Genomic DNA, 142925 nt, shown 5'->3' on the forward strand with positions numbered 1-142925 from the left:
TACAAGAATATAACTACTATAATATTGCCCCTATGTAAAAGAATATAGCTACTATAATACTGCCCCCTATGTACAAGAATATAACTACTATAATACTGCCCCCTATGCACAAGAATATAACTACTCTAATACTGCCCCCTATGTACAAGAATATAACTACTATAATACAGCCTTCTATGTACAAGAATATAATTACTATAATACTGCCCCTATGTACAAGAATATAACTACTATAATACTGCCCCCTATGTACCAGAATATAACTACTATAATACTGCTTCTATGTACAAGAATATAACTATTATAATACTGCCCCCTATGTACAAGAATATAACTACTATAATACTGCTCCCTATGTGCAAGAATATAACTACTATAATACTGCCTCCTATGTACAAGAATATAACTACAATAATACTGCCCCTATGTACAAGAATATAACTACTATAATACAGCCTCCTATGTACAAGAATATAACTACAATAATACTGCCCCTATGTACAAGAATATAACTACTATAATACTGCCCCGTATGTACAAGAATATAACTACTATAATACTGCCCCTATGTACAAGAATATAACTACTATAATACTGATCCTTATGTACAAGAATATAACTACTATAATACTGCCCCTATGTACAAGAATATAACTATTATAATACTGCTTCTATATACAAGAATATAACTACCATAATACTGCCCCTATGTACAAGACTATAACTACTATAATACTGCCTCCTATGTACAAGAATATAACTACTATAATACTGCCCCCTATGTACAAGAATATAACTACTATAATACTGCCTCCTATGTACAAGAATATAACTACTAGAAAACTGCCCACTATGTACAAGAATATAACTACTATAATACTGCCCCTATGTTCAAGAATATAACTACTATAATACTGCCCCCTATGTTCAAGAATATAACTACTATAATACTGCCCCCTATGTACAAGAATATAACTACTATAATACTGCCCCCTATGTACAAAAATATAACTACTATAATACTGCCCCCTATGTGCAAGAATATAACTACTATAATACTCCTTCTATGTGCAATAATATAACTACTATAATACTGCCCCTTATGTACAATAATATAACTACTATAATACTGCTTCTATGTACAATGATATAACTACTATAATATTGCTCCTATGTACAAGAATATAAATACTATAATACTGTCCCCTATGTACAAGAATATAACTACTATAATATTGCTCCTATGTACAAGAATATAACTTTTATAATACTGCTCCTATGTACAAGAATATAACTACTATAATACTGCCCCCTATGTACAAGAATATAACTACTATAATACTGCCCCCTATGTACAAGAATATAACTACTGTAATAGTGCCTCCTATGTACAAGAATATAACTACTATAATACTGCCCCCTATGTACAAGAATATAGCTACTATAATACTGTCTCCTATGTACAAGAATATAACTACTATAATACTGCCCCCTATGTACAAGAATATAACTACTATAATACTGCCCCCTATGTACAAGAATATAACTACTATAATACTGCCTCCTATGTACAAGAATATAACTACTATAATACTGCCCCCTATGTACAAGAATATAGCTACTATAATACTGCTCCCTATGTACAAGAATATAACTACCATAATACTGCCCCCTATGTACAAGAATATAACTACTATAATACTGCTCCCTATGTACAAGAGTATAACTACTATAATACTGTCCCCTATATACAAGAATATAACTATTGTAATACTGCTCCCTATGTACAAGAATATAACTACTATAATATTGCCCCCATGTAAAAGAATATAGCTACTATAATACTGCCCCCTATGTACAAGAATATAACTACTATAATACTGCCCCCTATGCACAAGAATATAACTACTCTAATACTGCCCCCTATGTACAAGAATATAACTACTATAATACAGCCTTCTATGTACAAGAATATAATTACTATAATACTGCCCCTATGTACAAGAATATAACTACTATAATACTGCCCCCTATGTACCAGAATATAACTACTATAATACTGCTTCTATGTACAAGAATATAACTATTATAATACTGCCCCCTATGTACAAGAATATAACTACTATAATACTGCTCCCTATGTGCAAGAATATAACTACTATAATACTGCCCCCTATGTACAAGAATATAACTACTATAATACAGACTCCTATGTACAAGAATATAACTACAATAATACTGCCCCTATGTACAAGAAAATAACTACTATAATACTGCCCCGTATGTACAAGAATATAACTACTATAATACTGCCCCTATGTACAAGAATATAACTACTATAATACTGATCCTTATGTACAAGAATATAACTACTATAATACTGCCCCGATGTACAAGAATATAACTATTATAATACTGCTTCTATATACAAGAATATAACTACCATAATACTGCCCCTATGTACAAGACTATAACTACTATAATACTGCCCCCTATGTACAAGAATATAACTACTATAATACTGCCTCCTATGTACAAGAATATAACTACTAGAAAACTGCCCACTATGTACAAGAATATAACTACTATAATACTGCCCCTATGTTCAAGAATATAACTACTATAATACTGCCCCCTATGTTCAAGAATATAACTACTATAATACTGCCCCCTATGTACAAGAATATAACTACTATAATACTGCCCCCTATGTACAAAAATATAACTACTATAATACTGCCCCCTATGTGCAAGAATATAACTACTATAAAACTGCTTCTATGTACAATAATATAACTACTATAATACTGCCCCCTATGTACAATAATATAACTACTATAATACTGCTTCTATGTACAATGATATAACTACTATAATATTGCTCCTATGTACAAGAATATAACTACTATAATACTGTCCCCTATGTACAAGAATATAACTACTATAATATTGCTCCTATGTACAAGAATATAACTTTTATAATACTGCTCCTATGTACAAGAATATAACTACTATAATACTGCCCCCTATGTACAAGAATATAACTACTATAATACTGCCCCCTATGTACAAGATTATAACTACTGTAATAGTGCCTCCTATGTACAAGAATATAACTACTATAATACTGCCCCCTATGTACAAGAATATAGCTACTATAATACTGTCTCCTATGTACAAGAATATAACTACTGTAATACTGCCTCCTATGTACAAGAATATAACTACTATAATACTGCCCCTATGTACAAGAATATAACTACTATAATACTGCCTCCTATGTACAAGAATATAACTACTATAATACTGCCCCCTATGTACAAGAATATAGCTACTATAATACTGTCTGCTATGTACAAGAATATAACTACTGTAATACTGCCTCCTATGTACAAGAATATAACTACTATAATACTGCCCCTATGTACAAGAATATAACTACTATAATACTGCCCCCTATGTACAAGAATATAACTACTATAATACTGCCTCCCATGTACAAGAATATAACTACTATAATACTGCCTCCTATGTACAAGAATATAACTACTATAATACTGCCCCCTATGTACAAGAATATAACTACTATAATACTGCCTCCTATGTACAAGAATATAACTACTATAATACTGCCCCTATGTACAAGAATATAACTACTATAATACTGCCCCCTATGTACAAGAATATAACTACTATAATACTGCCTCCCATGTACAAGAATATAACTACTATAATACTGCCTCATATGTACAAGAATATAACTACTATAATACTGCCCCCTATGTACAAGAATATAACTACTATAATACTGCCTCCTATGTACAAGAATATAACTACTATAATACTGCCCCTATGTTCAAGAATATAACTACTATAATACTGCCCCCTATGTTCAAGAATATAACTACTATAATACTGCCCCCTATGTACAAGAATATAACTACTATAATACTGCCCCCTATGTACAAAAATATAACTACTATAATACTGCCCCCTATGTGCAAGAATATAACTACTATAATACTGCTTCTATGTACAATAATATAACTACTATAATACTGCCCCTTATGTACAATAATATAACTACTATAATACTGCTTCTATGTACAATGATATAACTACTATAATATTGCTCCTATGTACAAGAATTTAAATACTATAATACTGTCCCCTATGTACAAGAATATAACTACTATAATATTGCTCCTATGTACAAGAATATAACTTTTATAATACTGCTCCTATGTACAAGAATATAACTACTATAATACTGCCCCCTATGTACAAGAATATAACTACTATAATACTGCCCCCTATGTACAAGAATATAACTACTGTAATAGTGCCTCCTATGTACAAGAATATAACTACTATAATACTGCCCCCTATGTACAAGAATATAGCTACTATAATACTGTCTCCTATGTACAAGAATATAACTACTATAATACTGCCCCCTATGTACAAGAATATAACTACTATAATACTGCCCCCTATGTACAAGAATATAACTACTATAATACTGCCTCCTATGTACAAGAATATAACTACTATAATACTGCCCCCTATGTACAAGAATATAGCTACTATAATACTGTCTCCTATGTACAAGAATATAACTACCATAATACTGCCCCCTATGTACAAGAATATAACTACTATAATACTGCTCCCTATGTACAAGAGTATAACTACTATAATACTGTCCCCTATATACAAGAATATAACTATTGTAATACTGCTCCCTATGTACAAGAATATAACTACTATAATATTGCCCCCATGTAAAAGAATATAGCTACTATAATACTGCCCCCTATGTACAAGAATATAACTACTATAATACTGCCCCCTATGCACAAGAATATAACTACTCTAATACTGCCCCCTATGTACAAGAATATAACTACTATAATACAGCCTTCTATGTACAAGAATATAATTACTATAATACTGCCCCTATGTACAAGAATATAACTACTATAATACTGCCCCCTATGTACCAGAATATAACTACTATAATACTGCTTCTATGTACAAGAATATAACTATTATAATACTGCCCCCTATGTACAAGAATATAACTACTATAATACTGCTCCCTATGTGCAAGAATATAACTACTATAATACTGCCCCCTATGTACAAGAATATAACTACTATAATACAGCCTCCTATGTACAAGAATATAACTACAATAATACTGCCCCTATGTACAAGAATATAACTACTATAATACTGCCCCGTATGTACAAGAATATAACTACTATAATACTGCCCCTATGTACAAGAATATAACTACTATAATACTGATCCTTATGTACAAGAATATAACTACTATAATACTGCCCCTATGTACAAGAATATAACTATTATAATACTGCTTCTATATACAAGAATATAACTACCATAATACTGCCCCTATGTACAAGACTATAACTACTATAATACTGCCTCCTATGTACAAGAATATAACTACTATAATACTGCCCCCTATGTACAAGAATATAACTACTATAATACTGCCTCCTATGTACAAGAATATAACTACTAGAAAACTGCCCACTATGTACAAGAATATAACTACTATAATACTGCCCCTATGTTCAAGAATATAACTACTATAATACTGCCCCCTATGTTCAAGAATATAACTACTATAATACTGCCCCCTATGTACAAGAATATAACTACTATAATACTGCCCCCTATGTACAAAAATATAACTACTATAATACTGCCCCCTATGTGCAAGAATATAACTACTATAAAACTGCTTCTATGTACAATAATATAACTACTATAATACTGCCCCCTATGTACAATAATATAACTACTATAATACTGCTTCTATGTACAATGATATAACTACTATAATATTGCTCCTATGTACAAGAATATAACTACTATAATACTGTCCCCTATGTACAAGAATATAACTACTATAATATTGCTCCTATGTACAAGAATATAACTTTTATAATACTGCTCCTATGTACAAGAATATAACTACTATAATACTGCCCCCTATGTACAAGAATATAACTACTATAATACTGCCCCCTATGTACAAGATTATAACTACTGTAATAGTGCCTCCTATGTACAAGAATATAACTACTATAATACTGCCCCCTATGTACAAGAATATAGCTACTATAATACTGTCTCCTATGTACAAGAATATAACTACTGTAATACTGCCTCCTATGTACAAGAATATAACTACTATAATACTGCCCCTATGTACAAGAATATAACTACTATAATACTGCCTCCTATGTACAAGAATATAACTACTATAATACTGCCCCCTATGTACAAGAATATAGCTACTATAATACTGTCTGCTATGTACAAGAATATAACTACTGTAATACTGCCTCCTATGTACAAGAATATAACTACTATAATACTGCCCCTATGTACAAGAATATAACTACTATAATACTGCCCCCTATGTACAAGAATATAACTACTATAATACTGCCTCCCATGTACAAGAATATAACTACTATAATACTGCCTCCTATGTACAAGAATATAACTACTATAATACTGCCCCCTATGTACAAGAATATAACTACTATAATACTGCCTCCTATGTACAAGAATATAACTACTATAATACTGCCCCTATGTACAAGAATATAACTACTATAATACTGCCCCCTATGTACAAGAATATAACTACTATAATACTGCCTCCCATGTACAAGAATATAACTACTATAATACTGCCTCATATGTACAAGAATATAACTACTATAATACTGCCCCCTATGTACAAGAATATAACTACTATAATACTGCCTCCGATGTACAAGAATATAACTACTATAATACTGCCCCTATGTTCAAGAATATAACTACTATAATACTGCCCCCTATGTTCAAGAATATAACTACTATAATACTGCCCCCTATGTACAAGAATATAACTACTATAATACTGCCCCCTATGTACAAAAATATAACTACTATAATACTGCCCCCTATGTGCAAGAATATAACTACTATAATACTGCTTCTATGTACCATAATATAACTACTATAATACTGCCCCTTATGTACAATAATATAACTACTATAATACTGCTTCTATGTACAATGATATAACTACTATAATATTGCTCCTATGTACAAGAATTTAAATACTATAATACTGTCCCCTATGTACAAGAATATAACTACTATAATATTGCTCCTATGTACAAGAATATAACTTTTATAATACTGCTCCTATGTACAAGAATATAACTACTATAATACTGCCCCCTATGTACAAGAATATAACTACTATAATACTGCCCCCTATGTACAAGAATATAACTACTGTAATAGTGCCTCCTATGTACAAGAATATAACTACTATAATACTGCCCCCTATGTACAAGAATATAGCTACTATAATACTGTCTCCTATGTACAAGAATATAACTACTATAATACTGCCCCCTATGTACAAGAATATAACTACTATAATACTGCCCCCTATGTACAAGAATATAACTACTATAATACTGCCTCCTATGTACAAGAATATAACTACTATAATACTGCCCCCTATGTACAAGAATATAGCTACTATAATACTGCTCCCTATGTACAAGAATATAACTACCATAATACTGCCCCCTATGTACAAGAATATAACTACTATAATACTGCTCCCTATGTACAAGAGTATAACTACTATAATACTGTCCCCTATATACAAGAATATAACTATTGTAATACTGCTCCCTATGTACAAGAATATAACTACTATAATATTGCCCCCATGTAAAAGAATATAGCTACTATAATACTGCCCCCTATGTACAAGAATATAACTACTATAATACTGCCCCCTATGCACAAGAATATAACTACTCTAATACTGCCCCCTATGTACAAGAATATAACTACTATAATACAGCCTTCTATGTACAAGAATATAATTACTATAATACTGCCCCTATGTACAAGAATATAACTACTATAATACTGCCCCCTATGTACCAGAATATAACTACTATAATACTGCTTCTATGTACAAGAATATAACTATTATAATACTGCCCCCTATGTACAAGAATATAACTACTATAATACTGCTCCCTATGTGCAAGAATATAACTACTATAATACTGCCCCCTATGTACAAGAATATAACTACTATAATACAGACTCCTATGTACAAGAATATAACTACAATAATACTGCCCCTATGTACAAGAAAATAACTACTATAATACTGCCCCGTATGTACAAGAATATAACTACTATAATACTGCCCCTATGTACAAGAATATAACTACTATAATACTGATCCTTATGTACAAGAATATAACTACTATAATACTGCCCCGATGTACAAGAATATAACTATTATAATACTGCTTCTATATACAAGAATATAACTACCATAATACTGCCCCTATGTACAAGACTATAACTACTATAATACTGCCCCCTATGTACAAGAATATAACTACTATAATACTGCCTCCTATGTACAAGAATATAACTACTAGAAAACTGCCCACTATGTACAAGAATATAACTACTATAATACTGCCCCTATGTTCAAGAATATAACTACTATAATACTGCCCCCTATGTTCAAGAATATAACTACTATAATACTGCCCCCTATGTACAAGAATATAACTACTATAATACTGCCCCCTATGTACAAAAATATAACTACTATAATACTGCCCCCTATGTGCAAGAATATAACTACTATAAAACTGCTTCTATGTACAATAATATAACTACTATAATACTGCCCCCTATGTACAATAATATAACTACTATAATACTGCTTCTATGTACAATGATATAACTACTATAATATTGCTCCTATGTACAAGAATATAACTACTATAATACTGTCCCCTATGTACAAGAATATAACTACTATAATATTGCTCCTATGTACAAGAATATAACTTTTATAATACTGCTCCTATGTACAAGAATATAACTACTATAATACTGCCCCCTATGTACAAGAATATAACTACTATAATACTGCCCCCTATGTACAAGATTATAACTACTGTAATAGTGCCTCCTATGTACAAGAATATAACTACTATAATACTGCCCCCTATGTACAAGAATATAGCTACTATAATACTGTCTCCTATGTACAAGAATATAACTACTGTAATACTGCCTCCTATGTACAAGAATATAACTACTATAATACTGCCCCTATGTACAAGAATATAACTACTATAATACTGCCTCCTATGTACAAGAATATAACTACTATAATACTGCCCCCTATGTACAAGAATATAGCTACTATAATACTGTCTGCTATGTACAAGAATATAACTACTGTAATACTGCCTCCTATGTACAAGAATATAACTACTATAATACTGCCCCTATGTACAAGAATATAACTACTATAATACTGCCCCCTATGTACAAGAATATAACTACTATAATACTGCCTCCCATGTACAAGAATATAACTACTATAATACTGCCTCCTATGTACAAGAATATAACTACTATAATACTGCCCCCTATGTACAAGAATATAACTACTATAATACTGCCTCCTATGTACAAGAATATAACTACTATAATACTGCCCCTATGTACAAGAATATAACTACTATAATACTGCCCCCTATGTACAAGAATATAACTACTATAATACTGCCTCCCATGTACAAGAATATAACTACTATAATACTGCCTCATATGTACAAGAATATAACTACTATAATACTGCCCCCTATGTACAAGAATATAACTACTATAATACTGCCTCCGATGTACAAGAATATAACTACTATAATACTGCCCCTATGTTCAAGAATATAACTACTATAATACTGCCCCCTATGTTCAAGAATATAACTACTATAATACTGCCCCCTATGTACAAGAATATAACTACTATAATACTGCCCCCTATGTACAAAAATATAACTACTATAATACTGCCCCCTATGTGCAAGAATATAACTACTATAATACTGCTTCTATGTACCATAATATAACTACTATAATACTGCCCCTTATGTACAATAATATAACTACTATAATACTGCTTCTATGTACAATGATATAACTACTATAATATTGCTCCTATGTACAAGAATTTAAATACTATAATACTGTCCCCTATGTACAAGAATATAACTACTATAATATTGCTCCTATGTACAAGAATATAACTTTTATAATACTGCTCCTATGTACAAGAATATAACTACTATAATACTGCCCCCTATGTACAAGAATATAACTACTATAATACTGCCCCCTATGTACAAGAATATAACTACTGTAATAGTGCCTCCTATGTACAAGAATATAACTACTATAATACTGCCCCCTATGTACAAGAATATAGCTACTATAATACTGTCTCCTATGTACAAGAATATAACTACTATAATACTGCCCCCTATGTACAAGAATATAACTACTATAATACTGCCCCCTATGTACAAGAATATAACTACTATAATACTGCCTCCTATGTACAAGAATATAACTACTATAATACTGCCCCCTATGTACAAGAATATAGCTACTATAATACTGTCTCCTATGTACAAGAATATAACTACCATAATACTGCCCCCTATGTATAAGAATATAACTACTATAATACTGCTCCCTATGTACAAGAGTATAACTACTATAATACTGTCCCCTATATACAAGAATATAACTATTGTAATACTGCTCCCTATGTACAAGAATATAACTACTATAATATTGCCCCCATGTAAAAGAATATAGCTACTATAATACTGCCCCCTATGTACAAGAATATAACTACTATAATACTGCCCCCTATGCACAAAAATATAACTACTCTAATACTGCCCCCTATGTACAAGAATATAACTACTATAATACAGCCTTCTATGTACAAGAATATAATTACTATAATACTGCCCCTATGTACAAGAATATAACTACTATAATACTGCCCCCTATGTACCAGAATATAACTACTATAATACTGCTTCTATGTACAAGAATATAACTATTATAATACTGCCCCCTATGTACAAGAATATAACTACTATAATACTGCTCCCTATGTGCAAGAATATAACTACTATAATACTGCCCCCTATGTACAAGAATATAACTACTATAATACAGCCTCCTATGTACAAGAATATAACTACAATAATACTGCCCCTATGTACAAGAATATAACTACTATAATACTGCCCCGTATGTACAAGAATATAACTACTATAATACTGCCCCTATGTACAAGAATATAACTACTATAATACTGATCCTTATGTACAAGAATATAACTACTATAATACTGCCCCTATGTACAAGAATATAACTATTATAATACTGCTTCTATATACAAGAATATAACTACCATAATACTGCCCCAATGTACAAGACTATAACTACTATAATACTGCCTCCTATGTACAAGAATATAACTACTATAATACTGCCCCCTATGTACAAGAATATAACTACTATAATACTGCCTCCTATGTACAAGAATATAACTACTAGAAAACTGCCCACTATGTACAAGAATATAACTACTATAATACTGCCCCTATGTTCAAGAATATAACTACTATAATACTGCCCCCTATGTTCAAGAATATAACTACTATAATACTGCCCCCTATGTACAAGAATATAACTACTATAATACTGCCCCCTATGTACAAAAATATAACTACTATAATACTGCCCCCTATGTGCAAGAATATAACTACTATAATACTGCTTCTATGTACAATAATATAACTACTATAATACTGCCCCCTATGTACAATAATATAACTACTATAATACTGCTTCTATGTACAATGATATAACTACTATAATACTGCCCCAATGTACAAGAATATAACTACTATAATACTGCTCCTATGTACAAGAATATAACTACTATAATACTGTCCCCTATGTACAAGAATATAACTACTATAATATTGCTCCTATGTACAAGAATATAACTTTTATAATACTGCTCCTATGTACAAGAATATAACTACTATAATACTGCCCCCTATGTACAAGAATATAACTACTATAATACTGCCCCCTATGTACAAGATTATAACTACTGTAATAGTGCCTCCTATGTACAAGAATATAACTACTATAATACTGCCCCCTATGTACAAGAATATAGCTACTATAATACTGTCTCCTATGTACAAGAATATAACTACTATAATACTGCCCCCTATGTACAAGAATATAACTACTATAATACTGCCCCCTATGTACAAGAATATAACTACTATAATACTGCCTCCTATGTACAAGAATATAACTACTATAATACTGCCCCCTATGTACAAGAATATAGCTACTATAATACTGTCTCCTATGTACAAGAATATAACTACTGTAATACTGCCTCCTATGTACAAGAATATAACTACTATAATACTGCCCCTATGTACAAGAATATAACTACTATAATACTGCCTCCTATGTACAAGAATATAACTACTATAATTCTGCCCCCTATGTACAAGAATATAGCTACTATAATACTGTCTGCTATGTACAAGAATATAACTACTGTAATACTGCCTCCTATGTACAAGAATATAACTACTATAATACTGCCCCTATGTACAAGAATATAACTACTATAATACTGCCCCCTATGTACAAGAATATAACTACTATAATACTGCCTCCCATGTACAAGAATATAACTACTATAATACTGCCTCCTATGTACAAGAATATAACTACTATAATACTGCCCCCTATGTACAAGAATATAACTACTATAATACTGCCTCCTATGTACAAGAATATAACTACTATAATACTGCCCCTATGTACAAGAATATAACTACTATAATACTGCCCCCTATGTACAAGAATATAACTACTATAATACTGCCTCCCATGTACAAGAATATAACTACTATAATACTGCCTCCTATGTACAAGAATATAACTACTATAATACTGCCCCCTATGTACAAGAATATAACTACTATAATACTGCCTCCTATGTACAAGAATATAACTACTATAATACTGCCCCCTATGTACAAGAATATAACTACTATAATACTGCCCCTATGTACAAGAATATAACTACTATAATACTGCTCCTATGTACAAGGATATAACTACTATAATACTGCCCCCTATGTACAAGAATATAACTACTATAATACTGCCCCTATGTACAAGAATATAACTACTATAATACTGCTCCTATGTACAAGGATAGAACTACTATAATACTGCCCCCTATGTACAAGAATATAACTACTATAATACTGCCCCCTATGTACAAGAATATAGCTACTATAATACTGTCTCCTATGTACAATAAGTAAAGGAAGGCATTCTATGTTTGACTGAATTTGTATTTTAATGTTACAATAGAAAATGTTTTACTTACACAAATATTCCATGTAGACGCGCAGCACATGAACGTTGATGTGTTACACAATGACCTGCGGTCTGCCCCATGTAAATAAGTGCCAGGTCAGGCTGTATGAAGCAAAGAAGCAGTAAGGATAGCGACAGTGGAGGAGGAGGGGTCTGTAATACACCAGTTAGGGTCACTTTATGGCCAGAATATTTTTTCTCTGCTCTGAATCCTTTAGTTTTCTTGCTTTCTCCTCTGTGCACTTTAGTAGTTTTCTATTAGTTCACAGCATAGCACTAGGTAAATATGGCGGGCACTCAGCTGTGGTTGGGCCGGCCCCAGTGACTCACACAATGGTCGAGAAGATAACAAGCTTCAGTCCTTGATATCAGAAATCATAGAAACCAGCATCAGGCGCCATGCTCCACGAATATTCCCTTCTCATACTCCTTAGCTTCGCTGCTCACACAGGTATGTGACTGATTATATTATTATCATGTTATTATTTTATAACTATGGAGGCTTCCCCGAGGGATTGTATATACCAGATTCTATGTGCCCCCCCCCTCCCTCCCCGGCTCAACAGAAATGACATGCAGACACAAACACGTATGACAGCACACATACTGTATATACGCAATGTTACACAGAAGTTTAGAAATGTGTTACAGATTTAAAAGGGCGCAGAGGACGCTGATTGAAGTTTCTGCTGTTATTACCTGATTGAGTTTTACATTGATCAGAAGTCTATTTTTTCTGATACAGAGCTCCTAATCACATGCATAGATATAGATTTCCTGTAAATGTTAGCTTTCTGCCTTCCTTCAGCCACCACTAGAGGGAGCTCAAGAAATTAGATTTATAGAGTTTCCATTTAAAGAAGACTGTCATGTCTTCTTGTCAGTCCAGTGGGGCCAGCTGCATAACTTTCTAGCCATGGCTCTGCCAACACCAACAATGTCTTAGGTGCTGAGGAGCCCACTGCATTCTGTTTTATTATTGAGTTAAAGGGAACCTATTATGTCCTCATGTCCTCAGCTTTGTTCAGGGAATGTAGGAGCTTCAGCTTTGCTTTTTCTTGTGAAAATCACGCCTCGCATCACTACCGCGATTTTATCGTGCAAAAGTCAATAGGAGTTTCTAATGTTAAAAATGCAAGTTCGTGCGTTCGATGCAATAAAAAGGAGGCTACATAGGGAAGCATGGGAGTTAAAAAAAACACAAAATGCAGATGGATGGGACATACTGTGATTTTTAAATCTCGCAACATCGCATGAGTGAATACATCGCAAATGGGGATTAAACCATTGAAAATCATTGGTTACATAATTCAGCATTTTCCCTCACTTTCGCATCGCGCTTTGTTGAGGGCACACTAAGACATCGTTGGAGTCTGCAGGTCCTCTCTAACATAACTATAAAATAGTATGCAGGGAACTCTTAAACTCACCCCAGTAGTGACGGCGGACAGACAGAATGTTCTTTCACATCAGCCCTTGACCCAGAACAGCTTACATTCAAATTCTCTATACCGATCACATCTAATATCACTGGAGTCTGGGATAAAAGCCACAATATTACAGGGGGGAGAGACAATAAAGTCATCAGAGGATACAGACCTCAGACCCAGTCCACCCTCAGAATCTCCCAGTGTGTAACGAGATTTCTCTTGTATTACTGGAAGAGTTGTGATAATTTTTGATGAAATGGATTTCATGTCTCAGATCAGAATATTTTACCTTCTCTGTGGTTACACAATATTCCCTACCTGAAAAGCAAGAAAATGGAAGACTGTTCTGTTATAAGTGAGCAGAGCAGGAGAATGTAGAGCAGGAAAGCACAGTCAAGGAACAGCAGAGAAGTGGCGTAGCAGAGCAGAATAGCAAAATAGTAGAGTAGAGCACAAGAAAGGCAGAACAGCAGTTTATATACATAGTAGAAGAAGAGCAGAGCAGAAGAACATCAGAGAAGAGGAAGAGGAGATCTGTGGCAGCAGAGTTAGAGAAATAACAGAGAAGGAGAAAGCAGAATAGCAGCAGAGAACATAGTGGAGTGATATGTCGTTGCACTCAGTGTAATCCATACATTGATGCAGGAAATGCAATGTAATAAACTGGAAACGTTTTACTCCTCTCACTATACCTCGCCTTGCTGTTATTCTCCTTTTCTTCCTTAGGATGGGTTCACTCTGTGTCAGTGACAATCCCCGAGAAAACTGTGGTGGGAAAATCTGGCTCCACCGTGATTCTGCCGTGCCTTTATTCCACCACCGTAGGCAATCAGTTTGTGGTAGAATGGAAGTTTTTACCCGGAAATGCCGAAACAACAAGATGGCAGCAGGTAAGATGGGAAAATATGTATGGTCATTGGTATATGGGGTACACTGGCCCTTTATGAAGTATGTACCGTAGTTGATCATCATCACCGAATCTGAATGTCACCAGTAAATATAAGTCCTTCGGTTATTTCCATCCCTGCAAATCCTATTGGGTGACAATGAAAATGACTGCCATTATGAAGCCAAGGAATAATGGAAAAGGAAACAAAAAGGCGGAAGAACAAGGGGGCGCTGTGCAGTGTAGCAATCTCAGTTTAAAGGGGTTGTCCAGTTGTAAACTATTGATAGCCTATCCTCAGGCTACTCTCACACAGGCATTTTTACATCATTTTAGCGGGTGTCTGACGTCTAAAGACATTATGATTTAAGGCTGTACAGCTCCGATGTTGGAGGACGTCCGTTGGGGTTCTCTTACTGTATATTGCTAGTCTCTCTGCTGTCGTAGACTATCCAACGTGTCACCTCATGCAGTACTGGCTTTAGCCAGCATATAGCGCTATTGTATAACAGCAGAAAAAGAGTAAGCCCCCTAGGAAACCCAGGATACAAATTGGATTGGAAAGGGTTAATGCCCCACATCACCCATTGCAATGATGGGGTGCATTAAAAATGCTGTCTAACGCGTTAAAAAATGCTGTAACATAAAGCTGTAAAACGACGCGTTTAAACAAACGGCTGTGTGAGACTGGTCCCAGGATAGATCATCAATAGTAGATCGGTGGGGGGTGCCATCTGGGAACCCCACTGTTCAGCTGTTCACCAGGCTGTTGTGCTTTGTGCACACAGCTGATTTATACAGAAAAAATGCAGCGCCATTCTTTTTGCGGTGGCCAGAGTTGGTATTACATGCAAAGCTCCCATTCACTTCAGTAGGAACTTCACCAATACCAAGCCTGGACACTGCAGTGGGAACACAGCTGGCTGCTTCTTGCAGAAATCACCTAAGTGCACCTATTCTCCGGATAGGCTGATATTCTCAATGGCTGATATTCTCACCTGGTGGAGCTGTACTATGATGAGCATAACTATGATTAAGCGCTTCAACATAGAAGTTAGCAAAAGTGTAGAATCTGAGTTAGAGAGGAGCTGCGAGCCGTTCCAGGGTCACCAGGAGAGCCTTTCCATGGGGTCAAAACAGGATGCAATGCTCAAGAGAAAGCAAACCAACTGCAATGGACGCTGCTCCCCAGGCTTATGCTACTATGACAGCCATCTAAGACTGAGGGGCATCACAACATCACTGGGAGATTTACCCTTCAGGAGCTAGAGCATCACCTTAAATGAACTATAATAATGGCTGTCACCCAACTTTCCCAGGAACAGATATAGTAAGAAATAACTGAAAATTGTTAAAGATTGATCCTATCTTTTCACAATTGATGCCTTATCCTCAGGAGTGACCATTACTATCTGATTGGTGGAGATTGGTCGCTTGGGACCCCGCCAATCAGCTGACTGAAGGAACCTCTTCAATGTTTACATCTGAACATGGTTGTGTTCCTACTGTAGATTGCTGTATAATTTATAGTGGCCGTTCTGAGTACTGCAGGCTTGTGAACCCAATCGTGCCCAGATATATTCCCAATCATTGTTTTACAGACTTGTTAAAAAGTCGTACATTAATTTGAAGAAATGCTGCCATCCAATAGGTGGCACTGCAGTGGTATTGTTCCATCTTCCTTATTTGCTCAGATATAAATACTAAAGACGCTGCAGCGTTAGTCGGAGTGCCTCAACCCCTTCAATCAGCTGATTTGTGGGGATCCTAAGTAGCGGACCCCCACTGATCTGATATTAATGGCCTCTCCTGGAACAAGCCATCAATTATCAAATGCTGGATAACACCTTTAATGTACCTGTATAATGTCATATATGAGAGACAGAGGAGAATATTAACCATTAGTGCAGATTACACATCAGCAAAATCCCTGAGTCATCCGTACTGATTGAGAAAGTGTAGTTTGTACCAGATGGGGGCACCCAGCTTTCCGCACACCCTGAATTGCAATTACATTTGTGTTGTTATGTATAATTATTTAATCCACAGTGCATTTGTATGTGTCAGTCTTTACTGTTGTTCTGGAATTCTATTTAGAAACTGACATGTCATGATAAACAGAGTTCTAGACCCAGCTCTGACAGAGGGGTGCTGTAGAGAACAGCATTGTAGGAAGATGTAACAAATCATAGGGTGGACTCCTAATTTAAACTCTATTGTCATCAACAGATACAATCACACTTCTTGATTTTGACCATTCTATTGATTAAAACCTGTCGAATGATTCTATTATTATATTGTATTTGGTTATATTACATTTAATTTTTATTTTGTTATATTATGCTACATTGCTGTGTATACTACAGTATATTTTGTTACATACTTACAAACCTCCTGTGACATCTTTTTTAGTCAAGGCTGGAATATGGCCCAAATGATTAGAATATTGGCAGTGTGGCACAGCACGTATATACGAGTACATTATGTGAATAGATTTAAGTTCTCCTCACCATCTATTGATACCTGAGGTGGTGAGGCAGAAATCATATTTCATTGGGAGCCTTCTTAGGCCCCCTGTCCACGGGTGAGGAGGTATATCGCTAACTGTCAGTTCTCTCCCCTGCTCCCCGGCTAGTGATATTCTGTCGCTGGGAAGCAGGGAAGAGAACTGACAGTTCTATACGGAATTTAGCTCCGCCCCTCCCATTGCAAGTAGTGGAGAGGGGGCGGGAGCTCAGTACACTGCTCCCCGCTCTTCCAGCCATCTCCCCCTGGAGAGAGGGACACTGTATATCGGCCAAGCGTGAAAACCCGGCCAATATGCGGTCGTCTGAAGCCGCCCTTAGTCTGATAATATTGATAGTATCTGGCTATATATATTATCTGTTCCTTGCATCAGTTATTGAATGGAGATCCCTGATGAGCCCTTTGAATTTAGGGAATAATGAGTAGGAATAACAAAGTAAAAGTTTGATGCCATGAAGGTTTGATGTTAAATATATTTTTCAGTATTTTTTCATTTTGCTGCTGGTATTTTCCATTAATATTTTTTCGATTTATCTTCATTTTTTATGTTTCAGGTCTCTTTTTCCCTAACCTGGGTATCGAATACCTCTCCCTTCTCTCATTCCATCCCTGATTTTAATTAGGGAAAGATAGGGAGTGGCAGGTCAGGTCCCAGTGTGGGGTCGCCCTTTTTGCAGCAGTTACTCCGCTTGCTCATCTAGATATATAGTTTGGGACATTATAGGCTGCAGTTAGGTTTTTTTATATACTTTGATTACTAATAAAATTGCAATGTCAATTAAAAGATATCATACACTTTTCTGTGAATCTCCTAGTAACATAGCTGCATTATTATACAGGGTGCAAAAGTGCAAACTGTTACAAATGTTTAGTAACAAAGTAGGAATGCATACAGGGTGATTCAAAAAGAACATTGCAGAAGTAAATCAGATTTCTTCATACATGAAGTGACATAAAACAGTCAGAATGACATGAAAGAATAGAAGAACTCTTCAAGTGTTTAATGCACCTTACAGATGTTGGTAGGGGCACCGTTGGCGACATGACAGATGTCAAATCGGTAGTCCAGTTCTGCCCAGACACACTCTGGAATTCTGTCTGGGGAAGGAGAGAGAGTGAGAATGAATTATCGCCTGGGCGGTCCACTGTGCGATTGTTATGATGTCATTCCCTACTTGCAAGAATTTTTCCGCGCGGACGATACGCTGTACTTACTCGTGCATCCACACGGAAAACCGCACGCATATCTGAACATTCGATATTCGTCTCCACGATCACTCTCAGGTCTTCCACAAGTGGAATCTGATCTGTTCATGTGAGCCCGGCCTTGTGCTTCTTTTTGAATCACCCTGTATATTACATTGTATCGTATTGCATTCTCTTACATTTTGTTACATTATACTATTATTATTATTACTGACTTCCTCTTCTGCTCTTCAGATTTATTACTATGATGGAAAAGCATATAAACCGGGGTCTCAAGCAGACCGTCTGACTATTGTCCATAACCCTCCGACTTCAGGGATCGCCTCTATTCAGCTGACCAATATTGCCGGGTTGGACAATGGCACTTATATTTGTGAAGTAAACAATCCTCCTGATTTTGACGGCAGCGGATCCGGAATCGTACAGCTCTCAGTTCTTGGTGAGATGATTCCCCCCTAATACAGCTAGTGAAGTAGGGACTTTTCACTTGTACTGAATATTTCTGCAAGATGCAGCGAAGCGCAGATACGCTCGTGATGTATTTGTGCTGTGCAAGGGAGTGCTATCGCTGGCTATGGCACATATCAGTGCTTTTTAATGTACTTTTCTGCACTGCTGGGTCTATTCACATCGCCATCGGACACACCCGCGCTGTGATTTAACAGGCTGTGCAGCCTAATTAGTCCCCGGTGTTATCCATTTCCCTGCAAAACCACGCAGTTCAGTGCACTATTTTGTGCAGATCAGGTGCACCCCATAGACTCCTATGGGGCCTTTGGTGTGCAAATGCACACAAAAATAGAGCATGTTGCGTATTTTTGGCGCACATTAAATTTTTGCGCAAAAATGCATAATGTGCGGGAACCTATTGAAATCAATGGGTTATATTTTCTGCATTTTGCACCTGCAGAAGCCCTAAAGACACAGAAGATTCTGCACCAAAATCTGCATGCATACATTGCAGGTTATGGAGCAGAAATCTGCAGCAGATTAAGCTGCATCTTTAGGTGCGTCTTAGGTGCACGTGTGAAAGGTCCTGAAGAGAGGATGGTTGTTAGAGTGCTGCCCAATCACTGAGGGGTAGCATTCAAATACTTGATATATAGAGTCATATACATATAAAACATTTTATAGGACCCCTCCATTATTGCAATGGGTGTAAGGCCTGCTATTTGTTTCCACCTCAACCCCTTTGGGGCCAGTTACCCTCCCCCACTTGCTGACAATGCAGTTCCTCTGGAGATTAAAGGGATTGTCAGCTCACAGAAAATGACATGTCAATACTTCTATTGGCTGGATAGAGGACACTTAGACTAGCTCTGAGCCAACATCATGTGATGGGTGCTATTTGGTGCTTCTTGCAACGGGATGACGTTCCAGCTGCCAATTACATGGGCTACTCCGCTGGTAGCCCCGCCCCCCTTCAGACAGAATGAGCCCACTGAGTTAGGCTGGGCTGGCCCACAGCGGGTTAACCTGGCCGGTGACCCTGCACACCTCACTAAACTGTATTGCAGATGACCATGACGGCTCGCAGGCGGTCATGCACCGTGCTGTTTTTTGGCTTTTTTTTGGTTTGTACTTCCTGTGCTGTCACTTGGCGATAACGCAGATATCGGCAGCCAATATGCAGTGGCGTAACTTGAAACTTCTAGACCCCAATGCAAAATCTGTAACAGGGCCCCTATTGCTTTATTCATAGTACTGGGCTCCCTACCCCCTGCGTAATTTATAGTTACGCCCATGCGCAACCTTAATTGCGTATGAGCTGCAGGTCGGGTGCCTCCATTGACATCATTGGAGGCCGTCCGTGCGGATTCTGCGGTAAAATAGAGCATTCTACGCTTTTTCTTTATCTCCCAGAACATTCGCGAGTGTGAAGGGAAATTCGAAAATGCATGCCTTTCAATGCACGCGTTTTACCACAGAAATTCCGTGCGGACGCCAATTGCGGAATCCATAATTCAAATCTGGTCGTGTGAGCCTGGCCTTAATCCTTGCACAGTGGCCATCGAGATCCTCCCATCTGGAAGGGTGGGGCAATTCGAAGAGTAACCCATGTGACTGGCTGATGATAGGTCATGCCATTGCAAGTCCTGGATAACACCTGTCCAATGATTGGGTACAGAGCTGGTGTTCCTGACCAAATTTAATACTGACTCTTAGGGTGAGTGGTGGCTACCCAAAACTATAGAAACACTAACACTTTGGACAACCCCTGTAAAGTCCTGCTCATGTTCCCACCACCAAATACCAAAGTTGATAGGACCAGCCACAACTGGGCCCCCTCTGTCCGCGGACTCCATAGCAGCTGCTTGTTCTGCCTTTATAACCTGTATCAGAGCCATAACTTGAAGCTTCTGGGCCCCAGTGCAAAACCTGTAACAGATCCCCTAATTATAATGCTTTATAATAATACTGGGCTCCCTATATGGAGGAGACAGGCCTTATGGGCCCCCTAAGGGTCCTGGGCCCGGGTGCAACCACATCCCCTGCATCCCCTATAGTTACGTCCCTGACCAGTATGCCCTTAATTAATTATCTATTTCATCATCTCAATGGGCAAATAATATCACCAACCAATCCACTGTACTTCTAGTAGAACCCAGAGGTGATGTCATCCTCCTGTCCTACAAGGGGTCGGAACCTGGTGAAGGCAACAAATAGAGTCCTCCTATTACAGGACGCTGATGTGCCGGATGAACCAGCAGGGCCCCCCTTGCATTATCATCCTAAACTTCTAAAGACTATCCCTTCAAATCACGAACAATAGGAATCCTCTTCTATAGGACGTAAATAGTTGCTAATGGAGGGGAAGAAACTTTTACTGTGCTTTTTTTTCCAGTTCCTCCATCATACCCGACTTGTCAGTCTAAAGGAAACACCATCACGGGCCAAGATGCTACCCTAACCTGCTCCTCCACTGGTTATCCCACGCCTATATACAGATGGTCCATGGTGGGCACAAACACTGCGCTACTGCCAGGAATGATGGAAAGTACGAAGCTCTAAGAATGAATGTAGAAATATAGTGGGAGACGAGTTATATCAGTAAAGGAGAAGTTATATCATTATCACAGGATAGTTATATCTGCACGAGAGATGGGTTATTTCATTATAGCATGAGTTATAACATAATTGACTGATATTATAATCAGTGATACAGTAGTTAACACTGTGAGTAGTTATGTCATTAAGAGCTCGTTCACAGCCGTGTTAGGCTCCGTTAGGGGCTATTTGTCTCTCTGGTCCATTGTTGAAACAGAAAAACTGAATTAAAATGGAAATAAATGTTTCCGTTTTTTCCCTTTGATTTCAATGGGTTAAAAAAAAAGCAAATGGAAAACTTTCAGTTTGCTTCATTCCATTCATTATTTCGATTTCTTACAGGAATAAATAGCGCAGACTGCAGCGCTCTGTGTTCCATAAAAAAAGGAAACTTAATAGAATGGAAGCAAACTGAAAGCTTTCCATTTGTCTTCTGTTTTTTTTTTGTTTTTTTAAACCCATTGAAATCAATTGGGAAAAAATCAGAAACGTTTATTTCCCTTTTACTGCTCCAAAAACGTAATAGAGGGACGGAATTATGGCCGAAAGTCATATTGATGGTGTGAACCCACCCTGAGGCTGCATTCAGACGACCGTATATCGGCTGGGTTTTCACGCCCAGCCGATATACGGCATCTCTCTCTGCAGGGGGAGGAGGCTGGAAGAGCCTGGAGCAGTGCTCTGAGCTCCCGCCCCCTCTCTGCCTCTTCTCCACCCCCCTGCACTATTTTCAATGAGGAGAGGTGGGATGGGGGCGGAGCTAATGTATTAAAAACCCACACTTAGCTCCGCCCCATTCAGCCTCTTCTCATTGCAAATAGTGCAGAGGGGCGGAGAGGGGGTGGAGAGGAGGCAGGGAGGGGGCAGGATCTCAGAACACTGCTCCTGGCTCTTCCAGCCTCCTCCCCTTGCAGAGAGAGACGCTGTATATTGGCTAGGCGTGAAAACCCAGTCATGTCAATGCACCCTTATAGATTAATTCTGTCAATGTAATCTATCATCTACTTGTCTATTCTACTAATAATTAGATTAGTATAATAGACAAGTTATATTATTACATAGTTCTATCTAGTTCAGGAGTGGTATGTGCTGTTAAATAGGGAAAGAAGCAGAATTCATCCAGCAGCACAGAGTATTTCAGTAACATTCGGTTAATATTGTGTTTTCCACAGATCAGATTACAGGATCCCTTCTTCTCACTAACCTGTCGGAGCCGATGTCTGGCACTTACCGCTGTACCGCCCAGAACGAAATGGGTCAAGCCACATGTCAAGTGACCATATCCGTATCAAGTAATGTCCCTATAATTATCCGCGCTGTGCAGGGACGCTGTGACCCACTGCTTTATTTACTTCCTCTGATTCTAATTATTCCTATAAAGCTGGTCATACATAGTGTTGCTCGTCGTGATTGGACAGGCGATTAAATCGGGCCAATTTTTGCTAAATCAGATTGCATCCGATTTTTAGCAAAAATCCCCAAAATATTGAATATTTGAACCTGAGACTTCACCATGGCAAGGCAGCATTGCTAACTGCTGGGCTGCCACCAGCACATCCACTGTCATTCCAGGAGGCCAAATTAGAGAACCCAATTTTTACTCCTATTATTTCAATGGAGGCCGGAATTGGGAGTTCAGATTCACGATTATTTTTTTAAATCGAGTCGATCGCTCCCAACCCGATTATTTAAATTGCTGAACACTAGTCATGAGCATAAGATACATTAAAATGAAATGGCCCGTTTGCTTGAAATATTTTTTGCAAGCTGCAATTAATGGGGGAGTTTATCATCAGGAGAATTTTTGACGCCGGTTTTCTGTCAGCTGTATTCCCTTCTCCTGTTTAAGGGCACATGGATACTTTTTACCATCCAATTTTTGGGTGCAACTATTTAATCATTCGTGTGCATGGGCCTTAACCCTTACCAATCCAATTTGTATCCTGGTTTTCCTAGGGGGCTTACTCTTTTTCTGCCGTTATACAACGGCGCTATCTGCTGGCTAAAGTCAGTACTGCATGGGGTGACACGCTGGATAGGCTCTGACAGCAGAGAGGCTGGCAATATACAATAAGAGAACCTCGACGGACGTCTTCCAACATCAGGGCTGTACAGCCTTAAATTATAATGTCTTCAGAGGTCAGACAGTGGATTGGAAAGGGTTAAAATATGAGAAATGTATTAAATGTAGCAGAATGTTGATACATTTGTTGCTTCTCTAAATAAGCCTAGAGAAGTGAAGTCATTTGCACCCAGCTACTAGAGGGAGGTTGCAACAAATTTAGCAACTTTTTAAGAAGTCACAATACTTAAATCTGTTCAAAACGCTCACTCTGCTCAAATCCTACCCCCTCTTCTACACACTTTTGAAAAGTGTGGTTAGAGGTGTAACATCTGTTTTATTTTTGTCACAAATAATAGTAAATCTGTCTAAACTGATTTGTGCAAAAAAGGCACAACTTCTGCCAGTAATAATTCTGCCCCACTGTGTATGTGAAGGAGGCCTAAAGCCGGTAAGAATGTTGGGGTGCGGTAGGGTAGTTAGGGTGCAGCACTGAGGAGCCTGTGAGTCGCTCTAACTGTGTTATGTCATGTCTGTACACAGGGGAATTGATAATACTGTACAATAGAAAATCATAGGATGCTGTGCTGACAACCAGTCATAAAGACGAGGCGTCATCTACAGGGTTGTCACTCGCTCAGTGTCAATATTTAGATCCTGTTTATTATAGAGTTTATTATCTCTCAGTCTCTGCAGAGGAGATGATCAAGAACATCATACGTTGCACAGCACCCACCACACAGGAGGATTTGCAGTATAATTCTGCATAGTATCATTTATTTAGCTATTTGCTAAGTATAATGCTAGGGCTAAACAATGACTTTGCCCACAATAGGGGTTGTGCGACCAAAGAACACTGGTAGCCTTGTGACCCTGCAGTCTCATTGAAGTCAATGGGGTCACGGTGCATTGTATAAGACCTCTGTCATGACCAAAATTGCTGGGTAGTCCTAGCCTAATTTTCATAGTACTACTTCTTGCTCTTTGTGCTGTATATACTTCTGCACATTAGCACTTCTCTTCCTCTGTGTGCTCTATATACTTCTGCACATTAGCACTTCTCTTCCTCTGTGTGCTGTATATACTTCTGCACATTAGCACTTCTCTTCCTCTGTGTGATGAGGATAATTCTGCACATTAGCACTTCTCTTCCTCTGTGTGCTCTATATACTTCTGCACATTAGCACTTCTCTTCCTCTGTGTGCTCTATATACTTCTGCACATTAGCACTTCTCTTCCTCTGTGTGCTCTATATACTTCTGCACATTAGCACTTCTCTTCTTCTGTGTGTTCTATATACCTCTGCACATTAGCACTTCTCTTCCTCTGTGTGCTCTATATACTTCTGCACATTAGCACTTCTCTTCTTCTGTGTGTTCTATATACCTCTGCACATTAGCACTTCTCTTCCTCTGTGTGCTCTATATACTTCTGCACATTAGCACTTCTCTTACTCTGTGTGTTCTATATACTTCTGCACATTAGCACTTCTCTTCCTCTGTGTGCTCTATATACTTCTGCACATTAGCACTTCTCTTCCTCTGTGTGCTCTATATACTTCTGCACATTAGCACTTCTCTTCTTCTGTGTGTTCTATATACCTCTGCACATTAGCACTTCTCTTCCTCTGTGTGCTCTATATACTTCTGCACATTAGCACTTCTCTTACTCTGTGTGTTCTATATACCTCTGCACATTAGCACTTCTCTTCCTCTGTGTGCTCTATATACTTCTGCACATTAGCACTTCTCTTCTTCTGTGTGTTCTATATACCTCTGCACATTAGCACTTCTCTTCCTCTGTGTGCTCTATATACTTCTGCACATTAGCACTTCTCTTACTCTGTGTGTTCTATATACCTCTGCACATTAGTACTTCTCTTCCTCTGTGTGCTCTATATACTTCTGCACATTAGCACTTCTCCTTCTCTGTGTGCTAAGTATAATTCTGCAAATTAGCACTTCTCTTCCTCTGTGTGCTCTATATAATTCTGCACATTAGCACTTCTCTTCCTCTGTGTGCTCTATATACTTCTGCACATTAGCACTTCTCTTCCTCTGTGTGCTCTATATACTTCTGCACATTAGCACTTCTCTTCCTATGTGTGCTCCATATACGTCTGCACAGTAACACTTCTCTTGCTCATTATGCTCTATATACTTCTGCACAGATGCACTTCCCTTCCTCTGTGTACTCTATTTACTTCTGCACAGATGCACTTCCCTTCCTCTGTGTACTCTATTTACTTCTGCACAGATGCACTTCCCTTCCTCTGTGCGACAAGTATACTTCTGCACAATAGCACTTATTTTCCTCTGTGTGCTAAGCATAATTCTGCAGAGTAGCACTTCTCTTCCTCTGTGTGCTCTATTTACTTCTGCACATTAGCACTTCTCTTCCTCTGTGTGATGAAGATAATTCTGCACATTAGCACTTTTCTTCCCCTGTGTGGTCTACATACTTCTGCACATTAGCACTTGTCTTCCTCTGTGTGCTGAATATAATTCTGCACATTAGCGCTTCTCTTCCTCTGTGTGCTCTATATACTTCTGCACATTAGCACTTCTCTTACTCTGTGTGCTCTATATACTTCTGCACATTAGCACTTCTCTTACTCTGTGTGCTCTATATACTTCTGCACATTAGCACTTCTCTTACTCTGTGTGCTCTATATACTTCTGCACATTAGCACTTCTCTTACTCTGTGTGCTCTATACACTTCTGCACATTAGCACTTCTCTTCCTCTGAGTGCCAAGTATAATTTTGCGCAGTTTCTCCTTTGTGTACAGTAGACAGTTCTGCATTACATTCTCCACCATTGTGTATGTCTTGCAGGTGGCAGTACCGCTGGGGTGGTGGCCGGTGCTGTGGTCGGGGTTCTCCTGGCACTGATCATCATTGCTATTTTATTTTATATGCTGTGTTATAGAAGGAAAAGAAAAAATGCTCCAAAACACGAACACCCAGGAAATGAGATCAGGTTTGTACCAATAACAGGAGTCATCACAGGAGTCATCTCTCTCTTATTTACCTCCTCATACTGTCCCCCACACGTCTCTGCATCCTCTTCCTCTGTTATATTAGTTTCTAGGAAGGTTTGGGTGATAGGCAATATGGACGCCACTGCAGTAAGCCTTCCTTATTATACTGCAATGTGGGAGTTTGGAATCTACCTACACTGGGCAAATTTGCTGGTCATGAGCTTGGAGAACTAGGCTTCATTATAAGAACTTTGGAGGTTTGGCACCAAAATTAGCACCAGAATTTTGGTGCCAATTTTGGCATAAGCGGACAAAAAATTGTGTTTTGTTTTCTTTTATTCTTTTGCTATTTTACTCCATGGCCACCAACGTTATGAAACTGGGCTGTGTTTATCAGGAAGGGGAGTGGGCATCCTGGCCCCACAGATTGAAATGTAATTCATTTCAAACACTGGCATAAATGATACTAGAAATCTACTGCAGCTCATAGCTGGCATGGATTTCTTTCTACGGCGAATGATGCGCCTAATGTGTTAAAGGGATATTCCAGACAATAAGTAAAATTACAATCTGTCATTCACCCACTGAAAGGGTGAAAACTGATAGATCAGTGGGGGTCCCAGCGATCAGACTCTCACTGATCCCAAAAATGGGGGACCCGCCCCCCACACACACCCATTTCATAGTTCAAGATCATTTCGCCCATATCTGTAATTTAATCGCGAATGGGCCATTAGTCACACAAACGCAGCCGTGGCTCAATTCATTAGCGCATACATACAGATGAGCATTATGCTCAGCTATTTTTGTCATCTCCATTGAAATGAATAGAGCGATGTCACTTCATTCATTCATTCATTCATTCATTCAATGGGACTGATGGAAATAGCCAAGCGCTGTGCTCAGTTATCTCTGTCTGCCCCATTAAAAAAAATGGAACTACAGCTGCGCTTGTGCGAACAGCAGCCCATGCGCCATCAAATTACAGAAACGAGAGAAGGGACCCAGAGCCATGAAATTAGGGGGGGATACAGATCCCCCATTTTCAGGATCAGTGGCGTTTCCATTGCTAGGACAGCCATCGATATATCGGTTTTCAGAAAACTTGTAATTTTACCCACTGCTAGGAATACCCATTTATGTAGCTTATGCCTACTAATACATTACATTTTACTCCAGTGTAGTTTTATTAATGGGGTTTTTCAGGGAAATACTATTAGTGGCTTACCTTTAGGATAGGTCATCAATAGTTTATTGGCTAGGGTCTACCGTTCGGGACCCCGAGTGATCAGCTGATCGAACTCCCACTCTCAGCACTGCTACCTACAGGAGTAAGCAGTAGCTGCTGCTCTGACTCTTGTGTAGTGGCCAGCCCTTGTAACTGCAGGCACAATTGTCATTAAATCAATGGATAGGATAGATCATCAATAGTATGTCCCTGTAAAACTCCTTTAAATGGATATTCCGAAGAGTTTCCACTTTTTGCCATTATTCAAAATGTCTGTCTAAATCGTCGATTTTGCTGATTTGCGCCACTGTTGCTTTCCAGCCAGATTTCCACGTTGTTATTTGAAATGCCCACTGAGAGTGCAAAGACTACACACAATGCCCACAATGCCCTATTGCCAGTTACTGACAAGCATGCCTGCACGACTGTACAAACTGCATTGACATTACAGAATTTAAAGCCACTGAGCATGCCTGACCAGTAAACAGCAGAGCGTACAGGTCGTAACCATTGGATACCAATGGAGGTCTAAGCAGGGTGTAGGGGGGGGGGAGATACCTCAGGTAATGCTATATCTCTGCAGCTTGTAAAGCAAGTTATAACACTATATTACAAAATTACGCGTTATCCCCTTTGGCACATATAGCGTTCACTTTGAATCATCGGAATACCCCTTTAAGACTGGCGTATGGCACATTAATCTTAATAAGTGTGCCCCTTGTGCTCTGTTCTCTCGGCGCTGCTGTTATTTCCTCTGATGTTGTTGTTTCCAGGGCGCGGAGTGACACATTTTCTCCTCTTTATTCTCCCAGGGAAGATGCGGTGTCTCCAATGATGAGTGACGAGCAGAGACAGTACAGAGAATCTCAACATTCGCGAGGATCCCGAGATAGAAGCGAGAATCGAGCGCATGTGGTGTAATGTATAAGGAAGGGTTAAGCAAGGAAATACACAGGAATCAGACAATTCCATCGTATCATCCGGGGTTCCTGCAGTTATAAGGAATCTGCTGTATATAGATATGATGTATTAACCCCTTCAGGCAGGATGCTTTTGCTCTGTGTGACTGTGAGCCACCTGTCCTACGTGTCCCTGATGTATCCCTTTAATCTCATGTATCAGACATTGTATATTACATGATTAACATTTTTGCATAGTGTCCTGTTCAGATTTAGATTGTTACTTTTAATGTTCTTTGTCCCCAGAGCTCACAGGTCACTGGAAACATCAGTGTTCTTCTTCACTACAATTCTTACCCACAGTTAAGGTTCATTCACATGGGTGAATGCAGTTTTGGTCCGTAAAAAATGCGCCATTTTCACTGTATATCTGCGTTTTATATGCCTTTTTGCTGCATCCGTGTGTCATCCATCTTTCATAGTAACATAGTATTTTAGGTTGAAAAAAGACATGTCAACCCAATTCTGTCTATTATCCCTCTATGCTGATCCAGCGAAGGGAGAAAAAAAAACAATGAGGTAGAAGCCAATTTTCCTCATTTTAGGGAAAAAATTCCTTACCGGCTCCAAACTAGGAATCAGAATAATCCCCGGATCACCGAGCCTTCTGAAGTAATCAGTGATATAACATGTAATATTGTATCGCTCAAGAAAGGCATCCAGGCCCTTTTGTACTGTTTTATCAAGTTGGTCATCACCATGTCCTCAGGCAGAGAGTTTCACAGTCTCACTGCTCTTACAGTAAAGAACCCCCTTGTATGTCGGTGTAGAAACCTTTTTTCCTTTAGACATAGAGGGTGGCCCCTTGTTACAACCCTGGGTACAATAGATGATGGAAGAGATATCTGTATTGTCCCCTGATATATTTATACATAGTTATTAGGTATCTTTTTTCTAAAGTAAATAATCCTAATTTTGATAATCTCTCTGGGTCTTGTAGTCCGCCCATTCCATTTATCACTTTAGTTCCCCGCTTTTGTACCCACTCAAGCTCTAATATGTCCTTCTTGAGTACCAATGCCCACAACTGTCCACAATGTTCTATTTGTGGTCTGACCAGTGACTTGTAAAGAGGAAGAACAATGTTCTCATCATGTGCCTCTAGACCTCTTTTGAGGCACCTCATGATCCTATATACCTTGGTAGCAGCTGCCTGACACTGGTTGCTCCAGTTAATTTTACAGTTAAATAGAACCCCCAAGTCCTTTTCCATGTCAGTGTTCCCCAGTGGTTTCCCATTTAGTGTGTAAGGCCAACTGCACACGGCCGTGATGGGCTCCGCCGCGGAATTCCGCCCCCCAGAGACCCCCAAACTTACCTGCGGATCCGGCGTCCTCGCTCCCGCATGATGCTACGGCGTGACGCGCTGCAGCGTCATGTGACACACCGGCCACGTCACATGACACACCCACCGTGTCACATGACGCGGCGGCGGTAAGCGGGGTAGCGGTTTCACGCTATCTTCCGCTGTGCTGCACATAAAAAATGTGCATCTGTATGCACCAACAAGCTTCAGTGGGTCTGTTGTGTCGACAGATTAGAGACAGAAAATTGGCCCGTGTGAATGGGCCCTATTACACATAATGGCTTGTACCTGGTGAACAGGACTTGACAGAGATGATGACATGACTAGGGTGAAGGATTTAAAATCTGAAAGGGCAGCCAGATACATGTAAAAGTAAGTGCCCCCTTCACCTTACAGTCTGATACCTGCAGATTTTAAGTATCATGTAAACATAGATGCATAGCTTTTATAAAAGGGAGAAGATTGCTGCTGTGCACAGTTTTTGTAAATTTGTACATATAGTTCTACCCTCAATTTCTTTGATTATGTCCTTATAGTGACAGTAATACTGCCCCATCACAACCCAGTGCCCCATCCCACTCCCAGTGCCCCATCCCACTCCCAGTGCCCCATCACAACCCAGTGCCCCATCCCACTCCCAGTGTCCCCATCACAATCCAGTGCCCCATCACAATCCAGTGCCCCATCACAACCCAGTGCCCCATCACAATCCAGTGCCCCATCACAACCCAGTGCCCCATCACAATCCAGTGCCCCATCACAATCCAGTGCCTCATCCCACTCCCAGTGTCCCCATCACAATCCAGTGCCCCATCACAACCCAGTGCCCCATCCCACTCCCAGTGTCCCCATCACAACCCAGTGCCCCATCCCACTCCCAGTGTCCCCATCACAATCCAGTGCCTCATCACAACCCAGTGCCCCATGCCACTCCCAGTGTACCCTTTACTAACACAGTGCCCCCACTCCCAGTGTTGCAGAGATTTCCCTGTTCCACCAGGATTCTGGAAGTCTCCTAGAATGTCTCAGCCTAATATAAAGGTAAAGAAAATCAAGGTCGGGTCCCTTTAACTGTCTATTTTCTGTGGCTGTTTCATGTAATTGTGCTCAGATGATTGAGAGATGAACAGAGGATTCTTATTGTTTCTGCGCTTGTCCCAGATCTGCCCTAATCGGCTTTAGTGTGAGCGGTGACGGTACATCCAGACACACTGTATCAATTTATCATAGGACTAAGATTTGATTGTTATTGAAACATAAAGTACTGTATATTATATATTATTCTATACCTGCACTTCTCCTGCTCCTCATGGACCCCCAAAATACTAAATAAAAAATAAATCAAGTACAGGAGTCATCCTTATCTGTCAAATTGTAAAAAACTGTGCTTTTCTACTGTTACATAATGTCATACTCCAGTCACACTCAAAGCTGCATTCATAGGTCTTATGTTACATCATATTTTACACACCAGTCACATCCAGAGCTGTATAACAATGTCAATTTTCTTTGGCAGAGTTCCATAGTCTCACTGCTTTTACAGTAAAGAACCCATTTCTATGTGTAGAAACCTTCTTTTCTCTAGTTGAAGTAGTTTGTATGACTAGATTAGGCGACAGGGTCTGGCTGGCAAATTTTATCTGGGGGAATAAGCACACAGCACTGGCCTATGAGTAGCAGTCCGCCCCAAGGGTGGAAACACAGTGTGGCTTGCTGCATCCTGCCAAACTATGGCCACAGAAATAACGAGCAAAATTGTGCAGCCATTAGCCACCACTGGTGGCCGTGGTATGGCGGAGTGTGTACAGACACACCATGTCCTTTCATCCTTAGTATGTTTATCTTTTTTACATAAATACAGCACCAGAACCAAGCTCAGTACATAAATACTGTACAAGAACTAACCTTAGTACATAGATTCAATACCAGAGCCAAGCTCATAACATAAATACAGCTCTAAAACTAAGTTTATAACATAAAACAGTCCCAGAACTACCATAAGAACAGCACCATAACCAAGCTCATAACATACATACAACACCAGAACGAAGGCCATATCATAGATACAATACCAGAACCAAGCTCGCAAAAATATAGCACCAGAACCAAGCTCATAACATAAATATAATGCAAGTACCAAGCTCATAAATAAATACAGTACCAGAGCAAGCTAATGACATAAATACAGCATGAGAGCCAGGAACTATGGGCCTCATTTATCAAAACTGTCTAAAAGAAAAACGGTCTTTGTTATCCATAGCAGCCAATCACAACACAGCTTTCTGTAACCCAGCAGTTTCAGAAATAAAAGCTGAACTCTGATTGGTTGATATTGAAAGCTGAGCTCTAATTGGTTGATATGGGCAGCAAAGACAGCTTTTCTTAGACAGTCCAGATAAATAAGGGCCTATAGACGAGTGCATTAGGGGAGCATTTTACAGATGACTGGCTCAGCCCGACCGCAGATCCATTGACCCTAACTTACAGCATGCTAGGGATCTATGAAGTCTTGGACCCTTAAGCCAAGTTCAGAATTTGACACAACACGCCCGCCCCTCCCCCCTCCACACACACACAAACACGTGACTATAAATTATATATAACAACCTTTATAGCACAGCGGTTCAGCTCTAGTATACATCTAACTAATAGTTATCATATAATGTACTCAAATACTGGTTCTACACAGTGATAGTGAATACAGTGTAGTTACCTACAGTTAGGTCTCATGTCCACTAGCTAAATGGAATTTGCGGATTCCACCCATAGGGAATCATTGGCCATCCGCGGCCCATTAAATTGATTTTTGCACCAGCGGATGGCATTTTAAAAGAATTGCGTTTTTCACGCGCGGGAGAAAAAACGTGGCATGTTCCATTTTGCCGCGGATCGGCAACATTGCTATCACATTGATAGCAATGTGTGCGGATATCTGCATGCAAAAAAAATACCATTTAAAGCAAATCCGCCGCGGCAGATTTTGCGCGGATTGTATTTTTCGAGTCGACATGAGGCCTTAACGTCCTCTCTGTTTGGAGTTGTCCGTAGTCTGTTTCTTTTCTCAGGGTCCAGACCACCACTGAGATTTCTACCAGCCACTACTTGCTTCTGTACACTCTCCCCATTCAGCTGCTGCCTCTTTATAGTAATAATGTGCCCGTTGTGTCCCACTAAGTAATAGTGCCCCCACTGTGACCCCAATTATTATTAGTGACCCCTATGTGGCCCAACTTAGTAATAAACCATGTCTGTGGATGTAATTAGTAATAGGACTGCCCTCTGCCACCCCTTGCAATTAATTTTAGCACCGCCTTTGTGGCTCTTTGCAATTAATATAGCATTCTCTTTCTGGACCATTGCAGTTAATATAGCAGCCCCTATGTGGCCCCTTGCACGTCCTCTGTGGCCCTGGAATGTGAACGCTGCTAAAGCCTACAGGATCTTTTTTACACACTCAGTTTTAGGAGTGGGGGACAGGTGACTCTAAACAAGTGCTGGGGGCCCGGCATAGAGGGCATATGCCTCCCTGCCCTTGCCCATCCCAGCCTGCCCCTGGGGAGAGATCTCTGTGTTGATCCCTGTGTAGAGCAAAAGTAGAGTCATAGCCTGCTGACCATCTATGTGATGTTAAAGGGGTGTTCCCATCTTGGCATTTCATGGCTGAAATGAGAAAACCCAGCCCTCTGTTTATGACCCCACTGTGTGTATACCTTTTTGAAGTGAATGAAAGGCACGGAAAAAAAGCACGCTACGTTACGCTGTTTCCATAGCTCACATTCACTTAAATAGGAGCTAGATAAACGGTGCTGTGCTCTGCTGTTTTTGTAGTTACCGGCAAGGTAGCCGGAAACTATAACAGCGATTTCCCAACTTGGCTATACAAAGCAGCCATGAGTATACCCCTTTAAATACTCTTGTATTAAAGAGACAAAAGTGTTCTAGAAGTGATACCTTTATTGGCTAAACAAAAAATTATATTTGCACACTTTCGAGGCTGCTTAGGCCTCTTCTTCAGGCGTTAGTCATAGGTTGACCCATAATCGCCTGTCTTTTTTCTAAAGATAAAACCCTAATTTTGATAACCTCTTAGGGTACTAATGGCCCCCCATTCCATTTATTACTTTAGTTGAGACCCCCACCAATCAGGCTTTTATCAACTATCCCATGGATAGGAGATAAGTCAATTTTGCCAATAAGTTCAAAACGGCCGTCCCTCTAGTTAAGTTCTGTGCCTGTTGTCTTTAGTTGTGGCCCAGTAAAGGGGCATTCCTCCAGGACACCATTTGTGATAGAATCAAACTGTTATCATCCATAATGCATTATTGTCTGGTATTAGGCAATGATGATTGAACTCAGGATCAGTACAGGACATAAAGCTGATTATTTATGTTAATTAAAGGCGTTCTGACATGAAAAAAAAAATTTTTACTTACCTTACCTTGCCTGGCCAGGACCGATCGCCAGGCATGGCCCCTCCATCGGGCGTCTTCTTCTTTGGCTTCTCGAAGCAGAGCTAGAGCGGTCAAAATGAGAGCTTCCTGCTCTGCTCCGTCCGTCAGCCACTTCCGAGGTGAACGGACGGGCCACCCACAGCAAGCATGTCACAAGCAGTGCTTGCTGTGGGCAGCCCGTCCGTCCTGACTGAACCCCGGAGTTCTGTGCATGCGCAGTGGAGAGGCGGCCCGTCCTGACTCCTGTCAGAGGGCACCTGCCTTCTGCACATGCGCGGATTCCCGGAGGGGGGCGGCTCGTCGGAGGAAGAAGAAGAGCCTGCTGGGAGATGACCCTGCTGCACAACAACAACAGGAAAAAAGGTAAGTATAAGATTTTTATGCTTTAGCATGGCATTAACCCTCTCCAATCCACTGTCTGAAGTCTAAAGACATTCTTATTGAAGGCTGTACAGCTCCGATGTCGGAAGATGTCCGTCAGGGTATTCTTACTGTAGATTACTGGCCGCTCTGTTGTCGGAGGCCTCTCCAGCATGTCCCATACCACAGTACTGGCTCTAGCCAGCAGATGGCGCCATTGTATAATGGCAGAAAGAGAAAGCCCCCTAGAAAGCCCTGAATTCAAAATTGGATTGCAAAGGGTTAAGCGTGGGTTCCCTGCGTCCACTATGCAGACCAGGGAACAATGGCTGCTAAAGCATAAAAATCTGATTTGTGTCAGAACCCCTTTAAAGTTTTATGTAGAATTATGCTATGAAATGCTGCAATAATGTTGCTGGTAAGCAGAGTTTTCCTCTAGTTCTATCGATTATCATACACTGGGACCCATGTGACCTGTTTGTAGCAGATGTGGTAATGACACAATTAGATACAGTAGGATGGAGCCATTTTGGGTTTTATTCTAATTTTTTTTCCAAGTTGAGAAAACATCATATAACAAAATACATGATTACAGAGCGGCGGGTGAGGGGGAAGGGGGATTTGTAGATTTCTTTATTGCAGCTTGAAGAAAAAGAGTCATCAATAAAGAGATATTCTGCATTCTAAGAGGAGCATGCAAACACTGTCACGAATCAGAAGAAAGCGAGCAAGCAAGTAGAGGGCGCACCACGTCACACTCAATAGTGACTGAAATTGTCATGAGAAGTAAAATCAAGATGAACAAAACTCAAGAAACGTGAACACATAAAAGGGAAGCAACACACACAATCTTCCAGTGACCAGAGGGTGGGTATCTGCTGCTCGAAGGAGGGGCTTACAGGAGGGCACCTCGTGGGTGGTGAAAAGTTCACCTCGCTGCAGAGATAGTTCTTGCTTGTGGCCCAAGTTGTGTCTTATTCAGGTCGTCTGAAAAATAGCAATGGGGAAAAAATAATGAATGGAAACTAATTATCTTTATTTTATTGAATTTCTGAACAAGACTGTTCTTTAAGAGACATTCCCCATAAAATCACCCCCCCCCCCCCATTCTGTACATATAAATCCATCATCTCCTGTCAAATTCTGATCAACGGTTTAATTCTATTCATTTATGGAAAAGCTGAGTGACAACTGATACGGCGCTATAGCTAAGAATAATCTGACGGATATGTTAATCGGCGGTGGCTCCTCAATGCCCCCTTACAACTCAGCTCATTAAAAGGGGTTGTAGCAAGATTTCAAGTTATCCCCTTTTTACAAAATAAGGGATACCTTGCTGGTCGTGGGTGTCTTACTGCCGAAAGCCCCTCCTTGCTGATTTTGAGTACGAGGGTCCGTGTCCCCTTCTGTCTATCACTGTAGGAGTTGCTTCTCCACCCCCAGTGACATCAGAATGAGTGGGATGCTGGCCATCATGCACATTTGGGGCTCCATTCATTTCAATGGAGCTGACTGAAACACCCCAGCACTTGCTGCTTGGCTATCTCCGCAGTCCCATTGAAAGTGAATGGAGCACTGGCATAACTATAGAGGATGCAGGGGATGCGGTTGCACCCGGGCCCAGGAGCCTTAGGGGGCCCATAAGGCCTCTCTTCTCCATATAGGGAACCCAGTACTATGAATAAAGCATTATAGTTGGGGGTCCTGTTACAGGTTTTGCCATGGGGCCTAGAAGCTTCAAGTTACGCCTCTGGAATGGAGCATTCACGCACTTGAACATCCAGTGCTCTATTCAGTGTTCTCTTCACTTCATGGTGGACCCCTGTTCTCCAGGTCGGCGGGGGTCTCAGCAATGAGACCCCCACAGATCAGCAACTATCCTGAGGATAGAGGATAACTTGTAGTCTTAAAAATATGAAACTCCTATGTAAGGTAATCATATAATAATGAGAATTTTTGGGCAATAGGGGGTCTTAAAGGGGTTGTCGCACTGTAAAGAAACAGCTGTGTAGTGTTGTCTTCAGGCCCCCTGGAAACAATGGCCCCGGCTCCCGACCTGTGCAAGTCAAGTGATTACCGCAGCCAATCACCGGCGGCAATGCCATTATTCGAAGTTCTGGCATCAGCATTCACATCCTGGGCGCCATGATGCCAGGAGTTCGGGATGGTGGCATCACAGCCTATGATTGGCTGCAGCAATCACTTGACTTCTGCTGGACGGGAATCGGAGCCACCAGAACTGCTCAGCTGTTTCCTGGGGGGCTGAAGACAGGTGAGTATTTTATTTTATGCCACACTCAGCCACTAGAATTGTTTTTGATAGTGGGACAATCTCTTTAATATACAAGCCATTATTTAAATAAAAACAAACTATATCTAGAGTCATCAACAGTAGAAAGCCTGCTTGCTGAAGGTGTCCTGAGTGTCAAGCCAAAAAGAGCAGATCAACAGCAGTGTTTCCTAACTCCAGTCCTCAAGACCCTCCAGCAGCTCATCATATGAGGATATCCTACAGAGATATAGCTATAGATATAAGCTTCAACTCATTGTACATTTTCTGATTAGATTGCTTTTGGATCCCAAATTCTGCAACTATTAATTACTTAATATATATTTATGGGGCTGAAGTTTTTTTTGTTATATACACTGCTCCAAATTCCCTGCATAGAGAAATATAATAGAATTCTGGCAGCAAACAGCCGCCACGAGAGAAAGATGAGGAGCTTACTTCATACTGCTTGAATTCAATGTATAACAAGCATGCACTGAGCAGCTAAACTCCCCCTAGTGGTGGCTGCAGGTGGACAGAATTTTATCATGTAACTCTGTGTGTACACAGGGCATTTGGAGCTCTTCATCTGAAAAAATAGAGCTCTGACCCTCTATGAAGGCGTTTGCTGAGACTAAGTGCCTTTTTACACGAGACAACTTGTCAGCCACAGGGTATTAGTATATCTTGACGCCACCGGAAAAGTGGGTGGCGACAAGATACAGTGTTTTTGACTGGCCGGCCACTCCTCCCTGTCAAGTCCTGGCACTCACTAACAGCGCCTTAGGTGGCGTTGGAATGCCCTGCATATCCGGACAGTGAGGGAGCGGCGGCACATCGGATTTCCCGGGCGGCTGTTAGCATTCTGTAGTGGCGGGGGTGACAGAGACGCTTTCCCGTCGCCCTCCCTTCACTGTGCAGCGCTCCGCGACACACAGGGAGTGGGGGAGCTGCGGCCCTGACTGTCACTGAGGAAGGGAGGGAGGGAGGGGGACACGGAGTCTGGAGGGCAACAGCTGACACTGAGGGAGTGGTGCAGGGGTGCCAGAGCCACTTTCCCGTCGCCCTCCCTGCACTGTGCTGCAGCGGCCCAATAGGGAGCTAGGGGTGTGAAAGGGGCATTCCTCCTGTCAAACCCCTAGCTTCCGGTGGAGTCAAGAAACACTAATACCCAGCCACAGATGCTTGTCAGGTCGCCCCATCGATAATCGTTCCTGTGCTTTTTGAAATGGAGTGGACCGGGGATCTTTCCAGCCTGCCTGCCTCCATTCACAATAAACAGACAGTTGTTCTTAAATGAACGACTACCTGTTTACACAGGCCGATCCCTCGTTCAGTTTTCTGCATGTAAATGAGAAGCGAATGATTTCTCGCTCATCGATCAGTCGGTTCGTGCATTCACACTTTTCGATAATCGTTCAGATCCCTGCTGGATGTGGGAATCTGAACAATTTATCGGCCCATGTAAAAAGCCCCATAACTACTGATTACCCATCGTCAGGGTCCACCACTTAGCTGTCTAAGGAGGCTGTGACCTCATATTCATCAGTCACATGGTGGCTCAGTCCCTTTCAAATGAATGGAATTGAGCTGCAATACCAGACACAGCCACTATGCCTGATATGGACTGAAGTGGCGCGCCTTCACCTGAGCACCAATTATACTTCAATCAGCTGATCGGTGGGGATCCTGAGTGACAGGCCCCCACTGATCAAATACTGACTACTTCTTCTGAGGATAGTGTAGAACTAGATTACCCCTTAAATCAGCAAATGATTTTGAATCTATTGAGGTTAAGAACCCAAAATAGTGGCGAACACCTAATTTAGAGCTTATTTAGACGACCGTATATCGGCTCGGTTTTCACGCCGAGCTGATATACGGTGTCCTTGTCTGCAGGGGGTGTGGGGGTGTTGGAAGAGCCAGGAGCAGGAACTGAGCTCCCGCCCCCTCCCCGCCCCTTGCCACTATTTGCAATAGGAGGTGGCGAGACTGGGGTGGAGCTAAGTCTCGGCGCTTAGCTCCGCCCCCGTCCCACCTCTCCTATTGCAAAGAGTAGCGAGGGGCGGGAAAGGGACAGGAGCTCAGTTCCTGCTCTTGGCTCTTCCATTCTACACCCCCCCCCCCCCCCCGCAGACAAAGACACTGTATATCGGCTCGGCATGAAAACCGAGCTGATATACGGTCGTCTAAATAAGCCCTTATGGATACACATAGTGCTCAACTACCTGGAATATTAGAAGTCACTACAGACTTGTATATCCATAGCCTTGTACTATTGACAGCTGCAGCGCCCAACCAGGAGAGCACTACTGCATTCAATCAGAGCCGAAAAACTGCTGACAGCCCCCCTTTAAAGTGTACAGGAGGGAGTAGAGAATATACATCTAGAGTAAGAGTGTAACGATATAAGTGAGTAATAGACAGCAGGTGTTATTCCAGCAGATGTGATCAGGTTGCTGCGTCTACGCTCTGTGGAATAAGAACCTGCTTGGAAACAAGCAATTAAATGATGTTGCTAAGGGAGAACCTAAATTTGGAAGTGGAATTTCCAACCACTTGGGAAGCGCAGAAATTCCATGATAATTAATGACCTCGTTAGAATCAGCACAAAACTGGGACATCGGAGCCATTAGAGAGAAGAGACGGCTCCCAGTGACAGCGCAGCCTGTTAATCGACTATTATGATGCTGCTAATTTTAGATAAAACAGTTACATTATATGTGTCTTGAAGGTAATTATATAGCAGGGGGGCAACTGGTCTGCTCATAAGGAGACCGGAAAGAAGACATCTGTATAAGGAGGGGGGCGTGGGCATTAAAGGGCGTAACAGCAAGTTCTACAACTTTGTAATAGACTTTGGTCCATATTTATTAAAGGGAATGTGTAACTTTTTTAATATCAGTCATTTTGTGTTTCCGAAAGAATTAATTTAAAGGTGATGGATATCTATAGGGGTTAAATATTTCTTCACTCGTATTTTGGGCTGACAATCATTTTTTCAATAGGGTTTAGTTAAAAATGTTGCACCGTTTGTCTTGTGCAGCTTCCACATATCACTGTATATAGACACTGCAGTTTAATTTAAAGGGATTGTTGAAAATTATTCGGGTCAAGTCATCAATAGTAGATTGGTGGGGATCTGCATCCAGGACCCCAGCTGATACACTGTTTGCCAGGCCGGTTGACTCCTGCACTGAGCAGATTTTGGTAGGAAGCAGACAGCTTTGTTCCAAGTGCATTAGCCAGGCTTGGTATTGCAGGCCAAGTTCTTATTGAATTGAATGGGAACTTGGGCCTGCAATACCAAGCCTGGCCACTGCAGTTAGAACGGAGCTGTCTGCTTCCTGCAGAAATTAACTCAGTACACCAGCATGTTGGTCTTACGCGACTGACCCTCACCAATCTACTGTGGATGACCTCTCTTAAGGATAGGGCATAAATAGTTTACAAGTGGACAATGCCTTTAAGTCTCAGTAGGAGATCTGTCAATATGCTGGACTGACAGCTTGGTTTCCCTCCATTTTCTCCTCTCCTGCATTTTCTTCTAATTTATGGCTACAGCAAAGTTTCTTTGTTGTGGTCATAAATGCACTGATCAGTAGTGCAGCAGTAGAACAACTAAGTTGCCATTCCAGGACACTGACGGATCTCCTACTGAGACTCAGGGTACTTATACACGACCTAACAGTAAGCCCAAAATACATAGATTTAACGTGAAAATAAAATTGCCCCCAAAAGGTAAACATAGCCTTTAAAAGTTTTTGTTAATTGGTGTTTTTTTTTTGTTTACCTGGGTGGCGGTCCGAGGGCATGGGAAAGTAGGGATGCCAGCTAATGGCCCGCGCCTAACCGCAGCTCGACGGACCTGAACTTGGAGCATCATGCGTGCATGTGATGCTCCTTGTTCGCATTCGGAGTCCCGCGGTGAGGCCAAGAAACTCAGCTGCACTCCGTACGCGAAACGGCTGGTGCAGAAGACAGTGTGGCTGGGCCCTGACTATCTCCTATGCTGGAGCTTTCTAGGTTGTGAACTTGCACACATTGTACTCTATGTTAGGGGGAAACAACTTTATCTGGTCCGAGAGCCATATTGTCCAAAGGGTTATTTAAAAAATGTAAAGCGGTATCCCCATGTATTTATTACATATTAAGTATATTCCACAAACAACTATAGTACAATCTCCACTTATGGGTAGAATGGGGTTCCCTTGTATCCAATCAGCACTCCAGAAAGGAGGACAACAAGTCAGGAGGCGCATACCATGTATGGTGAAGGAGCATGAATATATATATAGTTTATAGTGCTTGTCTGGACTGTATTTCTAGATTAGTACCCCCTGCTGGCAGAAAATGATAACTAACAAAACTATTTTTTTTCATTTGCTCATCTGTGAAAAACAAAAACTGATTTGACCTTTAAATAAAATGACATGCTGTGTTCCTTTAAGACTGGCATTTCAAAGACCAGTTTAAAAAAAAAAGTTTCTTGATGTGAACTGCGCCGAATTTTTAAAAGGCACACTGCTTTTAATAACTTTGGTGCCTTCTCACCTGTCCTGAAGCAAAAAAAATAAATCTACATCTGCTATGACGAGATATGGATTGGCGCCATTATCTAGCTTTAGTATTAATAAATCTAAACATTGTTGACCACGGCCACTCTTGGAAAAGCACGCCGAGTTTTCAATGTCATATTCAAATTTTGATGATTGGAACAAAAATACTAAACGTTTTGTGTACATTTTTGCGTATATCTTGATTTGTGGCAATGTTTAAACATGGTTTACGGCTAAAACTGGCCCAAACTACTTTATAAACTTGGGTGTTTGGGGTTAAGTTTCTCTCCATTTTCAAGATTTCTGCTTTCTGTCAGACGACAAACTTGTGCCAGTAGAGCAGTTACTGGGCACTTGCCCACGCCCCTGCTGTACCCTCTCTACTTTGAAACATAAATCAGGATAAATCGACCTTGTTCTTTTGGAATAATCCAATCAGTAATGGTCTGCATACCTCCCCTCTCAGTAATGGTCTGCATACCCCCCCTCTCAGTAATGGTCTGCATACCTCCCCTTCTCCCCTCCGCACTCCTGGCTTCTGTTTGGCTCCATCCAGTGTTGGGAGTAAGTAACAACATTCTGACGCTGGATGGCATCAGGACTCAGTGCAGCGGCACCCACTGCTGAACAAGAGCTAGGAACAAGAGGGGTACGTACATAGCCTAATCTGGGGTCTGAATTAAGTTAGGGGGTCTGGTGTATGCATATATTTAGGGGCTCTGATATTACACTTACTGTAAAAAACAATTAAGCAGCTACAAGGAGTTGTTGGAATGAACGTTCCTCTGTGTGATTGTAACACTGATATAAGAGATTACAAAAGATCATTTATTGCGGAAAACTGACCCCTTGAATGGAGGCTCTAGTACCTTGTTGTATCACCTCTAGCTTGGATACAAGATAAGATACAGGTAGGAATGGAGGTTCTAGTACCCTGTTGTACCACCTCTAGCTTGGATACAAGTTGTGATACAGGTAGGCATGGAGGCTCTAGTACCATGATGTATCGCCTCTAGCTTGGATACAAGATGTGATACGAGGCACAGAGGCTCTAGTACCCTGTTGTACCGCCTCTAACTTGGATACAAGATGTGATACGGTCAGGCATGGAGGCTCTAGTACCCTGTTGTACCGCCTCTAACTTGGATACAAGATGCGATATAGGTAGGCATGGAGGCTCTAGTACCATGATGTATCGCCTCTAGCTTGGATACAAGATGTGATACAGGTGGGCATGGAGGCTCTGGTACCCTGTTATATCGCCACTAGCTTGGATGCAAGATGTGATACAGGCAGGCATGGAGGCTCTAGTACCCTGTTGTACCACCCCTAGCTTGGATACAAGATGTGATACAGGCAGGCATGGAGGCTCTAGTACCCTGTTGTATTGCCTCTAGCTTGGATACAAGATGTGATATGGGTGGGCATGGAGGCTCTAGTACCCTGTTGTACTGCCTCTAGCTTGGATACAAGATGTGATACAGGCAGGCATGGAGGCTCTAGTACCCTGTTGTATTGCCTCTAGCTTGGATACAAGATGTGATATGGGTGGGCATGGAGGCTCTAGTACCCTGTTGTCCCGCCTCTAGCTTGGATACAAGATGTGATACAGGCAGGCATGGAGGCTCTAGTACCCTGTTGTATTGCCTCTAGCTTGGATACAAGATGTGATATGGGTGGGCATGGAGGCTCTAGTACCCTGTTGTACTGCCTCTAGCTTGGATACAAGATGTAATATGGGTAGGCATGGAGGCTCTAGTACCTTGTTGTATTGCCTCTAGCTTGGATACAAGATGTGATATGGGTAGGCATGGAGGCTCTAGTACCTTGTTGTATTGCCTCTAGCTTGGATACAAGATGTGATATGGGTGGGCATGGAGGCTCTAGTACCCTGTTGTACTGCCTCTAGCTTGGATACAAGATGTAATATGGGTAGGCATGGAGGCTCTAGTACCTTGTTGTATTGCCTCTAGCTTGGATACAAGATGTGATATGGGTAGGCATGGAGGCTCTAGTACCTTGTTGTATTGCCTCTAGCTTGGATACAAGATGTGATATGGGTAGGCATGGAGGCTCTAGTACCCTGTTGTACCGCCTCTAGCTTGGATACAAGATGTGATATGGGCGGGCACGGAGGGTCTAGTACCCTGTTGTACCACCTCTAGCTTGGATACAAGATGTGATATGGGCGGGCATGGAGGCTCTAGTACCCTGTTGTTCAGCCTCTAGCTTGGATACAAGATGTGATATGGGCGGGCATGGAGGCATACATGTTCCGTGTGGTATCCCATGGCATATCAGTCCACATTTACTGTACTTGAGCCTCCAGATCGTGCAAACTCATAGGCTGTGGAAGCAGGAGTAGTGGCTTAGACTAATGATGCTTACTAATGTGTGCATCAAGTAGTCATGCCTAGAGCGGTGCTGTAAGTGAAAAAAATGGCCCCAAAGGCCATTTGTGCATCAAGGGTCCCCTTAGAAGTCTGCGGTAGATGCACAGATGCGCAACTCTATGAAAAGAAGAACACCTCTAGAACGCATTAGGCTAAATAGTTATTTAAATTGGGGTGTCTGTCTGCAGCGCAACTGACCATGTCCTGCGTGTGCAAAAAGAACAGTAAAATACACCAATACGTGTGCGAAAAGGCCCCATACATTACACTGAGGTGTGCGCAATAACACATACACCCGCATGAAGCCGCCCTTAAATGTAAAAAAATATTAGATCAAGACGGGTTTGTTACTCCCTGGACATAACTAAAAATGTTTTTACTTACTGACATCAAGCAACATCTCTGCTTGCTGCCAGTGATTTGAAACATATCATGTATATATTCAGAAGCTAAACACTTGACCTAACGCTTCTCACAAATGAAAGTTTGTTACATTGTCTCCATTCTAAACAATCCTGATACATTGTAACAAACCCTCAGCTGTGAGAAGTTTTAGATTTAGGTCGCCTGCACATTGCATTGCAGGTCACGCGGTCAGGCGTCTGCACAAATACCATTCATAGTATGCAATGGAAAATTGTTTCTTTCTGCACACTCGCAGAATCGAATCGGAGGGGGGAAAAAAAACGCAGCATTTTTTCTATTTTTGTGCAGATTCATTGAAGTCCGGACGCAGTTCTTGCAATGTAACTCATCCCGGCTGTAGATGTAAATGCAGAGATGTGAGCGCAGACAGATGCAGATGCCAGTGAGCGCTGTCGAGCCTCCTCGTTGTAAACACTCACGGCAGCATATGTCTGTCATGACTCCCTCATTACTGTCTAGTAGGAGACAATACTTTGGCAGCCAGCCAGACAGGAAGAAATAAGTCTCCAGTTATCGGTTTTACGTATTCGTAGAGTAATTCTGACAAAAAGAATATGGAACAAGTACGAAGTGCCGGGAGGCGCCGTGTGCATAATACCTGCAGGCAGATCATCCCCAGCAAGTACTAAGATACGGGTTCTATTGTTTCAGTTCCGTGCTATTTTCAAGATCTCTGTTTGCTACCAGTGAATAGAAATATCATTTACATCTATATTCTCAAAGCATGTCGTGACCTAATACTTCTCACACAGCTGCGATGCTGTTACAGTGTGTCAGTGCACCCAACCGATCGGGGAGAGTCCACACTGACTGGGTACTTTCGGATAGCTTTACAGTCATCTCATTTGTACTCCTTTAAAAAAGAACTGCACTTTGTAAAAACGTTTGGCACGTCAGAGCGAAATGTCATAGGTTTTGATCAGTTTGGTCGCTCAAATAAAGGGGTTGCAGCGCTCACCGGAGTGCCGTACGCCTTTGGCTGCCATCAATGCCTGTCAGCTCCACTTGGCATCTAAAGACATCTATTGTATGTGTCCATCTTTGCTGTCAACAGGCAGGAAAGTTCCCCAAAGGAGCACAAAGCTCGGGTGGGCACTGCAGCCCCTTCATTTGAGCAATCAGCAGGGCAACTGGACCTCCACAGATCAACACATTGATTCGAATGGGGATATTCACATGGGCGCTGTATGTTTGGACGTACAGTCAGAGTAAAAATAAATACAGCATGTCCTATTTTTGTCTGATTTTCTGTCGTAAATTGCCAATTCAAGTCAAAGGGTACGTTAAGAAAAAAACAAAAACTGATTGCACATGTATGATTTTTAACGCATTTAACCAGAAAGAAAATGAAGAGAACCAGAAAATGCAGAGTCTGTATATTTGTGTGATTTTTTATTTTTTTTTAACATGCTTGGAAAATGATTAGAAATCTCAAAAAAGCATGAAAATCGCAAGAAAATCACATGAGAAATTGGACCGTTTTCAACAGACTGTAGTCGCAATTGTCCATGTGAGTACAGCCTTAAGGTCTATTTTAGACACAACAATGTCATTAGAGCGATAATTGTTGTGTCATTCACAGCGCAAGGTGATTGCTCAAACGTTGAGCAATCAGCTTGCTCTCCGAGCGGGGCCGCTTGTCTTCTGCATCCAGCTGTTCCCCGCTCTGAGCGCCCGGCTGTTATACAGCTGAGCGCTCCGAGCGAAGGATGCAGAAGACAAGAGGGGTAGCCCACGCTTGTCTTCTGCATCCAGCCATTCTCTGCTCGGAGCGCCCGGCTGTAATACAGCCGAGCGCTCCGAGTGGGGAATGGAGAACACAGCTGGACCGCTCTGTTCTTCATATCCAGCCTGTCATCAGGGAGGCGGATACAGCTGAAACAATAGTATCAGCTGTATCCCGCTGTGAATCCCTGATAAGGCTCATCCTTGTATTTCAGCATGCTGAAAGACAGACAATGATGAGTGACAGCTTAACGAAAACGGCGCGATGTCAGGGCAGTTAGACACAACAATTATCGCTCAAAAGACGGATTTTGAGCGAATTTTGAGCGATAATCGTTGTGTCTAAATGGACCCTTACTCTTTAAGTCATTTCTATCTCCCTTTCATTTTGAGACTGCCTAATAGTTTGGCCTTTGTAGTGGGCCGGTAGGATTCATCTCCTCTTGTGCCAGGGTATTTCTGCCCTCTGTTCCTCCACCTCTTTCCCTTCCACCAGCTGTCCCTCCTGTTTTAAAACAATGTCTCCCTCTGCTCTATGTGATTTGTTATTTTTAAAGCTAAATGCCGTTTTTGATGTGTTTATGGTATTTATTTTCTTTTAGACTTTTATATATATATACGACTATATATAAATCCCAGTTGGGAGTCGGAAACATTGAGCGATGTGACGGAGGTGCCTGTCGGGAGTTGATCGGCTGGCGTACTGTTTCGTAGTCATGGTGATTTAAGCATAAGATGTGCCCTATGAATGTTGGCTAATTTTATAGAATTTAAAGGGGTTGTCCAGCTCTATGAGATGATGATAAAGCATTGTAAGCTCTTCGTTAGGCCGGTGAGACATGAACGTATTCAGACCACAATAATGCGCCTATGATATGGATACGTGTCCCAGCCTGACCGCGGATCGCCAGACCCAAACTCCGAGTAACATAGTTTCCTGTTTGGAGTTTGGAGCAGGACACCCGTGATCAAGCAGGGACGCTCGTTCACATTACAGACGCATTTATGTTCATGTCTCACCTGCCTAAATTAAACCATGTGGAACTGGCCTAAGGCTTTCTTCAAAGTCACAGATTAAAGGCCCTTTTTTGCGCAACGATTATTGCTTAAACAACGATGGAACGAGTTGTTTGCACAGCTGCGTGCGTGTTTATGTGATGGTTTTCTGGATTCCATTGTCTCCTCCCAGCAGAGTACATAATGAGTAAACAGTGTACTCATTATGTATGCAAGGCAAACAAAACCCATTGTACAGTCGCTCAAAAGCCGCTCAAAATTCCATTCAAACGGAACGAATTTTGAGCTATTAAACGATGGTTTTTCTGCCAGCTAAAAACCAGCACTAGATGCCAATTGAACGAATAGTGCCAAATTTTGAGCGATAATCGTTGCGTGTAAAACGTCCTTTACTAATGCTGTCTGATAGTTAGAGGGTGCAAACTTAGACTTCACAGTCTTAAAATACGCAAGATTAATCGCAGTAGATCTGCTTAGTGATAAATCTGTTGAATCTTCAGACTGTGTAGTCTAATAGTCCTTTTTCACGGGCCGATAAATCGTTCAGTGTAAATGTAAGATCTGACTAAATGATAAGAGAATTCCCTCACTTCTTGTATGTCGTTCGGGTAACTGAATGACAGATCGGCTGTGTAAACAGGCAGTCATTCACTTGTGATCGACTGCCTGTTTATTGTGAATGGATGTGGAAGAGCCAGAACGACCCCACTCCGCTTCCATTCACTGAGCGATGATCATTCCTATGTAAAAGCACAGGAACGATTCGCTGAGATGACCTGTTAGGAGCATTAGGGTCTTCCTGTTTAAAAGGGCTCTAACTCTTTACCACCTATTCGGTGGCTTCGTTTATTCAAAAACTCTACATTTTTTTGATGCAATATCGGTAAGAATGAATGCCCCTTTGTCGGACACTGCAAACAAAAGTGTAGACAAGTACCTTAAAACACAGAGGGACATTTCTAAAACATTTTACGTCACTTTCTGGCATAAAAGAGTTGCAACATTGTGTGCAAGGCTTGCTTGTGCATAAATTTTGCAACTTGGTGCGGTTTGCGTCGCCGTCCACCACTTACCTGAATAAGGAGACATAGTTTGTCAGGAGGGAGTATAGCTGCCATAGGCCAACACGTTTATGTATAATTTACGCCAGAAACTGATGTAAATTATACCGGAAATGTACATGAGGTCGTATCTGCCGCAGATTTCTGCGTAGGCGCACAGAGGTGGCGGGATGCACCTTATATCTAAAGAGGTATGCCTCTCGTTTTGTGAAGAGGTTCCAATTAATTGAAGTAAGTAGAGTTTAAAAATGGTGAGGAGTTAAAGCAAAAGTCCATCAGAAAGTTGTACAACTTTATTATATGTAAATCATAATCTATTTGCAGAAGACACCGGCTCGTACTTATGATTGTGTTGACGACAGATTCGTGTCTAAAACGGCGCCAGAATTAAGGCGCACAGAGTTTTAGTCAAATTTGCAAATAGTTTACACCAAAAAGAAGAAACAGATCTGATAAACTCGTCTATTTTTTTCTTTCCCATATGTGGGAGTTGCGAGCTTCTATCTGTTTTTCCGGCACACTTATGAAGCATTATTACAAGAGAGTGTCAGCAGAAAGTGGCGCTAATTTTTGTCATAAGCTTTTTGGTGCATTTTTTGGTGACAAGGATACTTGAATTGCTGAATTTACAGAAACTGACGATTTGCAACAATTTTGTGAAAATCACGTATAAAAACACGATACAACACAGTGGGGCTTATTAACTAATACTGTCTGATATTTAATCCAGGCTGGGAATCACTTAGCTTTTTCAATTTATTACTGCTTAAAAAAATTGTTTTGATATTAACCCCCTTCCCACTGGCCTTTTTTAGCAAAATTAGCAGGGAGGGCTCTCGGCCGCACTATCACCTAAGCGCCACTTATGTGATCAGCACGCCGCTGATGTGGGACGCACTGATGGCAGTATATGCACCCAGATTTCACCTCCACTGACCTCTCCTCCTTGGTTCCTCTGATACTCAGAGGTGTGTGGGAGTAGGGGAGCAGGGCGGAGGAGTCCAGGTACACACATGCCATCCAGCAGTGCCGTGCTGATCGCAGGAGTGACGCTTAGAGCTTTATGCTACGGGATGGTGTGCTGTCAGTGCGGCCATAAACCGTTTGCCTAAAAAAATCCCGGTAGGCTGGGTCCACATGGGGCTGATTTGCCGCAGAATTTCTCCTCCCGACAGGTCTTCCCGTTTAAAAGGGCTCTAACTTTCTACCACCTATTCGGTGGCTTCATTTATTCAAAAACTCTACATTTTTTGATGCTATATTGGCAAGAATGAATGCCCCTTTGTCGGACACTGCAAACAAAAGTTTCCAATTAATTGTAAGTAATTAGTAATTTCGGCAGAGTCTACAGTTGTAAATTCTGCTGCATTTACAGTAGCAGTAAAGTTGATGAGATATTGAAAATCTCGTCCACAAGCTGCGCAAATTGACATGCGGTGCCAAATTTAATTCTCAATGAGGGGTGAATTCCACACATAGATACGCGATAAAACGCACACCATATGATGCGGGTTTTAAGGCAGACCTTCCGCTGTGGACATTCTGCAGCAAATCAGCCCCGTATGGACCCAGCCTTAGTGTATGTTTACACAGAGCGTAAATGCTGCAGATTTTTCACAGAAAATCAGCAGTATTTCTGCAAAAGGCACACCATCGGTATGGAATTACTATCGAAATCAGCTGTGCTTCCCAAGCTGATTTCAGGAGATACCATGCTCCTTCTCACTTCCGAAGTCTTCGCAACTCGGCGCCTCCTTCACTGGGAGCCCGGCGGCCTGTAGTGAGTGCAGCGCCGCTGGTCAGGTGATGCGGAAGTTGCCTGCGGCGCTGCAATCACTAGAGGTCGCCGGCTGCCCGACATATAAAAGATAATATGTCGTGATAAGCCCCACCCCAAGCCACACCCTGACCATACACCCAAGGGTGCTCCAAGGCTGAAAAAGTTGGGAAACACTGATTTTGCTGCGGATTCTGCGGCGGGCAACTGCACTGCAGATCTGCAGCAAATACCGTCCATAGCATGCTATGGAAAAGCGCTTTTTCCTGCACACTTTTGGAAACCAATTGCAATTTCCATGAGTGGAGGAAAAATTGCAGCATTCTTCATTTTTGTGCGGTCTCTGCATGGACAGCTTACATTGAAGTCAATAGAAGCCGTCCGACCCACGGCCCGTCCTGTAATTAACATTAGACGAGGGCACTGCTGCTGCCAGGGTCGGATTCTGTTGCGGGCTCCTGCATGAGGAATCCGGCTCTGCTGTGTGCCGGCGGCCTTAGACAGTGCAGATGTAGACTAGACAGTCCTAAAATGTGCCAGTGTATGCTGTTGAATTTTAAGGCTATCTAGTCTAGCTTTATACCACGTTTAGGTTACAACAACAATTGTGCCATTTGTTGGCACATAGTGTCACATTTAGGCCACGCTTCCTTTTCTATGATGGAACGCCCCTTTGTCAGGCACAGTGAAAAATATATCCGAAACTGTCTATAATACATAGTAAATGTGTTGCAAAACATGTCTGACAGTTTTTGGGTGCAAATTGTTAACTTTTCAATAGTAAATAGGCCCCACTAAATCAGAGTGGAGTGACCGCGCTCAGGCAGCCCCGTATAAACATTTATTAGTAATTAGAGGTTTTTACGCTCTGGTCTCCCGCTGCCGAGTGCTCGTTACAGCGGTTCTAATCTTTGCATCTGGTCACAGCAGGACTTACTTTGCAGAGCGTCGCGCACATTTCTCTGTCCAGCCCACACAATTGCAGGTTGCACGGTACAGCTGCTCTGAGCAATGGACAGGACTGACTACAGGTGAAGACTGAAATGACTGCATTAATCCATAGTAAAGCACAGAGATTAGAGATATAGTGGCCTAGAGAGGAAAAGATTATTATAGCACATATATATGGCAAGGAAGTCTTTGTGTGGGGCAATTAGGGCAATTATTTGTGTCTATGTTTTTATAGTAAGGTGCCTGTAATCTGGCATCCACTAATCCAGTATCCATTAACCTGATGCTTACTGCGGGTACAGAACAGCCTGACAGACCCGGTTTTGCAAACCATGAGTTCTGAAGTGATGGTATGGTTGTGTAAGCAGGCTGGGGCTACATGGTGCTCACATGTCCTCAAAAACCCCTGTGAAGGAAAAGTTTGTGGGCGAGGATTGGAAAAATTCCGATTGTGTTAGGAACTCCTTTATAATGAAATACTGAGATTGCGGTAAAGTATTATTTTACCGTAAACAGAAATTGCCATGTAGATTACGATAGTAACCCCATATTTTCAACGTTACTAAAAACTTTGGTCTGTGGCATAGGATAACTTAAAGGAGTTTTCCGGGACTTTAACTACTGATGACCTATCCTTAGGATAGATCATCAGCTGTTGATCATTGGGGCCTGACGCTCAGGATCCACGCCGATGAGCTGATTATTTGGCGCGCTGCACTGACATGTCATCATAGGTGATCTGGAGAGGAAGTGTACTAGCCAGCTTGGATCAATGGGAGCACTGCCTCCGATTACACTTCCCGTTCCTCATTGTGGGCAGGGTTGGACATTTAATTAGGTGATCAGCGTGGATCCCAAGTAGCAGGCCCCCAACGAACAACAACCGATGACCTATCCTGAGGATAGGCCATCAGTTGTTAAAATCCTGGAATACCCCTTTTAGGGGGTTGTGCCAAGATATAAAGCTATCTCCAACCGCTTGGAGAACATGGGTCTTGAAGGTCCACGCATGAATGGTGCGGAGGATGAATATGGACTTCACCACTCTATTATTTTCGATGACTGATGCGGAAATTGTTGAGTACAAGATATTGGCAATCCTCTATCCTGTCCGAGAAATGAATGGAGCAGTGGTGTGCATGTGCATGCTCCAATCCAATCACACAGCGTCCTTCGAGACCCTCGGTCTCCTAATGGTTGGACCCCAACCAATCGTATAAGTATCCTCTATACTGTGGATAGGTAAAACCCCTATATCTTGACACAACCCTTCCACAAACAGTGCCACACTTGTTCATAGGTTGTACCTGGTATTGCAGTTTGGTTCCACTGACAATTCCCTAAAGTGGTTATGGCTACTAAACACTCATTATACCCTGTAAAGTCTGGGTTGTAGGATCAAACATGGCTACCAGGCATCACATGAATCTGCATTACCTAGAGTACATAGATCCCACAGATACTGACCTCATATAATCCTGGTCTAATCCCCTTCATGCTCCCCCTGTGCGCTGGTGCCTTCTTTACCCTCTTTGTGTTTTATGTCTTTATCTCCACTTTTCATCTTCTTCCTTGTCATGTGACCACGGAAACCAGCCTGGATTTTAGCTGCAGCCGCATTGGCGTCCGGGTCATCCAGGGCGATGTCCAGAGCTTCTTCCGCCTGCTTCCTGAAAGCTTCATTCTGTATAGGGGGAAGCAAAGAATGAGAAGAGCTCTGTCCATAATCATAAAGGCAACGAATATGTTAACGCGCCATGTTCAAGATGGCGGAAAGGGTACAGAAAGCGAGGTGGAGCTACATGTAGAAAAATGTATTCAGAGACACGGTGCTTTTAGAATATTCACAGAATTGATGGATAGAGTACAGAATGTAACAGGTGCTGCTAATGCAACGAACGCCACGGTTTAGAGCAGGCGTGAATGCGAGTATTGAAAACTGGAGTTTGGCGCAACCTTTTTTTTTAAGCAATAACCACCAAGTCCAAGATAAATGGATATAAAAAAAAACTGCGAAATAACATGAGAATGCACAAAATATGGGCAGAGTAGGTATCATTACACTGACGCAGTGCTCTCCAAGCCTGGGCTGGTCTAGTGGGAGTTGGATGGGTATGTGGGTTCGGGAGTGGGGTGTGGGGTACACATGTAGGTTGTACTTCATACTTTAGATTCTGATTCTAAGAAGTAGGTGGTGGTGACATAAAACGGATGAAAGAAGCCAAATTAGATGTTAGAAGAGCTGTGAAATCAGTAAGGATCATCAGAGAAAACCCCAAACGCGTTGTAAAGATGGATTATAGCAGCTTAATTGCAAAAGTAACATTAAATAGAGTTATGTAATATAGATCAAAGACCCCTCATCCTTTGTCTCACACTGAGATTTTAAATGACTCCCGGCCAGTTTGGTGCGTTTCATGCAGCTTAATGAGCTGAAGCCTCACTTCACAGTCTTCAAGTACTATATGTTCACAGAGCTTACTGATGGCGGGTCACTTACCTGAGTATTAGATCTAAAAAGCTACCGCCACTGTCATCTGCAATGTACTCTTCTCACAGTCCGACACAAACATGTAAAACACCGCTGATGCTCTGTGATCACCAATGATATTTTTTCATTAAATTTGTAAATTACGGTAAAAGAAGCAGAGTCGGAATCTGATCAGCTTATAACATGTTCCTCCTGAAGCCGATTAAGGCAAATGTAGAGCACAAGAGAATCGCAGGGCGGCTTCTTAAAAGGGAACTACACATTTGTAGTGCAAAATTATCTGAAATTGGTGGAGTTCTCTTTTTCTGTACCTCCGCCACTGTCCTAACTGAAGCTCCTGACAATCTTCGGTGGCTCTCATACCGGCTCTGTGTTGGACTTTGCAACTCACATTAGCAACTAAGGGTTAAAGGGAATCTGTCACGACCTTCTATGGTCTCCTCTGTGAGATTTGATTGCAGCAATATGTCTGTGAAGTAGTTGTCAGAAACGTACATTTTATCAGCAGCAGCCACACATAGAGGACTACAGGAAGTAGTCCTCGATATTGACCCTGCCCTCCAGCTACTGAAGGATATCTGTCAGCTGTCTCTCTATGCACAGTAATAGGCAATCAAATCAGTAGCTAGAGGAGTGGATGTGTAGGCAGGGCCCTCCTGTAGCTCATGAACATTGAGGACTACTTCCTGTGTTCTTATATATGTAGCTGCTACAGTCAGATAAAATGTACATTTCTACAAACTACATCAGAGATACATAAGGGCTTACTCATACAGACAATTCTCATGTCCGAGTTCTGCCTGATTTTGAAAATGACAGAACTCGGACCCATTAGAGTCAATGTCTATATTCACATGTACAATTTTCCTCACGGCCCAATGCTCCATGTAAGACAATCGTAGCATGCCATTTTCTAGTGTGACTGGACCAGAATTGCCCATTTAAGTCAATGGGCACGTTAAAAAAATGGAATGCACTCAGATGAGTTCATGAACCTGATGACAGAATCCCTTTAAAGGGGTTGTGCGAAGATTGCATCGCCTCTTCATATGCCTCATTAGGGCATATGAAAACCATAGAGTGGAGTTCCCCGATTGGGAAGCCTTCTATGACACAGAACAGAGAGCTCCTCCATAAGAGCGGCTCCCGTTCTGGCAAACCTTCTTGCCATTATGGCACTACAGCTTGGCCATCCTGTAATAAATGCTACATTTGAACGGTGTAGTTGGCCAAGGGTTCTACCAGCAAAGTCAGTTGTTTGCTGGTGGTGCCAAAAGTGGGACCTGGTGTGATTTGTTTTTGAACCCGGGTCCTGCATTCCGGAAGGGGTTTTGCATCTTGGTTCAAATCCTTTGAATGCGCCATATTTGTCACATTGACTCATGCTGGATGATAAATGTGGCGCAACTTTGGACAACTTTGTTTAGCTTTATACCACCTATTAGTTGGCTTTGCGTCACAATTTTTGACGCATTATATCGTTTTTTGTTTTTTTTAATTACTTTTGTTATTTGTATAGTGCCAACTTATTCCGCAGCGCTTTCAGGTAATTTTTATTTATTACCACCCACCAAGCTGGGTACTCATTTTACCGACCTCAGAAGGATGGAAGACTGAGTCAACCTTTAGCCGGCTACTTGAACCATGTGGAGATTGAATTTGTAACCTTCAGGTCCTGAGTGAGAGCCTAAGGCCACCTGCAGACGGCCGGGTTGGATCCGGCAGCGAGAATTCTCGCCGTGGGACCCGACCCGAGCGCCTGCAGAGAGCAGCGCGTACTCACCCGCGCCCTGCAGCTCCGGATCTTTCATGTGCCGGCTGCCGGGCAGCCGGCGCTTGCGCAGACCGGAGCCGGCGGCGGGTGAGTGACATTTCTAAATAGAATGTGCCGCGGTTTGTTTGCCGCGCGATATTTCGCGCGGCCATCTGCATAGCATTGCATTTGTTAACGCAATCGTATGCAGGCTTCCAGCGGCGGAAATCCTGCTGCGTAATTTCCGCCCGTCTGCAGGCGGCCTAAGACTGCAATGTTGCTGCCTTAACACTCTTTGCCACACGAGGCTCATATTTCGGCCATGTCAGCTATCCTAAAAGCCACGCCTCACTTCCCCAGAAAGCGACAACCCACCTTTGGTAGAAAAAGTGTCTAAAATCCATCATAAGGGTGCGTTCACATGTAACTAATGTGCAGTGGATTTTGCAGCAGATCTATAGCAGATTGCAACCTTCCGATTTGAATTGAAATGCCGTCTTAACTTTGAGGTTTGGGTTGACGAGCCGGGTTCAGGAGAAGAGACATCTGGAACAATGCAGCTTTGATGTTCCATATTTTGGAGCTGGATCCCACCTGTACCTCTCATTGTATTGCAACAACATACACTAAAATGGAGGTGCAGCACCCCCCACTTTGTTACAGTCTTTTTCCCCATTAGCTGCTGGCTTTACATACGAAATGTAATTTCACAAACAAAACCATTGAAAGGTTCTCAGCGTGGAGCTAAGAGCGCAGAACCGGCTGTAATTAGACAGTTCTGAAGCCGAAGAATGACACATATTATATTTTCTTTGTGCGGGAAAGGCTTTCACATCAGTGTACGGCAATTCTGTGCAACTATTTTGTGTATTTCATATGAATACGTCCTGATTATACTGTTCAGCGGCTACACTTAACATTTACTGAGTTCACAGCCTGCAGGAAGCACTTCACTTCTCCAACGCCATGTTGTCTGTACCCGGGATATGTACATGCCTGTGACCCCAAATACATATTACAGCAGCACTTTTTATATGTGAACACATTACTATATTCAGCTCCACACTTCTGTCTAAAGAAGGCAATATTATAGCAGTTTTATACTGTAGTAATTATATTTTTGTACATAGGGGCAGTATTATAGTAGTTATATTCTTGTACACAGGGGGCAGTATTATAGTAGTTATATTCTTGTACATAGGGGGCAGTATTATAGTAGTTATATTCTTGTACATAGGAGCAGTATTATAGTAGTTATAGTCTTGTACATAGGAGGCAGTATTATAGTAGTTATATTCTTGTACATAGGGGGGCAGTATTATAGTAGTTATATTCCTGTACATAGGTGGCAGTATTATAGTAGTTATATTCTTGTACATAGGAGGCAGTATGATCGTAGTTATATTCTTGTACATAGGAGGCAGTATTATAGTAGTTATATTCTTGTACATAGGGGGCAGTATTATAGTAGTTATATTCCTGTACATAGGGGGCAGTATTATAGTAGTTATATTCTTGTACATAGGAGGCAGTATTATAGTAGTTATATTCTTGGACATAGGAGGCAGTATTATAGTAGTTATATTCTTGTATGTAGGAGGCAGTATTATAGTAGTTATATTCTTGTACATAGGGGGCAGTATTGTAGTAGTTATATTCTTGTACATAGAGGGCAGTATTATAGTAGTTATATTCCTGTACATAGGGGGCAGTATTATAGTAGTTATATTCCTGTACATAGCGGGCGGTATTATAGTAGTTATATTCTTGTACATAGGGGGCAGTATTATAGTGGTTATATTCTTGTACATGGGGGGCAGTATTATAGTAATTATATTCTTGTACATAGGTGGCAGTATTGTAGTAGTTATATTCTTGTACATAGGGGGCAGTATTATAGTAGTTATATTCTTGTACATAGAGGGCAGTATTATAGTAGTTATATACTTGTATGTAGGAGGCAGTATTATAGTAGTTATATTCTTGTACATAGGGGGCAGTATTGTAGTAGTTATATTCTTGTACATAGAGGGCAGTATTATAGTAGTTATATTCCTGTACATAGGGGGCAGTATTATAGTAGTTATATTCCTGTACATAGCAGGCGGTATTATAGTAGTTATATTCTTGTACATAGGGGGCAGTATTATAGTAGTTGTATTCCTGTACATAGGGGCAGTATTATAGTAGTTATATTCTTCTACTTAGGGGCAGTATTATAGTAGTTATATTCTTGTACATAGGGGGCAGTATTACAGTAGTTATATACTTGTACATAGAGGGCAGTATTATAGTAGTTATATTCTTACATAGGAGGCAATATTATAATAGTTATATTATTGTTCATAGGGGGCAGTATTATAGTAGTAATATTCTTGTACATAGGAGGCAGTATTATAGTAGTTATATTCTTGTACATAGGGGGCAGTATTATAGTAGTTATATTCTTGTACATAGGGGGCAGTATTAGAGTAGTTATATTTCTGTACATAGGGGGCAGTATTATAGTAGTTATATTTCTGTACATAGGAGGCAGTATTATAGTAGTTATATTCTTGTACATGGGGGGCAGTATTATAGTAGTTATATTCTTGTACATAGGGGGCAGTATTATAGTAGTGATATTCTTGTACATAGGGGGCAGTATTATAGTAGTGATATTCTTGTACATAGTGGGCAGTATTATAGTAGTTATATTCTAGTACATAGTGGGCAATATTATAGTAGTTATATTCTTGTACATAGGAGGCAGTATTATAGTAGTTATATTCTTGTACATAGAGGGCAGTATTATAGTAGTTATATTCTTGTACATAGAGGGCAGTATTATAGTAGTTATATTCTACATAGGAGGCAATATTATAATAGTTATATTATTGTTCATAGAGGGCAATATTATAGTAGTAATATTCTTGTACATAGGTACATAAGTGCAGTATTAAAGCACTTATAGTCTTGTACACAGTAGCAGTTTTATAGTAGTTATATTATTGTACATCGGGGCAGTATTATAATAGTTATATTCTTGTACACAGAGGGCAATATTACAGTAATTATATTCTTGTACATAGAGGGCAATATTATAGAAGTTATATTCTTGTACATAGGGGGCAGTATTATAATAGTTATATTCTGGTACATAAAGTGCAGTATTATAGTAGTTATATTCTTGTACACAGGGGGCAGTATTATAGTAGTCATATTCTTGTACATATAGGCCAGTATTATAGTAGTTATATTTTTGTACATAGGAGGCAGTATTATAATATATTCTTGTAAAAAGAGGGCAGTATTATAGTAGTTATATTTTTGTACATAGGAGGCAGTATTATAGTAGTTATATTCTTGTACATAGTGGGCAGTATTATAGTAGTCATTTTTGTACATAGGAGGCAGTATTATAATATATTCTTGAAAAAGAGGGCAGTATTATAGAAGTTATATACTTGTACATAGGAGGCAGTATTATAGTAGTCATATTCTTGTACATATGGGCCAGTATTATGGTAGTTATATTTTTGTACATAGGGGGCAGTATTATAGTAGCTATATTCTTGTACATATGGACCAGTATTACAGCAGTTATATTCTTGTACATAGGAGGCAGTATTATAGTAGATATATTCTTGTACATAGGGAGCAATATTATAGTAGTTATATTCTGGTGCATAGGGAGCAGTATTATAGCAGTTATATTGTTGTACATAAGGAGCAGTCTTTTAGTAGTTATATTCTTGTATATAGGAGCAGTATTATAGTAGTTATATTCTTGTACATAAGGAGCAGTATTATAGTATTTATATTCTTGTACATAGCGGTCAGTATTATACTAGTTATATTCTTGTACATAGGGGGCAGTATTATAGTGCTTTTTTTCTTGTACATAGGAGCAGTAATATAGCAGTTATATTCTTGTATGTAGGGATCAGTATTATAATAGTTATAGTCTTGTACACAGGAGCAGCATTATAGTTTATAGTAGTTATATTCTTGTACATAGGAGCAGCATTATAGCAGTTATATTCCTGTACATAGGGGGCAGTATTACAGTATTTATATTCTTGTGCATAGTGGGCAGTATTATTGTAATTATATTCTTGTACATAGGAGCAGTATTATACCAGTTATATTCTTGTACATAGGGATCAGTATTATAATAGTTATAGTATTGTACACAGGAGCAGAATTATAGTAGTTATATCCTTGTATATAGAGGGCAATGTAATAGTAGTTATATTTTTGTACATAGAGGGCAGTATTATTGTAGTTATATTCTTGTACATAGTGGGCAGTATTATAGCAGTTATATTCTTGTACATAGGGGGCAGCATTATAGTAGTTATATTCTTGTACATAGGAGCAGCATTATAGTAGTTATATTCCTGCACATAGGGGGCAGTATTATAGTATTTATATTCTTGTACATAGTGGGCAGTATTACTGTAATTATATTCTTGTACATAGGAGCAGTATTATAGCAGTTATATTCTTGTACATAGGGATCAGTATTATAATAGTTATAGTCTTTTACACAGGAGTAGTATTATAGTAGTTATATCCTTGTACATAGGGGGCAGTATTATAGTAGTTATATTCTTGTACATAGGAGGCAGTATTATAGTAGTTATATTCTTGTACATAGGGTGGAAATATTATAGTAGATATATTCTTGCACATAGGAGCAGTATTATAGAAGCTATATTCTTATACATAGGGGCAGTATTATAGTAGTTATATTCTTGTATATAGGAGGCAGTATTATAGTAGTTATATTCTTGCACATAGAGGACAGTATTATAGTAGTTATATTCTTGTACATAGTGGGCAGTGTTATAGTAGTTTTATTCTTGTATATAGGAGGCAGTATTATAGTAGTTATATTCTTGCACATAGAGGACAGTATTATAGTAGTTATATTCTTGTACATAGGAAGCAGTATTATAGTAGTTATATTCTTGTATATAGAGGCAGTATTATAGTAGTTATATTCTTGTACATAGGGGGCAGTATTATAGTAGTTATATTCTTGTACATAGAGGCAGTATTATAGTAGTTATATTCTTGTATATGGGAGGCAGTATTATAGTAGTTATATTCTTGCACATAGAGGGCATTATTATAGAAGTTATATTCTTGTACATAGGAAGCAGTATTATAGTATATTCTTGTATATAGAGGCACTATTATAGTAGTTATATTCTTGTACATAGGGGGCAGTCTTATAGTAGTTATATTCCTGTACATAGGAGGCAGTATTATAGTAGTTATATTCTTGTACATAGAGAGCATTATTATAGAAGTTATATTCTTGTACATAGGGGGCAGTATAATAGTAGTTATATTCTTGTATATAGGGGGCAGAATTATAGTAGTTATAGGCCGTCTGCAGATGGTCGGAAATTCGCGGCGGGATTTCCCGCGGAATTTCCGCCCCTGGAAGCTGTCATAGGATTGCATTACCAATGAAAGAGCCGGGGCCGCGGGAGCAGGTGAATGTTACGCTGCTCTCTGCAGATGCTCGGGTCGAGTCCCGCTGCGAGAATTCTTGCAGCCAGATCCAACCCGGCCGTCTGCAGGTGACCATACGCTTGTATATAGAAAGCAGTATTATAGTAGTTATATTCCTGTACATAGGGGCAGTATTATAGCAGTTATATTCTTGTACATAGAGGGCAGTATTATAGTAGTTATATTCTTGTACATAGGGGGCAGTATTATAGTAGTTATATTCTTGTACATAGGGGGCAGTATTATAGTAGTTATATTCTTGTACATAGGAGGCAGTATTATAGTAGTTATATTCTTGTACATAGGGGACAGTATTATAGTAGTTATAGTCTTTTACACAGGAGTAGTATTATAGTAGCTATATCCTTGTACATAGGGTGGAAATATTATAGTAGTTATATTCTTGCACATAGGAGCAGTATTATAGAAGCTATATTCTTATACATAGGGGCAGTATTATAGTAGTTATATTCTTGTACATAGGGGGCAGTATTATAGTAGTTATATTCTTGTACATAGAGGGCAGTATTATAGTAGTTATATTCTTGTACATAGGGGACAGTATTATAGTAGTGATATTCTTGTACATAGTGGGCAGTGTTATAGTAGTTATATTCTTGTATATAGGAGGCAGTATTATAGTAGTTATATTCTTGCACATAGAGGACAGTATTATAGTAGTTATATTCTTGTACATAGGAAGCAGGATTATAGTAGTTATATTCTTGTACATAGGCGGCAGTATTATAGTAGATATATTCTTGCACATAGAGGCAGTATTATAGTAGTTATAGTAGGAATTTCCGCCCCTGGAAGCTGTCATAGGATTGCGTTAACAATGAAAGAGCCGGGGCCGCGGGAGCAGGTGAATGTCACGCTGCTCTCTGCAGATGCTCGGGTCGGGTCCCGCTGCGAGAATTCTTGCAGCCAGATCCGACCTGGCCGTCTGCAGGTAACCATACGCTTGTATATAGAAAGCAGTATTATATTAGTTATATTCTTGTACATAGGCAGCAGTATTATAGTAGTTATATTCTTGTACATAGGGGGCAGTATTATAGTAGTTATATTCTTGTACATAGAGGGCAGTATTATAATAGTTATATTCTTGTACATAGGGAGCAGTATTATAGTAGTTATATTCTTGTACATAGGGGGCAGTATTATAGTAGTATTTTTCTTGTACATAGGAGCAGTATTATAGTAGTTATATTCTTGTACATAGGGGGCAGTATTATAGTAGTATTATTCTTGTACATAGGAGCAGTATTATAGTAGTTATATTCTTGTACATAGGGGGCAGTATTATAGTAGTTATATTCTTGTACATAGGAGCAGTGTTGTAGTAGTTATACTCTTGTAGACAGGGAGCAGTACTATAGTAATTTCATTCTTTTCCATAGGATAGTATGATAAAAGCAGGCAGACATAGTGTGGATTACTAAGAACCATCTGCACAATCAGATTCCCAACCAAATCACCTAAAACTTCCTGCTAAAATTACACCCAATAAAGTGATCCACAACTTCCTGACTGTATCATGCCAACCTTGACCCAGTTACCAAATTAGGTTTAACCATGTACTCAAAAATCATATGCCCTAAAGCCGAAGTCTCATGAGCGTATGCGTATTCGTGCACGCTTTTCTGCTGCATTTTTGTGCATTGGGCGTTGCGTATTTGTGTGCGCAAGAGCGTATTTTACTCTTTGCGTGTGCAAGCTGTGAGCCACAGCACGCGCAAAATCACACGCAGGGATGTTCTCTGCTATTGAAATGGCCAATTAGTGTAATGAGTTCAAGATGTGTTCTTTCCCTGCGCTAATGTGCAGGAAAACAGAGCATGCTGGTTTTTTTCACGCAATGAATTTGCGCACGCCAAATACCTGCATACGAACGAACCTATTGAAATAAATGGGTTCAATTTTTTGCGTATGACATGCGCAAATTTTTGCACGCAAATACGTCCATGGGATTCTGGCCTAAATAAATCAGCAGTAAATCTGTCACTGCTGTCAAATTTGCAACCTTGCGAAGGGCTAAGCAAATTTCCAACAATTTCCAATTCATTTACAGTAACCTCCAACCATGCATCTACAACCACACATTCATCCATATAAAGAACAACATTTTAGTTAAATGACCCGCAAAATAATCGACTACAATTTCTTCCCTCTACTGCAACATGCTGTAAGTAAATCTTCTCAAAGCACAAAACAATCAATTTACCAACAGTAATATCTGGGTCAAATCAAGCAAAACCAAATCCCCAACAGCTCACTGCCCAAATACCAAGTAAACTAAACCACAAACACCTACATACTCAGATCACACCAACTGCAACCAGTCACCTGTTCACAACAGAATTCTAAGTGATTTTCTGGCCAGATTTCCCTCCAACTAAACCATCAACCAAGTCGCCAACCCCAACCGACACACCTATAACCCCCTATTAAAATCTCACACCCAACCAAAATCATCAAGAAACATCAACCAAAATGATTCTTCTCCCTCTAATGATTGGAACCAATGACCAGGTAAGTACCACACACACAGCAGATAAACCTCATCATCTAACAAATGTTTCAAAATGTAGCAAATTTTTGATTTCAGCAATTTCTACAAATGGTTAAACTCGAAATCTGTTGCTAATCAATATCCCTTCCTGTAATAAAATGAATCATCCCTATAACCTGAAGCTTTGCTTCACTTGTTACAAGACCCGTAGTCAGGTGCCAAGCTGCACCCAGCTTCTCCCGCTGATTTTAATTGTGTCGCAAACCACATCCACCCACACAACAATATAACCACAGCAACAAAATCAATTACAATTAAAACAGCTCAAGCCTAAAAAACACAAATAATGTCATGAAGGGATGGGGGGGGGGGGATGCAAAAATAGGGACAATGCACTTTCCAAAAATTCCATAGACATGGACATGACTTGTGTCATCACAACATAAAACTTAATTGACATTCAATATTTCATGCAAACATGTAAACCACTTTTATCATGGCTACATACATGACAGCATTCCATGGTTTGCCGGATTTCCAAGTAGCGTTGGGTCTTGATTTAAAAAAAAATCTTATTGGCTCCTTTCTTGGAGTTTCTTCTTGAGTCGACAGCACTGGGTTGTCTTGAAGTGTTATTGCTAAATTCCCATCCTTCACGCAGCCGGCTCAGCAGAACGTCGCTCTCATTCTGAAATCCACAAGAACAGGCAGCAGAGCTAAGTGCTGAGATCTCCTGACTGTTTTCCTACGAGCTGCAGACTCGCATCACTTGGGATCTGTGAGAGCCTCCTACTCCAAACACATCATGTGCTGCTGCTGCCTCCACCGTCGACTTGTTTTTCTTTCTTAGCTTTTCAAGAGAATTAGAATACTGATTTTGGACTTGTGGGTTCACTTAGGATCCCACAAGCAGAAGATAAGAGCTATAATCCGCTAGAGAAGCAGATGAAAAGTGGCATTCCCCGGGTCAGATAGTGAATAGCTCTCCGATCAGTCGAGTGGTGTAATATTTATTTTGAATATTGGGGGATTTGATCCTTAAAAAAGATCTAGAGCTACAGATGGAGAATTCTTTTTGATCATAAAGAGTCCATTTTTGTCTATAGCGAAAAATGTTTACAAATGTGACAACAGGAGGTTACCAAAATTGCTACAATGGGACAAAAAAAGTAATACGGTTTTTAGCTATGATAAGAATCTTTTTATCTGAACCTTTCGCCTAGTGAAAACATTTTACTCTTTCCCCCCTTCTAATCAGATCAGATAGTCATTTTTAACTTTTTTAAGACTAACGGAACAGATCGCTACTGGCTAGAAACACATATAATCTCTTGGTCAGATCGCCCAAAATACTGTGTTATCAGCTGGCTGCGGTAACGTCTCGTGGTGCCCAAATCATACACTGACATGCCAAAGGTCATGGGACAGGAACTATTATCATGTAGGACCCCCTCTAGCCCAGCGGAGTGCAGCAACCCGACAAGGCATCGAGTCCACAAGTGAATGGAAGGTGTCTGGTGGGATGTTGAGCTGTGTGGAAAGCCTTTCACAGTTTAATGATATTTGTAGGAGCAGGATCTCAGGTGTAAATGGACCTCTCAAAAACTGCCCTACTGGTGTTTCTGTTCTCTGCTAACTGAACTCATCCTGACATCTCCATCTCAGTGTGTGGCACCACCATAACTCCCAGACAGCATGCCCCCTGTTTTGGGGTTATATTTGACTCCGATCTTTCCTTTACCCCCTATATCCAATCTCTTGATCAAACATGGCACTTGCACCTCAAGAACATCGCAAGAATCCACCCCTTTCTGGGCAATCCCTGACTCACAAAACTTCAGGCGTGCTCTAAAAACGCACCTCTTCAGGGAGGCATACCATATCTCCTAAACCAAAACCCTCTGTATCCCCCTGATAAGATATTCCCTGACCTACTGATTGCAATCTCTGCTACCCGTTATCAACCACCCCCTTCAGTCATACCGACTCAGCCACTATACGACTCAAATCTGACCATTGGTCATGTGTATAGCATCCCTCACTCTCCATCAGGCCATACCGTGCACATCTCCAGCCCCATTACCTTCTGTATCAACCCATTACTTGTAGTATGTAAGCTCGTTGGAGCAGGACCCCTACTGTCTCCATCAGCTGATTACTTCATGTAACCATGGTTTTTGCATCTTTGTTTTTTTTATCTGCTCCCCCTGTTTTGTAAGCACTGCATAATATATTGGCGCTATATAAATAAAGATTATTATTATAAATGCTTGTTTTGGCTCATGTCAGATGAACATGCAAGCCACACCAATCATAGGAACTCTCCAGAATGCTATACAAATAGAATGCTTTCAAACCAATTTTGGACAACTTGGACCCAATGGCACATTGCATTAGCCTGCTGGAATATCCCATCATTATGGGTTACATGAAGTTTATAAAGGGCTTCAAATGCTCACCATGCAGTGAAACATAATGGGCACTGGTCAATGACATAGTTAGGTGGACCAAATGAGCCACCCCATGCCATGAGAACACACTTCACACCAGTATGGAACCACCACCAACCTACACAGTGCCTTGTTGACAACTAGGTTCTATGGTAGCATCACACATGAACGTTACCATCAGCCTTAAACAATGGGTACCGTGACTCATAAAACCACGCAGAATATGTGCATGGGTTCTCTTGCATTGAACGTGGGTGTGATTTCTGCCACAATTGCTCATCTGTTCACACAGACTGTTCTAGCTAGACGTTACCGGTCCCAATCATTAATTACCAGTGGGCGACCACTGTGCTGTCCACTATGGGTAGTAATGCTTTCAATGATGTATCCCTGGTGCACAGGTAAAACTGAGGATCGAGCAATGTTAAATGCTTGTACAACTTTGGACATGGAATGTCAATGGCATGTTAGTGTATATCACAAGGGTAAAATTCACATGGTCACATGAAAAATCTGTTCCATGAGGCACTACATACAGACCTACAAAATGCGAAGTTCTGTGTGGTACCATAGTTTTGATCTCCACAAAAGACACACAGTCAACTAATGAAGAAGCACACATTCACAGTGTGTGAACATGGCCAAAAACGTCAAAGCTGTAAATGGGGATAGAGTGGGAATCTACAAACAGGTTCATGGGGTCAGTGAGCAGACAGGCTCTTCCACTTGACTATGTAAAATACAGATAGGAAGCTAAGCTTTAGCTATTCTGGTCTCCAAGCTCCCTCAGTTTCCTACATCAGGATGGATGTGGGGGTTTATACCACCCCGTATGAAGCATAGCACCAGTAAACATATGTAGGCAACTATGGCAACATATATGGTGCAAATAAAAATCTTTTCTCTCTTTATTCCCCCAATTCCATTGAAAGGCAACGTTTTGACCTGTAGTGGTCTTTGTCAAGCTACAGGTCGAAATGTAGCCTCTCAATGGAATTGGAGGAATAAAGAGAGATTTTTTTTTTGCACCATATATGCTGCCATAGTTGCATTATTTCTGGCCTTTATTCCGAGTCAAGGCTCAGATTCCCTAAAGTGGTGTAGCATATCAACATTTGCATGCCTCACCTATTCAGGCAGATTCTGAGTGCTGCTGACAGGACGGTTTTTGGGATTTGAGTAAACATATGTATGTGAACTGCTACATTCTCACTCAGACATGATAAGTTATCTGGTTGGAGCAGAGTCTGAAGACCATGCAGGATTCGATATTACGAATCTTAAGACATATAGAGTTCCTTTGTGAGATTCAGATAAAGGACCAAAAGATCGTAGGACCACACCGGAAGCACAAGAGGACACACGGCCAAGACATAGGTCAAGAGGACGCTGTGGTGGCCATTGGTCATGTACCCATAAGCATTCCATGTAGTATGGGGATATTCTGAAGAACCATGATAAACAATGGTGCAGAATAGTTTGCAAGTTTTTACATTTTTGGCAAGTTTTTGCCACAAATTGTGGCAAAACCAAGATGAATCTGTGATGTGCAATGATCCCTATAAGCACAAATGTGTGCAGGACCTATGACTATTGAAGTAGCTGCAGATTTGGTCACATGGCCATACATGTGCATGTCCTGAAGCCAGCAAGTGGAGCTTCAAATCACAACAGTGGCAGTTCTGTGTAAGCGTCTGGAGTCTGTAAATGTCAAAGGGGGAATAGGGTTGTATTACTTCAGGGGGTCTGGTTTGGGGACTGTATTAGTGCATCATTAGCATGATTACCTGTCCTCGCTCCTGAGCCATGTGCCACTCCTCTTCTCTCTAACATGGAAAATACACAAATACAAGCATTTATGTGTCCAGATAGTTGGGGACCACACAAAATGGCATGTGGCCCCCAGTCTGCAGGTTATGCACCCCAGCTTAACTGTGTTTGCATGAAGATGGTAATCCTATCTTATGGCACAACTATACCCACAACATGCTTCTAGGGTTGCCCATTAGGGTGCTTGCTACACAAAACCCTTCCAGCCCTTAACCCTCTCAACCATTCAGATGATCTGAGAAGAATCACAAGACACAACTTCCTGCAGACCCCTAGTTCTAACGCGTTACGGGAAAGGAGTTCAATTTATGGTCCACAATTTCACAGTTTTTGTGGGAAATTGACTTTAAATGGAAATCAAGTACCCCATTATGTGGGAGGTGTTAAGTGGTGGATCCACAGCACTCATTACTGACATAGGGTTCCACACTGATGGATATACTATATGTATTTTATAAGGGACTCTGCAGTTCAAAATTCTCTGTATGATAAGTTTTTTATAAGTATAGTAATCCCATGTTAGTGTGACATCTCCATCCACAAATAACAGACCTTCCTTGGCCATCATAACAAACATAAAATTGCTTTCCGAAATAGACGTATGTTTGTTCTTAGGATGTTTATACCATAATTTTGTTACTATGTCTGAGGACAGTCAGTTATTTATGGACTGAAACATCATAAATTGCATTGCCTATATGAGAAATCTATTATGACATCCAGTAATTCTGGAGCTCCTGTTAAATCCAAGTTATCAACCCAAGATTTGTAGGGACAAGAATCTCTATCCCCTCTCTCACCCTCGTGAACACATTTTTTGCTACAGTTATACCGCGAAAGCAATTATGCAAGGTATAACAAGCCACAATGTTGCAATGTTTTTGTGCTACTGTGTTGTAAGGATTTTTAGGGAAAAGAGTTGTCAGCAAACTTGCGTCCATTTCATCTTCTCCCAGTTTCCATTCCTGCAACTTCTCGATGACTGACAGCTTGTCACTTCCACCCTCAATATGTTCTCAACAAACATCTACAATCATGTAACACGTTCCCAAATTTAGCGTCTCTCACAGCTTCAATTCCCACTGCTGCCAATTAAATTAATAACCGGGAAATGCAACTCTGCTGCCTCCCCGAACCTGAAGCAACATATTGTCTGTTACATAACTGACAAGAAGTGAGAAACCAGTAAGTCTTACAGAACTGAAGGAATTAGTGAGAAGCCGGCGACGTGTCTGTAACCCCTCGCTGATCAGGGTCCCCACACTGTCTGATGGGAGGCAGAATGTGAACGATACAGCGGACATAAAGCTGTTGACTACATCACGCCGCCGGAAGGACTGAGGGATATTCATGTAAATGTTTATTTTAAGAAAACGAGTCTAATCTAGTTCATTCTTTGAATTGAAAATGAAAAATTATGAAAATGTACTAAAGCAGAGGAAAAATCATCATGAGAGCAAAAAAAATAAAAAATCATGGATAAGTAAAAATATATCTAGACAGAATGAATTATGAAGGTCTCAGAGTCAGCAGATGTGGATCTGCTGTGCGCACACTGGTTTGGCTTTGGGAAAAATCTAGAGGCAACATCTGAGGAACCCCGGTCTTCACTCTTTCATAGCACCAGTAGAGATCCAGGCTTTGCTATAGGGTCTCCATGCTCTTACTCTAGAAGTGGTCCCAGTTATGTAGAACTGCCGCAACTACAGACCAAGGTGTGAACAGAGGAGCAGACAGAGAAGTGTCCGGATCTAGGCGACTGGCATAACCATCAACAAAGAAGGCAGTCCAGAGGTCAGGGCACACAGAGCAGGTTTAGTACAACAGCCCAGGAGTTGGCAGCCCGCAGACAGAAGAATGGTCAATAAAGCAAGCCGAGGTCAGGAATGGAGAATGCAGAGTAGTTAGGGTATAACCAAAGTCAGAAACCAAGAGATCAACACAAATAAGAAGCATCTTCAGCTGGACAAGTAAACCAAAAGTTTAGGTACATTCATTAGGGTGAAAGTGCCTTATATAACCAGAGGTTCTCCATGATTGGCAGGGAAAAGAATTACGGGACGGGTACTGGCCCTTTAAGACTGTGGCTATGTGTATGCACTCTTCGGACAGCAGACAGAGTGTGACAGTAGGTAAGTGCATGGCATCTGCCGTAGAAGGAAGGAGAGCGCATGCCGTGGCAGTCATTGGGGACAGATGGGGCAAGAGGGCGGTAAGAGAAGGAACATAGCCTCTATAAAAATTCACAGTAACTGTAAGTCCTTGGGTCATTCTCAGTGAGAAATGTACTGCTGGCCATGTAGATTGTCACCAAGGAAAAAGAGTTAGCTGGGCAGAAGACTCGAGGATTCATACTGTGTGAGGTCCTATCAGTAGTTACTCATGAATGGTTTCTTAGTAAATTGCTGCAGGTCACTGAACATCTTCTGGAGAAGTGACAGCTCCATCAAGGACAGGGTTATAAGAATATTTTTATGAGGTTACCTCTTCACTGTGTTGTTGCTGCTCTTCAGTGGTCCTGGTTGTGGTATCAGCAGGTTCCTCACTGTTATTCTCTAGTTGATCTTCATTCTCATTGTCCTGATTATCTGCTGATTCTAGTTGTTCTTCACTTGTAGCTTTATGGCTTTGGGCCTCAAGTGTCGAACTGGTATCTGGCCCCAATGGGCTTCCAACAGCTTCAAGTCCTTGAGTTTCCTTCATAGTCTTTCCTTCTGGTTCATGAGCTTCTTTGTCATATCCTTTCCCATCATCTTCTATGGCCCTATTAGTCAGATTGTCTTCTTCTCTATGGTCCTGAGTCTGTGTCATGTCCTGACCCTCCAGATCCTCTTTGTTATCAGAGTTGTCTTCTCTAGCTTCTTCATCTTCTTTATTGTGAGTCTGCTGAATGTCATGACCTTCTACATGTCCTTTCATGGGCAAGTTGTCTTCTTTATCATGATCTTTAGCCTCATCTTTTATGAGTAGGTTTTCTGGGTTGTCTTCCTTCTGTTCTTCTCTCTCATCCTGAGAACCTTGTGTCTGTCTGTCATGAGCCTCCAGGGTGATTTCTCTATCCAAAACGTCCTCTGTAGTTGCAGCATCATTTGGAAATGATCTTGTTTCCATGTTACTGTCATGAGATGAAGTGAAGTCTTCTCGTGGGGTCTGTGCTGGGTGGGATTCTAGGTCTTCTGCATGGTGAGGACCTATTTCTGTCACCCTCTGATCTTTTTCTTGATGCGAGTCTGTTTCCTCTGAGGTCAGATCTGAAGTTGGATATTCTTGGGAAGACAACCTGTTGCGGTAATAAAATAATAAATGATTATAATTACGATACGGACATTGCTTTGGTCTACGGCTCTTTAGTTATCTCATGCATTACACTCAGCAGTTTTCTTGCAGACTCAACCCTAGCAGCCTGAGAGCTAACAGAAAAACAGCAGAAAACTGAATGAAGCATTGGATCTGAGTGAAAAAGACAGAATTGCTTGTTTACCTGTTTATGGAGATTCCCAGAGTGTTTTTCACCACGCTGAGAGGTTCCATCACAGGTGCCAAAAACAGCATTGTGACAGAACCTCAAACAGAATCAAATAGAACCACTCATTGTCAGCGAAACGGACACCATGTCTATCTGACAAGGGGTCAGATATATAGAATAGTGTAGCTGACTATTTCCATGATGAAAACGAACGCAAGCCTAACACCACACTGTTTGTTCCTGTCAGATTTATAGTTCATTTACATGAGCCGATTAGCATGTGATTAATTGTTACATTGAGCAAATATGAGGAATAACCATGCTGTGTGACCGTGTCCAGAGAGTAAACGACGACCGTGAATTTGCTCACTTATTGTTGATCACATCTCTTGTACTGACATAAAATTTATCTCTGCTTGATGGAAAATGGAACAGTAAAAAAGCGAAAATGATGAAATCGTTTGAGGATTAGTAAACACTCCAGGGGAATTTGATAAGCGATCTAAAAACTAAAATAAATGCACTGTCAGGCCGCTTTCACATGGGCGACAAAATTGTGCGATTTTCACACGATGCGACAGTGCTACAAATCGCATGTATGTGAAGCCCATGCTTTCCAATGGGTTCCTTTGCATTCGCGATGTTTTGCAGGCTGCTACATTGCGCAAAAAAAAAATCACGGCTCTATACAGATGGGATTTGCAATGTTTTGTAGCCCGTGTTTCCCTATGCAGCTTTCCTTTCTGTTGCATCACATGAAAACGAGTTTTTTGTGCGGTGCGCTGCAACGTATACATTAGGAAGTTCTACTGTTTGTCCCTAAAATAAGCACTAGCTTCATTAGAAAATAAAACAATACATTACCTAACAGGCGCTGTCCGCTCCACCGCACTGCTTCTCCAGCAGTTCTGCGGCACTTGTTTGCAGTCTTCAGCCAGCGCTTCCTGGTCAGGGGGTTCAAAAAACCCACCTCCAGGAAGCACTGACTGTAATTGGTTCTCAAGCGCCGAGGCTCAGCCAATCACTGCAGCGCTCAATGAACCAATCACAGCCATTGAATGGCTGTGATTGGTTCATCGAACACTACAGTGATTGGCTGAGCAGAGGCATTTGAGCATCAATCAGAGCCAGTGCATCCAGGAGGGGGGATTTTTTTTAACCCCTGACTAGGAAGTGCTGGCTGAAGACCAAAGACAAGTGTGCCGGAATTTTGAGAGAAGAAGTGCGGCAGGACAGACAGCATCTGTTAGGTGATGTATTGTTTTTTTGTTTTTTTTTATTCACCCAGGGCTTATTTTCAGGGTAGGACTTATATTTCAAGCTGCCCTGAAAATCCTGGCAAAAGAACGCTACAAAGTTGCGCGACTTTGTAGTTCCACAAAATTACAATATTGCCGCTAGAAAACGCAGCGATATCGCATATAACACAGCTGCAATATCGCTGTGATTTTCTTGCGGGGATAACACTGTCGTCTGTGTGAAAGGCCTAATAGTTGATTGTGCAAATGCTCACGAGTCGTTATATACTCCCTCGTCGCGCGCTTTCCTTTAATTTATCTTTATGTGTAAACCCAGCATTGCTGTTCTTCAGCCTAACGAGGTGGAAAAGTGCAGCATTACACTGTACCTCCCCCCACCCCCTTAGGCCTCGAGCAGCAGGCACCTGCCCTAGTTTCATTCCAGGATGGGTTTCTCACCGGCTGCAGGCACAGCGTCAATTTTGTTCAATTCCTACAAACCATTTTAAGGCCCCCTTCACATGAGTGTAGGTGCAATTGCACGGGCCTCAGTGCTGCGTTTTTGCGGATTGGACTATGCTTTTTTGCATACACGTGTCAGCATGTTTTACTGTACATTTTGGCCCCGCAAGGCATTTGCGCACTGCAAACAAACGCACCGATTGAAATTAGTTCCAGATGTGGTCTTTTTGCAGCCCAATTACGTAGTGTTTCACAAATCTATTTGCGTATTGCGTTTGCAAATCTATTGACTTCTAAAGGGACCTTTGGTGCGCAAATACACAGAAAAATAGAGCATTCTTTTTTCTTTTCTTTTTTTTTTTCGTGATCGAAATGCTCTGTACTAAATACGGAAATGTGAATGAACCCATTGAAATCAATGGCCTCTACTGTCTGCGTATCATGCGTGTAAATTTTGCACACACAAATGGGCCCGTGTGAATCTGGCTAAGATTTCAGCTTCTAGGATCCACTTATCTGGAGAATGGACGTTCCCTATAATCCCTCTTAGCATTCTAGAAAGGAGTCGAGCATAAACATGGCTAGTTATATGCAGTCAATGGGAGTTACAGAAACAGCTGAACGCTCTGCAACTCCCATAAGCTGCAATGGAGAGAGACGCAGCCATTACATCCACTTCTCCACCGCAAGAAATTCCACAAGGCGTTCCACAGTTAAAACCGCAACAAAATCTGCATTAATTGACAAAATCCGCATCTGCGCTGTGCCCTGCAGACAATTCTGTCCAGCGTGAAAGGTCCCAGAGAATGTAAAAAAAATATATATATACATACATACACACATTGTTTTATATATATATATATATATATATATATATATATATATATATATATATATATATTATATATATCACCTCTTTCACATATGTCCTGCTAACAGGGTGGCCATGGAGAAGTAGGCCGCAACCATACTATTATTAAAGCTGTCTAGGAGAAAATCTGTCTGTGTTGTCCCTAGCAACCAATCACAGCGCAGCTTTCATTTTACCTCAGCAGTACTAAAAATAAAAGCTGTGCTGTAATTGGTTGATATTTCTTATACTGCTGAAATAAAATGAAAACTGCACTGTGATTGGTTGTTAGGGGCAACACAGACAGATTTTCTTTCAGACAGCTCTCATTACTGTGTGGTTGCGGCCTACTTTTCCGTATCCCACCTGTAGAACACATCTCCTCCAAGCGACAATCGTACAATTAGCTAATGCGCTCTCTGCTCGCTAGACTAAAGGCCGGCTTCACACGGGCGTATTTGCACACGCAAAATTAGCATGCGCAATATGCAGTGAATAGAATCTATTGATTTCAATGGGTTCGTTCACATGCACGTATTTTTCCTGCACATTTTGGTTGTGCCAAAAAACAGCAGCATGCTCTATTTTCCTGCGCATCAGAAGTCCCCATAGAAGTCAAAAAGAATAGTAAAATACGCCAATGCGAGCGCAAAAAAGCAACGTTCCTTGGGCTCCTGCACGCACAAATACGCATATGCTTGTGTGAGTTGGTCTAAGGCCAGGTTCACATGGGCGTATTTGCCTTGCTTTGTAAAATACACCAATCTGTGCCCAAAAAAAGCTGAGTTGATTCCGCAAACACGCTGCGCTTACCAGTGCACAAATACGCATACAGTCGCGTGAATCTGGCCGAGGGGCCCATATACACAGGGTGATAACTGTGTGAACGATTCTTTGTTTGCAAAAATGTCGGTTCCTAATCGTTGCGCATGTTTATTGCTCAAGCGAGAAAACGCTTATTTGTCACCCATCGCATCTTTTATGTGCGCATCCCCTCATGTAAACACGGATGTCCTGCTGACGATAGTGCAACCATTTTGGGGAAATCAATCGTTCCTCCGCACTTTCTCCCGACGATTGATGTATTTACATGTACCTAAACGAGCACTGAACGACCCGCTATATCATCGATCGCTACTTATTATTTCTGCCCGTGTAAATGGGCCCATAGACTCGATGTTGGAAACCCCTTCCCTGTTGACAGTGGTACAGTCCGCTAAGGTGCTGTTTCTGCTGTTGCTAGGTAACATGAAGACTGTGGTAACCAGGAAGACTCTAGTTACTTGTTGACAAGGGAACACTGCAAATGTAGCATCGTCCAAGTGTTTCTAAGTCAATGGGAAGAATGCTATCTCAAAAATGACATTTATATATGCAGACGTATATCTTCAAGCCCTTAGGCCCCGATGTAAATGTGATAATGGCCCTAATTATAGCATTGACATCCACATATGGGGCAGAGGCTCCAGGGCCCGGGCACAGCTGGAACCCCTATAGCTGTGTTCCGCTGAGACCCCCACCGATCCTGAGAACGGGGGTCCCAAGTGCCAGTCTTCTCCTCATGGCAGGCTTACTGCAACCCTTGCAGTGAGGAGGAGCCTGAATGGAGCGATGGTCAAGCATGCGAAGTGCTGCTCCATTCATTTTCAATGGGACTGCTGGAGATAGGCAAGCGCTTGTAGCAATTTCTATCAGCTCCATTGAAGACGAACAAAGCGGCACTGTGCATGCTTGACCGCTGCTCCATTTAGGCTTCTCCTCACTGCAGGAGGACCAGTGAGCCTGCAGTGAGGAAAAGAGGGGCACAGACACAGGATTCCTATCCTTGTGATCGTAGGTGGTCTCAGTGGTGAGACTCCCACCAATCAGACTTTTATCATCTATCCTCTGGATAGGTGATAAAAGTCAGTCTTGGGAATACCCCTTAGGTGAACTTCACATAGGCGAGCGCGATATGGGGCCGTGAAACACCATGTGAATTCCCTGCAGATGCTGGGCATTTTTCTTTGGGGATGTAGCGATCTTCCACCGCGACTGACAGCCACGGTGGAAGATCGCTGAGTTTCTCCTATTGTCTTCAATGGGAGACCTCGCATCGCATCGCATGCACCTAGCAAGAGGTGCGATGCTGCCGCCAGCCACATTAAAAACAATGGCGCAGAGTGTTAAGGCAGCAGAAATGCAGTCTTAAGCTCTCGCTCACGACCTGAAGGTTGCAGGTTCAATACCCACATGGTTTAGGTAGCCGGCTCAAGATTGACTTAACCTTCCATCCTTTTGAGGTCGGTAAAAGGAGTACCCAGCTTGGTGGGGGTAATAAATAAATTACCTGAAAGCATTGCGGAATAAGTTGGCGCTATACAAAAAACAAGATTTATTTTATTTCAAAGAAGAGGTGATGGCAGCATACATGGTGCTAATTCAAAAAAGTGTTTCTTTATTCCTTCCAACAGATACAACGTTTCGACGCACAGTCTTTTTCAACTTGACTGTGCGTCGAAACATTGTATCTGTTGGGAGGAATAAAGAAACACTTTTTTTGAATTAGCACCGTGTATGCTGCCATCACCTCTTTGCGCTGGAATTTGTGGATCATTATTGGATCAAGATCCGAACAGGTGGCTATGCATTATTCTTTTGTCTAACCCTGAATGGGCTTGTGAAAGTGCGCTGCTGATATCTTTCTATATATTGAAAGATTTATTTTATTTTTTATAGGCGCTGCAATAGAACAGAAAGATAAAACATGCTGTGAATTGTTTCCTGCATTGCATTGCGGTGGCATGGAGGAAAACATCGCTCATGAGCATGACCCCATTCAAAAGACGGTTCGAATTTGAACGTTAATTGTTCAGTGTAAACGCAGCCAAGGATCGAGTGATGAACGATAATTAGTTTGCTTAAGGCTGGATTCAGACGTCCGTATATCGGCTCGGTTTTCACACCAAGACGATATACGGTGTCCTCATCTGCAGGGGGGGGGGGGGGATGGAAGAGCCATGAGCAGGAACTGAGCTCCCGCCTCCTCTCCGCCCCTCTGCACTATTTGCAATGAAAGGAGGTGGGGCGGGGCTAAGTTCTGAGCATTAGCCCCGCCCCCATCCTGCATCTCCCCATTGCAAATAGTGCAGAGGAGCGGAGAGTAGGCAGAGAGGGGGCGGGAGCTTATAGCACTGCTCCTGGCTCTTCCAGGCTCCCCCCCTGCAGAGAAAGACGACGTATATCGGCTGGGCGTGAAAACCGAGACTATATACGTTCGTCTGTATCCAGCCTAACGTTCATTTCATGCAAGAATGAAAATCGTGATTGGCGCGCTCACTAATCGTTTGGTATAAATACCAATTGTTCAGTCATTCTCAATCACGAGAGAACCTTTATAGGCCTGTATAAACAGACTGCTTGAGCGAACTCAGACATCTGAAAGCACCCTAGCAGTGACTACAGAGAGTGCAGAGAAAGGGACAGAGGCAAACTTGGAGGGAGGTAGAAGTTGTCATTTCTGATTGCAATTTTCCTTTATGGACACTCACAGGGAGAAACATGAAGTGTGAAAGAATCTCAGCACAATCAATAAAGCAGAAAGAGAAGAATTTTATTTGAAGATTGCAGTTTCTATGGGCAGTGATATAGTAACAGTAAGATTGCTTTCGTTCCCGCTCTTGACAGTCCTTATGTCATCCTTCACACTACACTCACTTTTCTCCAGACTCTGCCTTCAGTTTTTGGACTCCTTCTCTGGCCCGATGACCTCGAAACACAGCTTGTATCACAGTGGCGGACTGTTCCCGGAGCAGATTGTGCGTGTCACTTTTCTCCTGCAAAAATATCCACCAGACGAGTAATTAACTAATTAGCAGTGATTTTCAAAATATTACATGAGCAGCTATAGACAAGTATACCGACATCAATGTAATATGCAGAACTGTAGCTACATAGGATGAGGTCTGCCTCCTGTGTACACTATCCTACCAAAAGGATTTGGAAATCCCCATCAGTAGTATGGATTGTGTCTTATTAGCGTGGCATGTGTCCTAAACCATGCTAGATAAGATGCAGGCCCTTGAAGGTGTCAGCCATAGTTTGAGACAGGAGCTGCATGCTATTGGATATATGGATTATGTAACTGCACACAAGCCGTCCTTCATGAAGCGCAATGCATCAGTCCATCTATAATGGTGTAAGGAGCGTCGTCATTGAACAGTTGAGCAATGAAACAACATTCTATGGATTGACAAGTCACGCTACTCCATCTTCAAATAAGATGGAGGTACCTGGGTGTGGAGGACACCGGGGAACGCAATGAGTGTTTTGTACCAACAGTTTAGTACGGCAGACGTTCCGTTACGGTATGGGATTGTTTTACGTGGCATGGTCTCGGTATGTGGTTGTAGTGGCAAGAACCATGAACAGGGGAGTGTATCTTGTCATTCTAGACAATAATGTGCTGCTGACAATGTGACAATAGTCTGAGAATGGTCAGTCATACTTCCACGATTGAATTCCCAACTTGAACCCTACTGAACATCTTTGGGATGAACTGGAATGCCGGGTGAGGAAATATGAACAGCGTCCAACTTCTTTTAGAGAACTCGACAAATGTTTGCAGGATGAATGTAGGGAAATACCAGCTGAAGTGCATCAGACGTTAGTAGAAAGTATATGTGGGAATTAGGAAGGATGTAGTAGAGCTGTGCGTGTAATACGTGGGAATCAGGATGGATGTAGTAGCGCTGTGTGTGTGATGTGTGGGGATCATAATGGATGTAGCATGTAGCACAGCTGTGAGGCGCATTGCTCCACCAGAAACACTGGAACTTTAATTTTCTAATAATTACTAGTTGCTCTAAACTCATTAGGTTTAGGTACGGTCCCTTTAACTCCTTAGGTTTCCACTACCTAAAACCCTATACTCCCCTCTGCATATTCATTATATGCAGTCAATCAGACACTGAATCAACAGGAATTAATAGCATATGATGCACAATGTGAGATTTTCTCGTTTACTGTGTCCCAGTACAAGTCGTGAAAGGTCACTAATTAAATGCTAAGGACAATTAATATAATTACAAGGAGAGAGATATGATACGTCCCTTTTGTTGTGTCCTAGTTTAAGAGGGAAACAGAATAGAAATTTTATGCTGATGAGACTGTAGCCTGTATTCAGCTCAGTGGAAAATTCCATTTAAAGCTACCCTCCAGTTTCGGGATGAAAATCTTGCCCTGGAACTGAAGGAGGCAGTTATACTAACTGCTGTTGATCTTCCATGCTGATGCCCCTTTGATCTTCTGGTTTTCAGCCATCCAAGATGGCCGATGTAATCCTCAGACTACCTAATTGCCACTGGTAGTGTCAGACTACCAATGCATTATACCTACTCTCTGATTGGGCAGCACTGCTCACGTGATCAATCCTGGCCAATCAGAGAGCAGTACACAGTGTGCATTAGGTAGCTAGAAAATTGGGGTTGCTATTTTGGACAGCTGAAAGCAGTATCCCAAACCAGCTGATAAGAGGGACATTAGCAGAGAAGAAGGACAACAGGTAATATAACTGCCCCCTCCGGTCCCAGAACAGTCCTGCAGCCTGAGAATCACTTTAAAGGTTGGAGGGGTCAGAATCTTTCTGGGTGGAGCTGCTGAATGGGAGGAGCTTTCCCTACACGCATTTTGGGGACACGGGTCCCCTGAAGTGTTAGTAAAGTTCTATATATAATGAAGGTGTTCACAGATAGGTGTCTATAGATAGATGATAACTGTCAGTCAGATTGTTGTTCAACTTTTATAAGCAGGTATATTTACACTTTGGCTGCGATTTCAATAGGGGTGTAGGGGATAAATGTATATTTCCCAATACCTCTACTTCTACCTATCTTTAGGGAGAAGAACATCATGGGACAGACTAAAGTGACCCTCCGGGCATGGACAAACAAAGATGGCTACCCCACTTCTCTGACTACCAATGCACATTCTGCATTAGCATGCATCGGTAGTCTAAGATACTATATGCTGCTCTGACTGGCCAGCGCTGCCCGGCATCAGGTAGTCAGAGAAGCGGTTCAGCCATCTTTATTTGTGCAGGGCACCAACAGGAAACAGCAAGTGGATCCAGTCTAAATCATGTCTGTGGCCAACAAGGCCTAAGACTTTAGATTAAACTAAAGCCATGTTTTTTTACGTTAGTGTCCCTTTAAGCGGTGCCGTTTTTAGGACAAAGCCAATTTTTGTATCTTGATATAATTTGTGCATATGAAAAACCGCATATTTCAAGACGTCTAATTCAGTCAGTTGCATGCATATTTCATGAGGAGCTAGAAAGTGCATTTCATTAAACTGCAATGACATTAGAGAAGGATCACTGAATGCCAGACGTGTAAAATCCATTAAGGAGAACAAAAATTTGTTCCCAATCTAGTGACGTGTGTGGAGTTATAGGGGGAGAGTCTGGCGCTGAGTCTGCTCTTGTACCACTCACATAGCACTGACACTGGAACTTGTCCTTTAGAAGTGGGCAAAAGTTTTTCTTAATTTTTCACTTCGTACTTCCTATTATTACTTTTCTGCTTTATCTAAGCTTAAATATGCGCTACACAGCTCTGCATAAAATAGTTGCATCGTTTGAACTCTGGTCCCTCCAATATCTCTAGGTAGGGGAGAGCGTATAAAGTCAGTTGGAAACAAAACTCTTGTATTGGCATAGAGAACAACAGAGAGATACCCAAAGCCTCTAGTCTTGATTTGCCATGTATGGTGTATGCACACAGTGAGCTGGTTTCTGCAGGAAGTAGACAGCTCCATTCTCACTGCAGTGGTCAGGCTTGGTATTGCAGGCGAAGTTCCCATTCACTTCAATGCAAGCTAGCCCTGCAATACCTAGCCTAGCCACTGCAGTGAGTATAAAGGAGTCTGCTTCCTGCAAAAACCAGCTCAGTGAACAAGCACACAGGCCCAAAGAATAGCTGATCAATGGGGTTTCCTGGCAATGATCTACTATTGATGACCCATCCCGCTGATAAGCCATCAATAGTTTACAACTGGACAACGGTCTTCATACCTTGTGTTCCACCTCTATTAAATGGGAAGACGACGGACGATGGTGTGGCTGCAGAGTGTTCTCTGTGTTGTCCAGGACTGGGACACTTTCTCTTCTGTCACGTACATCTTCGGCATTGGCAGAAAAGTTGCTGTCCTTGACAAGCTACAAGATATTGCATACTATTATTTTATATAGCGCATACATATACCACAGTGCTGTACATACATTGTCATCACTTACCCTGTCCCCATTGGGGCTCACAATCTGTATTCACCTATTAGTATGTTTTGGAGTGTGGGAGGAAACCAGAGTACCCAGAGGAGGAAACCCATGCAAACACAGGAAGAGCATACAAACTCCATGCAGATGCAGTGCTACAAACTAAAAATTATCGTTAATGCAGATCATCCGTGGCTCTTCTCCCAGTAATTATATACACATCCAGAGTAAGACCCTCTTAGTATAATATATACAGGGCCACACCCTAGTATGCACATCTAGAGTGTCCCCCTTGTAGTGTACTAAAGAGCATCACACTATAATGAGCACTGTTGATTGTTGAACCTTTTTCCTGATAAGTGTGTAAAATGTTGAAAATCCCAATAAAACTTGTAAATTAAAAAAAAATGCACACAGTTTTTGGTGGAGTTTTTACATGTTAACCACGCCTGTATGAATGCACACTAACAGAAGTCATGCCCATGTGCAGCCCAGTGACCACCGCCCCATTGCCAGTTAATAGCAGCTAGGCACCCCTTTCCCCTATTAATACTGCAGTAATAGCCAGACACCCCTCCAGTGAATAGCATAACGATCGCTTCTCCAACTCGGTCAGGGCAGTGTTTCGTCAGGCGCCAGGTCTTCTAGCATGCTAGGCACGCTATTATATGAAGAGGAGAGATTTACTGCAAGACTGCCTTCACAGGATTGGTTGCAAATGGCAACAAGACTGAAAAGTCTTGTCACCATTTGCAAAATCTTAGGCGCATTTGTGACCATTTTTGTCACTATCTGGAGCCCTGAGATGCTGCATTTGGTTGGATTTGAACTCAGGATCTGAATGCTGCGAGACAACACTGAGCCACTATGTTGATCCTATCAAACTACAAAACAGTCAGGAGACCTGGATCCATCCTACCTGTATTACAGCATGACACTCTGGAACATTAACCAGTACTAGAGGATGACACTTCAGAGCATTGGACTATACCACAGGATGACACTCTGGAACTGACTTGTTCTAGAGGATACACTCCCAAATACTGACATGCCAGAGGATGACACTCCACAGGACTGACCTGTACTAGAGGATACAGAAGGTGGTCAGTATTTCCACGTGGTACTTTACTGTCCCAAAACAGCATACAAAAAGTGAAATGATTCAGTAATCATTTTTAAAGCATAGCAATGATCCACAACATTACCTATTTATATATAAATCATCAATTAGCTAATCGCCAAACACCAATCCCCAACAAGGTAATCATACTAATTAAAAAAATCTGACACGTCCAGTGAAAATGTAAATAACTTGACTGACATTATTGTCCACCAATGCAGACTTGTGGAAATGCTGCTGGTCAGCAGTGACAACGTGGACCTGATGACCAGCAGCCCTTCCGTAAAACTGATTGTTCTAGGCAACATTGTGGATCATTTGTATGGTTGAAAAAGGCTGGTAGAGCTGAACCATTGCACTTTTTGTAGACTGTTTTGGGACAATAAAGTGCCACATGGAGATGCTGACATCATTCTTCTTTTGGATTGGTCAGTGAAGCTGGGGTGGATCGACCTGGCAGGATAGTTTATTCCGGTGGTGAACACAGAAGGGACGACTGCTGCCGTTTCCACATTTGGGCTTGACCAAACAAGAGACAGCCCTGACAGAATAGGAGGGGTGCAGGTTGAAGACTATGGAACTCTCTGCCTGAGGACGTGGTGATGTCGAATTTGATATGAGTTTAAGATGGTCCTGGAAGCCTTTCTTGAGCGTTACTATATTACGTGTTACAGTTACTAATTACTTCAGAAGGATTGTTGATCCGGGGGTTATTCCGATTGTCAGACTTGGAGTCAGGAAGGATCTTTTTTTTTCCCTTAAGTGAGGAAAATTGGCTTCTACCTCACTGGGTTTTTGTTGCCTTCTTCTGGATCAACCTTTGGGGGTTAATAGGCTGAACTAGATGAACATAGGTCTTTTTTCAGCCTCACATACAATGTAGGAGGATGGCACTCCACAATGCTGACATGTGATAGAGGATGATATTGGCTGGGACACTGCCCTGTACAAGAGGATAAAGTTTTTGGATAAAGTTCACTACAAGAGGATGTCAATCCAGAACATTAACCTGTACTAGAAGATGACACTCCCAAACATTGATGTGTACTAAAGGTTGAAAATTGACCCATACTAGAGGCTGCTAATATGGATCATTGACTTTTGCTAGATTATGAAAATCTAGGACATTCAACTGTACTAGAGGATGACACACCAGAACACTGACCAGATCTGGATACTGACACTCTAGAACCTTGACATGCATTAGAGGATGACATTCTAGAACATCAACCTGTACTAAAAGATGACACTCCAGAATATTGATTTGTACTAGAGAATGACCTGCAGAACACTATTGTGTACTAGAAGTTGATACTAAAGAACACTGACCTGTACCAAAGGTTGATACTTTAAGACATTCATCTGTATTGGAGGATAACAATCAAGAACACTGATCTGTACTAGAGACTGACAATATGGATTGCTGACCTGTACTAGATAATGAAAATCTAGGACCATTAACTGTACTAGAGGATGACACACCAGAACACTAACCTGAACTAGATACGGATACTCCAGAACATTGACTTGTATTAGAGAATAAAACTCTGGAACACTGGCGTGTAGTAGAGCTAGGCATGCCATAATGTTCACCTGTATTAGAGGATGGCACTCCAACATATTATCCTGTACTAGCAGATGACACTCCAGAATATTAATCTGTATTAGAGGTTAACACTGCAGAATATTAATCTGGATTTGGGGATCACAGTACAGAACATTATTGTGTACTAGAAGTTGACACTCAGTAACATTGACCTATACTGGAGGTTGATACTCCAACATTCACCTGTTCTTGAGGATGATACACAAGAACAATGATCTGTACTGGAGGCTGACAATATGGATTGTTGACCTATATCAGATGATGAAAATGTAGGGCATTGACCTGTATTAGAGGATGGCACACCAGAATACTGAACCTAACTAATATTGACACTCTAGAGCATTGGGTTATACTACAAGATGACACTCTGGAACACTGACCTGTATTGTAGATTGCCATTTCATTCATGTGTCATTATATGACACATCAGAACATTAATATGTACTTGATATTCACACTCCAGAACATTGACCCATACTAGAGGACAATGCTCTAGAACATACACTTGTACTAGAGGATGAGACTCTAGAACATTGGCCAAGTTATTGGCCGACAATCATGCTACCTTATGTTCATCCACCTCTTTTTCTTGGATGGATGAGGAGAGATCTTGAGACATCTGAACATTCACTGTGCTGGAGAAGACGTCTTCTGCTCGTGCAGTGAAAGTTTTATCCTCTGGATGCTGCAATCATAACAAGGTGACATTATTGAAATAATCCAGTATTTTCCAAACAAGACATATCCACAAGAAGGTGACAAGGACACTACAGGATGTTGAACTCTCTGTGGCTTTAAGTGTGATGGAAATTTTCCTTTTGTTTGCAAGTTAATCTCATTGGGCTGTTGATGAGACACTGGGGATGTGTGCAACCGATGATACAAACACCATTCCATCCTTGTATCAGTCACGCAAAATAAAGCATACTGTATATATACAATATCTCACATATCCATCTACTGGTGGAAAACAATGGTGCAACTATATGGGTAAACTTACCAGTTGGAATTGGAATTGTGATCTACTGCATAATTCACACTTGTCCCCCCTTTAACCAATGAATCAGGTACTGGTAACACAACACATGTATCAGTCTATTCCTTGATGGTATAAGCTAATGACAGGCCAACTTTGCACAAAATTTAGGAGCAGCGCACAATATTTCCAAAATCTGGCAATGGCGCAACAATAATGTACTGCAATACCCCTGCAGGAAATGGAACTTTCGTCCATGAACTTCACTGATTGCTTGCGATTTGCTACTTATAATCTTGACTACATTATCCAAACGGCACACAGATGGTTAATACAGTTATTTCTAATTTTACTTTGATTTCTTTAGTGAGACTTTTATTTTTGCTTTTCTTGTCATTTTTTGCAGGAGCGACGGAAGCAAACTGTCTTCCTGCTGTGCCGGGAGCAGGGAGGGGGCAGCCCGCTCGGTGACATATGTCAGGGTTCTGCTTGTGTTGGGAATACAACAAGTAATCAGCAGATTCTCCAACTTCCAGCGCATCTCAGGTTGGGGCTGCATTTCAGAGATGTTTGATCATGGAAACATCTTCATTTATCGCACAACACTGATGTTGCGAACACGTGGCCAACTCGATGTGCTGCCTGCTTGCCACTATATAGCAGTCCTATGTTCTGACTTACGGACGATTCATACAGGGCCATTTTCTGGCCGTGTATTCCACAGACAGCACACAACTCAATAGTAGCTCATGAGTTTATTTAGACAGCTAATTTAATATCTGCAGTCCCATTTTCATAGATGAGAGTAAAGTCCCATTTACACGTAATGATTATCGCTTAAAATTTGATAAAACAACCGAAAATGAGTGATAATTGTTACATGTAAACACAGGCCTTGTGCACTTTTCGTCTAAACAATGATTTTAAGGTGAACTTAAAATCCATTGTGCAGCCACAGAGAGATAAAGTATCTCTCAGTAGACTGCATGCTGTGTTCTTCGCGGGATCCAGGAGATTACATTGTATTCTGCCAGCAGCCCCGAACAATGTAGCTGCCTGCACAGCAGGGCATGTGATCAGTCACACACTGGGCTCTGCAAACAGCTTCTGGAGGCCCATGTACATGCAAATGAAGATTGCCAAAACGTTCAATCCTTTGAAAGTTTATCTTTGCGTGTAAATGGACCTTAAGACATGCAGTGTATAGGGTGTGGGAATATCGTAAAACATATGGACAGTGTACATGTGCTGTGCAATATTTTTTGCATCCGTTTTGTACAGACACAACTCGCACTTGGCAATGTGGACACAGCCTAAAAAACGGCAGAGATCCATTACATTTATATCTCTATAATTCTAAATGTGGACACATGGAAACAGCCAACATGCAGGCTTACTAATACTTGCAGACTCTGTTCAGATCTTGTTTAGCAGGAACATCAGATATATTTAGGAAAACATATACTGCATGGTATTCTCTTTTTTTAGTGTAGCCTACCACATAAAAAAGTGTGCCAGACCAAAAGTTTTTTTATACAGTAAAAAATAGTATTCCGACACACACCACCCAGCATATGCCAAAAGGAAGCAGTTTCAGCAAACTCTAGGTGTTGTGACACCCTGAGCACCCACTAGAGGCGCCATAACACTTTCATGCTTTTTTTGAAGGTGCAAAAACATTTCTGCCTGCATCTAGTAGCCGGTCTGCTCACTAGCCATGTCTGCTAGAAGTACCGTCTCTGCTGCATCCTGGAAGAAGCGAATGGGGGAAGCATGCCCATTACTCAGTCAGTGAGTCTCACTGTCAGCACTCACGCAGGCATGATTGGCTCTTTGGATGTGATTATTGGGGGAAAATGTGTAGCTCTGGATGTGGTTATTGTAATTAACATATTTAGGCCAGGTCTAAAATTGGCAAATTTCCTGAAAATTTGTGGTGTGGATTCTGCAAAATTTACAGCACAATACAAGTGAATGGAGCTTTCAAAGTCACACTCACATGAACCAGAAAATATCCTCAGAGCATGCCGTGGATTTTCTAACCAGCAGCATGCTCCTTAGGTTGTGGACATGCCACGGATCTCACCCGTTACAATGCAAGCCATGACTGGACCTGGCCTAAATGGGTAAGGTTTTCTTGAGAGAAAAATTTTTCCTGGGGTTCGCCAGTGCAATAAAGGTTGGGAACCACTGCTCCATGTGTATAGGGGCCTTTGGGCATATCAAGGTATACGTTAGGGGAGCATTACATGCATATACCTCTGATGTACCTGAAAAGCAGGATGTGAACGCAGCTTAACTAAGCCTTTATGTCTAATGCTTGCATTGTGTACTTTTGCAGTAATAAGTATTACTGCGGTGCTATTACTCTACAAGCCTGAGGAAGAACCCTGCGTAGGTCCAAAAGCTCGCTATAACATCATGTATTTTTGTTGGCCATTAAAAGCTATCATATCCACAAGATTGCTTGGTTTCTCTTGCTGAGAACAATCACATACTGCTGTGCTACTAATGCATTAATTAGTCAGTTATTCCTAAAGCGCATTCACAAGACAACATATTTGTTAAAGGGGTATTTCATAGCTTTTACTATTGCTGACCTATGCTCAGAATAAGTCTTTGGTAGTTGATTGGCAGGGGTCCGCAACTCTGGAACCCCACCTATCAGTTGATCGTCCAATCCACTGTCAGGGAAGCAGGCCAAACATAGTCATCAGTGGTCAGGGCCGGAAGTGTAATGGACAGATTCACTTCCATTGAAATCAATGGAAGCAATACCTCCTATTACATTTGCTTTAAGGGGGTTTTCTAGGACTCCATTATAGATGACCTATCCCACTTGTACACTGACTTTATAGTCAAGAGGTTCCAATGTTAAGCAAAGGTGAAGCTTCGGTCTAAAAGCACAGTTACATTGTGGAACAATTACAGCTCAATAACCAACTAGGTGCGCCAACATACCAGACTGGGAAGTGCACCCACTTTGCTCCTCTCCTGTAACTGTACAGCTATAACTTACCTGAAAGGAGTGGTTGTTGTAGTATCTGTCCTCTAGGACAGCGCCCCATTCTGATGGATCAAAGCCTGAATCTGTAGAGGAAAAAAGCATCAGACGTGTGAAAAAGTATCTAACATGAGAACTGAGGACATTTAGGACTCTTCATAGACCTGCATACGCTAATACTGCTCTGCCATAAATTCCATACTGGAATATTACTAAAATCCTAAACAAGGTTGTCAGCCCTAATTACCTAAAGTGATAACTAATGACTCATTTCCCATCTCTGAGAAATAATTCACAATTGTAGACACGGGAAACAGATTCTATGATAATTCTATGTCTATCATTAGCAAAACTTATGAAAACTGCATTACAATGAGTCTGTCACCTACGCCAAGTGTAGGCGGCCATCTTGTTTGCCAACCCATGAATCGGTAAAGTGCAGGCAGTCACATCATTAGAAATTAGTGACAGTTCAGTAATACAACACTTCCTGCCTCATTAGAAATGTAAGTTCGGAATTACAGCCCCCTCTGTACAAGAATATAACTACAATAATGCTGCCCCCTATATGCAAGAATATAACTACTATAATACTGCCCCCTATGTACAAGAGTATAACTACTACAATACTGCCCTCTATGTACAAGAATATAACTACTATAATACTGCCTCCTACGTACAAGAATATAACTATTATAATACTGCTCCTATGTACAAGAATATAACTACTATAGTACTGCCCGCTATGAACAAGAATATAACTACTATAGTACTGCCCGCTATGAACAAGAATATAACTACTATAATACTGCCTCCTATGTACAAGAATATAACTACTACAATACTGCCCTCTATGTACAAGAATATAAATGTTATAATACTGCCTCCTATGTACAAAAATATAACTATTATAATACTGCTCCTATGTACAAGAATGTAACTACTATAATACTGCTCCTATGTACAAGAATATAACTACTATAATACTGCCCCCTATGTACAAGAATATAACTACTATAATACTGCCCCATATGTACAAGAATATAACTACTATAATACTGCCCCCTATGTACAAGAATATAACTACTATAATACTGCCCCATATGTACAAGAATATAACTACAATAATACTGCCCCCTATGTACAAGAATATAACTACTATAATACTGCCCCCTATGTACAAGAATATAACTACTATAATACTGCCTCCTATGTACAAGAATATAACTACTATAATACTACCTCCTATGTACAAGAATTTAACTACTATAATACTGCTCCCCTGTGTACAAGAATATAACTACTATAATACTGCCCTCTATGTACAAGAATATAACTACTATAATACTGCCCCTATGTACGAGCATATAACTACTATAATACTGCCTCCTATGTACAATAATATAACTACTATAATACTGCCCCTTATGTACAAGAATATAACTACTATAATACTGCCTCCTATATACAAGAATATAACTACTATAATACTGCCCCTCTATGTACAAGAATATAACTACTATAATACTGCCCCCTATGTACAAGAATAAAACTACTATAATACTGCCCCCTATGTACAAGAATATAACTACTATAATACTGCCCCTATGTACAGGAATATACCTACTATAATACTGCCTCCTATGTACAAGAATATACCTACTGTAATACTGCTTCTATGTACCAGAATATAACTACTACAATACTGCCCCCTATGTACAAGAATGTAACTATTATAATACTGCCTCCTATGTACAAGAATATACCTACTATAATACTGCTCCTATGAACCAGAATATAACTACTACAATACTGCCCCCTATGTACAAGAATATAACTATTATAATACTGCCTCCTATGTACAAGAATATACCTACTATAATACTGCTCCTATGTACCAGAATATAACTACTACAATACTGCCCTCTAAGTTTAAGAATATAACTACTACAATACTGCTCCCTATGTACAAGAATATAACTATTATAATACTGCCCCCTATGTACAATAATATAACTACTATAATACTGCCCCCTATGTACAAGAATATAACTACTATAATACTGCCCCCTATGTACAAGAATATAACTACTATAATACTGCCCCCTATGTACAAGAATATAACTACTGTAATAGTGCCCCCTATGTACAAGAATATAACTACTATAATACTGCCCCCTATGTACAAGAATATAACTACCATAATACTGCCCCCTATGTACAGGAATATAACTACTATAATACTGCCCCCTATGTACAAGAATATAACTACTATAATACTGCTCCTATGTACAAAAATATAACTATTATAATACTGCAACAATGTACAAGAATATAAGTATTATAATACTGCTCCTTATGTACCAGAATATAACTACTACAATACTGCCCTCTATGTACAAGAATAAAACTACTATAATACTGCTCCCTATGTACAAGAATATAACTATTGTAATACTTCCTATGTACAAGAACATAACTACTATAATACTGCCCCTATGTACAAGAATATAACTACTATAATACTGCCCCCTATGTACAAAAATATAACTACTATAATACTATCCCCTATGTACAAGAATATAACTAACTACTATAATGCTGCTATTATGTACAAGAATATAAGTTCTATGATACTGCCCCCTTTATACAAGAATATAACTATTATAATACTGCCTCCTATGTACAAGAATATAACAACTATAATACTGCCCCCTATGTACAAGAATATAACTACTATAATACTGCCCCCTATGTACAAGAATATAACTTCTATAATACTGCTCCCTATGTACAAGAATATAACTAACTACTATAATGCTGCTATTATGTACAAGAATATAACTACTATAATACTGCCCCTATGTACAAGAATATAACTACTATAATACTGTCCCCTATGTACAGGAATATAACTACTATAATACTGCCCCCTATGTACAAGAATATAACTACCATAATACTGCCCCCCTATGTACACGAATATAACTACTATAATACTGCCCCTATGTACAAGAATATAACTACTATAATACTGTCCCCTATGTACAGGAATATAACTACTATAATACTGCCCCCTATGTACAAGAATATAACTACCATAATACTGCCCCCCTATGTACACGAATATAACTACTATAATACTGCCCCCTATGTACAAGAATATAACTACTATAATACTGTCCCCTTAGTACAAAAATATAACTACTATAATACTTCTTCCTATATACAAGAATATAACTACTATAATACTGCCCCCCTATGTACAAGAATATAACTACTATAATACTGCCGCCTATGTACAAGAATATAACTACTATAATACTGCCCCCTATGTACAAGAATATAACTACTATGATACAGCCTCCTATGTACAAGAATATAACTACTATAAGGGTGGATTCAGACGACCGTATATCGGCTCGGTTTTAACGCCGAGCTGATATATGGTGTCCTCATCTGCAGGGGGGGGGGGAGGATGGAAGAGCCAGGAGCAGGAACTGAGCTCCTGCCCCCTCTCTGCCTCCTCTCCACCCCCTCTCTGCTCCTCTGCACTATTTGCAATGAAAGGAGGCGGGATGGGAGTGGGGCTAAGTTTTGAGAATTAACCTCGCCCCGCCTCATTGCAAATACTGCAGAGGGGCGGAGAGGAGGCAGAGAGGGGGTGGGAGCTCAGAGCACTGCTCCTGGCTCTTCCAGCCTCCACCCCTGCAGAGAGAGACGACGAATATCGGCTGGGCGTGAAAACCCAGTTGATATATGTTCGTCTGAATCCAGCCTAATACTACCCCCTATGTACAAGAATAAAACTACTATAATACTGCCCCTATGTATAAAAATATAACTACTATAATACTGTCCCCTATGTACAAGAATATAACTACTAGAATGCTGTCCCCTTAGTACAAGAATATAACTACTATAATGCTGCCCCCTATGTACAAGAATATAACTACTATAATACTGCCACTATGTACAAGAATATAACTACTATAATACTGTCCCCCTTGTACAAGAATATAACTACTATAATACTGCCCCTATGTAAAAGAATATAACTACTATAATACTGCCCCCTATATACAAGAATATAACCACTATAATACTACTCCCCTTGTACAAGAATATAACTACTATAATACTGCCCCTTATGTACAAGAATATAACTACTATAATACTGCCTCCTATATACAAGAATATAACTACTATAATACTGTCCCCCTTGTACAAGAATATAACTACTATAATACTGCCCCTTATGTACAAGAATATAACTACTATAATACTGCCTCCTATATACAAGAATAAAACTACTATAATACTGCCCGCCTATGTACAAGAATATAACTACTATAATGCTGCCCCCTATGTACAATAATATAACTACTATAATACTGTCCCCCTTGTACAAGCATATAACTACTATAATACTGCCCCTTATGTACAAGAATATAACTACTATAATACTGCCTCCTATATACAAGAATATAACTACTATAATACTGCTCCCTATATACAAGAATATAACTACTATAATACTGCTCCTATGTACAAGAATATAACTACTATAATACTGCCCCCTATGTACAAGAATATAATTACTATAATACTGCCTCCTATATACAAGAATAAAACTACTATAATACTGCCCGCCTATGTACAAGAATATAACTACTATAATGCTGCCCCCTATGTACAATAATATAACTACTATAATACTGTCCCCCTTGTACAAGCATATAACTACTATAATACTGCCCCCTATGTACAAGAATATAATTACTATAATACTGCCCCCTGTGTACAAGAATATAACTACTATAATACTGCCCCCCTATGTACAAGAATATAACTACTATAATACTGCCTCCTATGTACAAGAATATAACTACTATAATACTGCCCCCTATATACAAGAATATAACCACTATAATACTACCCCCCTTGTACAAGAATATAACTACTATAATACTGCCCCCTATGTACAAGAATATAACTACTATAATACTTCCCCTCTATGTCGAAGAACATAACTGCTACAATACTGCCCCCTATGGATAATCAATAGCAATAACTCCTAAACTGTTATACAAATACTTGGCATTATGATCTACAAGTGAGCTGTATTCTGCCCAGTGACCGGTTTATACCACAGATTAGTGGCTTCTATGTGGACATGTGATGGATTACGGGTAGTAAATTTGTAGCAAGAACATCTTTGCAGCCATTGCTTTGTGGCGCAGGATGTAATCCGTGAAACTCACCCTGCCTCTTTTTAAGAAGTTCTGCAAAATATCTGGCAGCAAAGTGTGGAATATCCTTTGGCTGCTCCCTCAGGACTTCCCTGGTCAGCCCTTCCAGGAGATTGGCAAAGCCTCGTGGGATACGATATTGTGTGTTAGAGAATGGAATTGACATCTTTGTAGTATTGGGGACCGCCCTGTAAATACAAAATATCAAACACAGAATAACATGGAGGAGCACAACAACATAGAAGAAACACATGGCCAGGAACAAATGGCGAACATGGGAAGCTGACGCATCTGCCGAATCCGGATCTTTTTACAGTAAAGGTTTCAAGCATCTCAGATGCTCTTAATTGGTAAGTACACGGATCAGTGGGATGTAAGTGGACCTGTAGAGAGTCTTTGGAAATGGATTGTGAATGTTTCCAGCCATCCATATATATGAGTGTGCAGAACACAAGAGTTATGGCTGATGGAAGCCCTACTTGTAGGGGGATGACAACTGGAGAGAAGCATTTATAATCGGGAGGGGATTGGTTCTCATTGAAGAGATGCAATGGTGTATAGAGACTTCAGGCAATGCTCCATGGGAAAAATATGTAAATTAGCTGTCATGCCAACGGAAGAAACCTATTTAAATGGGTATTCCCATCTCAGCTTTTCATGGCTGAGATAAGAAAAACCAGCCGCTCTGTACCAAGCAGCTGTCAGTAAGAGCCGAGCGCTTAGTGCAATGCTCTCATTGAAGTGACTGGGAGTTCTGGAAACAGCACTGCGCTAAGCACTTGGCTTTTTCTGTAGGCTCCTGCCAGGTGACTGGTAGCCATGGCAGTGATTCCCATCCCGGCCATGAAAAGCCAAGATAGGAATATGCCCTTAAAAGCGACCCTCCTGTCCTGAAAGAAAGATGGCCGCACCAGCTTCACTGACTACCTGATGTACACTGTGTATTAGTATGCATCATCAGTCTAAGACACTACACCTGCTTTGATTGACCAGGTGAACAGCATTGACCCGGCACAATGTGTAGTTTGCATCAGGTAGTCAGAGAAGCCATGCAGCTATTTCTGATTCTCCCGGGACTGGAGGGCCGCTTTAATAACACCTAAACCAGAGACTCCTCCAAAAAAAAGACTTCTATCTGTGGACAGCTGTTTCGGGATTCTTGCCCCTTGTGCACTGATGGATCTCTTCAATTAAAACCAGTAACCTCCAGAGCTGCATCAAAGGCTTCTCATCCACCCAACCAGCTCCCTTCTCTGTACCGAGGAGGAGCAAGAACCCCGAAACAGCTGTTTGTAGATGCATGTCTTCTTCTTGGAGAAGTCTCTGGTTTAGCTGCTATGAGAGCGTTTTCATAAGGATTAAATGGAAAGGAAAACACATAAATGAGGTGAGATGTCTCCCTCTAATGGTGTCTCTGTGAACTGCAGGTATTAGCAACATAATCATAGTATGTAAGGCCAAAATAAAACATGGCCATCCTGTTCAGCCTATTAACCACCAATGTTGATCCAGAGGAAGGCAAAAAACCCTAATAAGATAGGAGCCAATTTTCCCCATTTAAGGGAAAAAAATCCTTCCTGACTCCAATCTGGCAAAACATAAGTAAATCTACCTAAAAAGCCAAATATCCACTTTAAACCGTACATGAGCGAGAAAATACAACTCGGTCCGATATTGCACTTGCAAACTTAAATTTTTATGTGTGACGCATTTTGTGAGAAAATCGCATTGCTGCGTTTTCAGTTTTCACGTGCGTGAAAAACACGTGTGAAAATCTCCCATTATTCCTTATGGGAGCAAAATCGCATCACAGTCATGTAAAAATCGCATGGGAGCGATGCAATTAATTCCCTGCTCTTCCATAGGGAAGAATGGGTGATTCTTCAACAGAAGTGCCGAAAAATAGGACATGCTACAATTTTTCTCTTGCAGCGGTGTATAATAAATATCGCACGTGTAACTGCACCCATTCAAAATAATGGGGTAGACTGCCATGCGATTTTGAAATGCACAGAAATCATGCAAGAAAATCACCTGTGTAAATGCACCCTAAAGGCCTGTGTCACATGAGCATACGCATATTTCCGTCCGGTGATGCGTATTTGTGGGCGCAGCAGCATTTTCCATGATACTTTTTTGTTTTAATGAGTTTAAGATGTGTCCTTTTCATGTGCAGGAAAATAGATCATGCTGCGTATTTTTTAGCGCAACCAAATTTGGCCATTTTCACGAGTATGCAAAAAAAAATTGCATGGTGTTCCAATAATTAAAATTGAAAAAACGTATCACAATTGCATGATAATTGCGTTTACCAGAGCGTGCGATGCGATATGTTTTGAAAATAATGGGTAATTCTTGAGTTACCCCAAAAATAGGACATTCTGCGATTTTTCTTGCTGCATTAGATAAATCGCTCATGTTTGGTACAAATAGTGGTCTCTTTTCACATGTGAAATTGTATGTGAAAATCACCCATGTAAGGCCCAATGCACACGGGCGAATTTTTGCTACGGAATCTGTCGCAGGCGCATTTTCGTAAATTCCGCAGCAATGTCCGTCCATAGCATGCAATGTAAATTGATTCTTCCACGCACACAAACGGAAATCCCTTGTGATTTCCGCTCGTGAAGGAAGAATCGCAGCATGCTCTATTTGGTGCGGGGCTCGCACGGACAGCTTCCATTGCGGTCAATGGAAGCCATTCGGCCCGCGGCGATTCCGAGAGATCCATGTCAATAGCCAGCGCAATGGCGTCGCATTCTGTGCACTGTGCATGTGTGCCGACCCAGCACATCCACAGCAAAGAGAAGTCAATCCGGACAGGTACAAAGGGGGTCAGCAGCCGGCACAGAGTCTGATTCCGCTGCGGGATCCAGCATGTGGAATCTGACCCGCCCGTGTGCATTCAGAATATTGCAACTGGCAAATATTGCACGATTTTCTCACCCATTCTTTTGAACTGGGTTTGTCTTACACGAGCATTAAAGGATTAGGGCATTCATAGTGCTCATATATGGCCCCTCCTATACACGGCAGTAACAGCCCTCACCCCTAAAACTGTGTTGGAGCTTGGCTATCATGGAGCCTCAGTGCAAACATCTGCACTTTAGGTCGCCTGCAAACGGGCAGAAATTCTGCGGCGGGATTTCCCACGGGATTTCCACCCCTGGAAGCCTGCATAGGATTGCATTGACAAACACAATCCTATGCAGACGGCCGTGGTTTGGCTGTGCGAAATCTCACGTGGCAAACAAACCGCGGCATGCCCTATTTCTGTGCGGGGCTCGCACAGAAACTTCACTCACCAACCGCCGGATCTGCTCTGCGCATGCACCGGCTGCCCGGCAGACGGCACATGAAAGAGCCGGGGCCACGGGGCGCGGGTGAGTACGTGCTGCTCTCTGCAGGCGCTCGGGTCGGGTCCCGCGGCGAGAATTCTCACTGCCAGATCCGACCCGGCCGTCTGCAGGCGGCCTTACTGTCCAATGTATGTGATCATGACATGATACACTGTATCTATATACAATATTTCTTCTATTTGTCATAGTGTGAGATTTCTGTTCTCTTTAAAGGGGTTGTCCCACAAAAGTGCGCTATTCCCCATCCACAGGATAAATGATAACTATCTAATTGTTGGGGGTCTGACCACTGAGACCCCTACTGATTAGAAGAACCTGCGTTCTGAAGGTTCCCAAATGAATAGAGCGATGGTCACACTGCTGCTTCATTCGTTTCAGTGGGAGTCTTTAGCAGTCCCACTGAAATGAATAGAACAGCAACCTTCAGGACCCCTGTTTTGCCATGTGGATGGGGGACTATTGGTCCCAAAGGTATCAGAACTAGAAGGTACAAAGAGAAATTATCCCCTTCTATGGCAGAAAGCAAAGATCTTGAAATTAAAGAGGTATTGAAATATAGTCTATTATGAAACCCCATTTTTTGTTAGATACTGTGATAGATGTTCTGACGGAGCTTCGCTGCACTGTTTATCGGACCACCTCAAGCCTCATCAGAGATCACCTCTGGAGCCTTTAGCGTACGGTCACTGTCGTGAGGAAATCTGCACCAAAATTCACATGTGGATTCTGATGCAGAATTTCATTTACATTTTGAGTGCGCAATTCACTCATTGCACTGAATGAATTTTGCGGTGAAAATACGCTGCATTTCCGTAACAGAGCATGTTGCAGAACTGAAAATCCACTGCATGACTATGTTCTGCTGCAGATTTTTCCAGTTGTAAGTACATCCATTGAAAAACAATTGCGCCACTAGAAGTTGTTGTCATTTTGCTGCAAAACCCAGCATTTAGTTACATCTGAGGCAGATATACAAATGATTAGAGTTGTGGTGTGATTAGATAAATGGTCTTGTCACTTGAGGCCCTTAAGACCCTCTTACACACAAAGATGATCGCTCAAAAGATAGCTTTTCAATGAATTTTGAATGATAACCATTGTATGTAAAAGGGCCCTAAAAGTGGTTCCCCCCTTGGCCTATAAGAGGCTCTCGGAGTTTCCTTGTGTGCAGTGACCTCTTCTTCCGCTTGTGTAGAGCTTGTTGACCTTTAGACGCCTCTACGACGCAGAGAAGTGATTTCACCCAATTACCAGAGTCTGAGAGGGGCGCATTATTGGGATGGGAGAAGCTAGAGGGTCTTATCGATGAATTGTCCCCCACCAGCCGTTCTGACCAGAATGTTAGGGGGTGGTGGGACCAGTGGATGTGTGAGAGCACACAAGGTGGTTAGGCTCAGGACGCCCAACAGACCATCAGTAGAGAGGAGCGTCTGAACAGACTGTTAGGAGGTGTTGAGACCAGTGGATGTGTGAGGGTGCACAAGGCAACTGGGCTCAGGACATCCCCGACAGACCAACAGTAGAGAGGAGTGTCTGATTAGACTGTTAGCAAGTGTTGGGACCAGTGGATGTGTGAGAAAACACAAGGTGACCAGGGTCAGGACCCCTGACAGACCACCAGTAGAGAGGAGCATCTGACCAGACTGTTAGGAGGTGTTGGGACCAGTGAATGTGTGAGGGCCCAAAAGGTGACCGGGCTTAGGACCCCTGACAGACCACCAGCAGAGAGGAGCATCTGACCAGACTGTTAGGTGGTGTTGGGACCAGTGGATGTGTGAGGGCCCAAAAGGTGACCGGGCTCAGGACACCCCTGACAGACCACCAGTAGAGAGGAGCGTCTGACCAGACTGTAAGGAAGTGTTGGGACCAGTGGATGGGGGCACACAAGGCGACTGGGCTCAGGACACCCCCTGCAAACCACCAGTAGAGAGGAGCCTCTGACCAGACTGTTAGGAGGCGTTTGGGACCAGTGGATGTGTAAGGGCGCACAAGGCGACCGGGCTCAGGATGCCCCTGACAATCCACCAGTAGAGAGGAGCATCTGACTAGACTATTAGGAGGTGATGGGACCAGTGGATGGGGGCACACAAGACGACCGAACTCAGGACACCCCCTACAGACCACCAGTAAAGAGGAGCATCTGACTAGACTGTTAGGAGGTGTTGGGACCAGTGGATGTGTGAGGGCCCACAAGGTGACCGGGCTCAGGACACCACCTACAGACCACCAGCAGAGACGAGCGTCTGACCAGACTGTTAGCAGGTGTTGGGACCAGTGGATGGGGGCACACAAGGTGACAGGGCTCAGGACCCCCGACAGACCACCAGCAGAGAGGAGCGTCTGACTAGACTGTTAGGTGGTGTTGGGACCAGTGGATGTGTGAGGGCCCACAAGGTGACTGGATTCAGGACACCCCTGACAGACCACCAGTAGAGACGAGCATCTGACCAGACTGTTAGGAGGTGTTGGGACCAGTGGATTGTGAGAGAACACAAGGTGACCAGGCTCAGGACCCCCTGCAGACCACCAGCAGAGAGGAGCGTCTGACCAGACTGTTAGGAGGTGTTTGGACCAGTGGATGTGTGAGGGCCCACAGGATGACCGGGCTCAGGACACCCCCCGACAGACCATCAGTAGAGAGGAGCATCTGACTAGACTGTTAGCAGGTGTTGGGACCAGTGGATGGGGGCACACAAGGTGACAGGGCTCAGGACCCCCGACAGACCACCAGCAGAGAGGAGCGGCTGACTAGACTGTTAGGTGGTGTTGGGACCAGTGGATGTGTGAGAGCCCACAAGGTGACTGGGTTCAGGACACCCCTGACAGACCACCAGTAGAGACGAGCGTCTGACCAGACTGTTAGGAGGTGTTAGGACTAGTGGATGGGGCACACAAGGTGACCAGGCTCAGGACCCCCGACAGACCACTAGCAGAGAGGAGCGTCTGACCAGACTGTTAGGAGGTGTTGGGACCAGTGGATGTGTGAGGGCCCACAAGATGACCGGGCTCAGGACACCGCCGACAGACCATCAGTAGAGAGGAGCATCTGAACAGACTGTTGGGAGGCGTTGGGACCAGTGGATGTGTGAGGGTGCACAAGGCAACTGGGCTCAGGACATCCTCGACAGACTACCAGTAGAGAGACGTGTCTGATTAGACTGTTAGCAGGTATTGAGACCAGTGGATGGGGGCACCCAAGCGACTGGGGTCAGGAAGCCTCGACATACCACCAGTAGAGAGGAGCATTTGACCAGACTGTAAGGAGGTGTTGGAACCAGTGGATGGGGGCACACAAGGAGACTGAGCTCAGGACACCCCCTGCATACCACTAGTAGACAGGAGCGTCTGACCAGACTGTTAGGAGGCGTTTGGGACCAGTGGATGTGTGAGGGCCCACAAGGTGACCGGGCTCAGGACACCACCTACAGACCACCAGCAGAGACGAGCGTCTGACCAGACTGTTATCAGGTGTTGGGACCAGTGGATGGGGCACACAAGGTGACCGGGCTCGGGACCCCTGACAGACCACCAGCAGAGAAGAGCGTCTGACCAGACTGTTAGAAGGTGTTGGGACCAGTGGATGTGTGAGAAAACACAAGGTGACCAGGGTCAGGACCCCCAACAGACCACCAGTAGAGAGGAGCGTCTGACCAGACTGTTAGGAGGTGTTGGGACCAGTGAATGTGTGAGGGTCCAAAAGGTGACCGGGCTTAGGACCCCCGACAGACCACCAGCAGAGAGGAGCATCTGACCAGACTGTTAGGTGGTGTTGGGACAAGTGGATGTGTGAGGGCCCACAAGGTGACCGGGCTCGGGACGCCCCCGACAGACCACCAGTGGAGACGAGCGTCTTACCAGACTGTTAGGAGGTGTTGGGACCAGTGGATGGGGCACACAAGGTGACCAGACTCAGGACCCAAACAGACCACCAGCAGGGAGGAGCGTCTGACTAGACTGTTAGGTGGTGTTGGGACCAGTGGATGTCTGAGGGCGCACAAGGTGACCGGGCTCAGAACGTCCTTAACAGACCACCAGTAGAGAGGATTGTCTGATCGTCCAACAAGCACCAGCAGCTCCAACTGTTTCATTGTCTACCATCCAGAGACAGGTGGCGCCATCTTTACAACCCTGCGTCTGTCTGCACCATTTCCAGGCGCTTGGCTGAAGGACATTTGATCTCATGGCACCCATTGCATGTACGGCCTTTGACAAGCGCCGTTGCCTCAGTTTCCAGTAGTGTTGTGAACAACGAAACTATACTGCTATGGAGTGGAACTGGGTTGTCTTCAGTGACAAATCCAGGTTTAGTTTAAGCGCTGACTTCGGATGTGTTCGTGTCTGGAGACCTCCTGCCTTTGCTGTGGAGCGGCACACTGCCCCCCTCTTGGTGTGTTTGTCTGGGGGTTAGAGATGAGCGAGCGCACTCGTCCGAGCTTGATGCTCGTTTGAGCATTAGGGTGTTCGAGATGCTCGTTGCTCGAGGCGAGCACCACGCGGCACTCGACTCCATTACATTTCCTTCCCTGAGAAATTTGCGCGCTTTTCTGGCCAATAGAAAGACAGGGAAGGCATTATAACTTCCTCCTGTGACGTTCCAGCCCTATCCCACCCCCCTGCAGTGAGTGGCTGGCGAGATCAAGTGACCCCCGAGTATTTAAATCTGCCCCTCCCGCGGCTCGCCACAGACACACGCAAAGATAGATGACGGACAGTGCTGCTGTTGCTGGTTTAGGGAGAGTGTTAGCATCTACAAGAACCCCAACAGTCCTTCTTAAGGCCACAGCCCACCTAGTGCACTACTGTTGTGGGTGCTGGGAGCAGTTTAGCCATTTTTTTTTTCTGCTATATCGGGCGTGCAGCCGCATTACAGCTATAGCGTTCTCAGGCTGCAGTCTGTACTAAGTAGTATAGGGGAAGTATTGGTGAGGCAGGGACAGTGGTAGTGTGGAATCCTGTCTACCTGTGCATTTAACGCCATGGTTGCTGGGAGTTGTAGTACCCTAGGTCTCAGTTCAGCCTTCCGTGTCATTTTTTGCTGGGGGCAGTTAGCGTTACGTAAGCGCTCTCTGCATCCAAGTGCACGTTTAAAAAGCACTCATATTTTTCTCCGCTCTCAGTTACCAGACAGCTGCTGGTGCAGTGAACGGTGCCAGACAGCCATAGAGGGAGAGTCCAATACACGTTCCATTGCCTGCATTGCATTGGAAAATACAAATTTTAAAAAAGGGATCCTTTTGTACGTCTGCTAGTAACCCAGTGCGCATAACTGCGTGGCCTGTGGGACTGGAGGTGAATGTCAACTGCATAGTGCACTGCTAGTCCTGCTTCCATCCTTCCTTATAATTTATCTCTGGCTTATATTACCGCTGCAAGCCACCAACTGCGCGGCAATAATTCACAAACATTTTTACACCGCTCTGTCTCTGCTCGATTCTTAATCCAGCATGCTGAGAGGTAGGGGTAGGGGTAGGGGCAGAGGACGCAGAGTCCCAAGTGAGGGTGTGGGTATAGGCCGAGTTCCTGGTCCAGGTAAATCGCAGCCAGCTGCTGCAGGAGTAGGAGAGAGGCAAGTTTCTGGGGTCCCCAGCTTCATAGCGCAATTTTTGGATCAACGTGGTAGACCTTTATTAAAAAATGAGCAGTGTGAGCAGGTCCTGTCGTGGATGGCAGAAAGTGCATCCAGCAATCTATCGACCACCCAGTCTTCTACGCTGTCCACAGCTGCAACTCTGAATCCTCTGGCTGCTGCTCCTCCTTCCTCCCAGCCTCCTCACTCCATGAAAATGACACATTCTGAGGAGCAGGCAGACTCCCAGGAACTGTTTTCGGGCCCCTGCCCAGATTGGACAGCAATGGTTCCTCTCCCACCGGAGGAGTTTGTCGTGACCGATGCCCAACCTTTGGAAAGTTCCCAGGGTCCGGGGGATGAGGCTGGGGACTTCCGTCAACTGTCTCAAGAGCTTTCATTGGGTGAGGAGGATGATGACGATGAGACACAGTTGTCTATCAGTGAGGTAGTAGTAAGGGCAGTAAGTCCGCACAGAGGATTCGGAGGAAGAGCCGCTGGATGATGAGGTGACTGACCCCACCTGGTGTGATAAGCCAACTGAGGACCGGTCTTCAGAGGGGGAGGCAATTGCAGCCGCAGGACATGTTGGAAGAGGCAGCGGGGTGGCCAGGGGTAGAGGCAGGGCACAAGCGAATAATCCACTAGCTGTTTCCCAAAGCACCCCCTCGCGCCAAGCCACCGTGCAGAGGCCAAGGTGCTCTAAGGTGTGGCAGTTTTTCACGGAGATGCCGGACGACCGACGAACAGTGGTGTGCAACCTTTGTCGCGCCAAGATCAGCCGGGGAGCCACCACCACCAGCATGCGCAGGCATATGATGGCCAAACACCCCACATGGTGGGACGAAGGCCGTTCACCGCCTCCAGCTTGCGCCACGGCCTCTCCCCCTGGGCCCCAACCTGCCACTGAGATCCAACCGCCCTCTCAGGACACAGGCACGACCGTCTCCAGGCCTGGACCCACACCCTCACCTCCGCTGTCCTCGGCCCCATCCAGCAATGTCTCTCAACGCAGCGTCCAGCTGTCGCTAAGAGAATCGTTGGAGCGAAAGCGCAAATACGCCGCCACACACCCGCACGCTCAAGCTTTAAATGTCCACATAGCCAAATTGATCAGCCTGGAGATGCTCCCCTACAGGCTGGTGGAAACTGAGGCGTTCAAAAACATGATGGCGGCGGCAGCCCCGCGCTACTCAGTCCCCAGTCACCACTATTTTTCACGGTGTGCCGTCCCAGCCCTGCACGACCACGTCTCACGCAACATCGTACGCGCCCTCACCAACTCAGTTACTGCTAAGGTCCACTTAACAACGGACACGTGGACAAGCACAGGCAGGCAGGGCCACTATATTTCCCTGACGGCACATTGGGTGAATTTAGTGGAGGCTGGGACCAAGTCAGAGCCTGGGACCGCTCATGTACTACCCACCCCCAGAATTGCGGGCCCCAGATCGGTGCTGGTATCTGTGGCGGTGTATGCCACCTCCACTAAACCTTCCTCCTCCTCCTCCTCCAACGCAACCTCTACCTCGCAATCAAGACTTGTCAGCAGCAGCACGTCGCCAGCAGTCGGTGTCATGCGGCAGCACAGCGGTGGGCAAGCGTCAGCAGGCCGTGCTGAAGCTACTCAGCTTAGGGGAGAAGAGGCACACGGCCCACGAACTGTTGCACGGTCTGACAGAGCAGACTGACCGCTGGCTTTCGCCACTGAGCCTCCAACCGGGCATGGTCGTGTGTGACAACGGCCGTAACCTGGTGGCGGCTCTGCAGCCTCACGCACGTGCCATGCCTGGCCACGTCTTTAATTTGGTGGTTCAGCGGTTTCTGAAAGGCTACCCACACTTGTCATACCTGCTCGGCAAGGTGTGCCGGGTCAGCGCACATTTCCGCAAGTCCAACACGGACGCTGCCACCCTGCGCACCCTGCAACATCGGTTTAATCTGCCAGTGCACCGACTGCTTTGTGATGTGCCCACACGGTGGAACTCTACGCTTCACATGTTGTCCCGGCTGTATGAGCAGCGTAGAGCTATAGTGAAATACCAACTCCAACATGGGCGGCGAAGTGGGAGTCAGCCTCCTCAATTCTTTACAGAGGAGTGGGCCTGGATGGCAGATATCTGCCAGGTCCTTGGAAACTTTGAGGAGTCCACCCTGATGGTGAGCGGCGATGCTGCAATCATTAGCGTCACCATTCCCCTGCTATGCCTCTTGAGAAGTTCCCTGCAAAGCATAAAGGCTGATGCTTTGCGGGCGGAAACGGAGGCGGGGGAAGACAGTATGTCGCTGGATAGTCAGAACACCCTCATGTCTATATCTCAGCGCGTGGAGGAGGAGGAGGAGGGGGAGGAGCCTGAGGAGGAAGACCACTGCAGAGGGTGCCCATGCAGCTTGCCTCTCATCCATTCAGCGTGTATGGCCTGAGGAGGAGGAGGAGGAGGATACTCAAAGTGATTGTCCTAGTGAGGACAGCCATATGTTGCGTCCAGGTATCCTGGCACACATGGCTGACTTTATGTTAGCATGCCTTTCTCGTGACCCTCGTGTTAGACGCATTCTGGCCACTACGGATTACTGGGTGTACATACTGCTTGACCCACGGTATAAGGAGAACCTTTCCACTCTCATTCCCAAAGAGGAAAGGGGTTTGAGAGTGATGCAATACCACAGGGCCCTGGTGGACAAACTGATGGTAAACTTCCCATCTGACAGCGCTAGTGGCAGAAGGCGCAGTTCCGAGGGCCACGTAGAAGGGGAGGCGCGGAGATCAGGCAGCATGTTCAGCGCAGGCAGGGGAACACTCTCCAAGGCCTTTGCCAGCTTTATGGCTCCCCAGCAAGACTGTCTCACACCTCCCCAGTCCAGGCTGAGTCGGAGGGAGCACTGTAAGAAGATGGTGAGGGAGTACGCAGCCGATCGTACCACCGTCCTCCGTGATGCCTCTGCTCCGTACAACTACTGGGTGTCAAAGCTGGACGCGTGGCCCGAACTCGCGCTGTATGCCCTGGAGGTGTTGGCGTGCCCTGCAGCTAGCGTCTTGTCAGAGAGGGTGTTTAGTGCAGCTGGGGGAATCATCACGGACAAGTGTACCCGCCTGTCAACTGACAGCGCCGACAGGCTTACACTCATAAAGATGAACAAAGCCTGGATTTCCCCAGACTTCTCTTCTCCACCAGCAGACAGCAGCGCTACCTAAAGAACTTTGTCAATCTGTGTATGATATTCGTCCTCCTCCTCCGGCTCCTCCTCCTGAAACCTCTCGTAATCACCGTGAATGGGCAATTTTTCTGTGGGCCAAAAGGCTCATATAACTTTTCTAAATAATATTTATCTGTTTCAATTCTCATTAAAGGATTGAAACTTCCACCTGAACCTATTGTTTTTTAGACTGGGCTGCCTCCAGGCCTAGTTAAAAATTAAGCCAAAGTACGCTAAGCGATTAATGGGTTTCACCTGCCCTCTGGGTTGGGCATGGGCAATTTTTCTGGGGTACATTTGTACTGTTGGTACAACAATTTTAAAAACCCCGGTCAGGTTGGGGCATGCAGTGTGGCCCGAAGCCCACCTGCATTTAATCTGACGTTACCTCAGCTGTGCTGGGCAATGCAATGGCATTTATTTATGTACCGCCGATGGCTTCCTGGGACCCTCCCATGCTGTCGGTCCACACGGACTTCACAATAGGGAGTTGTACCTGCCTGTGTCTACTTATAAAAAACCCCAGTCTGACTGGGGCATGCAGTGTGGACCGAAGCCCACCTGCATTTAATCTCACGTTAGCTCTGCTGTCCAGGGCACTGCAATGGGATATATTTATGTACCGCCGGTGGGTTCCAGGGAGCCACCCGTGCTGTGGGTGCACACGGAATTCCCATTGCGGAGTTGTACCTGCCTGTGACTATTTATAAAAAACCCCGGTCTGACTGGGGCATGCAGTGTGGGCCGAAGCCCACCTGTATTTAATCTGATGTTAGCTCTACTATCCGGGGCACTGCATTGGGACAAACTACAGGAGCAATACAGCGCTAATGAGACGTGCACAGCTACGCTAGCATAGGAGTCCGCTGTAGGCCCGCGATTGCTGAGGGTTTGTGCAGAGGCCTATGTCCTTGCTGCAGTGAAAGTCCACTTCCTGCCTAGGATTGCTGAAGCTGTAGGCCGAGGCCTATGTTGTGGGCGCGGTGCAAGTCTGCCATGTTTGGCCGCTCAGATCAATTTTTTGTTCATGTCTTGGGCTTCCTAGGACCCCCCTATGCTGTTGGTGCAAACTTAGTTCCCATTGCGGTGTTTGACCTGTCTGGCACAAAGGCACTGACTGACTTGGGTAGGGGGCAGAGCGCTGACGGCTTTCCCCTTGCAGTGTGGATTGAGCTATGCGACACCTTGACAGAATGAATACTGTGTGGCACATGGATTCCCCATTGCTATGCCCACGTTTGCAGCTCCTGACGGAGGTGGCACAGGATTGGATTTCTCATTGCTTCTGTACAGCGTTGTGGGCTATCGCCCCGCCCCTTTCGAAGAGGGTCGCTGCCTGGCCCTGCCAACCCTCTGCAGTGTGTGCCTGCGGTTCCTCCTCATGGCTGGCACACTTATAAATAGTCATGAGGGTGGTGTGGCTATGAGGCCAGCGTGTGGCATGAGAGCAGCTGAAGGCTGCGCAGGGACACTTTGGTGTGCGCTGTGGACACTGGGTCGTGCGGGGGGGGGGGGTTGTTGGGCAGCATGTAACCCAGGAGAAGAGGCAGCAGTGTGTCCCGCAGGCAGTGATTTTGCTTAGTTGGAGGTAGTGTGGTGCTTAGCTAAGCTGTGGCTTACTAATGAGGGTTTGTCCAAAGTAAAAATTGTTAGGGGTGGGGGGGGGGCACTCTTGCCACTATTGTGGCTGAATAGTGGGACCTGGGAACCTGAAATGCAGCCCAGCATGTTGCCCATCGCCTGCCCTATCCGTTTCTGTGTCGTTTCCATCACTTTCTTGGGTTTTGCAGATTTTCACCAATGAAAACCTTAGAGAGCATCGGCGATATACAAAAATGTTGGAGTCGCCCATTGACTTCAATGGGGTTCGTTACTCGAAACGAACCCTCGAGCATCGCAGAAAGTTCGACTCGAGCAACGAGCACCCGAGCATTTTGGTGCTCGCTCATCTCTACTGGAGGTTCATCGCATACGACAGTCGGTCACCCCTAGTAGTGGTACGAGGGACAATGACAGCTCAGCGATATGTTCAGGACATCCTGCACCCACATGTGTTCCTCTCATGGTGGCTTCCAAGAGGCAGCAGGATAATGCTCGGCCGCACACACAAGGGGGAAATGCGAGCTGAAATCCCCAGCAATGTACGTGACAACATAAGTGAATGGGGCTTTAATAACTCACTTACAGTGGAAGAAATACGCAGCTATTTGTTGCAGAAATATTGAGGATTTTGTAAATTCTGCTGTGAAAATTCATGCCAGAATTTGCATCAAAATCTTCAGGAGGATATGGGTGTAGATGTCGTCTGCCATGTGCGATCATACCCCGAGGGCTCCTTCACACTGGGGAGAGCGATATCAGGCCTTCTGGATGGGTGGCGTTTCCACATGGAAGCAACCTCACATCCCTACCAGGTTCCCTTCGTCCCCGCCGCTGCTGTCACAGCCGCAGCAGGAGATCCCAATGCTCGCCACTGTTACCAATGTGGCCGGTGCTGCTGCTCACATAAACGGACAGCGATTCCGATATCTGCTCGCGGAAATAAAATTGAAGCACGCTCTATTCTTGTGCGGATTCCACACAGACGGCTTCCATTGAAGTTAATGAAAGCCGTCTGACCCGAAGCCCCTCCGCAATTGCATTCAAAAGCAGTATAATATAGCCATAATGTAATATAAACAATACCATAATAAAACACACAATAATGTATAAATAATAATAAAGCTTTAAAAAATATATTTTAGAACATATTAAAACTATAATGTATATAGAAAACGTGGACTTTAGTAAAACATATAGAGTATAATGGGCCATAATATACTAGAGGTCATATCTACTGTACATAACATGTTAGCATGGTGATATAATGTACTGTAATATCATAAAAGTAGTGCAGTATATCTGCACAGTATTCCGTACCTGCTCCTCCACTATGTCAGTTATTCAGCAGGAAGGCTCTTCCTTGTTGCTATCCGTCTCCCTGACAACCAGGCGGTCATGTGACAGAGCTACGGGGCGGGGAAGGGCTCAGGAAGGGCTGTGCGGGCTGCTTCGCTCTTCAGGCTCTGACCTCTTCCTGCTGTTATTCTTTACAGTAACAGATAGTTTTGTTATTACATAAGTGATAGTTATAATAATTGTGTTTTTTTTTGTTCTTTACATAAAAATCAATAAAAGCTTAAAATATCACCTTAAAAATAATAAAATAACAATAATTAAAAATTATCTGTAAGATTCTGGCCACAACGTACCAAATGATGCCACAGATCAACCGAAATGCGCACCTCAAAATATGGAAATGTGAGCGAACCCACTGGACATTGCATATTACATGTTCTCTTTCTGTGCGAGACTCACATACAAATAGTATGAATAGGTTATTTTCCCGTGCATGTTCCATCCATATCGCAATCTAACAGAACTCGCACTAGAATATCACCGGTATACATATGCCCTTACTCATCCCATTGAAAATACCAGGGAGCAATAGATTAATCTTCCCTACAGATGGCTTCTCCCTGCCCTGCATTGGCTGATTACAGAGGACAATAGACTGTATTTGTAGTGGCCCAGTACATCATCCTGGTTCCCTCCATAAATGTCATACATGTTTGTCTCATGTTGATGCACTGTTCAAACTTCTCTTGTCATTTCCAGTATGTTAGTTGCACAGCCGCAGCGCTTGAGAGGTTAACTTTCAAATAAAATCCAAAGCCTGCATGTAAATGTATCAATTATGTAATGTCACGTGGTATGAGAGGAGTGTTTGAGAGCAGGAGGAGGGCTTCCAACTTGCCAGACACCTGAGTTCCACCTAACACAGAGCCACATGGAGGCACCTTTAGTCTCTCTGTGGTGAAGATGGAAGAGGAGGAGAGATTTCCCATGCCGCTTGTAGACAGGATATAAATGGAGTAAGCCCCCAAGAGTGAGCGAGCCTTTGTAAGTAACTACTTCTTCTCAATGCCAGTGCAGAGGTACTACTTAATCATCTGATTTTCCTATGCGGCCATTTGAAGCCTGGATCACCGTATAGAGGTACACCCTTTAATTGTCACACCCACGCTTCTCGAAGTCGGGCTGGAGATACTGCAAGATAATAATCTCTGTTCACACGTGTATCTTTGAGCTTATGAGAGCCATGTGGAGGTACTACATTCTGAAGTCATTTTGTCTGCACTGTAAAGTCTAAAGATTGAACTGCCTTGTATTATCTGTTTTCAAATAAATTATATACCGGGCTTTAACCGTTCCTAGCGACCCGTAGTACTGAGAACTGTCTGTTGGTGAATTTATTATCCGCCGAGAGTCATACTGGTGTGTGTAGGAATGATGGCATCACCCGTGACAATTAACTCCCTGTTAGCCTGTTAATGGGCATTCCCTATCCTAGGGGTGTCCCAGGTGGCCTGCAGTGTTACCTTGGCCTTGGCTGCGTGTGTCCCTCCGGGAAGGAGTCTGGTAAGTGCCACCATGATAAGCCAACACTTTACCCTCCCAGCACCCCACGTATGTCAGGTGTCCGGGGTCTTCTCATGGAACGCTGCATATTCAGCTACATGGAATACAGAGAAGTACAGACTGCAAGATTGATGTACCCTTATGTGCTAGAACTCCACCATTGTCTGCAGAAGAGGGAGGATCCGGGTGCACAGAGTCCCAGCGTTGGAAACAGAGATTTCTTTTGCTGGGTCCACACGGGGGCTGATTTACAGTGGAATGTCCACAGAGGGCGATCTGCTGCAGATCAACAGCGGAATGCATACCTCCAAACCCGCACCATTTGGTAAGGGTTTCATCGCAAATTACTGTGCGGAATTTACCCCATCATTGAGAGTGGGTGAATTCTGCAGCGGAGACAGCGCTAGCACGGATTTGGTGCGGGTTATTTCAGCTGCTTGTGGATGGGATTTTCAAAGTCTTGTCCATTTTGCTGCTACTGTGAAAGCAGTAGAAATACCTTGGCAATTTTGCTCTGTGTGAACCGCACCCTACAGCTTTGATGAGTATTGCACTCTTAGTCAGAAAAATAGAGCCCCGATGGGAAGTTGTTCTTTTTTTGAAAAACTCTGCATGCTCTGCATCCAGTTCCATCTCAGGCAGATATACAAATGATGAGAGTTGTGGTGATTAGATGAACTGTCTTGTAACCTGACGCCCTAAAAGTGGTTCCCCCCCTTGGCCTATAAAAGGCTCTTGGAGGCTCCCTGTATGTAGTGACCTCTTCTTCTGCTTGTGTAGAGCTTGTTGAGCACTAGAGGCCTCTACGATGCAGAGAAGAGATTTCAGCCGTTACCAGAGTCTGAGAGGGGCGCATTATTGGGATGCAAAAAAGTTGGATGGTCATGTCGATGAACTGTCCCCCACTGGCCGTTCTGACCAGACTGTTAGGAGGTTTGGGAGAAGTGGAGGGGTGAGGGCACACAAGGTGACCAGGTTCAGGATGCCCTTGGCAGACCACCAGTAGAGTGGATCGTCCGACAAGCATGACCAGCTCAAACTGTTTCATTAACCACCATCCAGAGACAGGTGGCGCCATCGCTACAGGCCCCTGTGTCTGTTGGAACCATTTCCAGGTGCTTGGCTGAACGACATTTGGTCTCATGGCACCCAAGCCATATACTGCCTTTGACACCCACCATCGTCTCTATTTGCAGTGGGGTCGTGCCTGACAAAACTGGACTGCAATGAAGTGGAACTGGGTTTTCAGCTACAAATCCAAGTTTAGTTTGGGCACTGACAACGGCCATATTCATGTCTGGAGATCTAGTGATGAGCGCCTCAATCCTCCCTTTGCTGTGGAGCGGCACACTGCCCCCAATGCTGATGGGATGGTCTTGGAGGGCATCTTGGAGGGCATCACATATGACGGTCGATCACATCTAGTAGTGGTACGAGGGACAATGACAGCTCAGCGATATGTTCAGCACATCCTGCAGCCACATGTGTTCCTCTCATGGCGGCTTCCAGCAGGATAATGCTCGGCCGCACACACAAGGGGGTCACAGGAATGTCTCCACAACATTGTCACACATCTGTGCCCGTCTGGTCGCCAGATTTATCAGAAATAGAACATTTATGGAACCATCTGGGTTACCGATACGACAGCCTACGAGTTTGCAAAATCTAGAGGCTCAGTTATAGCAAATGTGGAGCGATATGCTGCAGGATACCATACAGAACCTGTATGCCTCCATGCACGCCCATATCACATCTTACATCCAAGCTAGAGGCGTTATAACAGGGTACTAGAGCCTCCATGCACGCCTGTATCATATCTTGTAGCCAAGCTAGAGGCAGTACAACAGGGTACTAGAGCCTCTATGCCCACCCGTAACACATCTTGTATCCAAGCTAGAGGTGATACAACAGGGCACTACAGCCTCCATGCCCGCCAGTATCACATCTTGTATCCAAGCTACAGGCAGCATAACAGGGTACTAGAGGCTCTATGCCCGCCTGTATCAGATCTTGTATCAAAGCTAAAGGCGGTACAACAGGGTACAAGAGCCTCCATGCCCCCCCGTATCACATCTTGTATCCAAGCTAGAGACGGTACAACAGGGTACTAGAGCCTCCATGCCCGCCTGTATCACATCCTGTATCAAAGCTAGAGGCAGTACAACAGGGTACTAAAGCCTCCATGCCCGCCCGTATCACATCTGGTATCCAAGCTAGCAGGGTTACAACAGGGTACTAGAGCCTCCATGCCTGCCTGTATCACATCTGGTATCCAAGCTAGCGGCGGTACAACAGGGTACTAGAGCCTCCCTTCAAGCAGTCATTTATCCACAATAAATTCTCCTTTTGCTCTGAGATTGTAATCACTTACTAATAAAGTTACAATCACACTGAGAAAGTTTCATTCCATTCCGACAACTTCTAGCTGTGGGCTGGTTTTTGGCAATGAGGGTGTAGTAATGCAGTGTCTGGAACGGTCTCCCCTGTTCAGGGACTCCACCTCCTATTTTCCAGGCACATCCTGGTGAAGCACCAGTATCGGTGACATGACGGCGACGCTGCTGCTGCTGCTGCAAGCTCTGCTGCTTCTCACAAGTGCAGGTACCGACCAGTCAATCAGCCTCCTGCGTGATACATTGTAGCAAGACTGCAGGATGTAGCATTACAGTAGATGGGGTGGATCTCCGGTGCCCTGTCACCCACACAGCACTAGATGCTGCATGTATCCATTCTTATAACCCATGCAGCTATCAGGACATGCTGAGAGTTGTAGTTCCACGGCAGCTGGAGAACCGCAGTTTGCAGACCACTGATAGACCTTTACTACAGCAGGAAGTTGTTGGATAGGAACTTTCTGACAATTCTGTGTATTCTCATCATATTTGGAAAGGACATCATAGATCGTAAGCTCTTCTCCAGCAAGAAGTAAGGTGAATGGAAAGTCTTTCACAGTCAAAGTCAGTTTATTTTTGGCTGGGAGAACTCCGCGTCCACCCAGTCATTGTTTAGGAGAAGTCGCAGCTTGAGATCTTATGACGGACAGGGAGGATCACATGATATCTGTTAACCCTTCCTGGTGCGGACTGACTACTGACTATATAAAATGGGTGAAATAAAGGTGTGCAGGTTTGGCCGTATTCACACCGATGAGTGTGAGATCAGTCTGAGATCTTGGACTGATATTACACTCTTAAACCTGCAATTTTTTTTCTTATGCGATTCTGATGCGTTGTGCGACAAAAGTACATTGCTGCACATGTGATTTTTCATGCATATTGTTTCCATAGTAAAACTGCATCGCACGGGCATGCCAAAATCATGCAATTTTTCTTTCTGCCTCCCATAAGGAATAATGGGCAATTCTGCAAGAGAATCACTCAGACAGGGCATGCTGCAGTTTTTTGATCTCCCACTATAGGTGCACTTGTGAGTTAACACATTAAAATCCGTGGGTTATTTTCCAGTAAGAGTTCCATCCATATCAGATAAAACCTGCACTGAAAAATCATTTGTGTGACTACAGCCTTAGGGCTCATTCACAGGAGCGTAGCTATTTTTGGTTGGCTGTGTCAAGGCCACAACGTGACTGAGAATCGCGTGAACTGGCGCACAAATCTGCTGTTTGTGTGCCCAGATAGCCGCGCTAAAATAGCAGGGCTATATGAGTGTTAAATTGGGTGAACGAATAGCAGCCGCAAGCACGTTGCCGCTGCTATTAGCAAGTATGCCGATTACTTACTCCTGGGCCATGAACCCTCCCAAATGTACGATGAAGAGTGATGCAGGTGAACCAGACATGAACAAATTGGCAGGGCTATCATCAGATGATGAAGAATTGGTGCCCAAAGTTTCTGAGGAGCAGCTCAAGATAACACAGGAAGGACTCAGTGATCTTATCAGGGATCTGGAATGGCCCAAGAATAAAGGCCCTTTTACACACAACGATTATTGCTCAAAATTCGCTCAAAAGCCATTTTTTAAGTGATAGTAGTTGTGTGTAAATGTGTGCCCATCGTGCACTTACCATGCACTTTTCGTCCATCGCTGACTTCAGGTCTGCATGAAGTCCTCATCCATAAGATAAGATGGACCGCACTGTGTGTTCTCCGCGGGCAGCGCTGATAACATTCTTTAACAGCTGTTAACAGCCACTGCCCTGCTGGAGAACAATAGCTATGTATTTAGAGAACAGACCACCAGCTGTCCTCTAAATACATGCACATGAAGTATTAAAGGGCTGATTAGTCCATTAGTACCTATGCAAAATGATTGCTCAGAACTGTCAGTTTCTGATGCATTTCGGGCGATCATCTGTGTGTGCAAATGCACCTTAAAGCAGAACTATTGGCCTCCGGGTTAAAACAATAGAATCACATTGCAGAAAATACTCTCGCTGCTGATAACAATGCTTTGGGCAACTCTGTTCTGAAGAAGGTGATCTCGCTTTATGTAACAATGTCAATGGTGTTATGGCAGCTTTGGGCATCACATATAATCACGATGAATGGAGATTCTTCAAAGGTACTTTTGCACAACTGTAATGTACTGCCTCTAGAGATGAGCAAACCTACTCTTTTCGAGTATTTACTCGATCGAGCACCGCGATTTTCGAGTACTTCAGTACTCGGGTGAAAAGATTCGGGGGGCGCTGGGGGGCGGGGGGAGGCGTGGCGCAGGAGGTAGCAGCGGGGAACAGGGGGGAACCCTCTCTCTCTCCCTCTCCCCCCTCAAACATTGAGCGATCACCTTGGCTCGGAGCGGGGGATGCAGAAGACAAGTGGGGCCACTTGTCTTCTGCATCCAGCTGTTCTCTGCTCGGAGCGCCCAGCTGTTATACAGCCAAGCGCTCTGAGCGGAGGATGAAGAACACAACGGGACAGCTGTGTTTTTCATACCCTGCCTGTCTTCAGGGAGCAGTATACAGCTGAAACAATAATATCAGCTGTATTCCCCTGTGAATTCCTGATGACTGATCGCTGATCTTTCAGCATGCTGAAAGATCAGCAATCAGCGACGGCTTAACGAAAACTGCACAATGTCAATGTCGTTAGATACAACGATTATCGCTCAAAAGATGGCTTTGAGCGATTTTTGAGCGAAAACCGTTGTGTCTAAATCAGCCTTAAAGGTGCTTTTAGATGGAACGATTATCATTCCAAAAATCGTTCAAACGAGCAAAAGTGAACGATAATCGCTTGGTCTAAGTGCAGCCAGCAATCTAACGACAAACAAGAATTGTTCACTTTTCATTCGTTGTTCGTTTTCTGCAGGCATTGTTGGCTCATTCACTTACACTGGACAACAAAAATGCACTTTGAAATTATTTTCCTTTCTCAAAGTAGTTAAACTACTCTAATTTTGGATCGAGAAACACGATTTTGTTTTTTAGCTCTGGTTTTTAAGATATACTAGTCTCAAATCAAAATACTAAAAATACGTTTTTAAGTTCTTTCTTTTCTCAAAATAACTAAACTGCCCTAATTTGGGGGCGAGGACAATGAATGGGACGTTATATTTTGTTTAGTCGGCCTAACTCTGGTCTTATAGATACATTAACTTCAAATGAAAGAGCTTAATCACATGAGCGGATTCTCTTTGCCAGTCGCTTGTACTCCTCTTCTGGGGCGTCTCTTGTCACTGTCCACCAGTAGTCGGCCAGCAGAGAAGCCTCCATGTTCCCCGATACCTTTGTTCCATTCTCGATACATCCTGATGGAATTGCTCTCCGTGTTCGTCACTCGCGGCGCCGCAGTTATCCGGGAAGAAGTCCTGGTGAGAATGTAGGAAATGGATTTTGCAGTGACATCTTGCAACCTTATCGATGGTACTTTTCAAGAAGTTTAGTCACAACCTCAACGTAGTTGTCAACTCTTGGATTTCCCATGAAGCCATACACAACATCTTTACATGCCTCCCATACTGCTTTCTCATGACCCTGAAGAACTCGCTCAAAGTTTTTATCTTTAAGATGATCATGGCTTTGCGGACCAATGAAGACGCCTTCTTTAACTTTAGCATCACTGAGCTGTGGAAATTGTCTTCTGAGGTCCTGAAAAGCTTCTCCACCCCGGTTCATCCCCTTTACAAAGTTCTTCATAAGTCCAAATTAAATGGGCGACAACTCAGAGCCAAGAGCCAACTCAAAGTCTTCAATGTCATTTTTGTTTCTTCCACAACGAAATGATTTAGAAATACCCATTTTCAAGTCAGAAAGATTTTCACTGTTGACCAGTGTTATCGTTCGGTTTAAACAGCACTCATTCGGTCTTTCAGCGCATGTGAAGAACTGAACAATTCTGAATGATTCTTGTTTGAACGAGCCCACAATGCCTCTGCCCGTAGTGATGTCACTCACTTGTTCAGAGAAGAATCGGCTCATCTAAAAGGACCCTTTCTGTACACCAGGCTAGAAGAATGTAGTGTATCAGTATCATTAAACTCGGCGTTCTTTACTTTTTCCTCTGTAACTTTCAAACTAAACCCAATCTCACATTTTCAATGTCATTTTTGTGTTCATCATTCAAAAATTACATAAGATTAGTTAGTCATGTCTCCGTTACAAAACCTCTGTTCAGCAAACACGTTCCCTTTAATTCAAGGTTAAAGCGACAAGGCTGGCACTACTCAAAAATACCATCAACAGCCGCACATTATGGGCAGATCTGTCAAGAAGCAAAAGTAATGTGCATAATATGCTACAACAAACTTTGCATTATTTTCAATGGTCCCTCACACACAATGCCCAAAATGCACACCCCAAGGCCTCTTTCACATGAGGATTGCTTCCATGGGCTTCTATGGGAGCTGCCGGCTGATTGCGGCCAAAAGATAGGGCAAGACCTATCTTTTCTGGCCGCATAAAAACATCAGCCAGCGTATTTTGTTCTATCTTCTCCAGATGTTTTTGCATGGCTAATAATCTGCCATGTGAAGGAATGCATTTGAATCCAATGCTTCACACGGTCGCGAGCTATTTATCACGGCTAGATTAGCCACGTAAAAACGCGTGTGTGAATAAGGCCTAAGGTTGGGTTCACAGGGGACGGGATTGCCGTGGAATTTCCGTGCGGCAATTCTGCCCGCGGCTCCCAATCTTGGCATTAGCCAGACATGTGGACGAGATTTTGCAAAAATCTCGTCCCCACAGGGCAGCCCATCCGTCGCAGCAAAGCCGGGTGGAACCAGAGATGCGGAGCGGAATTGACAGCCGCAGCATGTCATTTCTTTTTTTTTTTCCCGCTGCAGCCGCTCTCCTCTTTATGGAGAAAGCCGCAGCGGAATGCCAGCGGCCCAACCGCTCCATAACCAGCAGCGAAATGCCGCGGGTATTGAAGCTGTGGCTCTCCCGTGAAAATCTTGCGGTTTTCCGTCGCGGCCAAGCCGTGAGATTTCCGCGGGATTTGCATCCCGTGAGAACCAAGCCTTATACTGAGTTTTTTTACACAGTTTACTATGCTGCCAGGTGGGCAAAAAAAAGTTTTGATGTCATCAGCTTGCCTGCGTTGTTCCTGTGCAAAAATATGCATTAAAAACGCCGGCAAATGCACACAAAAAAGCAGCTTTGCACGCAGTAAAAGCACCGCATAAAAAACGCAGTGTTTTTACATCCGTTTGTCTGAGAGTGGCCTTAAAAGTAATTGAAAATGTCAGCTAGAGGCATTATATAATATAAATAATACAGCCTATGATTATTACACACAATATATAAAGATATTCCTGCCTAATTGGGCTAAAGTGCAAAGAAAAAATGCAAATAATGAGTCACTTTAGCCCAATTAGGCAGGAATATCCTTATATATCATGTGCAGTAATGACAGGCTGGTATTTCTACATGAGGATATGAGGTAGATGTGATACATATTATAGAATGCTTGTTATTATTGGTATGTGTTTTGTTTGGAGGCATTTGGTCTTTGACTTTTCTTCTTTGTTTGCTATTGTACAATTAATCTTGTTTCAAGTTACATTGTCCAGAAAAGACCATTGTATGCCGAAAATATTATAACCTGAGGCCATTGTCACTGGAGAGCTCTGTGTACTGTGCGGATGACTTCTGTACAATACATGAGCTGGAAGACAGATTAGGAGACTAGTTACAGTTTCTCTCATTCTGCAGATTAAGGCCTCATGTCTACCGGCGTATTTTTGCTGCTTAGTGTAGAACGGCATTCCGCTCCGGATTCCGCAGCAATGACCCTCCATAGCATGCTATGGAAAAATGATTCTTCATTCACACGAGAGGAAACCAATTGCCATTTCTGCTCGCAAATAAAAAATTGCAGCATGCTCCGTTTTACTGCAGTTTCCGCATGGCCGTATTCCATTAAAGTCAGTGGAAGCCGCCCGATCCACTGCCCGTATGCAGTTGACATTCCGGACGGGCCGCGGATTCCGCAAAAGAAAGCAGGAGTAAAAAAAACAACAAAAAACTGTACTACGCATGAGCGCTGGCCGGCACTTCTGCACACATCCGCAGTGCAGAAAGAGAAGACACAGACAGGTACGCAGGGTCGTTGGCCACTGGCACGGGCGAGTTCCATGTGGGATTTCCCATGCAGAATCCGTGCGTGCCTGTAGACATGAGACCTGTACAGTATAATTATGTCAGACCCTTTCAGACGGAACGATTCCTTCAAAAGATATTTCAAATGTGTGAAAGCTAAATCGTTCGCTTTTTGTTCGTCACTCATTTTCTGAAGGCATAAAAATCATGGGTGGCTCATTCACATATCATTCAGTTTTAATAACGCTCATTCATTCGTTCTCAGTCACTTATACAGTGAATGTGAATGAATGTAAACGGACCCTAAGTGAGGCCGCTCAACAATATATAGAAACTAATTTTAAAAGGGTAATCTAAAAATTTACTTTTTTCACCTATCCATAGGAAGTCTGATTGATGGGGGGCTCACCAATGAGACCCCCACCAGTTTTCATGGTCCCCTCTCCTCCTTATTGTTGAACCTGCTACAGCTCCTCAATGAGGGGGAGATTAAAGTATTAAATATTGGCTATTGATGATGAATGGAGTAGCAACATGTACTCTAGACTACCTCTCCATTCAGACTCCTCCTCACTGCCGGGGTGCAGTGAGCTCACAGTGAGGAGGAGAGGAGGACAAGGGACCATCGGTGAGACCATCATCAATCAGAGTTTTATCACCTCACCTATCCTTTGCATAGGTGTTAAAAGTCAATTTTGGGGATACCCCTTTAAACAATTTTCTATTACTGTAAGTTGGAATATTTATTGAAATAGAACAGACCTCTGGAAAGAATTTACAAAGAAATCCTGAGATCAGGCCGAGGGTTGGGCCTCGCAGAATACTGGCTGCCTTGATCATAACACATATCTTCAATACGAAGACTGGTTGGGGATACAATACCCTGAAAGGGAAAGATACCGAGTTAGATGGACGTTCTGCATCAGAGATCCCTCCTGGTTTCGTTTTTTTTTGTATATTCTGATTGATTCCTGTACAGGAGGGGCTGATGGGGTGTTTGCACATCTGCTGACCTAAGAATTTTATTGAGGTTGTAACATCTGCCCTGATTTGCATCCTCCTCTTATTGCTTCATTTTTAACTCTTTCAGTCCCATACTTCTTCACTTGACATCAGGACGCCTCCTCGCACTGACATGCTTTTAATGGTGCAAGATGCATATAAAGATTAGGATAACTCCTTCTTATATTGCAGACCCCCTAGTTAAATAGGGGTTGAAGTCACTCCCTTATGCCTTCCATGAAAAATTTGTAGTGAAGAATGGAGGAATAATTAATGAACATTCGTTATGACCAATTTGGCTGCCATGGGCTATTAGAGGAAGACCCCCATTCGCTCGAAAAAAAAAGGCTTTAACACCAAAATCCTTTAAAAACCTTCAGGTTTGCTAGTTAGAAAAGAAGTTTGCAGAACAGGTTTGCTGGTGTGAAACATTTTTGGTACCCTCCCACTGCAAGATGTAGCCACACTGCCCTCTGCTGCCAACTTGTGTCATAGTCACACAAAGCAGTGCACTAGTTCTCTTGGGTAGTTCAGGATTTTGCTTCCTCAGAGTCAATGAGAAAAAAAAGTTCTAAAATAAAGAAGTAGAGGACTACAAGGGGTGTTATTGTAACATGATGCTTTGTGTTTGTTCCAGATGCCATATTCAGATTTGCATCCTATTATGGAGACCACATGGTTCTGCAGCAGAAGCCAGCCCAGGCAGTTGTATGGGGGTATGGAGAAGTGGGAGCCTCGGTGACGGTGACACTTCTGCAAGGAATGAATATCTTCTCAAAGACGGCGGTGAATGTCAATGGTAAATGTAAAAGGGCAATGGGCAAAGGTATAAGGTTGGCTGACTTTTTTGAAGTTCAGCTGTAAATAATACACATTAGATACAAAATGCGATTGTTCCCAGCAAGAGAAACCAAGAAATCTTGTAGATATGAAACCTTTTAATGGCTAACAAAAATACACGATGTTATAGCGAGCTTTCCAACCTCTCAGGTTCTTCCTCAGGCATAATGCATTCACTTAGACATTGTCTCTATTTCAGCCACTGTCAATCACGGGTGAGATAGCTTACAGTACATCCAGGAATTCCATCCAGATACCTTTTCTGGGATTTCAGACATGAGCCACGATGGGACGCTGGACATAAATGGGAAACGCAGTGTGAATGTATCCCTACTGAAGTGCTGCAAGTGTTATGCAACTTTCTAACAGACTTGTTTCAATTTCTCATAATTTTTAAGATCTCTCCCCCGTTCTTGTGATTCTATATATATAGGGGATAACATCTTTTTGTGGGAGATTTGCATGGGTGTTCAAGACCCTTATGTTTTGCCTTTCATGTTGACCTTCAGGTGATGTTGGAGTCTGGAAGGTGCTGCTGGACCCCATGGATTACGGGGGGCCTTATCACTTGATCGCCCAACACAGCTTCAAGCAAAAAGTTCTTAGTATCCACCTGGATGACATTCTATTTGGAGATGTTTGGGTTTGTGGGGGGCAGAGCAATATGGAGATGACCGTATCCCAGGTAGATGGATCCTAAAAACCAATTATCAGCCACCTCCTTGATCTCTCTGCATCTTCACTTTCAGTTCATTTTCTGTTCTTCAGATTTTCAATGCCAGTCAGGAGCTGGCACGAGCCGCCGATTACCCAAACGTCCGGCTGTTCACCACCTCACATGAGACATCTAAAACAGAACTACTAGACCTTGCCAATGTGGATTTGGAGTGGTCAGTCCCCAATAAGCGTAAGCATCTTCTCGTTCAACTATAAGTGCCATGTTAATGTTAGCAGGACAATGAGATTGTAAGAGTGCTTTCACACCTGTGTTAGGGATTCCGCTTTCCTGCTCTGTTCGGGGAGCAGGAAAGGGGAATCCCCGCAGCCGAATGGTTCTGTCTCTGGACGGAACCGAAAAGCGCTGGGTGGACCCAATTGACTATAATGGGGTCCGTCTGCTTTTCGCCCAGCTGCCTGACTTTTGGACGGAAGAAAAAAAGCTTCATGCAGCGCTTTTTCTTCTGTTTTTTCCAGCCATATATGTGATAGAACCTCGGGCCGGGGGTTTCAACACGGATGTGGGACCACCCTAAGAGGGTCCAGTTTTGTGTAAATAAGGCTTAATTATTGTAATTAAATGTTCTGTAACTTTATAGTATGCTGTACATTTAATTGCCTCACCATATCATACCTCTCTGCTTGCATCAGTTTACATCTGAAGGCTGAAAACTCCTGATGACCTAAATTGTTAGTTTTTTCAGGTGTACACGATCCTCTGTGAGCCATTCTCTCTTCTCACTCTCTTTCTTCTGTCTTGCTCTCTGCTCACTTGCTCTTCATTCTCTGTGACAGCTGTGGCAGAAGTTCACGATGCTATGCCATTGCTTTCAATTGGGTCGGCGCCACTGTTGCTGGCCTCATTGAAAGCAGTGGGTATTAGGCAACCCCTGCAGCATGATTTTCGGGGAAGAGCTTGAAATTTAAGCCCTTCCCTGAAAATCCTTCCTAGCTGGTAAAAAAAAAATATATATACACACTCACCTCTCTGCCGCTCAGGCGCATCCTTCGGCTGGCTCAGCCAATTACAGGCACCGCTTAGCCATTCATTAATGAATAGCTAAGCTCTGCCTGTAATTGGCTGAGCATTCAGCCAATCAGCATAGTCCTTTCAGGAGGCGGGGATTTTTAGGCGGAGGTTGCCTAAAACCCACTGCTTTCAATGGGGCCGACCCCATTGAAAGCAATAGGATAGCATCCTGGACTTCTGCCACAGCTGTGGCAGGGGATTCTGCCATAGAGGAAACTCCTCTCACAGCTGTCACAGCTGTGGCAGAAGTCCGTGATATACTTCCTACATTTTCAGTGGGGTTGGCGCTGCTGCCGGCCCCATTGAAAACACTGAGCGATATTGCAGATTTCGTCTCTGCGAAGCAAAGCTCTACTGAAACATCGCAATTGAGTATGAAACCATTGAAAATCATTGGTTTCATAATCATCGCTGTGGCATCACAGGGAAAATATCGGTAGTGGGTGTCCACCCTACTTCTTCTCTCTGTTCTATTTCTCGGGTCTCTTTTTCTTCTTTATCTTCTATTTTCTCTCTATGGCCGCCTGCAGACGGCCGGGTTGGATCCCGCTGTGAGAATTCTCGCAGCAGGACCTGACCTGACCCCTGCAGGGACCAGTGCGGCGCTCACCTCTCCCGCAGCTCCGGCTCTTTGATGTGCCGACTGCCGGCCAGCCGGCGCATGCGCAGAGCCGGGGCGCCGGGAAAGACATTTCTGTGTGGGGCTCTGCGAGACCCGCACAGAAATAGAACACGTCTGCATAGGATTGTGTTTTGCAATGCAATCCTATGTAGGCCTGCAGGGGTGGAAATTCTGCGGGAAATCCCGCCACAGAATTTCCGCCCGTGTGCAGGGGGCCTATAGCTCTCTCTGTGGTCCTCATAGTTTCTTACACCGCCTCAGTGCAGGTAAAATGTATCAGTCTGGACTCCATATAAACTCCCATATGATTGCCTACACTGGATACAATTGTAACAAAATCAGCTGTGTGCTAAGCATTAGGTCTGCGCAGGCTTTCAGCATATGAATGCAAACAAGAATGTCCCTAATCACTGTCAGAAAGCAGAGGTTTTGAAAATAGTGTTGAAAATTAAGGGGCGGTGGATGAGGGCGAGGAAGGGGGGGGGGGGGATTTATCATCAGGGGAATTGTTGATGCCACTTTTTTCCTGGAGTACTTGTTTCTTTTCCTCCAGTTGGGGCAATTTCAGCAAATCGAACAAAAGAAAGGAAAGAAATCTACCAGCATTCAAAGGTGCCGCAAAAATATGCAGAAGAAGGGGTTTAAGCCAAATAGATATAACTCCTATGCGTTAGGTGCAGCAAGAACCCCCAACTACCCCTTTCCAGGTCCCTGAATTATAGAAAAAGCGTAGTGCGTTTTGCTTCGCTGTTTCCGCAGTTCCTAATCACTTCATTGGGAACTATGGAAACAGTGCTGCTCTGAAGCCCTCACTGTGTTCGTAGTTACGGCCAGGTTGCTGGTAACTATAACAGCGGTTTCCCATCTCGGCTATGAAAAGCTGCAATGAGAATACCCCTTTTAATTCTGTCTAAAAGCCCGACTCACCAAATCCCACCCTCTTCTCTAGATATTTGAAAAGTGAAACAATAGGTGCAACATCTGTTCTTTTTTGCGCAAATCAATAGTAAAATTTGCCTACATTGATTTGCGCCAAAAAGATGCAACTTCACCATAATTCTGGCACAACTCCAATAGCGAATTTGTCCCAAAGTGTATTAAAACGTTGCATACGACTGAATTGGTCCTTTATGAATTTGCAGTGTTTTATCCAGTCATCATAATAACATACATTTTTTTGATAGAAAACCTTGGACATGGTGAATTCACATATTTTTCTGCGGTCTGCTGGCTCTTTGGACGACATTTGGCACGAAGGTTGACGTATCCAATAGGACTGGTGGTATCCGCGTGGGGAGGGACTCCCGTTGAAGCTTGGTCATCAAAAACAGCGCTGTCAAAATGTGGGCTGTCCAAGACCCCTGAGGAGATAATCCAGAGGAGGTGACTGATGAGTATGAGACGGCCTTCATCTAGTTACGCTTTACTGTGCATTGCTGTGGAATTTCGGAGTCAAATCTGCAGCTGCAATTTTGCAGCGTATCTGCGATGTGTGAACTAACCCGAAAGCCTCGTTCACATGAGCATTTCTATGTGGCGATAAAATGTCATCCGAAAATCGTGACCATATGAAGCATTGGATCCCAATACATTCATTCACAGGGGAGATTTTCAGACGCGTAAAAAATATCGTATTGTTAAAACATCAAATCGTCAACCGATTACACCGATTATCGGTGTCCTGCACAGGTGTAATTCGCTCCTCCATTTGGTAGTCATCTACCTGCATGGTGAGAGGATGCATCTATATGCACTCCTCACCCAGTAAGTAACGGCCATTTTCTGTGATTGTTTTTAATTTTTTATTTCCCCTTCTGTGACGCATTTATATTAGTGTAGGGACCCACTACAAGGCAAGGAACCGTGACGTGGTTAGTGGGCTCATGTATCTTGGCCAACATCCAACCAATGCCTTGCATTTATTATCTATCATTCACATGCAGTGTGGCATTAAAGGGGTTGTCCCGCGAAACAAAGTGGGTCTATACACTTCTGTATGGCCATATTAATGCACTTTGTAATGTACATTGTGCATTAATTATGAGCCATACAGAAGTTATTCACTTACCTGTTCCGTTGCTAGCGTCCTCGTCTCCATGGTGCCGTCTAATCTTCAGCGTCTAATCGCCCGATTAGACGCGCTTGCGCAGTCCGGTCTTCTCCCTTCTGAATGGGGCCGCTCGTGCCGGAGAGCTGCTCCTCGTAGCTCTGCCCCGTCACGTGTGCCGATTCCAGCCGATCAGGAGGCTGGAATCGGCAATGGACCGCACAGAAGACCTGCGGTCCACCGAGGGTGAAGATCCCGGCGGCCATCTTCACAAGGTAAGTAAGAAGTCACCGGAGCGCGGGGATTCGGGTAAGTACTATCCGTTTCTTTTTTTAAACGTCTGCATCGGGTTTGTCTCGCGCCGAACGGGGGGGCTATTGAAAAAAAAAAAAAACGTTTTGGCGCGGGACAACCCCTTTAAGACTCCAGGGGGAGCCCAGGGTGGCAGTACCAATGTGGTTCACTGAAGGAAATGCAGGGCAACCCGCCGAATTATCATGGCGTCATTAATAGGTTGCTGGTCTGCATGGTGAACTACATGTATCAGAATGGTCTGGCACCCTGTATCCACCATGTGTGGTAGTATACGCCAAGCATCCACCCCCCTCATTATCAGGAGGCAGTGTGAGTGGTTGTTTTATCGGTGTCCTGCACAGGTGTTATTGGCTCCTCCATTTGGTAGTCAGCTACCTGCATGGTGAGAGGAGGATGCATCTATATGCACTCCTCACTCAGTAAGTAACGGCCATTTTCTGTGATCGTATTGTTAAAACGTCAAATCGTCAACCGTTTTCGGTGAGCTGTCGTTTGACGAAAAACATTGGAGGTTCGAATAAACTCCTATGGGAGCTGAAAAAAACAGAAGGGTGAGGGAGATTACCTGCGCCCGGCACTCGGGAGAGAAGACAGGTTACTCTCTTTAGGCATTAGAAGTCATTATGAGGATTTTTGCTGACCGACGGAATTCCACGCTGCAGCGTATTTTTCCCGCAAGACGACTCTGTGAATGGACACAAATTAATCTCGCGGCTATTCTTCATTGATGTGATTTTCGGCCATGATGTGGCCAGCGTAAAATCGCATCGCAGTGTGAATGAGGCTTTAAATACATAAGAAATATAGAAGAAGATGTGTAATCCAGTTTTTGGCACAAATCGAGCCAGAATAATGGGGTGTTAAGTTCTTCCTGCTTCCCCTGCCCATAGACCCCTGTACTAATTATTTCCTTTGTCTAAGGCCTCATTCACATGGGCTACAAAATATCGCTACAAAACGCATGTATGTGAAGCCAATGGTTTCCAATGGGTTCTTTCAGGCTACAAAACATCACTTGTGTGAAAGAACCCATTGGAAACCATGGGCTTCAGATACATGTGTTTTGTAGGGAGATCTTGTAGCCTGTGTGAAAGAGGCCTTCTCTGCATACTAATCCTGCATCCCCCTTCCTCTCCTGCATTGCAATAAAGGCCCATTTAGACGGGACGAGTGTTGGCCAAACAATGCCCGTCACTCGTCCCCACACATACTCGCTCTCGTGCTGCTGCACAGGAGCTAGGAACACTGGCTCACAGCGGGGCGGCTGGAGGAAATTTTTCTCCCCCGCCCCTCTCCATTGACTTAACATAGCGGCAGTTCACTACTGAACGGCTGCTGTTTACAGAGAGTGACCAGAGATCTGCTTATCGTCCATAGTTTATGCTGCATATGGAGCTGGATGATGAGCTGATCACTCATTGTAAATAGCGCCTGTTCAGTTTTAAACAGCCGCTATGTTAAGTCAATGGAGAGGGGCGGGGGAGCGAGAGGAGTAAAATCTCCTGCAGCCTCCCCGCCCCCTTGCTGGCCGCTCTGTGAGCGAGCCAGCACTACCAGCTCCTGTGCAACAACACGGGAGCGAGGACACACAGGGATGAGTGTCAGGCATCGGTTGCCCGACATTTGTCCCGTCTTAAGTTACAGCAGCTCAGCAGTCAGAACAGGGAGGAGAGCGAGGGGGTCTTCAAACAGCAGGTGAGGCAAATAGAGGGTTATCCTCTACTCATCCCTCTAGCTGTCTATGACTCCGCTACTGATGTCCTGAGCTGTCTGCATGATATGTAGACTTCAGCTATGTGAGATATGTGGTCAGTGTGTGTATAAATGTACAATTTGCACTATTTACTTATCATTTACTTTACATGTCATTCGCAGGGTACATTCATGTCACAGTACTATATGCTCTAATTAAACATTTGCTACACAATAGAGCCATCCAAGTGTAACGAAATGAATAGAATGAACAGTAGATCAGATCATACTGACATCTCAACCGGATGTCGCGATGATAAATCACAATGGACTTGCAGTGCAGCAGTTCCTACTGATACAATTATGGATGTAGCCTTTGTACCTCAAACGTCACAAGTGTTAACTATTCACCATATATAAATATACAGTACATGTTAAACATATATAGACATGGCACAGAGCGCTCACATACACTGCATTATTGTAGCCGCATTACACAAGTTGTATTATGTCAGGAATAGAGATGAGCAATCACGCTCGGATAAGGCAGTTACTCAAGTAACTGACTACTCGTCCGAGCATATGTGGGGGGGTCGGTGGGGGGGAGAGTGAGAGAGATCTCTCTCTCTTTCCCCGCTGCTCCCACCTGCTCCCCCGTGTCGCCCCTCCACCTCCCGTATATGCTCAGGCGCGTAGTCAGTTACTCGAGTAGAGCGATATTCGCTCGAGTAACTGCCTTATCCAAGCGTGATCACTCATCTCTAGTCAGGAACCAACCTACTTTTGGTGCAATGAATGTATGTTTAATGACCATGTTTAATATATATATATATAGTACACCCACACATTATACTCCCATATACACACTTTACAGATCATACAGACCGCTCATTTCATCACTAGTGGAGCCATAGAGATAGTCAGGCCTCCCTCACACAGGCGTGGGGTGGCTATATAGACTGCCTGTCAGATCACAGTATGATGTAATGCTATGGCATTACATCATACTGCAGGAACAATCAAAGCATCACAAGTTGTTGTCCCCTATAGGGACTAAAAAAAAAAAAAAGAATAAAAGTTTTACTAATTCTTAAAAAAAAGTAATAAAAGTAGAAAAAAAAGAATCTAAACAATAAAATAAAAATACATACTTGGTATCGCCACGTCCATTAAAGTCTGCTCTATCAAAGTCACACAATATTTACCCCGCAAGGTGAACGTCGTCCAAAATAAAAAAAAAAAAAAGAACGCCCTGTCTCAAAGGAAAAATGCAATAAAAAGCCACCCAAAAGTCGTATGTATTCCAAAATGGTACCAGCGCAAACTACAAGACATCCCGCAAAAAATGAGCCCCCTCACTGCTATATCGATAGAAATATAAAAGATGATGGCACAAAATAATTTTAAAAAATTAACTGTCTTTGAAAAAAAATAGAAGTAGTACAGCAAAAAAACAAACTATATGTTTCCAAAATAAAGAAAAGACTTCAGCAGCATTAACCCTTTCCAATCCACAGTCTGACATCTGAAGACATTTTGATTGAAGCCTATACAGCTCTGATGTTAGAAAATATCCGGCAGGGTATTCTTACTGTATGTTACTGGCCGCTCTGTTGTCGGGGACCTCTCTAGCATGTCCCATACCGCAGTACTGGCTCTAGCCAGCTGATGGCGCCATTGTATAATGGCAGAAAGAGAAAGCCCTCTAGGAAACCCTGAATCCAAAATTGGATTGCAAAGGGTTAACGGTGCCAATTAACAACGTAGATTTTATGCCTCCATCACATATAGAAAGGCAATGTTTCGGCCATCTTGGCCTTTCTCAAGCTCGTTAACTGGCACCGTTAATGCTGCTGAAGCCTTTTCTTTATTTTGGATACTTTCTTCGGGAGTAAGATTTGGTCTCCTGGGCACTTCAGCTGTTGCATAAATTCGCCCCTCATGAGGGTTTAAATTTGGTGCTGCTGACAGATATCTTTGCTATACTTAAACTATATAAGTTTGGTATCGTAGTAATCGTACTGACCCATAGAATAAAGTTATCATGCCATTTTTGTTGCAGTTTGTGCGCCGTAGAAAGATGAAAGATGGCGGAATTTCGTTTTTCTTTTTCATTTTTCTCCACTTAGAATTTTTAAAAAAGTTTTTCAGTACATTTTATGGTACAGTAAATAGTATCATTTAAAAATATAACTCATCCCGCAAAAAACAAGCCCTCATACAGCGAAGTCGATGGATAAATAAACAAGTTACGATTTTTTTAAAAGGAGGGAGGGAAAAAAAGAAAATGGAAAAACGAAAAAAAAGCTTGGTCACTAAAGGGTTAAACCAAGATACATATCACATACTACTCACATAACCAAAAAGTATAAGGTCAGCTGACCCACTAAAGACCTGGCTGTGGGGTCCCTCTATAGAGGGTGAGCTCTATTTTTTTCTTACCTCACAGTTTTCTATAACGTCCTCCATGCTGCTGCTTCTCAGTATACGATACAGTTAACATACAGTAGGGCCGCAAGATCTCTCTGTACTGTATATGGAGACATCACAGCAGCTAGTCTTCACCCACCAGCTCAGGGAAAACTGAGAATTGGAAATGGAGCCTGCAAAGGAAAAAACTAGTGAAGAATGCTATATAATAGCCAGAATTACTGTTATTCCTCATGTACACACGGCAACTTATTCTGAAGAGTCACCAACAGGTACGCTTTAAATGTAAATCATCAGCCAGCCGTGACAGAACTCCCATTGTGCATCTTTTTCCCTATAAGGAATCATCGGGATTGAGGGACGATTACATAAACTGTAATTTAATACAAGGAAAAGTCCTAGCTGAGGCTAAACACTTCCAACTGTGTTCCTACAGATGTCATGACGCTGCGGCTATGGCAGGTGGTCCGTGTGAACACTCCGTGCTGTGGAACGCCATGATCCATCCCCTCCTGAACATGACCATAAAGGGAGCCATATGGTATCAAGGTGCAAAATAAAGACTTTATACCTCCCCAATTCATCTCAAGTGCACTACACCCTAACTTAAAGGGGTTGTGTCATTACCGGACAATATCCCTTTAACAGCGCCCACTTTACTAAAATAACAAACTGAGCAGTATTAACCCCTCCCCCACCGCTGCAGCCCTGCCGTGGTCCTAGTGTTATGACAGCTGAGATCACTGGAAGTCAGATAACCAATCGGAGGCAGCAGTGTCACCGTTGGTTCTCCTGCTATCGGCGCTCACGTCCTGGGTGCCATGATGTCAGGAGCGCAGAACGGGGATGGCTACAGCAGCCATCTGACTTCTGATGACGTCAGCTGTCAAAACAGACACTGGGACCACAGTGCAGCACCAGATCCCGGTAGTAGAGGAGAGGTAAGTCATGTTTTGTCAATTATTTTACTACAGTGAGCGCTATGAAAGGGATGTCAGATGGTAACCGGAGATCCCCTTTAATTAGTACATCTGGCACATCCCCACACACCTCTCGAAACCATCTGATCCACATTGCACACCTCTCTGCTACATTTAATAGATGCCACACTGTACTTTGCTACTGTACATATAATGACCGCTACACACCTCTACCCTCCATCTGTTACACTTCGCACACATTTCTATTCCTTCTAATAGATACCATGCACGGCTCTGCTACATCTGATAGATGCCAAACACTGGTCTGCTACATCTGCTAGATGCCAAACACTGGTCTTCTGCATCTGCTAGATGTCAAACACTGCCCTGCTACATCTGCTAGATGCCAAACACTGGTCTACTACATCTGCTGGATGCCAAACACTGGTCTGCTACATCTGCTAGATGCCAAACACTGGTCTGCTACATCTGCTGGATGCCAAACACTGGTCTGCTACATCTGCTAGATGCCAAACACTGGTCTACTACATCTGCTGGATGCCAAACACTGGTCTACTACATCTGCTGGATGCCAAACACTGGTCTACTACATCTGCTAGATGCCAAACACTGGTCTACTACATCTGCTGGATGCCAAACACTGGTCTGCTACATCTGCTAGATGCCAAACACTGCTCTGCTACATGCCAAACACTGGTCTGCTACATCTGATATATGTTAAACACTGGTCTGCTACATCTGATAGATACCAAACACTGCTCTGCTACATCTGATGGACACTAGACACCTCTCCATATTACCCACTGCTCACCTGTTCCGCTGTGCACAGCTCTCTGCTCCAGCTAACAAATGGCATGCACTACTCTGCTACATCTGTTATACTCTGCACACCTCTCTGCTTCATGTCATAGATGCCGCACACCATTCTGCTCCATCTGTCCACCCCATCTAATAGACATTACTGATGCATTATGACCCCAATGGTGTCTTGTATTTAGGGGAGGCGAACACTGGTTTAAATACAGATCTCTACAATTGTACTTTCCCGGCTCTTATCCAGGACTGGAGGCGATCCTTCCATGAGGGGTCCCTGGGGCAAACAGACCTCACCTTCCCATTTGGATTTGTGCAGGTAATGCCATTTGACAGGTGGATATTGTGGAGGAGGGGCGCACTATAGAGCTGAGCTTTATGTTCTGGTTCTCTACAGCTCAGCACACGCCGGAAAAACATTCCAAATGACAACTTCCCAGAAATCAGATGGCATCAAACAGCTGGCTATGGCTATGCCCCGAACCCCAAGATGCCCAATACATTCATGGCTGTTGCTATGGATCTTGGGGATGAGTATTCTCCGTGTGACAGGTAAAACTACAAAAACATGACTATTTGTACTATATAAACCTTCTGCCCCCCAAGTGTCAGTGCGCCATTCTCCTGTTCCCTCAAATGTCAGCATGTCCTTATCCCCCTAAGTGTCAGGATGTCCCTGTTCCCCCACCAAGTGTTGGCATGTCCTTGTCTTGTCCCCCTCAAGTGTCAGTGTATACTTGTCCTGTCTCCCCAAAGTTTACTTGTGCTATTGTCCTCCCCCTCGCCAAGTGTCAGTGTCCTTGACCTTGTCTCCGCATGTTTCAGTGGATCCTTGTCCTGTTTCACCAAAGTATCAGTGTGCCCCTGTCCTGTCCTGCCAAGTGTCAGTGTGCCCTTGTCCTGTCCCCCCAGGTGTAATTGTGCCCCTTTCCTGTCGTGCCAGTGTGCCATTTTTCTGTCCATGCACCCTTGTTCTGTCCCCCCAGGTGTCCGTGCACCCTTCTCCGGTCCCCCCAGGTGTCCGTGTGCCCTTGTCCTGTCCCCCCAGGTGTCCGTGCGCCCTTGTCCTGTCCCCCCAGGTGTCTGTGTGCCCTTGTCCTGTCCCCCCAGGTGTCTGTGCGCCCTTGTCCTTTCCCCCCAGGTGTCAATCTGCCCTTGTCCTGTCCCCCCAGGTGTCCGTGTGCCTTTGTCCTGTCCCCCCAGGGGTCCGTACCCCCTTTTCCTATCCCCAGGTGTCCGTGCGCCCTTGTCCTGTCCCCCCTAGGTGTCCGTGCGCCCTTGTCCTGTCCCCCTAGGTGTCCGTGCGCCCTTGTCCTGCCCCCATAGGTGTCAGTGTGGCCTTGTCCTGCCCCACCAGGTGTCAGTCTGCCCTTGTCCTGTCCCACCAGGTGTCAGGCTGCCCTTGTCCTGTTCCTCTAGGTGTCAGTGTGCCCTTGTCCTGTCCATCCAGGTGTCAGTGTGCTCTTGTCCTGTCCCCCCCCCCCCCCCCCCGGTGTCCGTGTGCCATTTTTCTGTCCCCCCCGGTGTCTGTGTGCCATTTTTCTGTGTCCCCCCCCCCCCCCCCAGGTGTCCATGTGCCCTTGTCTTGTTGCCCCAGATGTCCATGTGTCCTTCTCCTGTTGCCCCAGGTGTCCATGTGCCCTTGTCCTGTCCCCACCACGTGTCAGTGTGCCCTTGTCCTGTCCCCCCCCAGGTGTCAGTGTGCCATTTTTCTGTCCCCCCAGTTGTCAGTGTAACATTGTCCTGCCCCCCCAGCACCCCAGGTTTTAGCATGTCCTTGTCCTTTCACCCCATTGGTCAGAGTGTTATTGCTCTGTCCCCATGTTCTGTACCCCTGTATATCTTATACTATATATAACTGTATGTTGTTCCCTTGCCCCTCAGCGTTCACCCACGGGATAAGCAGACTGTGGCATACAGACTGTATCTGGGGGCACGAGCCGTCGCATACGGTGATCGGCGCGTCACTTTCCAGGGTCCTTTCCCAGCCTTGATTGACATCTATTACGCCTATTCATACATGAACATAACCTACAACCAGGAGCTGCTCATCACTTACCCCTGTGACAACATATTCGAGGTGAGAAAACCGAACCGCGAGCCTCGGAGCCCCACACTTGTGGTGCCAGGATGGTGATGATACCAGGAGATGCAGATCCCATCAGTGTCCTTCCATTGTATATAGAGGGGGTGCACTGCTCTTGTGTGGCCAATGTCCCCTCCCAGTTAGCATAACGGGGGTATTCATTTCTCCGACAGGTATTTTGCAGCGCTGGAGCCGACATGTACGGAGAATGGGACTACATCTGGGTCTCGGCTGCAGTGGAGTTGGTGTCCTCTAAAGTAGTCACAGTCTCGTTCAAAGGATGCAGCCACATCTCTGCGGTGCGGTACGCCTGGTCTGACTGGCCCTGCGAATACAATCAGTGTCCAATATACAGTGTCCACCGGAGGCTCCCGGCGCCACTCTTCATCAAGTACTTCAAATGACACCAATTTTTTTTTTTTGAGTTTTGGTGAAAGAAACCGTCCGGTGATATTTTTTGATTCTTGAATGTGTAATTTGCCGAATAATGAAATCCTCAGGGGATCCGCTGGAAGGTGCGCCGGGTGCACGGGATGATAAATATGCAATGTGCTAACAATTCTACTAGAATAGCTTGAATGAACTCTTTAACAGGCAGCCATTTTGTGGGCGGGTCCTTTTATGGCACTTTCTGCGGTATTCTGCTGCTGTGGTGATCGTTGCTTTTTTATCAGGCAATGCAAAAAATCGTGCAGGATCAAGCGTAGACAGCCGATCGCTGGCAATGTATTACTAATGAAGTGTGTCACTGCCACTTTAAGATTTGTACTTTGATAATTAAAAGCTGATTGAATAAATAAAACGGCTGAGCACTGCGCCAAACAGCTAAGTCATTGGATGGGAGGGTCATGTGATCTGTTCGCGTGTGTCAGCCGTACAGTAATTTTTTTTTGTTATACTTTTAGGCTGGAATCACACGAGCGCATGCGTATTTGTGTGTGCATTTGCACAGCCTTTTTGCAGAATGGGTGTTGAGTATTTGCGTATGTGTAACACCCCAATGCACTTACAGTTGGTAGGGCAGGAGGCCTTTTGTTGTCACGGTGACGCCACACTCTATTCGAACAGTCCGGATGATGATGACGCAGAAATAACGGAGACCAGTCCAGTATAGTTTAGTAAACTGAGAGTGAGCAGTTTTACTAACTTTGATATCGGTAAACAACAGGTTAACTTTACAACTTTCTGTGAAGAGTTTAGTCTCAGCTGAACAAGGATGATTCACTGGTTTTCAACGCTCTCTCTAATATTAACTTAAGACTGATTGGATTAGACAATTCTCCCCACTAGGGAAGTTTAGATGAACAGGTTTGAGTTGGGTTTAACTGAAGGTGCACTTATAAAGTAGAGGGACCAGTGACAATATGCTGATTCTAGCTTTAATTTTACCAGGTAGCTGTAACTCACTGTGTGATGAAGAGGCTCCTCGGAAAGAGTCTTCTGGAACTCTGCTGTAGAATGGCAAGGGAGTGGGTTGTACACCACACTCTACCTTGATTAAGGATAACTCGCTGAATGCTCCTTCTCGCCCACTACGGAAACTATAACCTTCTGCTTACTCTCCTGGCTGAGTCTGCTAACTGCTCTGCGTCACTTCCTTTTATCACCTCTCTCACTACCCACCCACTTGCATAGGGACTTGTATGTTTGTTTCCCACTCTTAGGGCTCTGCACTAATGAGATTAAACCTGATTGCCAGCCAATGAGAGGCCAGCTGATGTCAGTGATGAGCTCTAGCTTAGAGCAGAAAGGGAGACACAGGGTCTCTCCCACAGACAGCACTTTCTGTATCCAGGGACGGCATACAGACAGGCGAGACAGGACAAATGTGCTGCTAGTGTCCTGTAGTGCCCGCCGGGCTACTACAGCTCCCTTCTACTTAAAAGCACAGCCGCCCTCGGCTGTACTGAGCTGTGAGGGGCGGAAAGGTGTGCCTACCATGTATGTGTGGCAGTACATAAGTTTTGAGTTTTGGTTAGCTTAGGAAGGAATCCTAGCTCCCAGCTTGCTATGGGGCACCTACATAGTTCCTCTCCCCAAAGGCACACAGAAAAATGCACAACATTGAATGCAATCATAACATTAGAGAAATGTACTTAATGGCAGGCAATCTGTAAGGAAGGGAGTTTTAGGTTAGACAACAAGTATAGCACAACATTACTTTTGAGTCTTGAGCAAAGTTTGGCATGTATATTCCGAAAGAAAAGATGCAACAACAGAGATTTTTGGCACACCTTCTGCTGACGGCATGGGAGCTGCTGGGATGTGCAAGAGTCCATGGAAAACAAAGTAAATCCATAATGCGGTGGTGCGGTGTACTAATACAAGCATCTCTGAAAAACGGTAGAAAAACCGTGAGCATCAACAACAAACAGCAAAACTGGTAGCAAACTTCAAGTAGTCTCTTGAGGCACATGTCTTAAACGTTGAAAAACTGTTAAACTTGGAACTTGTAGGACACTCTGAGTAGTCTCTCAGGGTAATGATGTATTATGTTACGATCGTGTGGGCAAACTAAGCATGGGCCCACACGATTGTGACCAAAGAGAGGACTGGGTACGCACGCAGGTTACACAGGTGTCAAACAACTGACCCTGTTCTACATGGGAGGATGGCAAGGCCCTACCTAAGCGGGGACATTGCCCCAATAAGGGCAGCCCAGCGGTCTTCGGATCTGGGCCCTAGCTGATACTAGGAGCCACGCACCAGAACAGGACACATTCATATGCCACATGACAGGGACTGAACAACAGGACACACAGAACCAGAATATACAGCATACAGCAGCCACAATGCAAGCACTAATAGCAGATGATAAGCTGAATATAAATGCGAGGTGTTAGTTCGTACATTGGCCAATGAACTTAAGCTGCAAGCCCCGGCAAGGCCCCTCCTATCTTGCAGTCCCTACACTAGCAAGACACATCTACTAGAGGGCCCTAGGGGCCAACCTAGCGCAGACATAGCAAACAAACTCAGCAGACCAAACTGACACAAAATAAACATACAAACGGACATGAACCACAAGGCACAGATCACACAGCAAGCTGCAACAGAACACATAGCAGGTAACAGGACACATGTCACAGATACATCCAAACAGTACAAGACCAACTTCAGACTGACCAGGAGCTGGGTTTATATGTGAGCACAGACTAGGAGATGGGCTAGCAGGAAGTTCCACACACAGCCAGCTCAATCATTAACCCTGAGAGCGCTGTGCTGCTGGAAACACAGTAGTACAACATGTCTCAGCAGCACACGCAACACCAGAATTGTGTTTGCCTTTTTGGCTGCTGCATCACATTGTTGACTCATGTTCAGTCTATGATCTATTAGTATACCCAAGTTTTTTCCCATGTGCTGCTTAGCCCAATTTCTCCCATACAGTATGTGCTTTTTTCATTTTTCTTGCCCAGATGTAGGACTTTGCATTTCTCCTTGTTAAATACCATTCTGTAAGTCGCTGCCCACTGTTCAAGATTTTCTAGATCTTTTTGAATACTCTCTCTCTCTCTTCTCTAGTGTTAGCTATCCCTCCTAGCTTTGTGATCAGTTTCCCATCAATTCCCTCCTCCAGATCATTTATAAAGATGGTGAACAACACTGGGCCTAGGACAGAGCCTTGTGGTACCCCACCTGATACATTCTTCCACTTGGATGTGCAGCCATTTATGACCACTCTTTAAGTACGACCACTCAGCCATTTGTGATCCACCTAACAGTTGCCTTGTCAATCCCATATTGGGTCATTTTTTCAATATGTATGGTATGAGATACTTTATCACATGCTTTACTAAAGTTAAGATATACTATATCCACCGAGCCATCACATGACAGTCAGCCACCCCTAGTAGAGGTACAAGGGACAATGACAGCTCAGCGATATGTTCAGCACATCCTGCAGGCACATATGTTCCTCTCATGGTGGCTTCCAGCAGGATAATGCTCGGCCGCACACACAAGGGGGTCACAGGAATGTCCCCACAACATTGTCACACTTCCATGGCTACCCGGTCACCAGATTAATCCGACAACTTCTAGGGGAGGGATTATTCTTGTCAATGAGTGTATATTGTACTGTACATCGCTGCTGGATTTCAGCTCGCATTCGGCAGCAATTCTGATGTTGATTTCGCACAAACCGAAATTGCTGTGAAATGCGAGCTGAAATCCCACAGCGATGTACGTGACAACGTAAGTGAATGGGGTTTCAATAACTCACTTACAGTGGAAGAAATACGCAGCTATTTGTTGTGGAAATATTGAGGATTTTGTGAATTTGTGAATTCTGCTGTGAAAATTCATGCCACAATTTGCATCAAAATCTGCAGGAGGATATTGGTCCTCTGCCATGTGCGATCATACCCTTATGGCGCCTTTACACTGGTGGGAGCGATATCAGGCCTTCTGGATGGGAGGCGTTTCCACATGGAAGCAACCTCACATCCCTACGAGGTTCCCTTCGTCCTTGCCGCTGCTGTCACAGCCGCAGCAGGAGATCCCAATGCTCGCCACTGTTACCAATGTGACCGGGTCTGCTGCCACCACCCCCACTGGAAACAATGGGTGATATCGCAAAAAGATAGGACATTAACAAGAATAGAGCATTGGCATGTCCGCTCACATAAGCGGACAGCGATTCCAATTTCCGCTCGCAGAAATAAAATCGCAGCATGCTCTATTCTTGTGCAGCTTCCGCACAGCCGGCTTCCGTTGAAGTTAATGAAAGCCGTCTGACCCGCAGCCCATCCGCAATTGACAAAAATTTTTAAAAAGAAAATCACATGTCCGAAGGCGAGCTGCTGGGCTCATCCGCAATACAGGCTTAAACATTCCCGCGCCGACGCCGGATGCAGTCGTAGCCACATTTCGCTGCTGGCTCTCACATTCGTAATCCGACCCGTCCGTGTGAGACCGGTCTAATGCCATTCAAAAGCAGTATAATATAACCATAATGTAATATAAGCAATACCATAATAAAATACACAATAATGTATAAATAATTTAAAAAGCTATGCCAGTTATTCAGCAGGAAGGCTCTTCCTCATTATTATCCATCTCCATGACAACCAGGCGGTCACGTGACAGAGCTACGGGGCGGGGAAGGGCTCAGGAAGGGCTGTGCGGGCTGCTTCGCTCTTCAGGCTCTGACCTCTTCCTGCTGTTATTCTTTACAGTAACAGATAGTTTTAATTATTACATAGATGATAATAGTTATAATAATTTTTTATTGTTTTTTGTTTTTTACATAAAAAAAAAAATCAATAAAAGATATCACCTAAAAAATAATGAAATAACGATAATTAAAAATTATCTTTAAGATTCTGGTCACAACGTACCAACACATCAACCAAAATATGGAAATGTAAGCGAACCCACTGGACATCGCGTATTACATGTTCTCTTCCTGTGCAAGACTCACATACAAATAGTATGAATGGGTTATTTTCCCGTGCATGTTCCATCCATATCGCAATCTAACAGAACCCGCACTAGAATATCACCGCCGTAAATACGTCCTTACTCGTCCCATTGAAAATACCAGGGAGCAATAGGTTAATCTACCCTACAGATGAATTCCCCCTGGCCTGCATTGGCTGAATACAGAGGACAATAGACTGTATTTGTAGTGACCCAGTACACCATCCTGGTCCCCTGCATAAATGTATCAGCCGAAACGTAGCTCTGCTCTGCCTTTTACCCTGGATGTCCCAATAAAGCTAACTACTTTGTACTTTTTGAAGAGAATGCTGTGAAGAATCTTTTTTGGTGTGCTGCTTCTCATCTATATATTTATGGTCTATCTCTTTGGAACCTATTGAAGTCCGGACTACTGCTGAAGCTTGCACCCAGTTTGTTTTTTGCACCCCCACGCAAGGTGGTATTTATTTAGGTGTGCTGCTGCTTATACATATCCTTACATGTTTGTCTAATGTCTTGTCATTTCCAGAATGTGTTTTGCACGGCTTCAGCACTTGAGAGGTTAGCTTTCAAATAAAATCCAAAGCCTGCATGTGAATGAATTAGTTATGTCATGTCACGTGGTATGAGAGGAGTGTTTGAGAGCGAGAAGAGGTCTTCCATCTTGCCTGACACCTGAGTTCCACCTAACACAGAGCAACATGGAGACACCCTCAGCCTCCCTGTGGTGAAGATGGAAGAGGAGGAGAGATTTCCCGTGCCGCTTGTAGACTGGATGCAAATGGAGTGAGCCCCCAAGAGTGAGAGAGCCTTTGTAAGTAACTACTTCTTCTTAATGCCAGTGCAGAGGTACTACTTAATCCTCTGATTTTCCTACGCGGCCATCTGAAGCCTGGATCACCGTGTAAAAGTACACCCTTTCATTGTCACACCCACGTGTCTCCAAGTCAGGGTGGAGGTACTGCAAGATAATAATCTCTGTTCAGACATGTGCGTGTTTGAGTTTATGAGAGTCGTGTGGAGGTACTACGTTCTGCAGTAATTTTGTCTGCACTGTAAAGTCTAAAGATTGAACTGCCTTGTATTATCTGTTTTCAAGTAAATTATATACCGGGCTCTAACCGTTCCTAGAGACCCGTGGTACTCAGAACTGTCTGTGGCTGCATTTATTATCCGCGAGGGTCATACCGGTGTGTGTAGGAATGGTGGCGTCACCCGTGACCCTGTCTCCCTGTTTAATGGACATTCCCTATCCTAGGGGTGTCCCTCTGGGAAGGAGTCTGGTAGCTGACCACAGTGACAAGCCAACACTTTACCCTCCCAGCTCCCCACGTACGTCAGGTGTCCGGGGTCTCCCTATGGGACGCTGCATATTCAGTTACATGGAATACAGAGAAGTACAGACTGCAGGGTTGATGTACATTTATGTGCTGGAACTCCACCATTGTCTGCAGAAGAGGGAGGATCCGGCTGCACAGAGTCCCAGCGTTGGAAACAGAGATTTCTTATGCTGGGTCCCCACGGGGGCTGGTTTACAGAGGAATATCCACAGAAGGCGTTCCGCTGCAGATCAACCCTTTGGTAAGGGTTTTGAAGCAGGTTTAATCACAAATTACTGTACGGAATTCACCCCATCATTGAGAGTGGGTGAATTCTGCAGCAGAGACGGCGATAAAATTGACATGTCGCGGATTTGAATTACGCACTGCAAGTCAATTTCCGCAACGGTTTTGTGCGGGTTATTTCTGCTTGTGGACGAGATTTTCAAAATCGTATCCATTTTGCTGCTACTGTGAAAGCAGTGGAAATTCCTTGGCAATTCTGCTCCATGTGAACTGCACCTTACAGCTTTGATGAGTATTGCACTCTTAGTCAGAAAAATAGAGCCCCGAGAGGAAGTTGTCCTTTTTTTGCAAAACCCGGCATGCATCTCGGGCAAATATAAAAAGAATGAGAGTTGTCATGATTAGATGAACAGTCTTGTCACCGGAGGCCCTAAAAGTGATTCCCCCCTTGGCCTATAAGAGACTCTTGGAGGCTTCTTGTGTGTAGTGACCTCTTCTTCCGCTTGTGTAGAGCTTGTTGACCACTAGACGCGTCTACGATGCAGAGAAGAGATTTCACCCATTACCAGAGTCTGAGAGGGGCGCATTATTGGGATGGGAGAAGCTGGATGGTCGTATCGATGAATTGCTGCCACCGAGCCATTCTGACCAGACTGTTAGGCCTCATGTCCACGGGCAAAAGAAGAATTAAAATCCGCAGCGGATTATAACTCTTCTCCTGCCCGCGGATCCGCATCCCATAGGGATGCATTGACCACCCGCGGGTAGATAAATACCCGCGGATGATCAATAAAAGTGATTTTTTTAAAAATGGAGCATGAAAAAATCTGGACATGCTCCATTTTCGTGCGGGTCTCCCGCAGGGACGGCTCCTGCGGGCTTCTATTGAGGCCTATGGAAGCCGTCCAGATCCGCGTGAGACCAAAATCGGAATTTACTCACCTGCTCCGGATCTTCCCTTCGCCGCGGCCTAATCTTTTTTTCTTCGGGCCGGCGCATGCGCGGGGCACGCAACCGATGTGCCCTGCGCATCCGCCGGGCCGAAGAAAGAAGATCCGGCCGCGACGGAGAGAAGATGAAGCCGCGGCGAAGGGAAGATCCGTAGCGGGCGAGAGGTGAGTTAATTCTTATTTTTATGCCTCATGTCTGCGGGGCAGGAGGGACCCGCTACGGATTCTACATGGAGAATCAATAGCGGGCCTGATTTTCCCCGTGGACATGAGGCCTTAGGAGGTGTTGGGACCAGTGGATGCGTAAGGGCACACAAGGCGACCAGGTTCAGGATGCCCTCGACAGACCACCAGTAGAGTGGATCGTCCAACAAGCATGACCAGCTCAAACTGTTTCGCTATCCACCATTCAGAGACAGGTGGCGCCATCGCTACAGGCCCCTGTGTCTGTTGGAACCATTTCCAGGTGCTTGGCTGAAGGACATTTGGTCTCATTGCACCCAAGCCATATACTGCTTTTGACACCCAATATCACAGCTATTTGCAGTGGTATCTTGCCTGACAAAACTGGACTGCAATGAAGTGGAACTGGGTTTTCAGCTATGAATCCAAGTTTAGTTGGGGCACTGACAACGGCCATGTTTATGTCCGGAGATCTAGCGATGAGCGCCTCGATCCTGCTTTTGCTGTGGAGGGGTACACTGCCTCCAATGCTGGTGTAAGGGTCTGAGGGACATCACATACAACAGTCGGTCACCCCTAGTAGTGATACGAGGGGCAATGACAGCTTAGCGATATGTTCAGCACATCCTGCAGCCACATGTGTTCCTCTCATGGCGGCTTCCAAGAGGCATCTTCCAGCAGGATAATACTCGGCCGCACACACAAGGGGGTCACACGAATGTCCCCACAACATTGTCACACTTCTGTGGCTTTATTGCCAATATGCAACACCCCAGAGGGATGACCCTGGGCACCTGGATAACGTGAAGTGCTAGGAGGGATAAGTGCTGGCTTGTCACGGCGGCACTTACTAGGCTCTGGTCCTGGAGGGATGACACGCAGCCAAGGCCCGAGTAGGATCGCAGGCCAGCTTCGACACCCCTAGGATAGGGAATGCCAATAAACGGGTTGATGGGGGTAGTAGTACTTATCACGTTCCCACACACTGGTATGCTATGCGGCAGAGAAAAGAACACAGAGACTTGTGTATAGTACCTCGGGTCTCCAGGAACAGTTAGGGCCCTGTATAACTTTTACTTAAAGGGGTTGTCCCGCGGCAGCAAGTGGGTCTATACACTTCTGTATGGCCATAATAATGCACTTTGTAATATACATTGTGCATTAATTATGAGCCATACAGAAGTTATAAAAAGTTTTTTACTTACCTGCTCCGTTGCTGGCGTCGTCTCCATGGTGCCGACTAATTTTCGCCCTCTGATGGCCAAATTAGCCGCGCTTGCGCAGTCCGGGTCTTCTCCTGTTCTCTATGGGGCTCCGTGTAGCTCCGTGTAGCTCCGCCCCGTCACGTGCCGATTCCAGCCAATCAGGAGGCTGGAATCGGCAATGGACCGCACAGA

At 43.2% G+C, this 142925-nt stretch overlaps 3 protein-coding genes across 4 annotated transcripts; 2 read left to right on the plus strand and 1 right to left on the minus strand.

The window, feature by feature from the left end:
• The first annotated feature begins 13788 nt into the window (after nt 1-13788).
• On the plus strand, nt 13789-29678 carry VSIG2 (V-set and immunoglobulin domain containing 2). The gene is made up of 7 exons (XM_066609289.1): nt 13789-13840; nt 15546-15709; nt 19672-19876; nt 22283-22435; nt 23658-23777; nt 27384-27528; nt 29570-29678. The coding sequence occupies exons 1-7, from the start codon at nt 13789-13791 to the stop codon at nt 29676-29678; spliced, it is 948 nt and encodes a 315-aa protein (XP_066465386.1).
• A 6674-nt stretch (nt 29679-36352) lies between these two features.
• Nucleotides 36353-108890, minus strand: SPA17 (sperm autoantigenic protein 17). Of its 2 annotated transcripts, none has more exons than XM_066606671.1 (9): nt 108827-108890; nt 93797-93972; nt 88548-88618; nt 85133-85237; nt 81626-81769; nt 78271-78389; nt 71043-71838; nt 53479-53695; nt 36353-36820 (listed from the first exon to the last, which is right to left on the minus strand). In XM_066606671.1, exons 2-8 carry the CDS (start codon nt 93948-93950, stop codon nt 53495-53497), a joined length of 1590 nt encoding a protein of 529 aa, XP_066462768.1. In that variant the 5' UTR covers nt 93951-93972; nt 108827-108890; the 3' UTR covers nt 36353-36820; nt 53479-53494. The 2 variants fall into 2 exon arrangements, with proteins under 2 accessions (XP_066462768.1, XP_066462767.1); XM_066606670.1 differs by having other exon boundaries at nt 85118-85237.
• A 3985-nt stretch (nt 108891-112875) lies between these two features.
• Nucleotides 112876-134186, plus strand: LOC136632069 (sialate O-acetylesterase-like). Its single transcript, XM_066606672.1, has 10 exons — nt 112876-112969; nt 120511-120672; nt 121223-121398; nt 121482-121620; nt 124267-124465; nt 130003-130115; nt 131506-131639; nt 131718-131872; nt 133205-133400; nt 133580-134186. Exons 1-10 carry the CDS (start codon nt 112915-112917, stop codon nt 133808-133810), a joined length of 1560 nt encoding a protein of 519 aa, XP_066462769.1. The 5' UTR covers nt 112876-112914; the 3' UTR covers nt 133811-134186.
• The last annotated feature ends 8739 nt before the right edge of the window (nt 134187-142925 follow it).

The sequence above is a fragment of the Eleutherodactylus coqui genome, chromosome 6 (assembly GCF_035609145.1).
Source record: "Eleutherodactylus coqui strain aEleCoq1 chromosome 6, aEleCoq1.hap1, whole genome shotgun sequence".
Taxonomy (NCBI): domain Eukaryota; kingdom Metazoa; phylum Chordata; class Amphibia; order Anura; family Eleutherodactylidae; genus Eleutherodactylus; species Eleutherodactylus coqui.

Bases quoted from the DNA above. Each gene is read 5' to 3' on its own strand.
- VSIG2 (XM_066609289.1), top strand. From the start codon at position 13,789: ATGCTCCACGAATATTCCCTTCTCATACTCCTTAGCTTCGCTGCTCAC. The intron at 13,841-15,545 runs GTATGTGACTGA...TTTCTTCCTTAG, and splicing joins TAGCTTCGCTGCTCACACAG to GATGGGTTCACTCTGTGTCA. The intron at 22,436-23,657 runs GTACGAAGCTCT...TGTTTTCCACAG, and splicing joins ACTGCCAGGAATGATGGAAA to ATCAGATTACAGGATCCCTT.
- LOC136632069 (XM_066606672.1), top strand. From the start codon at position 112,915: ATGACGGCGACGCTGCTGCTGCTGCTGCAAGCTCTGCTGCTTCTCACA. The intron at 131,640-131,717 runs GTAATGCCATTT...GGTTCTCTACAG, and splicing joins TCCCATTTGGATTTGTGCAG to CTCAGCACACGCCGGAAAAA. The intron at 133,401-133,579 runs GTGAGAAAACCG...TTTCTCCGACAG, and splicing joins CCTGTGACAACATATTCGAG to GTATTTTGCAGCGCTGGAGC.
- SPA17 (XM_066606670.1), bottom strand. From the start codon at position 93,950: ATGTCAATTCCATTCTCTAACACACAATATCGTATCCCACGAGGCTTT. The intron at 81,770-85,117 runs GTAGCATGATTG...AATATCTTGTAG, and splicing joins AAGAGGTGGATGAACATAAG to CTTGTCAAGGACAGCAACTT. The intron at 71,839-78,270 runs GTGAGTGTAGTG...TTACCGCAACAG, and splicing joins AAGGCAGAGTCTGGAGAAAA to GTTGTCTTCCCAAGAATATC.